At 48.1% G+C, this 140936-nt stretch overlaps 5 protein-coding genes across 11 annotated transcripts; 3 read left to right on the forward strand and 2 right to left on the reverse strand.

The window, feature by feature from the left end:
- Positions 1-11398: 11398 nt before the first annotated feature.
- On the reverse strand, positions 11399-28524 carry CD300LG (CD300 molecule like family member g). 5 transcript variants are annotated; one of them, XM_055388000.2, is made up of 8 exons: positions 27760-28524; positions 26139-26474; positions 22022-22123; positions 20991-21075; positions 19716-19828; positions 17879-17931; positions 13779-13898; positions 11399-13234 (listed from the first exon to the last, which is right to left on the reverse strand). In XM_055388000.2, the coding sequence occupies exons 1-8, from the start codon at positions 27800-27802 to the stop codon at positions 13121-13123; spliced, it is 966 nt and encodes a 321-aa protein (XP_055243975.2). In that variant the 5' UTR covers positions 27803-28524; the 3' UTR covers positions 11399-13120. The 5 variants fall into 5 exon arrangements, with proteins under 5 accessions (XP_055243975.2, XP_018881710.2, XP_018881712.2 ...); XM_019026165.3 differs by having other exon boundaries at positions 20991-21228; XM_019026167.4 differs by lacking the exon at positions 22022-22123.
- A 15869-nt stretch (positions 28525-44393) lies between these two features.
- On the forward strand, positions 44394-76503 carry MPP3 (MAGUK p55 scaffold protein 3). Of its 2 annotated transcripts, XM_031011517.3 has the most exons (20): positions 44394-44546; positions 44828-44886; positions 45704-45765; positions 45970-46088; positions 46326-46403; positions 47535-47615; positions 47851-47988; positions 49815-49896; positions 51807-51892; positions 53926-54000; positions 56906-57102; positions 59835-59899; positions 61248-61268; positions 61866-61907; positions 63575-63739; positions 63845-63925; positions 66721-66814; positions 67007-67115; positions 68843-68965; positions 76069-76503. In XM_031011517.3, exons 3-20 carry the CDS (start codon positions 45741-45743, stop codon positions 76243-76245), a joined length of 1758 nt encoding a protein of 585 aa, XP_030867377.1. In that variant the 5' UTR covers positions 44394-44546; positions 44828-44886; positions 45704-45740; the 3' UTR covers positions 76246-76503. The 2 variants fall into 2 exon arrangements, with proteins under 2 accessions (XP_030867377.1, XP_018883253.2); XM_019027708.4 differs by lacking the exon at positions 44394-44546 and having other exon boundaries at positions 45610-45765.
- Positions 76504-93467: 16964 nt separating this feature from the next.
- CFAP97D1 (CFAP97 domain containing 1) lies at positions 93468-99598 on the reverse strand. 2 transcript variants are annotated; one of them, XM_063706394.1, is made up of 6 exons: positions 99502-99598; positions 96805-96875; positions 96102-96220; positions 94680-94803; positions 94090-94146; positions 93468-93600 (listed from the first exon to the last, which is right to left on the reverse strand). In XM_063706394.1, the coding sequence occupies exons 1-5, from the start codon at positions 99557-99559 to the stop codon at positions 94090-94092; spliced, it is 429 nt and encodes a 142-aa protein (XP_063562464.1). In that variant the 5' UTR covers positions 99560-99598; the 3' UTR covers positions 93468-93600. The 2 variants fall into 2 exon arrangements, with proteins under 2 accessions (XP_063562464.1, XP_004041590.1); XM_004041542.5 differs by lacking the exon at positions 99502-99598 and adding an exon at positions 97408-98374.
- Positions 98964-111840, forward strand: DUSP3 (dual specificity phosphatase 3). The gene is made up of 3 exons (XM_004041541.4): positions 98964-99190; positions 103062-103288; positions 108151-111840. Exons 1-3 carry the CDS (start codon positions 99066-99068, stop codon positions 108354-108356), a joined length of 558 nt encoding a protein of 185 aa, XP_004041589.1. The 5' UTR covers positions 98964-99065; the 3' UTR covers positions 108357-111840.
- Positions 111841-117967: 6127 nt separating this feature from the next.
- Positions 117968-124499, forward strand: SOST (sclerostin). Its single transcript, XM_004041540.5, has 2 exons — positions 117968-119715; positions 122474-124499. Exons 1-2 carry the CDS (start codon positions 119496-119498, stop codon positions 122893-122895), a joined length of 642 nt encoding a protein of 213 aa, XP_004041588.2. The 5' UTR covers positions 117968-119495; the 3' UTR covers positions 122896-124499.
- The last annotated feature ends 16437 nt before the right edge of the window (positions 124500-140936 follow it).

Here is a 140936-nt window from a genome sequence, read left to right on the forward strand (position 1 = left end):
GAATGGCTATTAAAAGGTCAAAAAATAAGAGATGCTGGTGAAGTTGCAGACAAGAGGGAGTGCTTATACACTATTGGTGGGAACGTACATTAGTTCAGCCCCCGTGGAAAGCTGTTTGGGGAGTTCTCATAGAACTACCATTCATTCCAGCAATCCCATCACTGGGCATCTACCCAAAGGAGAAGAAATCGTTCCACCAAAAAGATACCTGCACTTGTGTGACTGTCACTATGGGACTGAATGAAGGAGGATGTACGCCACTTGTGACAGTTACTACGGGACTGAACAAAAGAGGACAAACGCAGAAATGAAAACAAGACAAAAGAATCTGCTTTAAAGAAGGGGTCCTTGCTTTTGCTTCTAGTGAGCAAGGGCCCTAAGCTTCCACAGCCCTCCATATTTATTGGGTAGAAAGAGCAGGGAGGAGCAGGTAACCTTTGGTCAGCTGCTTGATTTATCACAGGTTCACATAATTGCTGACATGCTTCATGTGTGCCTGTAGATAATCACAAACACTGCGCCTGAGGTGTGACTGCCCTCAGCATTCCTTCTGGGTGGCAGACGCAGTTTGTCAGTTTGCCAGCATTCTGCATTATGAGAAGAGTTTGCTCATACAGCCTCCAGTGGTATACTGAGTTGATCGTGACCCTCATTCTTTCGGCCTCCAACATCTCCCCCTTTTTGTTTTTACATTAATTGGACAAAATCTGTCCTCATGTTATGGGGGTTGATGTCAGTGTGACTCTGGTCAGTCCTCATTCTGTCTTTGCACTCAGATTCAACTGGTTCATGGCTCATACCAGGGGAACCAGGCCCATGGTTGGGATCCATGGGTCCCTCCAGTCTCCTGTTCCATGGTTGCACACACCTTGAGGGCACCCACATGGTTTGTCCATCTCCTATAAAAACATAAGCATACCCTCGTCCCCATGTTAGTAAATCTATAGGCAGTGGGAAACATATTCTGAGGTTCCTTAATGCTTTTCCTACAAAATGCTGACATAACGTAGGACTGCTGAGCATGCCTTGGGGTAAAACTTTCCATTGATAATGAGAAACAGGCTTTCTCCAATCAACAGAAGGCACAGAAAACAAATCGAGGCTTATCCTTCTCGTGTAAGGGTATAGTAAAAAAAAATCTCCAAGATCCATTACTGCCAGAGGCCAGTCTCTTGCTCCCGTATCCATAAGCCCACAAAACTTTTAATTTGCACTGCACAAGTGGGTCTACTAGATGCTATTGGTTGTGATAGATAAATGTCCCTCCGAGTTGTACTTCCAAGTCCTTGATTCCCTTGTTTCTTCTTTCGTGGAGGAGGGTGTAATTTGCAGGAGATAAGCAACAGTTGAGCAATATATTCTCCCAGTTCAAAACCCAAAGATCTTGTAACATTACCACTACTTGAATTTCTCCTTCATAATCCAAATTAACAACTCCTGGGACTACAGTAATGCCCTGTAAGTTAAGACAGCTTTTGCCTAAAATTAATCCTATGTATCCTGTTGGCAAAGGTCCACAAATCCCAGTGGGAATCTTCGTGGATTTGTCTCCTCCAACTAAAGTAACACATTCTTTGACTGGGAGACCCAATCCTGTGCTTCCAGGTGTTCCTGGGGAGAGGGAATCAATGTGCCTCCGGAAACCCACCTTTGAAACGGAGTTGTGGGCTGGACTGGGGATGCCCTCATTGTTTGAGGTGCCCACATCCAGGCCCCCTTCTCATTTCCCCACAGGGGGGTGCTGTTTTGATGAAATTTTGAATGGCACTGATTAGCCCAATCATTTCCTTTATTGCAAAGGAGGGCAAAGTCCTGGTGTTTTTTTCTATTGTGGGGGAGGGAGCTGTATTATAAGATCCCTTCTTTCCAGAGATCTGACAGCATTCTTTTTTGAAAAGTCCAATTTTTCCACAATTATAACACTTTCCCACTTTAGGTTTTGACCCTTGGCTCCTTTTAGGTTTATCAACTACTAAACTAGCCATTGCTTGAGCCAACATTGTAGAGCGATGAAGCTCAATTCCCACATCTTGACAAGCTCTGAGAAAATTTCCTAAGCTTCTTGTACATCTCACAGGTGCCAGTGCATGTTTACAATCCATGTTTGCATTCTCAAAGCCAAAGTTAAAGTTAGTATTTCTGCAGCCACAAAAGAAGACGGTACAGGCCAATCTTCACCCTCCCTCTCCTATTCACCGCCCTTGATAGGTGCTGTGGGTAGGGCAAAAAATTCTTTCAAATTTTGAAATAATGACAAAAGGACAGTACGGACCAAACCCCAAACAGAAAAAACAGAAAGAATGGACAAATTCTGCCCCATGTTACCCTGATTCAGAAACTTCCCGCTCCCAGTACCTCTTTAGGGAGCTGACCTTATATCCCAGTACTTCTTTAGGGCACTGACCTTATATCCACTGCCAGCAGACTCGTTCCGGGGTTTCTCGTTCGTCTGGTCAGTTTCACTTTCTCTGCTCCAGCGGACCCTCCTCGTTCATGTCCCTGTCTGTCCCTGTCTGTCTCTGCCAGTCTCTACTAGTCCCTGCAAGTCCCTGCTTGTCTCTATCTGTCCCTGTCTGTCCCTGTCCCTGTTCATCCCTGTTTGGGCACCACTTGTGGCAGTTACTATGGGACTGAACAAAAGAGGATGAACGCAGAAATGAAAACTTAAGACAAAAGAATCTGTTTTAAAGAAGGGGTCGGGGGCTTCTTGCTTCTAGTGAGCAAGGGCCCTAAGCTTTCACAGCCCTCCATATTTATTGGGTAGAAAGAGTAGGGAAGAGCAGGTAACCATTGGTCAGCTGCTTGATTTATCACAGGTTCACATAATTGCTAACAGGCTTCAGGTGTGCCTGTAGATAATCACAAACACTGCGCCTGGGGCGTGACTGCCCTCAGCATTCCTTCTGGGTGGCAGACGCAGTTTGTTAGTTTGCCAACATTCTGCATTATGAGAACAGTTTGCTGTTTGCTCATATAGCCTCCAGTGGTATACTGGGTTGATCACGACCCTCATTCTTTTGGCCTCCAACACACTTGTATGCTTATCGTAGCACTATTCACCATAGCAAAGACATGGAATCAACTTAGGTGTCCATCAGTGGTGGGTTGGATAAAGAAAATATGGTACATATACACCATGGGATATAATGCAGCCATAAAAATAATGAAATCGGCTGGGCGTGGTGGCTCACTCCTGTACTCCCAGCACTTTGGGAGGCAAAGGCAGGTGGATCACCTGAGGTCAGGAGTTGGAGACCAGGCTGGCCAACATAGTGAAACCCTGTGTCTAGCAAAAATACAAAAATCAGCCAGGCATGGTGGTGAGTGCCTGTAGTCCCAGCTACTCGGGAGGCTGAGGCAGGAGAATTGCTTGTATTGTAACCTGGGAGGCAGAGGTTACAGTGAGCCAAGATCACGCCACTGCACTCCAGCCTGGGTGACAGAGTGAGACTCTGTCTCAAAAAAAAAAAAAAAAAAAAAAAAAAAAAAAAATCATGTCCTTTGCAGTAACATGAATACAGCTGGAGGCCATTATTTTAAGCAAATTAACATAGAAACAGAAAATCAAATACCATATGTCCTCACTTATAAGCGGGAGCCAAACATTGGGTACACATGGACATAAAGATGGCAACAATAGACACTGAGGACGATAAGAGGAGGGAGGGAGGGAAGGAAGGAGGGAGATAAGGGTTGAAAAATGACATATTGGCCGGGCACAGTGGCTCACGCCTATAATCCCAGCACTTTGCGAGGCCGAGGCGGGTGGATCACCTGAGGTCAGGAGTTCAAGACCAGCCTGGCCAACATGGTGAAACCCCGTCTCTACTAAAAATACAAAAATTAGCCAGGTGTGGTGGCATGAACCTGTAATCCCAGCTACTTGGGAGGCTGAGGCAGGACAATCACTTGAACCCGGGAGGTGGAGATTGCAGTGAGCCAAGATCGTGCCATTACACTCCAGCCTGGGGGACAGAGCAAGACTCCGTCTCAAAAAAAAGGAAAAGAAAAGAAAAGATAAACTACACATTGAAGACATATTGGGTTCTCTGTACACTATTTGGGTGACAGGTTCAATAGAAACCCAAACCTCAGCATCACACAATATGCCTATGTAACAAACCTGCACGTGTACCCCCTAAAAATCTAAAATTTAAAAAAATATAAATGCCTGCACCCAGGTGTCTGCGAGCATTCATGGGGCTCGAGGACTCAGACATGCTGTGGCTAATCCACTCAGCTCCACCTGGAACTTGTGTGGCCCCCAACAGGTCCCTCTACCTCTCTGGGCTTCAGATTTATCTTCTGTAAAAGTGTCATGGACCCTCCCAGTGGTAACACTAGGATTGCTTCCAGGTGCTCAGAAACAGGGGCCATAGGTGATATCAAAAGAGCACCCAAGGGCGATGTTTGGCAAATCCTTCAGGGTTAAGGGATCAGCTTTCTTCCTAAATGAGTTATTCAGCGGAGCTGCGTGCCACTCCTTCGGGATCACTGAGGATTATCAGGAGCTTTGGCGGTTCCCTTCTCCCTGCAATGGCCAGATGAGCAACCACCCTTATTTTGATTTCCCCAAAGCATCCATGGGGGTTCATATCACCTCATAGTTCTGATGGGAATTTGGCATTGATTATTAAACACCTCTATTCCAAAGAGCCTCTGACCATTCCTAGCACAAAGAATGTCTTTCTGGTCAACTTCTTCTCTTTTGGTCCCTTGCCTCCACCATGTTGCTGGGTCCTCTCTGTCCTCTCTTTTTTTTCTCTCATTTCTGGACAACTTTCTTCTCATTTCCTGGGGCATTCCTGGAAACTCAGTATTTCTCTACTAAGCAACTCTGCACTTGTATTTCTGTCCCAATCCAGTGGTTCTCAATTCTGGCTGCCCGTTAGGATCACCTGGGGGGTTAAAAAAACAATTGCCTAGGCCCTTCTCCAGATCAATTAGATCAGAAGGTCAGGAGGGGCCAACCCTTGTAACAACCACCACATCTCAGCAACTTAATAACTTTGTTACTCATTTCTTGTTCACATGACATCTCATGTATGTTGAGTGGTGCTACTAGCATTGATTCAGGGATCTAGCCTCTTTCCATCTTGTGACTTCATCTTTTTTTTTTTTTTTTTGAGATGGAGTCTCGCTCTGTTGCCCAGGCTGGAGTGCAGTGGCACAATCTTAGCTCACTGCAACCTCCACCTGCCGGGTTCAAGCAATTCTGCTGCCTCAGCCTCCCTAGTAGCTGGGACTATAGGCGTGCACCACCATGCCTGACTAATTTTTTGTATTTTTAGTAGAGATGGGGTTTCACTATGCTGGCCAGGCTGGTCTCAAACTCCTGACCTCGTGATCTGCCCGCCTCAGCCTCCCAAAGTACTCAAAGTGCTGAGATTGCAAGCGTGAGCCACCGTGCCCAGCCAACACTTTATCTTTAATGAGTGGACTCCATAGGTGTCATTGAAGAGGAAGATAGTTTTTTTGTTTTTTTTTTTTTTGAGATAGAGTCTTTGCTCTGTCACCCAGGCTGGAGTGCAGTGGTGCAATCATGGCTCACTGCAGTCTCAACCTCCCTGGCTCAAGCAAACCTCCTGCCTCAGCCACTTGAGTAGTTGGGACTACAGGTACATGCCACCGTGCCTGGCTAATTTTTTTATTTTTTGCAGAGATGGGGTCTTCTTTGCTTCCCAGGCTGGTTTCAAACTCCTGAGCTCAAACAGTTCTCCTGCCTTGGCCTCCCAAAGCTCTGGGATTACAGGCATCAGCCATCATGCCTGGCCCATGGTTTCTTTTAATCTGGTCTTAAGGTCTGTCTTGACAGTGGCCGTAAGCTGAGACAGCAATTTTCTTTCTTTATCTTTTTTTTTTTTTTTTTTTTTTTTGAGACTGGGTCTTGCTCTGTCACCCAGGCTAGAGTGCAGTGGTGCGATCTCGACTCACTGCAGCCTCCACCTCCTGGGTTCAAGTGATTCTCCTGCCTCAGGCTCCTGAGTAGCTGGGATTACAGGCATGTACCACCATGCCCGGCTAATTTTATATTTTTAGTGGAGACAGGGTTTCACCATATTGGCCAGGCTAGTCTCAAACTCCTGGCCTCAAGTGATCCACTGGACTCAGCCTCCCAAAGTGCTGGCATTACAGGTGTGAGCTACTGCGCCCGGTCTGACATAGCAATTTTCTAGGAGAGCCCCAATCAGGGGAAAGTTAAGTTACAGTGTGTAGGTCAGGTGAGACACAATGAGAGAGTGAAACCCAAATGCATGAAACAGAAGAAATTTATTACTTACAGGTCCCAGAGACATTAGAGGCGTCTACTGGTTGCCAAAGGGGAATTCTGGAGGTGGCAAGGAGCTCAACCAGTGAGTGGGAGCAGGAGAGAGATGGTGACAGACCTTGGGCCAAAGCCTTTATTGGAGTCCAGGTGTTTACCCAAGCAAGTTTCCCGTAGAGAGTTCTAATTGACGGGTTTAGAGCAAGCAGGCATGAGTTCCGTGGAGTCATGCTGTGACTGCGAGGTAGTCACTGTGGCATATTTGCACAGTGCCTGTGTAAGAGGGTCAGTAGAGCAAGTCAGGTAGGTCGCATCTAGCTGTCTCATAGAGAGGTGGTCACCAGGAAGTGGTTGTATGAAGCAGGAACTGGGATCGACCATATTGAGGAGCTGCGAGAGGGCAGAGAACTGGAAACTGTGGCTGGAAGGGTGACTAAGCCCTGCTTCTGATATGAGAAAGTCCAGCTTATATGTAAAATGGATGCCAAGGCAAAATAAAATTATAAGAATTCACTACATCAAAAGAGGGCTTTCACCAAAACCTGATCATGCTGGCACCCTGATCTTGGACCTCTAGCCTACAGAACTGTGAGAAATCGATTTCTGTTGTTGAGAAGCCATCAACACTATGGCACTTTGTTATAGCAGCCCAAATTAAGATAAAGACCTAAATAAATAGAGTTATTCATGGGTTGGAATCAATATTGTTCAGAGGTCAGTTCTCCCCAAACTAATCTATGTAATCAATGTAATCCCAATCAAAATCCTAGCAAGTTTTTTTGGTATAAATTGATAAGCTGATGCTAAAATCCACATGGAAATACTAGAAATCTAAAAGAGCAAAAACAACTTTGATAAAGAACAAAGTTGGAGGATTTATACTACTTGATTTTGAGACATATTATAAAGCTACAGCAATCAAGACAGTGTGGTATTGGCATAAAGATAGATAAATAGGTCAATAGAACAGAAAAGGCCAGAAACAGACTCACACAAATATGTTTAACTGATTTCAAAGTAGTGCAATGTCAATTCAGTAGAGGAAGGACAAGGTAGACTTTTCAACAGATGGTGCTGGAATAGTTGGATATATCCATACACAAAAAAAGGAAGAAGATGAAGGAAGAAAGGAGGAGGAGGAGAGAAGAAGAAGAAGGAGAAGGAGAAGGAGAAGAAGAGGAAGAAGAAGAAGAAGAAGTTGTTTTACTCACACGTATATGAAAATTAACTCAAGTTCATTCATAAGTCTAAATGTAAAGCCTAAAACTACAACACTTCTAGAAGAAAACATAGGAGAAAATCCTTGTGACCCTGGATTAGGCAAAGATTTTTTAGATACAACATCAAAAAGCATGATCCATAAAAGAAAAAATTGACACACTGAACTTCATCAAAATGTCAAACTTCTGCTCTGTGAAAGGCTTCTTTTTTTCCCTTTTTCAGTGCAGCAAGCTAAGAAGACCTTTTTAAGAGAATGAAAAGACAAGTCACGCATTGGGAGAAGATAACTGTAAATCACGTATTTGATGAAGGATTTATTTCTAGAATATATGAAGAGCTCTCTAAACTCAATAAAAATAGATGAAGTATTTGAACAGAAATTTCACCAAAGAAGATAAATGGATGGCAAATTAGCACACAAAAAGATGCTCAAAGTCATTAGTTATCAGGGAGGTATAAATTAAAGCTACAATTTTGGTGCAGTTTATACATTTATTAGAATGGTTAAAATGAAAAAGGCTGATAGTAGCGAGTGTCAGTGGAGGAACTGGAATTCTACATGGCTGGTGGGAATGCAAAATGTTATGACCACTTTGGAAAACATGAGCATATACCTACCATATGGCCCAGATGTTCCACTCCAAGGTATTTACCCAAGAGAAGTGATAGCATGCAAAGACTTGTACATGAATCTTCATAGCAGCTCAATTTGTAATATCCCCAGACTGGAAAGAACCCAAATACCCATCGACTGGTGAATGAGGATGGGAGTGAGGCAGGATTACAAAGGGGCAGAAGAAAACTTTTGGGGGTGATGGATATATTCATTATCTTGATTGTGGTGACTGTTTCACAGGTATATACATAATACAAAACTTATCCAACAGTATACTCTAAACACGTGCAATTTATTGAATGCGAACTATACTTTTTTTTTTTGAGACAGAGTTTTACTCTTGTTGCCCAGGCTGGAGTGCAATGGTGCGAGCTTGGTTCACTGCAACATCCACCTCCCGGTTTCAAGCAATTCTCCTGCCTCAGCCTCCTGAGTAGCTGGGATTACAGGTATGAGCCACCACGCCCGGCTAATTTTGTATTTTTAGTGGAGACGGGGTTTCACCATATTGGCCAGGCTGGTCTCGAACTCCTGACCTCAGGTGATCCGCCAGCCTCGGCCTCCCAAAGTGCTGGGATTACAGGCGTGACCCAATGTGCCCGTCCCCAGTTATACCTTAATAAAGCTGTTAAAAATAGTAATTAACAATGATGTCCAGTTTGTTGGAAAAAAAAAAAGAGAGGGAAAGGACAGAATTAAAAACTGGAAGAAAATGGTCTGCAAGATAGGAGCAAGTGATGGGAGTTAAAGGGTTTGGGGATCCTATATTATTCAAGGAAAAATTAAGGATTGTGAGGATATTAACTGTAGTCTTTGTTGAAAACCTATGTATAATACAAAGTTCAAGGTTCAAAATAGAGGATATAACCTCCATACTGTAGAAGGAAAAAGAATGGCATAAGAAAACAAAAATAGAACTTAGTCAATCCAAAAAAAAGGCGAGAAAGACAGTAAGGAAAGGGCCACTGGTTTTGTCTCTTCTGTCCCAGCCCATGTGTGATTGCAGATGGGTAGATCTGCTGCTTTGCATCAGACTCAGGGCCTCGGCACTCACATCCAGCCCCATGGTGCCGTCCCAGCTGTCAGCCCCAGGTGCTTGCTTGCCACACCTTGAAGTGATACTGGCGGGGAGCTCTTCCCTGCTCCTGGGAAGACTCCCCCAAAGCACATCACAGCCCCTTGCATGTCTTAGGCGCTTTCCACCTTCTCTGTGTCTGTTTTCTTTCCCCCCATATGCCCCTCCCTTACCCACTTCCTGGGTGAATTTACAAATTTCTCCTTAATAGACCTCAATGGATTAGAATCATAATCTCCAATTCTTTGTCAAGAGTAAGGTGGGGAAGAGAGGCCTTAAATAATCCATTTTGGTGTTAAAATGTTTCTTTTTGGCTGCCCGCGTGGTGGCTCACACCTGTAATCCCAGCACTCTGGGAGGCCGTAGGGGGTGGATTACCTGACGTCAAGAGTTTGAGACCAGCCTGGTCAACATGGTGAAACCTTGTCTCTACTAAAAATATAAAAATTAGCCAGGTGTGGTGGTGCACACCTGTAGTCCCAGCTACTTAGGAGGCAGGAGAATCGCTTGAACCTGGGAGGCGGAGGTTGCAGTGAGCAAGATTGTGCCATTGTACCCCAGCCTGGGCGACAGAGCAAAAACTCCATCTCAAAAAAAAAAAAAAAAAGTTTCTTTTAAAGAAATAGCTGGACTGGTAAGTGACAGTTTGTTATTTTTGTTATATTTACTGTCCTAATTTGGCAAAACTAAATGTTTGCAATTCTTTGATGTTGCTCCAATTTTTTCTGAAGTTTTACCTCCCAGCAAAAGTCCCTCATTCTCAGGATAGGTGAGCAGTGACTTGTTGCTTCTTTTTGTTTAAGGGGATTGAATAAAATCTCACGTAAATACCAAAGACTGCAGATCTGAGTATTCAAGTACAAACATCAAACCAAGGTGTATCAAAATGGGGGATTGCAAAGTATCAGCTGGTAAGGGAGTGGTCTTTCTCCCCTACCTGTCTGGAGGGAGCTGGGCCCTCTTGGTGGTACTGTGGGAATAAGAGAGTGTCTCTGAGTAATATTTATGTGTCTCATAAATCCACTGAAACTTGGAATTCCATGGATGCCAATCCTAGGTTGCCTGGGAGAGAGCTCTGCCTCTCAGAATATGTCAATTTATTCAGCCCAGTCTGCGAATGGGTGAGGGATGGGAGTGGGATGGCCAAGCTGACCGCCTCCTGGTTCCCAGGAAGCCCCGGCTCCAGTAGGTGAGGAGAGATTCAGAGGACAGGAGGGTTCGTTCCTTCCAGGGAAACCCCAGCCAAGGGATTTTTCAGCGGGGGAAGCCTGCTTTTGATGCACTTCTAGGGTGCATTCTGACAGTGTGTGTGCCCAGGTCCCAGCAGAAGATTTGGGACCATCTGAAACTTGCTGCTCCCTATGTCCCAAACACCTTGGCACACACAGTGCCTGGAGCCTGGGTGCAGCACACAGAGTTTGGGCCTGGGAGCTCACTCTCCACCCAGAGAAGGTACTCGGTGCAACCCCAGCCCAAGGGCCTCGGGCACAGGCTGGCACCTTCTGGTGAGCTGCTCTAGCTTCATCAGACCAGTTCCACCTCCACCCAGTCCCCCAGACCCTCGAGGTTCTGACCACAGGGCCATTATTTAACTGTTTCTCCTGCCTTTCCAGCAGGGACAGGTGCAGAGGACTTCAAGAAACAGATTGCAAGGGTCTGGCGGGGGTGAAATTGGTGCTGCCACTCCAGAAAGCTGTTTAGCAAGAGGCATCAGTAACTTTAAAAATGTTCACTCCCTATGACCTGGCACTTCCATGCATGCAAATCCTTCTTTAAGAAATCTCCCGGCCAGGTGCAGTGGCTCATGCCTGTAATCCCAGCACTTTGGGAGGCTGAGGCAGGCGGATCACTTGAGGTCAGGAGTTCAAGACCTGGCCAACATGGTGAAATCCCGTCTCTATTAAAAATTCGAAAATTAGCGGAGCGTGGCGGCAGATGGCTGCAGCCCCAGCTACTTGGGAGGTTGAGGCAGGAGAATGGCTTGAGTCAGGGAGCTGGAGGTTGCAGTAAGCTGAGATTGCATCACTCAACTCCAACCTGAGCGACAGAGCAAGACTCTGTCTCCAAGAAAAAAAAAAAAGAAAAAGGAAAAGAAATCTCCCAATGCAGATAAACCCCCAGGCAAATTTCACCCACACTTATCTACAATAGCAAAAATGGAAGCAAATTAAATATTGAGTGATAGACTATTGGTTAAATAAATTGAGACACACTGATAGGATGGAATATGCAGCTGATGAACATTTTATTTATAAAAAGGTCTGTAAAACACAGAGAAGTGCTGGAACAAAGTGATGGAACGATAAGGTGGAAAAGGCAGGATACAAAGTTGTATATACAAGATAATTGCTCTGTAAAAAGAACACCGGCAAATTATGTGAAGAAGAAAAGAGTGGAAGGAAGTACAACAAAATGAAATAATGATAGTCTCTGGTGAGACTATGGGTGACATTTTTTTCTTCCTTTTCTTTTTCTCCTCCATCTTTCCAAGTTTTGCATACTGAACAACTCTTAATTTCACTTTTTAAAGGAAATAGGGCCAGACGCAGTGGCTCATGCCTGTAATCCCGGCAATTTGGAAGACTGAAGCAGGAGGCTCATTTGAGGTCAGGAGTTCAAGACCAGCCTGGCCAACATGGTGAAACCCCATCTCTACTAAAAGTACAAAAATTAGCCAGGTGTGGTGGTGCATGCCTGTAATCCCAGCTACTCGGGAGGCTGAGACAGAAGAATCACTTGAACCCAGGAGGTGGAGTTTGCAGATCGTGCCACTGCACTCCAGCCTGGGCAGCAGCACGAGATTCTGTCTTAAAAAACAATAATAATAGAAAAAGAAAAAAAATAGTAGTTGTGCTACTTTACCCCCACCCCCGACCCCTTCTCCAGGGGGCTGGACTCGGAGTCACCTTCAGGTATCCGCCCTGTTCCTACTCTCCTCCGTGTTAGACACCTACGTGCACTCTAGTTTTCTACTTTTCTCTCTAGCCACCAGAACCCATAGGCAAGTAACCCTTTCCAGACAAGGAAGGAGCCAAGGTTTTCTTCATCATTTTTCCAAAGGCAAGAAGGCATGGCCAGGGAGGGCAAATGGAAAGGCAACCACTCTCTGCCGGTCCTGGGCTTATCCCTGCAATGTGCACCTGACCTGACCAAGGCCTGGACTTAGGCAGGCCTCAGGGGAGTCCCCAGCTGGATCTTGGTGTCGTGGACAGAGCAGATCTTATTGGGGCAGGTGGGAGACGTCACAGCCCAAACGCAGACTCTAAGCTGGAGGGGTCTGAGCGTTCATCAGGCCCACTGGCCCTCAAACTCAAGTGCGACAGTCACTGGGCATTGTTAGAAATTCAGAGTCCTGCACCAAGCCCCAGAGATGGTTTTGGTGGGTCTTGGTGGGGCCCAGGAATCACATTTTTCACAGGCTTCCTGAAGGGCTGGTATGCAGGTGGTTCAAAGAGAAGCCAGAATCCCAGTCTCACCCCAGCATGCTCCTCTTCATCACCAGCTGATGCAGGAGACCGTGGGACTGAGTCTGAGGACGCCAGGGAGGGAGGACAAGGTGGGGTCTGGAGTGGGAGGAAGGCAGGGTCCGACACTGGGCATGAGGCCCAGGAGTTCCTGGCAGATTGAAACTCAGACCAGATCCACTGAGCCTTGTCTGGCCCTGCTGAGGGTCAGCAGCCTGGTACTCTGCCCAGGGATGTGAACCTATCAGGATGTCCCAGTCTCCAGCCGGAAGAGCAAGGCCACCGCTCTGGGCTCCAGGGCTGACAAACGCTTCTAGGTCAGGCTGGAACATGCAAGAGGAGAGCCTGGGGAGGGTGGGGAGAGCCCTGGAGTCCGGGCAGCTGGACTCTGAGGCTGAGGTGGAAAGCTTTCGGGAATCGGTGCTGATCCGGCCAGCCATACTGCTTCACGGCTGGCCTGGCCAGGAGGGCCTCCTGCCCTACACTGAGACAAACTTCGAGAAGCCCAGCTCCTCCTCAGATGTGTGGAGGGGAGGCATTGAGATCACGTCCCCCTCAGGGGCCTGGGAAGGGGCTTCCTTTTCCTCCGTAGTCTGTAAAGACAACAGTGGGGTTTGGAGAGCAGAACCCAGATGAAGGGGTGGGAGGTGTGAGGGGTGGTCCCCAGGTAGCTGCTGCGTCCACCCAGCCTTTTCCACAAGTTCCAGCCCTCCGTCCATCTGCAGGGGCACAGGACCTAACAACTTCTCCTCCCCAGAACTCCCAGGCTTTGATTCATGGTCTCTCATGACCCCAATCCATCCCTCCCCCGGGGTGCCCTCAAGGCCCCAGGCTGGGTTCTGGCACAGTTGTGGCCTCCTGCCAGCCCACAGCACTGTCAGCTGTGACTCCCAACAAGCTATTCAGGAATTTTCTGGACCGGAAAAAAAGAGGATGTGAGGTCAAAAGCTCTGGCTTCCCAGGTGAAATGGGCTAGGCCTATGGCTCTGAATGGGGAAGGTGGGTAGATGCGGGGGTGTGGGGTTTGGGGAGCAGATGCTGAGGAAAAGGCCTCCTTCCACTTCCTCTAATTGTCAGAGCGGAGGCAGGCAAGGTGGCTCCTCAGCCCCTCCCTTCCCAGGGCCCTTCTGTCCATACCTGGCTTAGATACTGGATCTCTGTGTAGAGGCTGGGAGAGGGCTCAGGGATGGTGAGAGACCCCATGGGCCCTGCAAGGTTGATCACAGCGTCCTCTGGGTCCCGGCCATTCCCCAGTGGCTATAACAGAGACTTGGTCAGAACAGCCTGTTCTTGGCAGCAGGGATGGTCTGCTAGCCCAGCCAAGCCCAAGCAAGATGAGGGAAACGTGGGAGGGGTGGGCAAGGCAGGGAGGTGCTGGGAGGGGAGAATACTAAGCTCCTGGATGCCTCTGCCACTTCCTTCCTTCCTGCCTTGTCCAAGGAAGGACAAGCTGTCTCACCTCTCTGAAGCTCAGTTTCCTCAGCTGTAAAACTAGGTAAGAATTTGTCCTTTGGGATTATAATATTCATAATAGCATCCTACCACTCAACCAATGAGAAATTCTGGAATGACTGATTTGTTTTCATTATTTTCTATCCTTTAAAGCAGAAAGATCATGCAGGCTGCAGGTTCTTTGTAACAGGCCAAGAGACAGCAAAGTTGGACACGCCAGAGATTCATCGATTAACAAGGGACAGATGAAAAATTCTTGAGATGATGGGTCTGAGCAATCCATTATCCATCAGATGAGGAGACCACGGCCCAGGGAAGAGAGCAGGTAGTCCAGGGTCAGTGGGGAAGCCCATATTCTGACCCGGGCCTGGCTGCTCCCATGGGTCCTCAGACGAGGAACGCCAGGCCCGTCCATCTCAGGCCTTTCCCTAGCAGGTGGGCGGAGCAGAGGCTGGAGCCGGCCAAGGTCCCCAGCCAAGACTCCCAAGGCCACAGGCTGCCCTGAGGTTTCCTGGACAGTGAATCCCATGGTCAAATGGGCACTGATGCCAGAGAAAGAAGCTCCCATTTTCTGGGCATGTATAGGGTATATCATCTCACTCTTTCCTATTTACAACTATGTGAGCTATGGCAACAGGGGCTCAGAGAGGTGATGCAACCTGCTTGACATCACACAGCTGGCAAATGGCTGAGCTGGGACTCATACTGGAGACTGTCTGACCGCAGACCCAAGCTCTTTCCCTATACCCTGCTGCCATCCTGGCAGGGTGTGTGACACATTCCTCTTGGGCTCGGTGTCCATGGTCTACTAACCGGGGCCCAGCTTCTCTCAATACCTAGCTGCTGTGGATGGGGGCAGAGGTAGATGTTTGAGCCAAATCTTGTTAGAAATGCTAAGATGAAGCCTGGGTGTGGTGGCTCTTGCCTGTAATCCCAACACTTTGGGAGGCTGAGGCTAGAGGACCACTTGAGCCCAGCAATTTGAGACCAACCTGGGCAACATAGTGAGACCCCATTTCTCTAAAACCTTAAATTAAAAAGATAAAATATATACCAAAGAAAAGAAACACAGGGATGACATCTTCAGCCTTCTGGGGACAAGGTAGGAATTAGAGCAGAATTCCTTGGGGGAAGTGTGGGTGGTGGATGAGGGCACTGGGACGGGTAAGGCAATTCCCAAATGCTGCCACTTAGGGCCCTGGTCCCTCCTAGCCCTGCCCATGGTGAGGACAGAGGGGGCCTTGGTGCAGGGCAGACCTGGGGCTACACCAGAGGACTCCTGACATCAGACCCATGAGTCCATATTTACAGCTTTGCAATCTGGTTATAACCCAGCCACTACTGACCCTGGACCACCAGCAGCTGCAGAAGTGTCACCTGTTCCAGGGTGACCGAGTTTGAGGAAAGAGCCTCGCAGTGCAGAGGCCAAACGGCACACCTAGGCAGCAGCCAGGCCCACTATCGCAAGTCTGGTGTGATTTGCAACCTCTCCCCTGCCCCTCTGCCTCCACTGTGGACGATCGGCCCTGTTCCAGCAAGCATGGAGGCATTTTCTGGGTTGCTAAATATGCGAGATATATATCAGAGCCCCTGCTTCTAGGTACTAGTAATAAACCTAGTAAAGAAAGACGGAAGTCTTGGGAAGCCAGGGCTGAGTTCTGATCGGAGCTTAGCAGGCTATTCATTTCCAGGAGTGAGGGTCTGCAGCTGTCCCAGGGTCTTTCTCCTGAGTCTGGGGGAGGAGTCTTGGGCTGCGAACTTGGCTCCATTCCTCAAACCCCTTGTACTTCAGTGCAGCAGGGTGGAGGACGCAGAGGGCTCTGCAGCCAGCCCCATAGACCTGTCAGCCTCCCCATTTCTGCCTCTTTCAGGCTGGGTCACTGGGCAATTTCCCTTTTCTCTCTGAGCCTGTATTTCTTCATCTGCAAAATGAAGGGGATACTAAACTCTACCTCGTATGGGAATGATGAGGATTCATTGGCATATATAAAGCCCCTGACATGTAGTAGGTGTTCAATAAAAGATGAGGCAGACGAACGGATGGATGGCAATCCTTCTAGCAAGATCTCTTAGGGAAAGAAAATGCTGGTCTGACCCCTAAGACTTCCCTCAGGGTTTTCACACCCCTGTGAGGCTCTCTCAAAGTATAAGTAATGCATCCCCCTCCCTCTTTGACCTGAATGTGGACAAAGAAAGCCCCAAACCCCTTCAATTCCATCTCCAGACTCTGCTAAATCCTATGGAGAAGCCACAAGGGAAATAATCAAGAAAAAGCAGAAGCACCCACCTGATCGTGTTTACAGGGTTCTTGCCTCTGACCCTCTTGGGAGGCCCTGTTCCATCTTTCCCTCAACAAGGGGCCACCCCCTAGAGCCCCTCTGCCTGCTGGCCCCGTGCCCCTTCCTGTCCCCTCCCTCTTCAGCAGAGCCAGGGTCAGGAGCCTCAGGCAGGAAAAAGCCCAAAGCAGCCCTTCTCAGGGTTGCCAGAAGGCAGTAGCATGGGAGCTGTGGCTGGTACCGGCGCTCTCAGCCTCCTTGGACCCCAGCCCCTCTTCTGGAGCTAGGTGGGGTGAGACCCAGGCCCCAGCCCGCAGAGCCAGGAGGCCGGGCTTGGAGGCAGCCAGTGGCACCCACCGTCCATCCATCCATGTGTCTCCATGACTTTTCCCTTACTCTCCTCTGCTACCTTTGGCCCTGTTGAGCTTCCTGAGACAACAACAGCTGCTTCCTAAGCCACAGCCCAAAGTCCCATTTCCACCCCAGACCCTCCTTGGGGTGACCAGGCCTGAGTCTTTTGTCCTCCCTGGCGCCAGGAAAGAAGGCAATGGTAGCCCCGCTTTCCTGCCCTTGTGTTTAAAGGAATGGAGTGGAGGCATCTCAGTAAACAGCAGAGGGAGGAGGGGCCAGGAGGGGCTTCTGTTTCCTGAAGTGCGATGCTGCAGCCCCCTCTTTTGGAGTGCTGGCCTCGGAGGGCACAGTCTCTTCTTGCAGCAGTGGCCTTGGGGCAGGTTCCCTGCTCCAGACAATGGGCACAGGGACCCTTATTCTCTTGCCCCTGGTCCCCAGAGCACCACCCTCAGCCTGGGTCCCAGAGCAGCCACACCACCTTGGTCTCAGAGCCAAGGCAGGCTCAGAGAAAACATCAGGGAGTTCTGGAAAGAGAAGAGCAGGGAGTCAAGAAATCTGGGTCCTGTTCTCTGTTTGGGCCACCACCGGCTGTGTGACCATGGGCAAGACCTTTACCCTCTCTGGGCCTCAGTCTCATCTTTTGTAAAAGCACACTAGAGTTTGTAGCACTGCCAGAGTCCCTGGACCCCACCCCTGGAGGGTTCAGCTGGGTCTGGGGCCCTGGAGAGTGCATCTCTAACAGCTCCCTGACCCCTGGGCGTTCTGAAAGGCGATTTGCTTCAAACTGAGAGAAAAGTCAGGCTAGAGATCTCAAAGGCTTCATCTGGATCCAGCTCTGATGTTCTGTGATTCTAAAAGGGGGGATGGAAAGAAGGAGCCTGGAGAAGATGCTCACATGGCTCCTGGAGCCCACCCTGCCTGGCACCTGGCGGGAAATCAGGTTCCCACCTGTGAGTCCCCCATGGGCACTGTGTCTGGCTCACACCCTGAAGGGCTGATCTTGGGGCTCACACAGATTCCTCCAAGGTGGGGAGCAAGCGCTGCCTCTAGGTCAGGCAAGGAGGACCAGGTAGGAAGTCACAGAGGCAAAGCCCAGGAATCTTGACTTCCAGCCCCAAGGGGATCTGAGCTTGGGCTTCCATATGCCTCTGTCCTTACCAAGTGTGAGAGGCAGACCTTCTCGTTCCTCTGTGTCTCCGTGGCCTGTTGAGCTGAAAGAGATGTAGAAGGAGGAGCCCCTTGAAGCCAGGAGTAGCCGGGAGTGGCCTGTAGCTGCTCCCAGAAAGGTGGACTGGCCCCCTTGCACATGGGAGCAGGGGCTTCCCAGAGGGAGGAGGCAGCCAGATGGGCAGAGGAGCCCCTTCCAGCTTAGCCCCTTGGGAATGACCCAGTCTTCTGAGATCAGTGCATGGAGATTATCTCATGAGGGTCAGAAACTGGCTGGGAAAATAAATCTGTGTGCTAAGGTCACTGCTACTTAAGCCTTAGTGTGCACATAGGACCCCCTGGATGTTTTTGTACAGTGCAGAGTCTAATTCAGTAGGCTGGGGTGAAGGTCTGAGGGTCTGCATTTCTAACAGGCTACCAAGGGTTGCCACCGCTGCTAGCTGGCAATCAAAGTTTGAGAGGCAAGGTGCTAAGTGGCTCTGAGGTTGTGACCAGGAATGCTCCCACCCTGGCTTCTTCAGAGGGGACCTGGACAAAGCCCACATTTCCTCCTAGGAGCCACACATGGAAGGGACAGAAAGCAGGCCCGGGATTCCCCTGTGGCCACCTCCATGGGTATGACATTGTGATTATATTCCCGGCTCCACCACTTCTTAGCTATGCAAACAAAGGGCAAGCTGCTTAACCACTCTGTGCCTCACTTTCTCCCCCTGGAAAATGGGTGTACTCCACAGTGTGGAGATTAAAGGGGATAAGCAAGATAAGCTGGGGATAGTGGCTGGCACATGGTAGCTCTTATTACTGAGATTTTGGTTAATCCTTTTAGTCTTTGCCATCCAGCACAGGAGCCGGGAGCTGCACATGGCCATCAGGCACTGAAATGTGACTACTTCATGTTAGACTGGGTTTTGATGGCTCAATATGAAAAACTTGAAAGTAGAATATGTATCATTGATATTTTCATATTGATTCCATATCAGGATGATAATGTTTGGGATATATTGGGTTAAATAAAGTACATTATTAAAATTAACTTCACCAGATTGGGCGTAGTGGCTCATGCCTGTAGTCCTAGTTACTTGGGAGGCTGAGGCAGGAGGATCGCTTGAGCCCTGGAGTTCAAGGCTGCAGTGAGCCATGATCACACCACTGCACTGCAGCCTGGGCAACAGAGTTAGACCCTATGTCTAAAAAATAAGTAATTAAAATAAAATAAAATACACTTAAGTGCACTCATTTCTTTTTACTTTTTTTCATGTGGCTATTCAAAAGTTTTAAATTACATTTGTGGCTTGTATTCTACTTCTGTTTGATGTATATCTGTGATTTGAGGTAAATGAGGCTTAGGGCAGTTAGGTGACTTGCCTGAGGTCACACAGCTAAAAAGTGGCAGAGCTGGGATTTGAGCCCCAGCCTATGGAAGGGGCTGAGCAGCTCTAGAGACCCAGTGGCAGGAGTGGGGTTACAATGTCTGTCCTGCTCAAATTCAAGTGCTTGGTCCTGCATTGCCCCTGGCAGTTGGTTCCCACACAAGGAGCTGGCAATGAATTCCCTGGGATCAATAGGTAGAGAAGTGCTTGATCAGTTTAGACAGGCAGGAAGAAGCTGAGAACCCTTCATTCTCCCATTTCCCCTTTTGAATTGCTTTCCTAATGTTGACTACCTCGTGGCTCCTTCAGAAGGGAGGCCAGAGTTCCTGATGCTCATGTCTCAGACAGACACGCTGAGACCCACAGGGTCTTTCCAGGGCTGGATGGGGAGCTGCAGGTCTCAGTGAGGTCCCTGGCCCAGTGAGCCTCCCGCCTTCCTGCCGCCCACCTTTGCTCACCTTCCTTTCTCCACAGGAGCAGGTGGCTGCAGAAGGCGATCAGGCCTGCGGCTGACAGAAGGCTCAGCAGCACCAGGACTGGGGCCAGTATGCGGACCATTGGGATGGACACCCTGGAGACGAGACGCAAGGAGCCTAGTGGCTGTTACCAGATAAGCCAGAGTCTATGTCCTTTGGGGGTCCCAGGCACAGGCTGAGAAAGCCAATCCCTAGTGTGGAATCCAATTCAACGCAGCAGAGACTTGTGGGGGGTGGTGGTGTGGGGGGGTGGTATTTAGTGCTATTGGCTCTTGACAAACATTCTTTAATTAGCGCAGACCCTGGAGCCAGGCTGTCTAGGTTCAAACTCTAGCTCCACCACCTTTCTATACCTTGGATAAGCGACTAAACCTCCCAGGGTGTCAATTTCCTCCTTTGTAAAATGGCTGTGGTGAGGATCAAATGGGTCAGGATGTGTAAAGCGCATAGTTCAGTGCCAGACACATGCCAGGCACCACGTCAATGTCAGCTGTTAAATTCCACAACCCCTGTATAACTAGGTAGGAGTGGACCAATTTCACACTGGAGAAACTGACACCTGAAGCAATGAGCGACTCGTTAGGTCATGCAGTGGTGTGGGGGGAAGTTCCCGGTGGCCTCTATCTGGGCTGGTGTCACTGGCATGTGGGGCATCCTGGCATTCTTACTGTGAGTCAAGCCATGTCCTTTCTCTCTCCCAAGGAGATCAGAGGGCACTAGGGACCACGATGTCCCATCAGCCCTGTCTGGTTTGGAAGGGATCCCTGCCCCCATTGCCAACCCAGGATTCACTTTCAGCAGGGCCTGAACCTGCCAGCAGCTGCCTGGATGTCGGTAGCCAAGCGCATTTACAACCCCCAAGAACCAATCCTTCAGGCTGGGACTCCAGTTGTAAGGAAAAAAATTGTTTTCTTTTGGATTCTGAATTTTCATGCTTGGCACAGGGCTTAGTGCAAAGTATACAGGCAAAAGCCCCAGAACTGGGGTGGCCGTCCCTGAGGCTGGGGCAGGGAGAGAGGTCAGGACTGGGATCCTGGTGGACCCTTCACACTGGACAGGCAGCAGAGCTGCTGGCTCCTATAGTACAAGCTGTCCACTGCCCAAGAGCCCCTGTGAGGGACTCTCTGTGCTGCAGGCTGTGGCCATGACAAGAGGATGCGTCCGCTTAGAGGAAAGAGTGTTGAGTTCCTATTTTCTCAAAGGCACCTTATGGTTTAGTGATGGCTTGTAAGGGGATGTTGGTCACCTGGGGCTCACCTGGGCTTAGAGCTGCCACTGCTGAGAGGTGGACTGGCATCCTCTGCTGAGGTGGAGTCCAGCTGCATGGGGGGGCGGGAGCTCCCTGCAGGAGGAGAGGTCGCTGGGTGAGGAGAGGTTCCTGTGTACTGAGAAGTCCTTTCGTGCCCGTACTGGGAAGTCCCTGGCAATGGAGGGGTCTCAGCCCCTGTCTTCCCCTGCTTGGCTGTGGTGACTGCCGGGTAGAGCCCAGGAGAAGCTACAAGTCCAAAAGCAATGCCTCAGCATCCTTCCTGACCCTTGCATCCCAGCATCCCTGACTTCTGACCCTGGACCCCTGAACCCTAGCCTCCCTGGGACCCATTTCTCAGAACATCCCCAGCTAAAGGATACCCCAGTAAGCAAACAGATCTAGATGAAGCCATTTTGAGGAAGGAGACCGTAGATCAGGCACACCCCACAGCTGTGCATGATGTTCAGTCTCTTTCTGTGCCCACAGCTTGTTCCCTCTGTGAGGAGGTATAAGCACTCCCCTTCCCCGCTTCCATGACCCTTTCCAGTGACCATTCAGTGGACACCTTCCTGCCCTCCCCCTACAGTCCCAGTCAATTGTCACCTCCTTCCTCACCAGAAGGGCAGGTCCTCCCCTCACCACCATGTGCCCCCTCCCCAACCACCCGCGCCTCAGTAAGGCCTTGACTTCCTTCTGCAGCCATGAGACCAGGAAGGGCAGGGTGGCAGGATGAGTCCAGAGGTCAGGGCCCAAGGCCTGGCCTTTCTGGCTTGCCCCCGAGACTCTGGATGGCATAGACAGAATACGAGCTTTGGGGTCAGGCTGTGACCACTTCTGGGATCTGGCACTTCCTGTGTGACCCTGAGCAAGTGACCTAACCCTGCTGAGCCTCCACTTCCACAGCTGGACAACCCAGCTCCCAGGCTTGTGGGGACACCTAGGTGGCCATAAACTATTGTGTCTGGTACCAGGCAGGCACTCATTGGCTGCTTCTGTAAGAAGGGTGGCAAGGGACGGGGCGGAATCGCCATTCACTCACTGAATCCTGGGGGCTGGGTTTGCTGAGCTTTTGCCTTGGGCTGCAGGCATGTTGTAGCCAGAGGCTGGAAGGTGGGAGAAGGGGAGGGAGGACAGCAGGGTCCTAGAGGAAAGGGAAAGGCTGCTCTCAGGGGTGGCACCGCTCTGAACCCCTTTTCCTTCCTTGGGAGCAGCTGGCAGTTTTCCTACCCCCCACCTCAGCACAGAGCACTGCCATCTTTCGCCTCGGCCAACCAGGAGCCACGTGGCGGGTTCCAGCAGATCCCTGGTCTTCTCCTCCTGCAGCCCCCTGGCCTCCCGCCTAGCTCAGAGCCTCAGACCCACCTGCCTCTCAGCCTGCTTCTTCCCTGCCACCCTTCACACTACTCCAGTTTTGTCTCAAAAGTCTGTGTTGGATCCCATCCCTCTCTGCCTTAGAACAGTCACTGGCTCTCCATTGCCTAAAAGCCAAAGTTCAAACTTTTTAGTATGCCTTTCGAGGCCTCTTAAACTCAGGCTTCAGGCCGGGCGTGGTGGCTCACACTTGTAATCTCAGCATTTTGGGAGGCCAAGGCTGGTGGATCACGTGAGGTCAGGAGTTCAAGACCAGCCTGGCCAACATGGTGAAACCCCCTCTCTACTAAAAATACAAAATTAGCTGGGTATGGTGGAGCATGCCTGTAATCCCAGCTACTTGGGAGGCTGAGGCAGGAGAATTGCTTGAACCCGGGAGGGAGAGGTTGTGGTGATTGCAGTGAGCCAAGATTGCGCCACTGCACTCCAGCCTGGGCAACAACAGCAAAACTTCGTCTCTAAAAAAAAAAAAAAAAAAGCAAAGAACAAAACTCAGGCTTTGAGGCTTTGAACCACCTTGTCAGCCTCGTCTCTTTCTCTGTTCAGTGCTCCAGCCATAGAGTCACCCTCTATTCCCGACTAAACCAGCTTCCTGCCCACCTCCATGCCTTGGACATGCTGTTCCTCTGTGTGCGATGCCTTTCCTTTCCATCTCTGCCTAAAGCACTTCTTTCTGTCCTTCAGCACAAGCTCAAGGTCAACTCCTCTGTAATGTCTTCCCTGGAAGCAGCAAATCTCTTTTTCCTCTGTGCACTCACAGTCCCCTGTGCGTGCCTCCAGTGGCGCTAATGCTCACTTACACTGCAATTTCTTGTGTACTGGGTCTCCCTGCTAGGCTGAGACTCCTTAAGGGCAAGATGCCTATCCTCTTGGGAGGCCAAGGCAGGCAGATCACGAGGTCAGGAGATCGAGACCATCTTGGCTAACACGGTGAAACCTCGTCTCTACTAAAAATACAAAAAATTAGCCGAGATCGCGCCACTGCACTCCAGCCTGGGCGACAGAGCGAGACTCCGTCTCAAAAAAAAAAAAAAAAAAAAAAATTCCTGTCCTCTGTGCCCAGCACAGTGGGCAGAAGCCTGATGCAACCAACTCCCCAGGAGCTACTCCGGTCCCCACTTCCCCAAGTCCATCTGTCACCTCCCCAGTCCTTGCTGACTGTGTGCCATCCTGGACTCTGCCTCTTTCTCCACCACTTTCTCTTCTACAGATTGAGTATCCCCTATCCAAAATGCTTGGGAACAGAAATGTTTCAGATTTCAGAATATTTGCATTATATCTGCCGATTCAGCATCCCTAATCCAGAAATCTGAAATCCAAAATGCCCCAGTGAGCATTTCCTTTGTGTGTGTGATGCTGGCACACAAAAAGTTTCGGACTTTGGAGTATTTTGCATTTTTGGATTAGGGATACTCAATCTGTAACACTAGGTCAGTTTATTCTTGGATTTTTCTAAGTAGATGATCAAATCTTTTGCAAATACAGAGTATTTATCTTTTCCTTTCCAACATTTATACTTCTTCTTTTTTTTTTTTTTTTTTTTGAGACTGAGTCTGGCTCTGTTGACCAGGCTGGAGTGCAGTGGCACGATCTTGGCTCACTGCAACCTCCGCCTCCCGGGTTGAAGCAATTCTCTGCCTCAGCCTCCTGAGTAGCTGGGATTACAGGCACCTGCCACTATGCCCGGCTAATTTTTATATTTTTAGTAGAGATGGGGTTTCACCATTTTGGCCAGGCTGGTCTTGAACTCCTGACCTCATGATCCACCCACCTTGACCTCCCAAAGTGCTGGGATTACAGGCGTGAGCCACCATGCAGGGACTTATACTTCTTAATCTTGCATATTTCATTGCCTAGGGCCTTCAGGCAAAGATGAATAAAAGAAAATGATAGTAGGCTGGCTGGGCACAGTGGCTTATGCCAGTAATCTCAGCACTTTGAGAGGCTAAGGCAGGCAGATGGCTTGAGTCCAGAAGTTTGAGACCAGACAGGCCAATATGGCGAAACCACATCTTAAAAAAAAACAAAAAAACAAAATGTAGCCAGGCATAGTGACTTGTGCCTGTGGTCCCAGCTACTCTGGAGGCTGAGGTAGGAGGATTACTTGAGCCTGGGAGGCAGAGGTTGTAATGAGCCAAGATTGTGTCACTGCACTCCAGTCTGGATGACAGAGTGAGACCCCATCTCAGAAAAATGAATGAATGAATGAATGAATGAATGAATAAAAATAAATAAATAAAAAGAAATGATAGTGGGTACATTTGTCTTTTTCTGACTTTCTTAGAAATTCTTCTCATGGTTCACCATACTCAATGGTGTGCTGGAGATGGCTCGCACTGACTCACAAGAGCTCATTGTTAACTTTTCAGGAGTTGGTGAGATCGTTGTTAAACTGTCGATGGCTGGAAATTGGCCATGGGAATTGGACCACAGAAATGGACACCACAGAAATTGGAAAACACCACAAAATGACAGCATCCCCAGCCTGTTAAACATTTACCAGCACACCACTGTCGTCAGTCTTCTTCATTTTCAACATCCCAACTGCCATCAGAGAGAGGCCAACAGAGTCTGATATAGGAGGATATTATAGCAATACACATGTCATACACAAATAAAGAATTACAAATGAGGGTAAACCTAAAACACAAGCGAACTTGATCATAACTGGTAGAAATGACATGTGAACACTGATAAGAATTGGAAGAGATAAGAGAATCTTGTAAATAATGAAGAACAGATTCAATGTGGTTAGATGCTGCTGCTATTTGGCAAGTTTAACTTTATTTCCCCAAATTAAAGATCCATGGATAAAGGAATAAAAAAAAAAATAGGGGCTATGGTGGTAGGGATGGGCCTGGGATTGGGATAGGTCCCAGCTATGGGGCTAGGAGAGGAATAAAGCAAACATCAAAGCTGGAAACGACTTGTGTTTGAATCCCAGTTCCATCACTTCCTGCTGTGAGATCTTGGGCAAATCACTTAGTCTCTTGGAGCCTCAGTCCCTCATTTGTGAAATGGGGATACAAAGATGTACCTCGCCCACACTGGCCAGCAGACCAAGGCTCCCACTCCCCTGGGCCCTCTCTGGCTTCTTTCTCCTTAGCTCAGCAGGTCCACTTGGGGTTCTGGGCTCCCAGAGAGGTACTTTATCCCCTACCCAGGCCCCATAGCTCCAGCCCCGGCCCCCTAGTGTCCCTGCATTTAATGATCCCTCCTTCAGGCACCCTACCCAGAGGCTGGTTCCCAGGCACTCTAGCACCTGTGGCTGGACTTCAATATCTGGGGAGGTGGAGGCCAGGAGGGGAGAGTTGAGGGCACAAGCAGGGCGAGGCCAGCATGTCCAGGGCTCAGGTGATGCTGTGGGCTGGGTCTGGAATGCAGCAATGGTTGGCCCAGCCTTGGGAGGCCTCAGGAATATCTCTGACAGCAGGCGAGGAGTCTTCTTTATCCCCTGATATGTCTATCTTGTACCCAGCCTATGGAAATCTCCCTCCAGCACACCTGGGCAGAAAGGAAAGGCGCCGAGCCCAGCCCTGGACAGATCTGGGTCCAGTCCTGCTCTGACATCTACTACTGGTGTGACCTTGGGCAGCAAGAGTGAAACAATGGCCGAGACTCAGGCGGCTCCTTCTGTGCCCCAAGCCTTGCTCGGTGCTTGACCTGCATGATCTCCCTGAGGACTCAGTGCCCATAATGTTGGTACCAGGATTATGCCCCACCACCCCTCCCTCTTCCCTCTGCAGCTCCTGTCCCCAGCGTGGGGAAGGAGAGATATTTGTTACCTGGAAAGACGAACAGAGAGATCAGTAAAGACTCATCGGGGCCCCGTTTTTCGACCCCACACCAGTACTTCCCAGCGTCTTGCAGGGTGAGGTTCCACAGGGTCACAATGAGCGAGAGCTCCTGGCGGCTGTCACGGACGGACACCCTGCTCTTCATTGTCTCCTGGCCTTCTTCTTCTGCATAGATGGTGCCAGAGCAGCGAGAGAAGAGGATCCCACTCTTCCTGCACCAGTACTTCCGGTGGTCCCTTAGCTCTTCCCCGTAGGTGCACTGCAGGGACACAGTGTCCCCTTCGAAACTGCTGATTTCCTCTGGGCCCTCCAGGGCTTCATAACCTAAAATCGGAGCAGGAGTGGAGGTTGGAAAAACCAGGCTCCATGTACCAAGGTCAAGGCCAGAGCTTCCATTTTAGGAGGAGGAAGGAAGGCTTTTCTCAGTCATCCCTTCTGGGGACAGCCTTGGAAGAGCCATTACTTCCCTCCCATGCTGGGGGAACTTGGGGCAGGGCTGTTGCTGTTTTCCTAACCCTGGCCCATTGAGGAATTGGGGTGCAGGGGTGGCGTTCTAGATTCAGATAGAATCTGACAGCCAGATAGCCAGCAGGGTTTCTGAGTGTTTTGTTTTGTTCGTTCGTTTGTTTGTTTTTGAGATGGAGTCTCACTTTGCCGCCCAGGCTGGAGTGCAGTGGCCCAATGTCTGCTCACTGAAACTTCTGCCTCCCGGGTTCAGGTGATTCTCCTGCCTCAGCCTGCTGAGTAGCTGGGACTACAGCCACGTGCTGCCATGCCCGGCTAATTTTTTGTATTTTTAGTAGAGACGGGGTTTCACCGTGTTAGCCAGGATGGTCTTGATCTCCTGACCTTGTGATCCGCCCGCCTCAGCCTCCCAAAGAGCTTGGATTACAGGCGTGAGCCACCGTGCCTGGTTTTGTTTTGTTTTTAGACAGGATCTCACTCTGTTGCCCAGGCTGGAGGGCAACGGTGCTCATGGCTCACTGTAGCCTTGACCTCTGGGGCTCAAGCGATCCTCCCACCTTAGCCTCCCACTAGCTAGGACTACAGGTGTGCACCACCATGCCTGGCTAATTTTGTTTGTTTGTTTGTTTGTAGAGATGGGGTCTCACTATTGCCAACTGAACAACTGACATCAGTTGTAGGATGCATCCTGATTTTAAGTGTTAGAAGGTAAAGAAAAAGAAAGCCAAAGAATTGATGAAACGTGATAATTCTTCATCTTTCAGGGTTGTGGGGAGAGGCATAGCCGAAATTCAACAAATATTTGCTGAGTTTAACAGGGCAACCAGATGGGGTGTCTTGTCCGCCTCCAGGCTTGGCACAGAGTAGAAAAATTAAGATTAGAGAGGCAAAGCAACTCTCACAGTCACATTGCCATGAGGGGAAACCCACAGGTCTGGAGAAAACCTGGCTCTAGGTTCCAGAAACAGCAAGTGCGGCCCCGGCGCCGACCCCACCTCCCCCAACCCCCAGCCCGCCCCGCTCCCCTAGGGCTGAGGAGGCTGAGGATAGGTGGGGTGGGGCTATCAGTCAGTCAAGAGGTCCTTTCCCTGCAGACCACAAGGATGAGCCCCACATCCCTCCCAAGACCCTCTCCCCATCTCACCTGGGAGCAGCAGGCAACCCCATAGCAGGATCAGAAGCCGCATTCTGGGCGCTGGACACCGTGGGAGCAGACGCTGGGAACTGTGAGCTCCTCTTCAGTCACACGGGTCTTTAACTTCCTCTAGTCGCGTGAAACCAGGCCAAGGAAGCAAGGGGAGGGGCGTGTGGGTCATCCCTCCGCAGGCCCAGCCGGGGAGGCGCCTCTGCCTTCCCTTTTCTGAGCGCCCACGCGTGCCTACCCCAGGGCTCACCTTCCAGGACTGAAAACCCACACCAGAGCTTCTCCTAAACTCGTGCCCCTTCAAGGGGGCCTTAACCTGTGGTCCGTGCGCCCTAAGGGGTCTGTAAGTCGAATTCGCATGGGAAAAAGTTACATATTGACTTTCATCAACTTCTAATATTTAGCTTTTCCTCTTATTCAGAGTGTACTGTTAGCAGTACCTGCAACTTTGTTACCAATTACAATCACAGACACTGGCACATCAGGTTGTGGATATCTCGAAACGTCGTGTATACCCCTCACTGCTTGGAAAATAATGAGTTCCTAGACCTGCCCCTAGAGCTGGTTATTTACAATAATGAAACGGCTATTATTACATTACACATTTATAAAGAGTTTTAAGAATCATCTCACCAGTATTAGTTTTCTTTCCAGCATATGTATTTTATTTATATATTTACCCGCCATTATACTGAGAGAGGGGTCCATAAACTTCACCAGACTGCCGTGTGGTCAGTGGGACAGAAAGAAGCTTGCCCCTGGGGCAAGGCCCCTGGCCCCTCCTCCGCCCTTGCCTTTTGGAGGACGCAGTACTGCCCTTGGCCACGGGGCGGCGGTGCAGACGGGGCTGAGCAAAGCTGTAGGGCTGAGCTGGACCGGATTCCCTGGTGCCTTGGGCCTACAGCGCTGCAAGATAGGTCTCCTCCATGCCTGCGGAGTTGTTTTGGCATTTGAAAAAGTGAATTGGTGGTTTCTCCATCGCAGACTTGAATCCTCCTTGAAAGGACCAAAACAAACATGTACACTATTGGGAGCTCTGACACACTGGCTTCAAAAATGACTTTTTTTTTGGTTTGGTTGCAAAGTTCATACAGGTTGTAAGCAAAATTTTACACAATACAGAACGTAAAAAGGAAAGAAAGAAAAAAGGGAGTGCTTCTTGTAATTCCCCTTCTGCTTTAGAAAAGCACCATTAATATTTTGGCATATATCCTTCCAAATATTCAGTTGGAATTTTACTGACTTGTCAGGTTAATATCTGAAGCATTAACTCAGTGGTTCTGGGAGGGGAGATTGTGTGTGTGTGAGTCTAGTAACGTGGGGAGAAGTGTTTTAATTTCACAATGACTGCGAAGCACTGCTGCCATTTAGTGGGCAGGGACAGCTGTTCACGGTGGAGAAAACTATTACCATGATCTCAGCCCCTGACTCTCTTTTACATGTACAGACTACAAAAGGTGATCTGTTTTTGCAGTTTTAAAAAAACACAGATTAAAAAATATTTATGGCCCAGCACGGTGGCTCACGCCTGTCATCTCAGCACTTTGGGAGGCTGAGGCGGGTGGATCACCTGAAGTCGGGAGTTTGAGACCAGCCTGACCAACATGGAGAAACCCAGTCTCTACTAAAAATATAAAATTAGCCAGGCATGGTGGTGTATGCCTGTAATCCCAGCTACTCAGGGAGGCTGAGGCAGGAGAATCGCTTGAACCCAGAAGGTGGAGGTTGCGGTAAGCTGAGATCACACCATTGCACTCCAGCCTAGGCAACAAGAGCGAAATTCCATCTAAAAAAAGAAAAAAAAGTATTTGTTTATTTACTTATTTTTGAGACAGGTCTCACTCTTGTTGCCCAAACTGGAGTGCAGTGGCGCCATCACAGCTCACTGCAGCCTCAAACTCCCAGGCTCAAGTGATCCTCCCACCTCAGCCTCCCAAGTAGCTGGCACTACAGGCGTGCACCACTGTTGCCTGGCTAATTTTTTATTTTTAGTAGAGACAGGGTCTTGTTATGTTGTCCAGGCTTTTCTCAAACTCCTGGCTTCATGTGATCCTCCCACGTCGGCCTCCCAAAGTGCTGGGATTACAGGCACGAGCCACCATGCCCGGCCTTAAAATAATACTTATTCTGGCATTTGATAGCATATCTTTGCTCTTCTATTTATTTATTTTTGTCCTTACACAGAATAATTTCTGATCCTCTACATTTCTTAAATTCAGACTTATTTATTATATGCAAGGACGAGCATCTGACACTTCATTATGCTTTCTAGTGTCATGGGACCTGAGCACTGACAGATTGAAATATGTGTTATTTCGTTATAAATTGCTTTCCTTTTATTTTTTCTCCCTAGTATAGCTCAGGCACTATAGTGTGATTTTAAAGAAGTAAGTGCTTGTGAAGGCATATTATTTATGATTGTCATTTTAGGAGAGTAAGCGAGGTGTTATTAAATGTTTATTTATATAAAGAGGGTGTTGAGTGGATCCCTACCCTCTTCCTCTGCATATTTGAAGGTCCTTCCCCTCCATTTCCCAGCCCCATACCTAGCCCAGGAGGCTGGCTCGAGAACTCCATTAGAAACAGATTCACCAGACCGGGAAGTGGAGCAAGGGCTGGGGAGAAGGGTGAAAGTGAGGTGCTGGCATGAGCCTCGCACCTAGTTCCACCTTAGGCCTCACTCTGGGGTAGATGGGGCCAACAGACAGACCTCCGTGGTGGGCTGGGGATCTGAGAAGAGAGGATGTTTTTGTCCTGCTTCCCACCGGAAGCATGGGGAGGTGCCCCACCATCACTGCACCTGGGAGAGGCAGTGAGGCACAAGGGCTCCTGGACAGGTCACTGGGCTCGTGACAGCCTCATCACATCCTCAGGAAGGGCTCTGTGTGCCCAAGAGGTACAGTGGCAGGGATGAGGGGACTGAGCTGCTTGGTCTTCGATGGCCACCCTGGTCCAATTCCTCTCGGTTTGGACGTGGAGTAAATCACTTCAGCTGCTCCAAGAGGGTCACTTGCTCCTCTTAGATCAAGGTTTCCCCAACCTGAGTACTGTTGACATTTTGGGTTAGATAATTCTTTGCTGTGGGAGACTGTCCTGTGAATTATAGGATGTTTAGCAGCATCTCCAGCTGTACCCCCTAGATGCCAGTAGTCCCTTCCCAGTTGTGATAATCAAAAATGTCTCCAGGTTGGGTGAGGTGGCTCATGCTTATAATCCCAGCACTTTGGGAGGCCAAGGTGAGTGGATCACTTGAGCCCAGGAGTTTGAGACCAGCCTGGGCAATATGACAAAACCCCGTCTCTGCAAAAAATACAGAAAATTAGCCAAGCATGGCAGTGTGCACCTGTGGTCCCAGCTACTCAGGAGGCTGAGGTGACAGAATCACCTGAGCATGGGAGGTCGAGGCTGTAGTGAGTCGAGATCCCACCACTGCACGCCAGCCTGGGTGATGGGAGTGAGACCTTGTCTCAAAAAAAAAAAAAAAAGGCCGGGCGCAGAGGCTCACGCCTGTAATCCCAGCACTTTGGGAGGCCGAGGTGGGCGGATCACAAGGTCAGGAGATCGAGACCATCCTGGCTAACACGGTGAAACCCCGTCTCTAAAAAAATAAAATACAAAAAAATTAGCCGGGCGTGGTGGCGGGCACCTGTAGTCCCAGCTACTCGGGAGGCTGAGGCAGGAGAATGGCGTGAACCTGGGAGGCGGAGCTTGCAGTCAGCTGAGATCACGCCACTGCACTCCAGCCTGGGTGACAGAGCAAGACTCTGTCTCAAAAAAAAAAAAAAAAAAAAAAAAAAAACCTCCAGGCATTGTCAAACATCCCACTGAGAGGCAAAAATACCCTGGGTTGAGAACTGCTGTCTTAGATGATGAATAACTCTGTGGAACAAATAAGTGCACTTTTGTGTAAGTTATGTTTATTGTTTATGTAGGTCAGGGTGTTCCATCTTTTGGCTTCCCTGGGCCAAGAAGAAGAATTGTCTTGGACCACACATAAAATACAGTAACACCAGTGATAGCTGATGAGTTAAAAAAAAAAATCTCATAATGTTTTAAGAAAGCTTACGAGTTTGTTTGGGGCTGCATTTAAAGCCATCCTGGGCTGCATGCAGCCCGTGGGCCGCGGGTGGATAAGCTTGATGTAGGCATAGTAACACGGTTTTGGAAACAGGACAGTGGGCAGAACCTAATGCTGAACCCCAGAATTAGGTAAAACTGCATCCTTCTTTCCTCAGTGGAGCTGGGCCATCCTCGTAATACTCAGGGTGAGGTGTGGTGTATCAGTTTAGAACACACAATTTTTGCAGGTGGGCCAGCTCACCAGAGAAAAGGAAGAAGAGAGCCGGGTTACACACGCCTTGTTCCTCCTTCAACATTCATCAATCAAATCAGCAGAGGCATGGAGAAAGGCGTGGAGAGGCGTAGAGAGAGGCGTGGAGAGGCGTAGAGAGAGGCGTGGAGAGGCGTAGAGAGAGAGGCGTGGAGAGGCGTGGAGAGAGGCGTGGAGAGGCGTAGGGAGAGGCGTGGAGAGGCGTAGAGAGAGAGGCGTGGAGAGGCGTGGAGAGAGGCGTGGAGAGGCGTAGGGAGAGGCGTGGAGAGAGGCGTGGAGAGGCGTGGAGAGAGGCGTGGAGAGAGGCGTGGAGAGGCGTAGGGAGAGGCGTGGAGAGGCGTAGAGAGAGGCGTGGAGAGGCGTAGGGAGAGGCGTGGAGAGGCGTGGAGAGAGGCGTGGAGAGGCGTGGAGAGAGGCGTGGAGAGGCGTAGGGAGAGGCGTGGAGAGGCGTAGAAAGAGGCGTGGAGAGGCGTAGGGAGAGGCGTGGAGAGGCGTGGAGAGAGGCGTGGAGAGGCGTAGGGAGAGGCGTGGAGAGGCGTGGAGAGAGGCGTGGAGAGGCGTAGAGAGAGGCGAGGAGAGGCGTAGAGAGAGGCGTGGAGAGAGACTAAGAGTTTTGTGCCAGTGGGGTTCTCTGCTCATGGAAGGGAACAGCAGGAGTGGGGAAGACGTGTCCCCGGCAAAGACAAATGAGCCACAAGACAGGAAGATTTGGATTCCTGAGCTACCACTTGGAAGACAGCTGCCCTGGACAGCCACCAAGCGTGCGGCGGACTTGGAATGAGCAAGAGATAGACTTTTCTGTGTTTAGCCACGGAGATCTTGCAGTTTGCTAGTTGCTGTAGCACAGTGTAGACCACCACCATGCTTTTTGTTTTCCGTCATACATTCATCCTCTAGTCTCCTCGCAGCTTCCCTGCCCTAGCTGGTTGCAAACTCGATTTTTCAACTTTCTCCATCAAACAAATCTGAAAACTCCCTTTCAATTTTTTTTTTTTTTTTTTTTTTTTTGAGACAGCAGGGTCTCACTCTGTCACCCAGGCTGGAGTGCAGTGGCGCGATCTCGGCTCACTGCAACCTCCGCCTCCTGGGTCCAAGCGATTCTCGTGCCTCAGCCTCCTGAGTAGCTGGAATTAGAGGCACGTGCCACCATGCCCAGCTCATTTTCTGGTATTTTTAGTAGAGACAGGGCTTCACCATGTTGGCCAAGCAGGTCTCAAACTCCTGACCTCAAATGATCTGCCTGCTTCGGTCTCCCAAAGTGCTGGGATTACAGGTGTGAGCCACCGCACCCGGCCCCTTTCAAATTTTTTATGTTAACCAATGTAAGGTGTGAGCCACCGCATCCGGCCCCTTTCAAATTTTTTATGTTGACCAATTACTTCGGGGAATGACAGGGAAAATGATGGAGGAGGGCAGTAATGGGAGACTGGTAATGCCTCGGGAGCTCAATCAGTAAATGCCCACGTTTATTGATAGGTAAATTTCAAATCTTCTCAGAAACTTTGAAGGCTAACTGCAATGTGTTATCTTGGACTGGATCCCAGAACAGAGAAAGGATATTAGTGGAAAAACTAGTGAAAGATTAATAAAGTCTGGAATTTCCTTAATAATAACATTCCAATGTTCATGTCTTAGTTTTGACAAATGTATCATGATTATGTAAGATGCTAACATTAGACAAAACAGGGGAAAGGGTGTTCAGGAACTCTCTGTACTATCTTTGCAACTTTTCTGTAAATCTAAAATTATTCCAAAATATAAAGTTTATTAAGAAAAAAGAAAGTATACTGGGGAGGCTGAGGTGGGAGGATCACTTGAGCCTGAGGGGTCGAGGCTGCAGTCAGCCATGAGCATGTCACTGCACTCCAGCCTGGGTGACAGAGCGAGACTGTCTCAAAAAAAAAAAAAAAAAAGCAGTGAAAAGCTAAAAAGAACATGGGGGTTCCCAGGCATAAGTCTGCATGCAAGTAGACAGGAAGCCAGAAAGATAAGCTCAGTGTATGTGCTTGTTTTCCCTGTGCGCATTTACTGATTCCAAAGCAGCAGCGAAGAGGATGAACTAGGAGTCTAGGGCCCTCTGGGGGCAGGGAATGAAATCTGGCATATTTTTGGTCACATTAGGCTGGGACCCCAAAAGGCTGTACAAACCAGGCCACCATGGACTTCCACCCAGCTTTCTGTCATTTAGGTGTCCCAGGAAACTTCAAGCTTTGAACTTGAATTGAAAGTGGCTCTTGTCTGGCAGCACCTTCCCCATCCCTACCCTCGGGTACCTTAAAGATATTAGTGAAAAATCCTTTCTGGAGGAAAACAGCATCAGCCTAAGCTGATCATTTTTACAAGTAGTTTTTTCAAATACCATCTAATATATAATCAAAGATAACCAAATCTATGAGAAGACTCAATAAGCAAGAATATGCAGAAACAACAAAACAGACCCATGGGGACTCCATATACTGTAAATAGCAGGATCAGCCTTAACACAACTATTCTTACTGTGCTCAAGGAGGTAAAAGTCAAGCTTGACATTTTTGGCAGGGAACTGGAAAGAACAAAAAGTGACAGCAGATTTGAAAAAAGCACAACATAAGAATTCTAGGACTGGCTGGGAATGGTGGCGCATGCCTGTAGTCCCAGCAACTTGGGAGGCTGAGGCTGGAGGATCGCTTGAACCCGGGAGGCGGAGGTTGTAATGAGCTGAGATCGTGCCATTGCATTCCAGCCTGGGTGACAGAGCAAGACTCTGTCTCAAAAAAATACAATAAAAATAAAAATAAGAGAAATAGGTAACAAAAGCCACAAACAATAGGAAAAGTTATCAGAAATCTCAAAAAACAAAACAAAACAAAAAAACCCCAAAACCCCAGTACAGTAATTTCCCTTCTCATTGAGAAGTAAATGGAGCTGAGCCTGCCCTTTCTCCACCCGCTTCTGACTTGCCCTCTTGCTGCATGCCTGGGCACCAGCCCATTGCTCCTCTTGGAATCATTTGTGGTTCCCTATGGTGTCTGGGCTGAATGCCAAATGCAATGACAATGCACACCTGTAGCCTGAAGCAGATTCTCTCTGTCACCTCTTCAAGGATCATTGGCATTCTCTTTTTTTCCAGAGCATGCTTGGTAAACTGTCTTCTCCCTGTCCAGATGGACCCAAAGTCATTCATTCCTCTGGCATTGAGCTCATCTTCCTGTTCCCTGTGCAGCTGCTCTAAACGAGCACCTTGACCGAGCCCTGGCTGGGTGAGGTGACTCCTGCCCTGAGCTTCCGGCCATATGGGCCAACTCCGCCCTGGCTGCACCTGCCCTGTCCTAGGATGCAGCCTCTCCCAGCACTCCTGCTCCAAGCTCTCATCCACCCAAACATCTCTCTCTGCTTCTCTTTTCTTCCATTCTGCTTGCCCAAATATCCTCTGGACTAAAGGACATGTACATATAATATTTTAACAAATATTACCAGATCGTGTCCCAGAAAGTTTGCACCAAATAATATTCCTTCCAAATGTGTAAATGTGTTCTTTCCCCACATCCTTGATAGCACTGGATGTCAACAGACTTAAACATTTTTGTCTTAACAAGGGACATCGCCTCCTATTTTGGCTTAGAATTCTTCGATTATGAGTGAGGTTGTGCATCTTTTGGATTTTTTTTCCTTTTTTTTTTTTAAACGGGAGATCTAGCATCAGTTTTCTGTGTTTATTGGCTATGTATTTTTTGTATTAGACTATTTTCTTTGACCGTTTAAAATTTTTTCATCTTTTCTCATTTATGTAAACTCTTTTAAATTGAGGAATTTAACTTTATCATATTGCATATGATATCATATTTTGCAAATAATATTTTTACCTATAAAAATGTTTACCCTTTTTTTAATCACACATATCCACCTTTTCCTTTATAGATTTGGATTTGGAATTTACTTAGAAATGTTTCCCTCACTGCGGCCGGGCGCGGTGGCTCATGCTTGTAATCCCAGCACTTTGGGAGGCCAAAGCGGGCAGATCAGGAGGTCAAGAGATCGAGACCATCCTGGCTAACACGGTGAAACCCCGTCTCTACTAAAAATACAAAAAATTAGCCGGGTGTGGTGGCAGGCACCTGTAGTCCCAGCTACTCGGGAGGCTGAGGCAGGAGAATGGTGTGAACCCGGGAGGCGGAGCTTGCAGTGAGCCGAGATCGCACCACTGCACTCCAGCCTGGGTGACAGAGCGAGACTCTGTCTCAAACAACAACAACAACAACAACAAAATTAGCTGGGTGTGGTGGTGGGTGCCTGTAATCCCAGCTACTCAGGAGGCTGAGGCAGGAGAATCACTTGAACCCGGGAGGCGGAGCTTGCAGTGAGACGAGATCTCGCCACTGCACTCCCGCCTGGCCGCAGAGCAAGACCCCGTCTCAAAACAAGAGCGAAAGAAAGCTGTATCCCTACCTCACTTCTCACATCAAAATATTTTCTCAGTAAATTTATTTTTATAATCTTGCAGAGGAGGGCAGGTGATCTGCCCGCCTCCACCTCCCGAAGTGCTGGGATTACAGGCATGAACCACTGCGCCCAGCCTTTTTTCCTCTCTTTTTTTTTTTTCCATAAAGAGTAGCTATTGTAATTGTCGCCATACCTTATTTTATTTTGAGACAGGGTCTTGCTCTGATGCCCGAGCTGGAGTGCAGTGGCATGATCACGGCTCACTGCAACCTCTAGCTGCTGAGCTCAAGCAATCCTCCCACCTCAGCCTCCTGAGTAGCTGGGTCTACTTGCACATGCATCAATTTTTTAAAATTTTTTTATTTTTAGTAGAGACAGGTCTTGCTATGTTGCCCAAGCTGGTCTTGAATTCCTGGGCTCAAGAGATCCTCCCGCCTTAGCCTCCCAAACTGCTGCGATTACAGGTGTGAGCCACTGCACCTGGCCTATCCCCACATTAAAAAAAAAAAAAAAAAATTCCTCTCCTTCCACTTAAATGTCACCTTTCTCAAATATTAAAAGACAGTATACATGAGGACTATTTCTGTTCTTTCAATTCTGTTCTATTTGTCTAGCTGTTGATTGCCTCTTTAGTACTAAACTTTATTAATTCATTTTTTTTGAGACAGGGTCTTGCTGTGTCACCCAGACTTGAGTGCAGTGGTGTGGTCATGGCTCACTGCAGCCTCGAACTCCTGGGTTCAGGCAATTCTGCTTCAGCCTCCTGAGCATCTGGGACTACAGGTGAGCACCACTACACCCAGAAAATTTTTGCATTTTTTGTAGAGATGGGGTTTTGCCATGTTGCCCAGGCTGTTCTTGAACTCCTGGGCTCAAGTGATCAACCTGCTTCGGCCTCCCAGAGTCCTGGGACTATAGCCTCAGTACTAAACTTTAAAAATTGTTTTCATATTTTTAAATCCCACCTGCCTTGGTCCCATAAGTCTTTTTTTCCCAGAGCTTTCCTATTATTCACCAATGTTTATTTTTCCTGATGAATTGTGGTAGCATTTAATAAATTCTCTGTGAAAAATACTTCTTATATTTTAATTGGAATTGCATTGGGTATAAAGATTATTTCAGAATGAATTAATATAATTGCACTATTGAACTGTTCTTTCCCTAGCCATTTGAGGTACATTTTATCTTTTATGTCCTTCACTAGAATTTTAAAGTTTTTTTCTCCCAAATATCAGTAGGTCTTTCATTTTTCCTATTAAGTTTATAAATTGGTATTTAATCTTTCTTGATATCTTAGTTTGGATTTTTTCTTTCATTATACTTTATAATTATTTTTGTTCACAGGAAAGTCATAATGTTTTGTTTGTTTGTTTGTTTGTTTTTAAGACAGAGTCTCGCTCTGTCACCAGGCTGGAGTGCAGTGGTGCGATCTCGGCTCACTGCAACCTCTGACTCCCTGGTTCAAACTATTCTCCTGCCTCAGCCTCCTGAGTAGCTGGGATTACAGGCACGTGCCACCAAGCCCAGCTAATTTTTGTATTTTTAGTAGAGACGGAGTTTCACTATGTTGGCCAGGATGGTCTCGATCTCCTGACCTTGTGATCCGCCCGCCTCGGCTTCCCAAAGTGCTGGGATTACAGGCGTGAGCCACCGTGCCTGGCCGGAAAGTCATACATTTTTAATATCAATTGTATACTCTGCCATCTTAAATTTTTTCATCATTTCTACTAGCTTTTCAGTCAATTTCTTTGAGTTTCTAGGTATACCTGTGTATCATCTGTGCTGCCTCCTTTTTTCTAATATCTATGTCTATTGTTTCTTTTTCTCATCTGCTGATATTGGCCGACATTCAGAGTGATATTAAATGATTCATATTGGTAGGCACTTTGAGGCTTATTAGATTCATACCCACTTAGGGATTCATACTGGATTCATACACATAAGATATGCCCTCTTGATCAACTGATCGTTTATCATTATGAAATATCCCCTTTTATCCCTGGTAATATTCCTTGCTTTGAGGTCTACTTTGCCATATATATTTTTTTTTCTTTTCTTTTTTTTTTTTTTTTTGAGACGGAGTCTTGCTCTGTCGCCCAGGCTGGAGTAAAATGGTGCAATCTCGGCTCACTGCGACCTCCGCCTCCCAGATTCAAGCGATTCTCCTGACTCAGCCTCCCAAGTAGCTGGGAGTACAAACGCATGCCACCACGCCTGGCTAATTTTTCTATTTTCAGTAGAGGCGAGGTTTCACCACTTTGGTCAGGCTGGTCTCAAACTCTTGACTTTGTGATCCACCTGCCTCGGCCTCCCAAAGTGCTGGGATTACAGGCATGAGCCACCGTGCCCGGCTTGCTTTGCCTTATATTAATGTAGTCATTCCAACTTATTAATTAGTTTTTCCATGGTAAATCTTTTTTTAATTCATTTTCTTTTAGGATATCTGTGTCTTTATTTTTCAAGTGAGTTTATTCTAGAAAGCACATTAAGTCTTGCTTTTTAATCTAGTCTGACAATCCTTGCCTTATAATTGGAGGATTTAGATCATTTTGTTTCGTTTTGGTTTTGTTTTTTAGAGATGAGGTCTCACTCCGATGCCCAGGCTGGAGTGCAGTGGCACGATCACGGCTTATTGCAGCCTCCATCTCCAGGGCTCAAGCAATCCTCCCACCTCAGCGTCCTGAGTAGCTGGGACCACAGTTGAGTGCCACCACACCTGGTTAGTTTTGTTTATTATTATTATTTTTTTTAGAGATGAGGTCTCACGATATTGCCCAGGCTGGAACTCCTGATCTCAGGTGATCCTCCCCGCTTGGCCTCCCGAAGTGCTGGAATTTACACGTGTGAACCACTGCACCTGGTCTAGACCATTTACTTTCAATAAGAACAATTTTTTTTCTGAGACAGAGTCTTGCTCTGTTGCCCAGACTGGAGTACAGTGGCATGATCTGTACTCACTGCAACCTCCACCTCCCAGGTTCAAGCAATTCTTTTGCCTCAGCCTCCCAAGTAGCTGTGGTGGTGTGTGCCACCACGCCCAGATAATTTTTGTATTTTTAGTACAGATGGGGTTTCACCATGTTGGCCAGGCTGGTCTCAAACTCCTGACCTCAAGTGATCCGCCTGCCTCTGCCTCCCAAAGTGTTGGGATTACAGGCGTGAGTCATTGTGCCCCACCTAACTTTTTATCCTATTAATAGATTGTCTTACATGGAGTTATAGTAATAGCTTTCCAAATATTAAAAAATTTAATTTCCAAATATTAAATCATTTTTAGAATACACTCTACTTATTCATACGGTGTTATTCTTTTTAGGTTCTGGTGAATTTGTTAGCTGATACAGTTTTTAGGATTTTTGCACCAATATTTATAAATGTGACTCATTTGCAGGTTTTTTTTTTTTGGCCTTTTTTGACAGGTTTTAGTATCAATGCTATTATAAAAAGAATTTTGAAGATTTCTTTCTATTTCTACCTTCTAGAAGAATTAAAATAAGTGTTTATTCCTTAAATGTTTGGTGAAGTTATCCTGAAGAACTAGCAGGACTTAATGCTTTTTGAGGGAGCAGTTGACAGTTCTACTCTATTAACATTGATCTATTAATATTTTATCTTTCTTTTGAGGTAGTTTTGGTAATTTTTTTATAATAATAAAGTGGGTTTCTGACCTAATGAAGGCCTCTGACCTCAGTCATGGCATCAAGATCACAACACCCCAGTAATCATACAGTATGTACTTTTTTTGTGTTTGCCTTCTTTCATTCAGTCTGTCTGTCTGTCTGTCTGTCTGTCTGTCTATCTATCTATCTATCTATCTATCTATCTATCTATCTATCTATCTAATTTTTGAGATGGAGTCTTGTTCTGTAGCCCAGGCTGGAGTGCAGTGGTGTGATCTCGGCTCACTGCAACCTCCACCTCCCAGGTTCAAGTGATTCTCGTGTCTCAGCTTCCTGAGTAGCTGGAATTACAGGTGCCCACCACCACACCTGGCTAATTTTTTTTTTTTTTTTTTTCACTAGAAATGGGGTTTCACCATGTTGGCCAGGCCAGGCTGGTCTTGAACTTCTGACCTCAAGTGATCCACCCAGCTCAGCCTCCCAAAGTGCTGGGATTACAGGCATGAGTCACTGTGCCTGGCCCAGTCAATCTATTTTGATGTTCATCCATGTTGTTGCATGGTAGGGATAGTCTTTGAGTTGTAATTTGTTTCTTTTTATTGGTGAGTAAATATGCCATTGTATGGATATACCACAAGTGAATGAATATTTATCCATTCACTTCTTGATGGACACTTGAATGGGATTAATGCCCTTATAAGAGAACTTGAAGGGAGCACCCTAGTCCCTTTGGCCCCTACTGCCACATGAGGACACAGCGTTCATCCCTTTATGCCCGTCTTTCCTTTTTTTTTTTTTTTGAGACGGAGTCTCGCTCTGTCGCCCAGGCTGGAGTGCAGTGGCGCGATCTCAGGTCACTGCAAGCTCTGCCTTCCGGGTTTCACGCCATTCTCCTGCCTCAGCCTCCCAAGTAGCTGGGACTATAGGTGCCTGCCACCACGCCTGGCTATTTTTTTGTATTTTTAGTAGAGACGGGGTTTTGCCATGCTGGCCAGGATGGTCTTGATCTCTTGACCTTGTGATCCACCCGCCTCAGCCTCCCAAGGTGCTGAGATTACAGGCGTGAGCCACCGCACCTGGCCTATGCCTGTCTTTCTCTTCCACCATGTGAGGATACCTATCCAGTGCCATCAGTGAGGAACAGGCCCTCACCAGACACTGAACCAGCTGGCCCCTTGATCTTGGACTTTCCGGCCTCTAGAACTGTAAGCAATAAATTACTATTACTTCTTATAAATTACTGTGGTATTTTGTTATAGCAGCAGAAACTGACTATGACAGGTTTTAATTTGCATTTCCCTGATGACAAATGATGTTGGATGAGTGCTTTCTCATATGCTTATTGGTTATTTGTATATCTTCTTTTGTGAAGTGCATGTTCATATCTTTTGCCTGTTTTTTGATTGGGTGGTTTGTCTTTTTATTGAGTTACAGGAGTTCTTTATTCTGAATACAATCTCTTTGTCAGATATATTTCTTCCTAGTCTCCCAGTCTGTGGCTTGCCTCTTTTCTTTTCCTTTCCTTTCCTTTTCTTTCTTTTTTCTTTTCTTTTTTTTTTTTTTTTTTGAGACAGGGTCTTACTCTGTCACCCAGCCTGGAGTGCAGTGTCACAATCATGGCTCACTGTAACCTCTGCTTCCCAGGCTCAAGTGATCCTCCTGCCTCAGTCTCCTGAGCAGCTGGGACTACTGGCACAAGCCAACACGCCTGGCTAGTTTTTGTAATTTTAGTAGATACCGACTGGGTTTTGCCGTGTTGCCCAGGCTGGTCTCGAACTCCTGGGCTCAAGCCATTCACCCGCCTTGAACTCTTAAAGTGCTTGAAGGGATTACAGGTGTGGGCCACTGCACCTGGTCCCTGGTCCTATTTTCTTAATAGTGTTTTTTGTTTTTTTTTTTTTTTTTTTTTTTTTTTGAGACGGAGCCTCACCCTATGGCCCAGGCTGTAGTGCAGTGGCGCGATCTCCACTCCCTGCAACCTCCGCCACCACAGCCGGCTAATTTTTGGTATTTTTAGTAGAGACGGGGTTTAACCATGTTAGCCAGAATGGTCTCCATCTCCTGACCTCGTGATCTGCCCGCCTTGACCTCCCAAAGTGCTAGGATTACAGACGTGAGCCACCGCGCCCGGTCTTTTTTTTTTTTTTTTTTTTTTTTTGAGATGGAGTCTCACTCTGTCACCCAGGCTGGAGTGCAGTGGCCTGATCTTGGCTCACTGCAACCTCTGCCTCTCGGGTTCAAGCAATTCTCCTGCCTCAGCCTCCTGAGTAGCTGGAACTACAGGCGTGTGCCACCATGCCTGGCTAATTTTTTGTATTTTTAGTAGAGATGGGGTTTCACTGTGTTAGCCAGGATGGTCTCAATATCCTGGCCTCAGGTGATCCACCCACCTTGGCTTCCCAAAGTGCTGGGATTACAGGCATGAGCCACTGCACCTGGCCAATAGTGTTTTTTGATGAGCAGGAGTTTAAAATTTTGATGAGGTCCATTTATCAATTGTTTTCAGGGTCCACGCTTTTTTTTTTAATTTTTTCTTTTTTAGAAATGGTGTCTCTTTGTCACCCAAGCTGAAGTGCAGTGGACTGATCACAGTTCACTGCAGCCTTGAACTCTTGGGCTCAAGCAATTCTCCTGCCTCAGCCTCCTGAGTATGTGGGATACAGGCTCATGCCACCATGCCTGGCTTTTTTGTATCCTTTCTAGGAAATCTTTGCATACCCCAAGATTTAAAAGATACCCTCCTGTTTTCTTCTAGTAGCTTTATCGATTTGCTTTATGTTTAGGCCAATGATCTCTCTTAAATTGCGTTTTGAATATGGTGTGAGGTAGGGATTGGGTCCCTTCAGGCACATAAATATCTACTTGTTCCAACACCACTTCCTGGTGTTCTTGTCCAAAATCATTTGACCCATATCAGATGGATCAGATGGTTCTCATTATCTTTCCAACAGTAAGCATTGCAGCTAAGAATGTGTCTCATGCAGTCTCTCTCCACTCAAAAAGTGTGGTCTGCAGACCAGTGGCATCACATCACCTAGGAGCTTGTCAGAAATTCAGAATCTGGCACCACTCCAGCATTACACAATCCCCTAGTGAGTCTCAGGCACGTTACATTTTGAGGAACAATAGTGTAGATATTTCTTGAGGAATGAGGATAATTTTTGAGGAATGAGGGGAAACGTCATCATGACATTTGCTGCCTCTCACAGCCTCCCCATGCACTACAGCCTGTGGGGCCTGCCAACCCATTTTCCCTGGTTCCTGTGCAGGGCTAGATTTACTTCCAGACTTAACCTCTGGGTCCACCTCTCCTGACATGTGCTGTGCCGTTCTTTGCTGCTGGGATTGAGGGAAGGGGGCCCACTCACTCACCCACTCCTCACCTTTTAATACACACAACCACCTGCTCACTCACCCAGCAGTTCCTATGCTCTCCCCTATACACATTCTTTCACCAGGAACCTCAGTTTCCTCAATTGCAGAACCAAAATAAGAATGGTCTTGATATCAGGAACTACTGTGAAGGGAAGTGATCTGAGGAGTACCTGGGCATGGAGACAGCACAATAGAAGTCAGTTATCGTCATGGCCATTTCAGAGCTCTTTTTCCAGTAAAGCCCCTGGATGCTGCTCGCCTCTGCTATGTAGCCTCACTCCCCTGCAGCCGGGCAGAATGGAGTCCCCCTTCTCTCCAGCCTGACTTCTCCTCCCCTGCTCCGCGTCCCCAGGGCAGCGTGCACCGATAAATCTTCCCCAGCGCGTTGCATTGTTACAGCGAGTTGCCCTCGCATCCGACCGGCCACCCGCCCCACCTCTGGAGATCTTCAAACCCAGGATCTGTGCCTTGGTCGTCTTTGAAGCCCCGGCCCCTGGCACAGCGCCTGGCACCTGGAGGGCGCTCAATAAATGTTTGCAAAATCTAATTCTCTGTTGAGCAGGTGTCCACCCCTCCACTCGCGGAGGGTGGGTTGCGCGGGCGGAAGGGAAGGCTGGCTGTGTGCCAGGGTGCGGGGGGACACAGGCAGGGGGCTCAGGGAGCGGGAGAGCGGGAGGGGGTACGACGCTGGCTAGCGGAGCCCGGCCCGGAGGGTGCGGCGGTGCCAGACGCGGAGGGCGGCCTCCGCTCCTCCCCGCGCCGCGCCTCCTCCCCGCGCCGCGCCTCCTCCCCGCGCCGCGCCTCCTCCCCGCGCCGCGCCTCCTCCCCGCGCCGCGCCTCCTCCCCGCGCCGCGCCTCCTCCCCGCGCCGCGCCTCCTCCCCGCGCCGCGCCTCCTCCCCGCGCCGCGCCTCCTCAGGCTCCGCCACCCCCGCCCGGCGCGGCAGCCGCAGGGAGGGGTCCGGGAAGGCGGAGCCAGCGGCGGCCCAGGCTCTGGGCACTCGCGCGGCTCCCGTTCGCGGAGCACACATCCCGGCGCGACGAGGTAGGAGGCCATGAGGGGAACGGACGAGGGAGCTGGGCGCCGCGGCGGGAGGGGCGGGAGGCCGGGCCAAGACCCTCCTCTCGTGCTCCCGGACAGCCTCGCGGCCCACCGAGCCCACCGCGGGAGTCTCAGCCCCGCCCCTCGGCCCCCGCCTCCCTCTTCCCGCGCCCGCCCCGCCGCGCGCCCCCCGCTCCCTGCTGCTCCGCGTCCTCCGGGACCGCCCTCCGAGGTCCCCCGGGGTCGCTGCTCCTGCGCCCAGTGCGCTCCTTGTTCTCCCACAGGTTCCTTCGGAGAGCGAGCGGGAGTCGGTGCTCGGCCTCCTGCGGGGAGCAGCCCGAGGGTGAGTCCGGAGTGGCGTGGCGGGGCGGGGCGGGGCGGAGGCTGGAGGGCCCGGGGCCGCTCTTACGCCTCTTAGTGGCACCGGGGCTCGGCGCTGCGGGCTGGCTCCATGTTTGCGGAATGAATCAATCATGACTCTCCTTCTCCTCTTCCTAAGGAGGACTTTTTGAGGTCCACGTGCTGCAGAGCACCTTTGGAGGGCCTCCTGAGATAGGGGTCCCCCCTCCTGCATAGTGGAAGCCCGACTCCCATTTCCCCCCCTCCTCTCTGCACTCCAGTCTGGAGGCTCCCTTTGGGTTGGGTCTTGGGGGGTCGGGGACAGGGGGCTTGTAGGCCCAGCCAGGTAGTTGTGGAAGGTGTGTCCCAGCAGGAGACTTGAGCCAGGGCTCTTACAAGGTTGCAGTGGTGGGGGCGCGCTGCGGAGGACAGCAGACACTGTCAGGCAGGGTCACTTGGCACCTCCAAGGCCAGCCTGGAAGAGCCTGCTTGAATATGAATTTTGACCCACAACTTACTGAAACCTTCCACGCCGCTGTTTCTTCATCAATAAAATGGGAACATTCGCAGTCATTTCTCAGGACTTTGTGCAGACAAAAAGTTTATCATAGAAATCACCCCACACAATGCTTGGCACATTGAGGACACTCAGCACATCTTAGCTTTATTTCCTTCCTCTCTGAAAAAAGTAAGCAGAGTTATTTGTTCCCATCCTCTCTGTCCACAGCCTGGTCTCAGAGAACACAGTAGATGTGTAGTCAGTTTGTTCAATAAATATGCTTGATGGAGCTTCAATACCCACCTCCACCCCCTTCTCCCAGAATCTGCAGGGAGAGGTCGGGAGGTGACAACGCCAGCATGCCAGTGCTATCGGAGGACTCTGGTAAGTACCTCCCCCCGGCTGGACCTGCCACAGCCCTGAAGACAAGAGCCTGCCTGGCAGCCTCCAGGCCCTGGCAGTGAGAGCCTGGGGAGAGAATGTCCTCACGGCAGGACTGAAGTGCTGTTTGAGGCCCCACTCGGCCTCCTCGGGGGCAGGGAGCACCCATTGCGTTTGCTATCCTTTGTTTTTCTCACCTCTCCCCAGGTTTGCATGAAACCCTGGCCCTGCTGACCTCCCAGCTCAGACCTGACTCCAACCACAAGGAGGAGATGGGCTTCCTGAGGGATGTTTTCAGTGAAAAAAGCCTCAGTTACTTAATGAAGGTGAAGTCCCACGTCATCCTGCGTAGAAGGGTGTCTAGAGGTCCTTCTAGCTGTCTGTGGCCGTCTGAGGTCATCCTAGTCATCTCCCTGCCCCAGGAAGGCCTTCACTTGCCCACTACACAGGACTTTCTCTTATGGTGCTCTGTCAGTGGCCCAGTCTGCTGCCCCAAATGTCCCCACAGCCGTGGGTGGGATGTGTGGTGTCCAGGGTGCATCTGAAATACTCTGTCTTTGCAGATTCATGAGAAGCTTCGCTATTATGAAAGGCAAAGTCCAACCCCAGTTCTGCACAGCGCTGTGGCCCTCGCTGAGGACGTAAGCCCCAGGTTTCTCCTTACAGTGTCTGCCCCACTCCCCACCCTGTAGGGCTCCTTCATCTTGCCTCGTTTGCTTAGTGTGGGGACACCGGGAATCAGGAGCCCAAAGGTGAAGAGGTGTTTTCTTCCCTTGTCCTCCTTCTCTTCCTCTCTCTGGGTTCCCCGAAAGGTAGGGAGGAACCCGTGAGCCTTGGACTGGGCTGGGAGACACTGTGACATGGAGCTGCCCACTTACTGTGTGTTCTTTAGCAAGTCTGCTTCCTCTGCTGTAAATGAGAGCATTGGATTGGCTCAGCAGTTCCCAAACTGCCCTGAGGACTGGTGATTTGAATAGGTCAATAAGACATTATATCTATGCTTTCCTGAAGTCAAGGGACCTACAGTGTGTCCCCGCATACTGGCTCAGGCTTCTCATTTTTTAAAGGAACGCTTCTTAATTTCTTGTGGACCTAGTCGTCTATGTTGCGTGGTTGGGGAAAACCCATTCTGGTTGATTACTAAGATCAGTTCCTGAATAAACTCACCTAACCCCAGGAGATGGCCTGGGGAGGGATGAGTGCAGCCTGTGGGTGCAGAGCCCTGGGCCCTTCTCCACTGTGGAATGTGATTAGGGGCACATTAGATTGCCTGGCTCCCAGGCTCAGCGCTGCCTGTCCCACCAGCTCTGTGATGTTAAGTAGGCCACTCAACCTCTCTGAGCTCCCATTTCCTCATTCATAAAATAGCATCTGAGAGCCAGATAAGCCCAGGTTCAAATCCTAGCTGTGCTGTATATGAGCTCTGTGACTTCGGGTAAAATGTTTAATCTCTTTGAGTCTCAGGATTCTCATCTGTAAAATGGCAGAGTAACAAGACCCTCTGCATCAAGTTGGTTGCGAGGGTTCAGTGAGAAGATCCACATAAAGCAGAAAGCACGTAGGGCTTAAAACGGTGGCTTCTTGGAGGATGGCCCCATAGAGCTGCTCCTGACCCCCGGTGTGATGTTCCCAGGATCATCGTCGTCGGGTGGTTGAGGGTCTGGTGTGCCCCTGGGGGCTGCAGCTGGGTGGGCCCTTCCAAAGAGGAAGGACCCAGCAGATATGGGGCAGGGGCACCTCCAGCCATCAGTGGCGCCTCTCATTCTCTGCAGGTGATGGAGGAGTTGCAGGCCGCCTCCGTGCACAGTGATGAGAGGGAGCTGCTCCAGCTGCTGTCCACCCCGCACCTGAGGGTAGTCACACAGAGCCCCTGCCCAGCCATGCCTCTGGGTCTCCTGGGATGGGGGCGGAGGGAGCTCTCCTAGTGAGGCTGAGGAGTGGAGACTGAGGGAGCGATCCTCAGCACTAGTGTCTGGGCAGTTGTCTCTCTGGCATGGCGTCTGCCACCCTCCATACCACCGGCCAGCTGCGGCCTGCTGACCCTGTGAGCGGCGGGCCAGCCTTCCTTTTCTCTGGCTTTCCCGGCAGGCTGTGCTCATGGTACATGACACGGTTGCCCAGAAGAATTTTGACCCCGTTCTCCCGCCTCTGCCTGACAATATCGATGAGGATTTTGATGAGGAATCGGTGAAGATCGTCCGCTTGGTGAAGAACAAGGAACCCCTGGTAGGTGCTGCTGCCTGCCTCTCTCTAACCCACTCTTCCCCTGCCTCTCACCCCCACCCAGAACACTGGACAAGACCCTCCCCGAAGTCTTCAGAGTGAGCGATGGCAGCTTTGCCTGCGCTGCTGCTCATCCCTGTGGTGCCTCTGTGTGCAGGGCACCCCTTTCTCTAGGTGGATACAGCCCCTCTCAACTGTGGCCAACACCCTTTGTGTAGTTAATAACCTGCACAATTGTACAGGGTGACCCTGATCATGCTTTAAGCCAGAAATGGACAAACTACAGCCCAAGGGCCAAAACCAGCCCACAGCTTATTTTTTAAAATAAAGCTTTTTTGGAGCACAACCAGGCCCATTCACTTACAGATTGGCTGTGGCTGCCTTTATAGTGCGATGGCAGAGTTGAGTCATTGTGACAGAGACTGTGTGGCCGGCCTAAAATATTTATATGTGGCCCCTTATAGAAAACGTGTGACAATGCCTGCTCTGAATGTTGAGGAAGCACAGGGCATTCCTCTCCCCAGCAGACAGACTGCTATCACTTTGGTCCTGGTTCAGCATTGATTTACCGAGCAAAGGGACAGCGTTGTTTATGAGATGCTCAGAAGTGGTGGAAGCCCAGAGAATTGAGATTGGCTCCAGAGGATCCCACAGCTGGCATTCTCTATTTCCAACTTTCCCCAAGTGACCTCCGACGAGCCTCTTCTGCAAACAGACGAGGATCTCTCCTCTGCCTCTGTTTCCTCACCTGTAAAATGGAGCGGCCATCCATTGATTTAGCAAACGCATTGTGAGCCCTCCTATCCAGGCTCTGTATTGGGTGCTGGCGGTTCAGAGCTGAATAAATGATGGATAGCGATGCTGGAAAGTTCTCAGGTCTGGGGGGCTAGAAGTCCTGAGGTTCTTAGTTGATGGCCTCTCTTTCTAGCAATAATTATCTTACGTACTTCAAATAGATGGCACAGATGATGTTAACAATAACAATAACTGCAAATGTGTTTGCAGTTACAGCCACTAATAAGTGGTTAACATATGTTGAGTGCTTACTGTGTACTAAGTGCCTTGCGTGGAATCCTTGCAACAACACTGTGAGTTAAATGCTGTCCCACATCTCACAGGAAACAGGCTTGGAGAGGATAAGAGATTTCCTTGTTAAGTCCACATGCTTTTTGTAAACGGCAGAACTGTGTTCACACCCAAGGCTGTCCAGCCCTAGAGCTTAGCTCTTAAGCTTTCTGCCATCCTGCTGCAGTCCGGCCTGTGTGGTGCAGGAAATCGAGGGCGCGTTAGTGCCTTTCTCATCCTAAGTGTCATCTCTGCTGTGCTTCATGGGCCAAGTCCTGGTCCCGAAGCCCTGGCTGGGGTGCATAATTGGTTTCCCTCAGCAGCAGCAGAAGGCCCGGTAACCCTGTGATTGGGTAGAGGCAGGGTGAGAATTAGCTGGCACGTTATCATCCTCATTATTAAATGTCTTTGCAAGTGGTAGGAACTGTGATATGAGAGAGATGTGATGGAGAACGTACTGGATGTGACATCACAAAAAGCTTTCCCCTTTACCAGCTGGGTGACCTTGAGGATATTTAACTTCTCTGAGCCCCAGTCCCTCATCTAAAATGTTGCAGCATTATTGTGCCTTGTAAACTGTACAGTGCAGGGCTATATTAATGGGGGATGTTGGTTTTGTTTTGTCTTCAGCATTGGGAAGGTCCCCACTGATCTCTCTGGACTGTCAGAGGGAGGGACTGGGGAGGCTGTGTTGGGCCCAGAGGGTAGGGGTCTGAGGTTTGGAGCTGCTGCTTAAGAACCTGTCTCTTCTGTCTCGGGTTTAGGGTGCCACCATCCGGCGGGACGAGCACTCAGGGGCTGTTGTGGTGGCCAGGATCATGCGAGGAGGCGCAGCAGACAGGAGTGGTGAGTGGCGGCAGTGCAAAGCTGGCCCAGCCCTGATCATGGCCATTGTTCCAGAGCCCTCCAGCTTTGCTAATAGGTCCCCTTACCTTCCTCCTATCAGGTCACCTGTTTGGGATTTGCTTTGCTTTCTGGGGTTGTGGCTGGAATTCTCATTTCCTTCCCAAGTCAGTAGAAATTTTAATAGAAAATATAGGCCAGCTGGGCGTGGTGGCGCACACCTGTAATCCCAGCACTTTAAGAGGCCGAGGCGGGCGGATCACTTGAAGCCAGGAGTTCGAGACCAGCCTAGCCAACATGGCGAAACCCCATTTCTACTAAACACACAAACCTGGGAGGCGGAGGTTGCAGTGAGCCAAGATCATGCTGCTGCACTCCAGTCTGGGCAACAGAGTGAGACTCCGTCTCAAAAAAAAAAAAAAAGAAAAAAAAAAAAGGCCAGGCACGGTGGCTCACGCCTGTAATCCCAGCATTTTGGGAGGCCGAGGTGGGTGGATCACCTGAGGTCGGGAGTTTGAGACCAGCCTGACCCACACAGAGAAACCCCATCTCTACTAAAAATACAAAATTAGCCGGGCTTGGTGGCACATGCCTATAATCACAGCTACTTGGGAAGGCTGAGGCAGGAGAATCGCTTGAATCTGGGAGGTGGAGGTTGCAGTGAGCCAAGATCGCGTCATTGCGCTCCCGCCTGGGCAACAAGAGTGAAACTCCGTCTCAAAAAAAAAAAAAAAAAAAGAAAAAGAAAATATAGGCCATGCACGGGTGGCCCGCACCTGTAGTCCTAGCTATTCGGGAGGCCCAGGCAGGAAGATTGTTTGAGCCCAGGAGTTTGAGGTTGCAGTGAGCCGTGATTACACCACTACACTCTAGAGTGGGCGACGCAGTGAGACTGTCTCAAAAAAAAAAAATATATATATATATATATATATATATAAATAGTCATGGAGTACTTTGGGGTGATTGAGAAAAAGCTCATGCGTTGGTTTAGTCCAAGGACTGTGACAGTTAAGAATATAGCATGGGCTTGCGGGATTACTAACTGTGGGACAGGGATGACACCCTTCCCCACCGTCCCAGGTCTTGTCAAGCTACTATTACAAAGAGAGTGTTTGTGCCCCAGATTCGTTTGGGTAGAAAGATTGAGAATCACCGGTGTGTGGAAGAGCTACTAAGCTGGGAGACAAACCTCCTGGTATAGGGGGATGTTACCCCCAAAGTCTGGGGGGTCATCGTTGCAGAGAATCCTAGACCAGAACTTTGCAAACATTAACGAGTACACGAATTCCCTGAGCATCTTGTTAAAATGCAGACTGATTCAGCAGGTCTGAGCTAGGCTGAAGATTCTGCACTTTTAACCTGCCTCCAGGTGATGCTGATGCAGCCGGGCCAGTGCCCACTTTGAGTAGCATATAGGGCCCTAATATGCAGAGACATTAGTCATTCAGGCAGAGGCTCATAGTGTGTTTACACTCTTAATGATGTCTTCATTGGTGCCTTTGTCTTTTCTTGTTAAGACTTAAGAATGCCATTCTAAGAGTTAATGATAATTTTTAAAGAAGCAGAGATTATAGCAAAAAGAACACAGGCTTTCTACATCATAATAACTGTGTTTGAATACTGGCTTCATTATTTCTTAGCAATGTGGCCTTAGGCAAGCTGTTTAATCTTCCTGGGTCTCAGGTGCCAACTTGTAAATTGGAGATTTTACTGGGTGATTTGAGCCCTGCATGCCGAGTGAGGTGCCCAGCACTTAGCGGGGCTTAGTTCGCCCCAGTCCCACCCATCAACTTTAAACCTCGAGTTGGCCCTGCAGTGGGCTTCTCAGGCCGGCCCCTGTGGTGCTTGGAGCTCTGAGCGAGGGGTGCTCAGGTCCTCCTCCTGTGCTGATGGTCAGTCCCTGTGTCTCCTAGGCCTGGTCCACGTTGGAGATGAGCTCCGAGAAGTGAACGGGATCGCAGTCCTGCACAAGCGGCCCGACGAGATCAGCCAGATTCTGGTCCGTGCTACAAGCCTGCTAGGGATGTGCTGGGTCTTCAGACACCCAGAGCAAGGCACTTCCTGGAGCCAGGACAGATTCTGGCTTAGCCTTGCTGTTGTCCTGAGGAGGTGGCAGGCAAAGTGGCCTTATGGTGTGCCCCTAACAGTGTGCCCGGGGTATGGGGTGGCGGCAGGAGGAGGGGAACTTCCCTTCCATCTGCCTCTCTTAGACCTTCTCCTCAGCACAGCCTTCCTTCCTTCCCCTGGTTCCCTTTCACAAGGCCCCTCCTGGGTCCTGGGTCCTGGGTGTGAATCCTAGCTCTGCCTCCTTCCAGCTGTGCAACCTTGGACAAGCCATCAGATCATCTGAGTTTCCATTTCCTTTCCTTTAACGTTGGGATAGAGTTTCTTTCTCAACCAATGTGTGGTTATCATTGGCATGCCAACATCTGGAAAAGGGTAAAGCCCTTCGGAAGTATAAGGGGATTTTAAGGTATAAAATGCTTGGCTGAAAACCTCCATGGTCCATTCTGGGGAGTTGAAGTCAAAACTGAAATTGTGAAAAGCCCCAATCATAGCTTGGTCCCCTTTATCCTCAGGATTCCTCCCCTGACCTGACACTCTGCTAACTTCTGATGGTTTTGGGGGCAGAAACAGGATGAGATCTGAAAAGAGAAGGCCCACTGTTTAAAGCCCTCTCTGGGCTGGGCTCAGTAGTTCACACCTGTAATCCCAGCACTTTGGAAGGCCGAGGCAGGTGGATCACCTGAGGTCAGGTCGAGACCAGCCTGGGCAACATGGTGAAACCCCGTCTCTACTAAAAATACGAAAAATTAGCTGAGTGTGGTTGTGGGCCCCTGTAATCCCAGCTGCTTGGGAGGCTGAGGCAGGAGAATTGCTTGAACCCAGGAGGTGGAGGTTGCAGGGAGTCGAGGTCGTGCCACTGCACTCCAGCCTGGGCAATGAGAGCAAAACTCCGTCTCAAAAAACAAAAAAACAACAACAAAATAAAGCCCTCTCTGTAGAGGATGCAGATTGCAGGCAGGCCGTTCAGTCCTTTTGCCCAAGCTTGCTTTTTTGTGGCTTTGGGTGCCAACCTTCTTGTGCTCCAGAGCAAGGGTCTGGGCTTTCTAGGTAGTGGAGAGGCCAGGAGGTGATCTTTTGGGCCCTGCTCTCCTGGTCCGACTGCATTCTTCCTTGTTGGGCCCCTGGCATTGGGCTACAGGGTCTCTGTAGATGAGGGTGAAGGGAGCTCCTAGAAAGCTGGGCATGGCCTGAGATTGGGGAGATGGAAGCAAAGAGGGAAGTATTAATGAGAGACCAGCCCCAAATCAGGCAGGAAAGAGGCAAAGGAAACCGAAGTGGGTTGTTCAGATGACCCAGGAGAAAAGCAAGGAAGGGAGCCCTCTGGGGCCGTAGCGGTCAGGAGGGATGGAGAATTGGAATTCAACACGTAATGTCCTTGGGTTCTCATGGAAAGTCTTCCGTCCCTTTGACTTTTGAAAATACAGTTAACTTGGGAGGCCGAGGCGGGCGGATCACGAGGTTAGGAGATCGAGACCATCCTGGCTAACATGGTGAAACCCCGTCTCTACTAAAAATACAAAAAAAATTAGCCGGGCGTGGTGGCGGGCGCCTGTAGTCCCAGCTACTCGGGAGGCTGAGGCAGGAGAATGGCGTGAACCCGGGAGGCGGAGCTTGCAGTGAGCTGTGATTGCGCCACTGCACTCCAGCCTGGGCGACAGAGCCAGACTCTATCTCAAAAAAAAAAAAAAAAAAAAAAAAGAAAATACAGTTACCAACCCGCCACTGCTAAATTTGAACTGGCTTAAAAATAATAAAAATACTAAAAAATACAAAAATGTACAGTTACTTGGTTACTGAGTTTTGTTTTAGTTCATTCAACCAGGGCACCATCCTAGAAGAGTGGGCCTCAGGGGAGGCTGCAAGTCTGACTTTCTGAACATCAGTTTTTAGGCCTGAGAAGTAGGAGTTGAACTCTTAGAGGGTTAGACCTGGTAGGCGAGAAGCTTCTGTTCTCTTTCATTTCAGGCCCAGTCCCAGGGATCCATCACCCTAAAAATCATCCCAGCCACCCAGGAGGAAGATCGCTTAAAGGAGAGCAAGGTATGGGGAGGTGGGTCCGCGGTGCCCTCTCTCAGCTTGAGAGATGCAGCTCGCTGGCTGCGGGCTGGATCCGGTCCAGTCTCTTGTAACAGTCATTTGGGAACAGATCATAGATCTGATCCTAGTAATCTGTGCCCAGTGGAGGACTTTAATTCCGTCACAAAGTGATTCATTTGTTTGTATCCTGCCTCTTTCTAAACAGGATTTGACGTGGCTTACTAATAAAAGACAAGGTTATTTTAATTGAAATAGAAACTCAGGGCCATGAAGAGGAGGAGAAGGTACCAAGTGTGCTGAATTCTGAACCAATTAAGTAACTGCCATTTGTTTAATTGTTGCTGAGCCTGCCTTATTTGGTCACCTCCTCTGTGCCAGGCACTCTGCCAGATGCTGGAGACAGGGACTCTTGGTAGCTGCAAGGCTTCCTGGTGCAGAAGGGCAGCAAGTCTTTCATTGCTATGTGATAAGTGCTTTGCCAAGATTCTGTACAAAGAGTTACAGTCACCCTAGAGGGTGTCACAGAATGGGGGTGTTGGAACTGAGGCCTGAAGAAGGTAAAGACGAGTAGGACCTTGGTGGGGTCTGCCCATACAGAGGCTCCCTGGCACTCTGGAGAGGAGCGCATTAAGGGCAATGTGGTGAGGCTGTGAGGGGAGGATGGTGGTGAGTTTTGCTGGGGAGGTGGGTTAAGCCTATGTTCTGAATGGCCTCGAATGCCTTGTTAAGGGTTTTGGCATAATCCTTGCTTAGTCTGGGGCCTCTTAGAAGCTGACCCTGAGACAAGGATTGAATGCAAATGGTTTATTTGGGAAGTGGCCCCAGGAAATACCAGTACAGGACTGGGAAAGGGAAGACAGCCAATCTGACTAAGGGTGTGTTATCAAGCAGGTTACCACTATGGGCAGCTGGAGCTTAGTCCTGCTGGGAACTTGGGGAACTACTTCTTCCCCTGTAGAACACACGCCTCCATCATCCCACCCAGGGGCCCTGGGAGCTGGGCGATCTATATACCAACTCCTGCCAGGCTGCACCCGGGGGATTAATTCCTAGCAACTTCTGCCTGCTGGACTAGAGATGAGTAGGTTCCAGTGGCCAGAGAAAGTAAGTCCTTAGGCAAAGAGATGCAGGTGCTGGCAGCTGGAAGTCAGCCCAGGCTGCACTGAATGGTCCAGCCCTGGGGCATATGGGAGGGCATCCCACAGCCCAAGAGATAATCCCATAGGTTCTAATAGGCTCTTTTTTTTTTTTTTTTTTTTTTTTTTTTTTTTTTTTTTAGGATGGGAGTGGTGCAGTTATATTTGTGTTTTAGAAAGCTCCCTGAGGCAGCCACGGGGAGGAGGGTGGAGTGGGTAGAGGTTGGAGGCAGGGAGGCCTGGTAGAAGGCTCTTGTAAAAGCCCAGGTGAGACATTAAGACCTGAACTGTGAGATGGTGGTTGATGAGATAGAGAGGAGGGCATCACTTTGATTTGATAGTACATTTGGATATGAGTTTCCTGGCAGCCAAGGCAAAAAGGAGAGCATAATGAATTACATACTGTTGAGCAGAGAATGGAAGGAAGCATGCCAGTTTTTCAAGACATTCCCATACCTGCCTCTCCGTACTTAATGCATGAAAGAAGAGACATTACAGCATCTAGCACAGAGGAGATGGCAGTCGATACTTTGAAGAATGTGGATTTGTAATGGACTATGTCTTCAATGACAGTTTTTTACAGCAAGTGAAGAAATAATCTTTATATAGCTGTTTCTTATTTGTGCTCTTTGGTTAAATCCCAGGGCATAATATTTCCTCTTACCTGGTGGAAAGTGATTCTTCCTAGGACAAGCGAATGTGGTCCGCACATGCAACTTTGAGGGTTCTGACTTGAGGAACCCTCTTTGAGGAAGAGAACTTGGTTTTCCTAAAGGACAAAATGAGTAGCCTGTCCCCCAGCCTATCCTTCTTTAATATTTCTTCTTGATCCAGATGCTTGATTTGGGCTGGCCACTTAAGATTACATTCTTCCGAGTGCTTAGCACCCTGGTAACATCTGTGGCTGGTTAAGGGCATCTGTCCCCACAACATATGCCAGAAAGTTCTTACTGTTGTCCAATGGAATCTTTTCTGGTTGGCATATAAAGGAATACAGTTTGTATCTGTCTGAGGAAGACCCCTGATTGCTTTTTTTTTCCTATTTGCCACTGAAGTGATTGTGCCCTAATGGTCTGAAAATAGAAATAAATAAAGTTAATCCATGCCACTAAATTATCGAAGAGAACAAGGAAGTGTGAAAAATGCTGTGTCCTCACACCATCTTCTCCAGAGAGGGTGACTCTAGAGTAGAGGGGGGAATTAGGGCTTGGCCGAGTCTATGGCAGATGAGGCAGGATTGAGCCGTAAGAGCTGTGGGTGTCAATTACCCACTGAAAAGTGATGGTGAGGAGTCAGTAACAGTAGTTTTGTTGATATTTGTGTTCTTACCCAAACATCTAGATTACTTATATAACAGATGGCTGCTGCCTTCCGTCAGCGCAGTTGGTGTATCAAAAATAACACTTGAGTTAGAAATTGTGCTTGCCTTTACTTTTTGTTCCCAGGATTAGTTGTTGCTGTGTGTATGCTAAGAGGCTGTTATGAGGACAGCTGGTCAAGTAAATAAGGAAATATTTAGGTAGGAAAGAGACATTCAGTCATGGGGCTTATTAATTTTCTGATTCTTGATGGACTTCCTGACTATAGTATCCCAAATGGTTGAAGAACAGTTAAGAACATACGTGCAGTGTATTTCCAAGTAGCTTTCTATTCGAAAGGCCACTTGGTCCTCCTAAGTGTGGATGGTCGTTGTCATGTGGCCTTTGATGTGACAATGACCTGTCTGTGCTCACTTGGGGAAGGGCCGCCTCACCAGAGCCCTCCTTGTGCAGGTGTTCATGCGCGCCCTCTTCCACTACAACCCTCGGGAGGACCGGGCCATCCCTTGCCAGGAGGCGGGCCTGCCCTTCCAGCGCAGGCAGGTCCTGGAGGTGGTGAGCCAGGACGACCCCACGTGGTGGCAGGCCAAGCGAGTCGGGGACACCAACCTTCGAGCCGGCCTCATCCCCTCCAAGGGGTTCCAGGAGAGGTGGGTCTGGGGTGTGTTGTGAAGGGCTGGTTCCAGAGTGGCAGAGGCATAGGTACATGGCAGACCCCCAAGTCTCTGCCCTCACAGCCAGAGGGGCCTGCTGAGCGTTGTTCCCCCAAGGTAAGTACCAGTTGCAATTGTGTTTGGTCGTTTCCCATAACTAGTGATGATGGTTATTTGAGATTTAAAGGAATCTATGGAAATTTATGTTATTAAGTTAATATGTGTGTGTGTGTGTGTGTGTGTGTGTGTGTGTTTTTTTTTTTGAGACAGAGTCTCACTCTGTCACCCAGGCTGGAGTGCAGTGGCGAATCTTAGCTCACTGCAACCTCCACCTCCCGGGTTCAAGCAATTCTCCCGCCTCAGCCTCCCGAGTAGCTGAGATTACAGGCGTGCACCACCATGCCTGGCTAATTTTTGTATTTTTAGTAGAGACGGGGTTTGGCCAGGCTGGTCTCAAACTCCTGGCCTCAAGTGATCCACCTGCCTTGACCTCCCAAAGTGCTAGGATTACAGGCATGAGCCACTGGATCCAGCCTAAGTTAATGTATATTTTATAATGCATGCTCAGAGAATGCTGATAAATAAAATATAAAAATACAGAAGAGAGGCTGGGCATGGTGGTGACTCATGCCTATAATCCCAGCACTTTGGGAAGCCGAGGCAGAAGGTTCCCCTGGGCCTAGGAGTTCAAGACCAGCCTAGGCAACATAGTAAGACCTTGTCTCTACAAAAAATAAAAAATTAGCTGGGCATGGTTGCACACACCTGTAGTCCCAGCTACTCGGGAAGCTGGGGTGGGAGGATCAGTTGAGCCCAAAAAGGTCAAGGCTTCAGTGAGCTGTTACCACACCACTGCACTCCGGCCTGAGTAAGAGTGAGACCCTGACTCAAAAACAAACAAACAAACAAACAAACAAAAAAAACTGAAGAGGAGGACTATGAAAGGAAATTCCCCACGTCTCACCCCTATCTAAACTGCATAGTTTGTTTCCTTACTGTGCTTTTTATGTGAGTGTTGCATACAGAATTTGGGGTCTTGCTTTTTTTTTTTAAACATTTTTGGCATGAGTATTTTCCATATTATAGCATCGTTTTTGTAGTGTGATTTTAGTGGCTGTATACTAACTCATCAGGAGCTGTGCCATTCATTCCTAGGCGGCAGGTATTTAGGATGAATTGAGCTGGCCTTGTGCTGGCATCTTGCGGGCTGCTGTGAATCCAGGGTTTCTGCCCTGGAGGAGCTTATAGTTCAGTGGAAAAGCCAGACGCTCTTCAAACACACAGTTTATATAAACGTGATGGGTGCAAGGGAGGAGGACATGGTGCTGTGTGAGTTCGTATTAGGAGGCTGCGCCCTCATCCAGGAATGCAGGGAAGGCTTCTCAGAGGAACTAGCTAAGTGATTTCACTGCTTTCCTGTGGCTGCACTTCGATTAGGTTGTTCCCAATTCTTCACTTTTATAAGGCTGCAGTACTTACCTTGCACATAGACTCTTCCTCATGTTTCAAATTATTTCTTTAGACTTCCAAGAAGGTCAGTCTTGGGTCAGAGGGTGGCAGTTGTGACTTCCACTGTGGGTTGTAGCCCTCACATCTTTTAGTGTGTGGACTGTGGTAAGGACAGGACCTTAGGGTTCACCCATTTCAGTGGCCCTCAAGGTGTGGCCCCCTGGCTGGGGGCTTCAGCGTCACCTGGGGACTTGTTAGAAATGCAGATCCATGGGTCCTGCCCAGAAACTCACATTCTAACAACTGTTCCAGGCGATTCCGAGATGCCGAAGTCTGAGAACGAAGCTCTGTCTCCTCGGGAACCCCAGACCCATCTCCATTTTAGGGTTCACAGGTCTTGGCAACATCTTACCAGAGGATGTGGGGGACAGCTCTTCAGCTGCATTTTTTTTTTTTTTTTTTTTTGAGACATGGTTTCACTCTGTTGCCCAGGCTGGAGTGTAGTGGTGCTATCTCAGCTCACTGCAACCTCCACCTCCCAGGTTCAAGTGATTCTCCTGCCTCAGCCTCCCCAGTAGCTGGGATTACAGACGTGCACCACCATGCCCAGCTACTTTTTGTATTTTTTAGTAGAGACGGGGTTTCACCATGTTGGCCAGGCTGGTCTCGAACTCCTGACCTCAAGTGATCCTCCCGCCTCGGCCTCCTAAAGTGCTGGGATTACAGGCGTGAGCCACCACGCCCGGCCCTTCAGCTGCATTTAAATGTGGAAATCTAGTGACCTCTGAGAGCCCCACCTCTCCACTCATGGCCACATTGGACAGTCTGCCCGGGCTGAGCCTTCCGCTGAGGGGAGGGTGTTAAATTAGGATCACTTCTGTCCTCGGCCTCTCCTGGGAGTCATTCTGCTATTTCTCAGCTCCCTCAGAGATGGGGAGGCTGGGGAGTAGAGAAGGGGCTGCCTCTCCTTAGAAATTGGCCATAGGAGAGTAATGACCAGCTGAGGATTGTACACCGGGCTGAATCCTGTGTGGCCATCTTGAGCTGGATGAGCTATTTCTGGAGCAAGAGACTCAGTTTCTTCCTCCTGGTGAGCCAGTGAGCCCTGTGAAAGTGTTCCCTTCGTTGGAACTTAGTGCTAAGTAGGAGGCCCTCAGAGTGTCCAGTGTGTGCCCACCTGTGGGATCCAGGCCTTGGCTTCCCAAGTTTTCCAGAAGGTTCCTTTCAAGTGGTTATCTGGCCCAGCTCACGGGCCCGCCCATCCCCTTGTGTCCCTGCAGACGACTAAGCTACCGGAGAGCCGCGGGCACCCTGCCGAGCCCCCAGAGCCTCAGGAAGCCCCCCTGTGAGTAGATTGTCAGGGATGGCACTCCAGGGAGGGCCCGGGGTTAGGGCGAGGGAGGATTCAGGCTGGGAAGAAGCAGGCAGTGGGCTGGAGGGGGCATCAGGGGTCTTGTCTGAGCTCATGGACTCCAGAGGAAGGAGGGGGTGGGAAGTAGGAGGTGGGGGGCAGCTAGTCCCTGGAGAGGAGCTTGTATATTTGGAGTCCATAGATGATGCTGGGGGGTATGTTAACAGCTTTCCCAAAATGTGCAGATGTGTGTGTGTTCACACGCGTGTGCATGTGCGTGTGAGGATCCACAGCTTTCATTAGATTCCCAAGGGCTCTCTGACCCTGAAAATGGAAGAAGCACTGGCGTTGGAAGGGAATGGAGAAGGCCATGTGTGACCTGGTGCCTCTGGTAGGGCTGCCAGATTGCCAGACTGGGCAAATACAAATAAAGGATGCCCAGTTGAAGCTTGAATTTCAGATAGATGACAGATTGGTTTCTAGTATAAGTATGTTTTTATTTAGTTTTTATTATAGTATAAGTATGTCCTGTGCAATATTTGAGGCATACTTATACTAAGAAGTTACTTGTTGTTTATTTGAAATTCAAGTTTAAGTGGGTGTCCTGCATTTTATCTGGCAACTCTACACCGTGTAGCACTTTACACTTTAGAAAACATGTCCACCTACTTCTTGGAACCCTGTGAAGTCGGTAGAGTCAGGTATCTTTTCTAAGCTGGGAATATGTAGGGTCACAAGGTTAAGTGAGCAGAGTTGGGGTCACATTTTCTGAAGGCCTGTGATCAGAGCCCCAGGGTAGGGCCCCGTGCAGAGAGGAAGCTTTTCCGGGGCATGGTCTCTCTGGTACTAGAGGGCAGACTTGTAACCGAGTGAGCGGCCTGAGCAGGTGCCAGGTGACCAGAACACAGATGGCCTGCAGCTCTGCTCCACCCCGCTCCATCCTCAGGCATCTGCGTTTTCCAGGGCCAGACTCCAACCCCAGAAAAGAGAGAGTGGGTCCTATTCCCACCGCAGGATCCTAGAGTAAGCTGCTCCCTGGGCCCCTGACAATGGCCACTTTTCCAGACTTGCTGTCAGGTTAGAAGGGCAGTGGCCTTGAGTTTGCTGTGCCACTGATGAGCTGGCTTTCTCTGGTGCTAATGAGACACATACAAGAAGACTAATTAGAGCAGGTCTTGGGGTTTAATAACGTACCACAGCTCAGATCACAGGTTCGTTGGAGGAAAGGGAAAGAGGCCAGATGGCGGGCTCCTCAGGCACTCGGGCCGTGGCTGCCCTCAGCCGCAGGGTCCCCGCTTCCCTCCACTAATGCTGTTCCATCTGTCTTTTGTGCAAACCGCAGATGATCAGCCTTGTGACAAAGGTAGGCCCAGTATCTATCCACTGTCCACAGGCGTGGCCCCTTTTCCGTGGAACGTCTGGGGCCTGAGGGGCTCGTGTTCTTTCCCTATCTGGGCAGCTGTGCCCCTCCCACTGTCTGCACACCTCTTCCTGCTCTGCCAGCTGGACTGGGCTGTTGCTTGAGGCAGGCAAAGCTGGTGGGGACAGGGTTCAAGGCCTTAGGGGCACCTCCGTGCCCTCCTGACACGTGCGGCCCAGCCTTTCCAGGACTCGGCTGCGCTGTGATGGGGCTGGATAGAAGACAAGGGGTGGGAGGGCAGGGCAGGCTGGAGTGAATCCCTCCCTATTCACACTGCTCACACTCAGGGACTGGGGAGGCCTGCTGGCCTAGAATCCCCCTCAGGGCCTGGAAAGGCTGTTAGGGGCCTAAGCATGGAGAACTGAGCAAAGCAGAGGACCTTGCTTTCTTGGGGTGTCCAGGACATGGGATTTCCCCTGAGCTCCCCACGAGACACCATCCCAGGGGGCTCTTCCTGCCTGGCCATCCAGGGGCTGGGTGCCCTGGGCCGGATGTGTCTGGTGGGACTCACTGGCTTCCCTCCCTCTGTTTGCTTCCCAGAGACCTGTGACTGTGAGGGCTACCTCAAAGGGCACTATGTGGGTAAGTAGCTCCCCCTGACACCCACATGCACGACCTGCCCCACCCGAGGCCCCAGAGTTAGGGAGAGGTCAAAGCAGGGTGATCTGAGCCCCAGGAGTCCTTCTGGAGCAGTGGAGCCTATGGGACCCCCATCTCTCCTCAGTTCTCTCAACCCAAGCAGGAGCTGAGCCTGCCCAGGCATTGGGCCCCCACCCAGCGTTTACCCAGCTGTGGGGCACACTGCCCTGGCGGGAAAGGCACACACACCCCTACATTAATACCAATTCTATTGTCACCATCATTGCAATTGGAGTTTATTCAATATTAACACCACTACCACGCAGTGAGGGGTGTTTGTGGCTCTCCAGAGCCCCTTTTCACTTGTTTTGGTCAGTTTTTTCAAAGGTCTTAGAGATAGGCAAAAAGTTTTTTTTGTTTTTTGGTTATTTTTTAGAGACAGGGTTTTGCTCTGTCTCTCACGCTGGAGTGTAGTAGTGTGTGACATTGCAGCTTGCAGCAGCCTCAACGTCCTAGACTCAAACAATCCTCCCACCTCAGCCTCCTGAGTAGCTGGGACTGCAGGCATCTGACACCATGCCCAGCTGATTAAAAAAATTTTTTTTGTAGAGATGGGGTCTCGCTATGTTGCCCAGCTGGTTTCAAGCTCCTGGCTTCAAGCAATCCTCCTTTCTAAAAAGTTTTTAAACTTTTTTTAAACTTATTTTTTGAGATATGGTCTTGCTCTGTTACCCACACTGGAGTGCAGTGGTGTGATCACAAATCACTGCAGCCTCAGCCTCCCAGGCTCAAGCTATTCTTCCATCTCAGCCTCCCTAGCAGCTGGGACTACAGGTGCATGCCACTATACCTGGCTAATTTTTGTATTTTTTGTAGAGACAGGATTTCACCATGTTGCCCAGCTGGTCTTGAACTCCTGAGATCAAGTGATCCGCCTGCGTTGGCCTACCAAAGTGCTGGGATACAGGCATGAGCCACTGCACCCAGCCCCTTAACTTTTGTTCTGAAGTAATTTCAAACTTACTGAAAAGGTGTAAGAATTATACAAAGAACTCTCATATACTCCACACCCAGATTCACCAGTTGTTCCTTTGCCATGTTTGCTCAATTTCCTTTCCCACATCTCTGAATTTTTTTTTCCTGAGTCATATGAGACTTAGTTGTGGACATCGTGTCCCTTTAACCCTAAATCTCTCAGCATGTATTTCCTAAGGCCAAGGACTTTCTCAGGGCAATGATCAAATTCTGAGAATTTAAAATGTATCCAAATCTATTATATGCTGTTATTTAAATGTTAACAATTGTCCCCATGATGTCCTTTATGGCATTTTCCCTTGGTCCAGGATCTAATCTAGGACCACACATAGTATTTGTAGGTTCATATCCTCATTTCACAGGTAAGGAAATTGAGGCTCAGAGAGATGAAGGGACTTGTCCAAGGTCAGTCACATGCCAAGTAAAACAGTGACCTTAAGCCCTAGTTTGTGAATGCAGGGGTCACCCTTTCATCTTATTATTGTATTTCCTGAACAGCCTCTTCCAGTAGCAGGAGGAGGTTGGGAGAAGTCAGTGGGACTCAGTCCCATCTCCAGGTCTGGCCAGGTGGGAAAAGTCTCTACTGGGAGATCCTGGGACAAATGCCATGGTGTCCCTCTGCCCCTCCTCCCAAGCTGGTCTTCGGAGGAGCTTCCGGCTGGGCTGTAGGGAGAGACTGGGTGGCTCGCAGGAAGGAAAGATGTCCTCCGGAGCTGAGTCTCCGGAGCTGCTGACTTACGAGGAGGTGGCCAGGTACCAACACCAGTCCGGAGAGCGGCCCCGCCTGGTGGTTCTGATCGGTAGGTGCCATCCTGGGTTTCCAGGAAGTGATCTGGTTTCCTCCCTGGAGCAGGTGGGGAGGGAGCTCAGCAGGGACCCTGGTCAGCCTTCCTCTTGTTTCCCAGGGTCTCTGGGAGCCCGACTGCACGAGCTGAAGCAAAAGGTGGTGGCTGAGAACCCACAGCACTTTGGCGTCGCTGTTCCACGTAAGAGGGCCCATGTGGGAGTGTGTGTTTGTCTGCACACACACAAATATTTCATGGGGACTTAACTCCCCAGATCCATCCAAATCCTTACTTTGGGTTTAAAGGATCACCAGGCACTGCCTGCTATTGGCAAATTGCGGGACAAAGGCATGATGGGAAGAAATCCACTCCCAGTGGTCCTCTGAGACCCTCTGAGGCAGAAGTTGGAGGACCACTTGCTTGGTTCCTGCCTGGGGTGGGAGGTGAGTCCAGAGCACATTGTAGGCAAAGTGGCAGCCTCAACCTGACACCAAGGGGCCCCCACAGTAGGGGGCATTCCTCCTCATCACAGCGAATTTTGACTCCTGTGGCCGCTGCCCTCTGCTTGGATGAGAGGGCAGGTCAGAGAAGCCACAGAGCCCTGTGAGTGGTATTTCTCGGCACTCCCTTATAGCCAGATTCCAGTTTGTCGGGGTGGCTGGGTACATTCCTGGGTGATGCCTCCCCTGCCAATTCCTGGGGCTTACTGCTGCCAGGGGCACCCTGGGATGTCAAGCTCCAGTGGGCAGAGGATCCTGGTTCTGAATGTGATAAGGAGGATGAGGAGGAGGAGAATGAAGGTGCCAGGTAATGCACCAAGAGCTTTTATGTGTAGTGCCCTGCGTCAGCCCTCCCAGTACCCCTGAGAAGAGAGATTGTTATCATCTTGTGTGGCAGAGGAAGACAGTGAGGGTCAGAGAGGTTAAGTAACTTGTCCAATGTCACACAGTTGGTAAGTGGTGGAGCCAGGATTCATACCCAGGCAGCCTGCCCCAGTCATGTTCTTAACGAGGATGCACAATGGCCTCTCACCTGCCGCCTCCCACTTTGTGCCCTTGGCTGCCCCTTTTCTTTCTGGGACTCACTCTCAGTCCCCCTGGCCTCAGAGGGATGCAGTGTGAATGCCTGGTGGCTACTGAGAGGGGTGCTGTGGGGGCGCTAATGGGGCCTCCTCAGAGTGTTCTGGGGCAGAGCAACCATGAAGCCTTGCTTTGATCACACCGCTCTCCCTGGGCCCCTGGGCCCAGCGTCTGGTCTGTGGGTTGTCAGAGCTGTCTTCCAGAGCCCAATCTGAAGTGGCAGGGATGTGGGGGAGGTGGTGGCCCTGGGGAGGCCATCCTGGCAGCACACCTGTGATGGACCTGGAGGGCTTCAGGGAGCCACGGCCTTCCAAGTTTCAGGTGGACTGAAACAGGACATGCAGAGGTTGCTCACACACTGATCGTTCAGAACCCCTTGGATCCAACCCCTGGAGAAGAGGTACCTGGACGGTCAGGCCCACCTGCTTCTAGGCACTCCACAGATAGGAGACTTTCCTCCTTTGTTTTAGAAACTGGGGGAGTCAGGGAAGCCTTCCTAGAGGCAGTGACTTTTATGCTGGGTTTTGAAGAGTAAATAGGAGTTTTCCAGGCAGAAGAGAAAGGAATAGTTCTCTGTACAGAGGAAACAACATGTGCAAAGGGACGGAGCAGTGTTGGGGACCGGGGAGGTTAGTGTGAATGGTGTGCTGGAAAATGGAGCTGAGAGGTTGGGCAGATCACGCAGGTCTCATATACTCAGCTAGGGTGTTTAGAATGTAACCCATAGATAAATACAAGTTTTTAAGCAGGGGGATGACATGGTTGGAAAAGTGACCCTAGCACCTCTACCGGAGGTTGGACTAAGATGCCACAGAAAGAACACAGGGCATCCCCTGGGTGGTTCCCATGGGCCAGAAGACACAGTGCCTCAAGATCCCATTTTATCTTTTGGAAAATACTGTGTGTGTGGCTTTGTGTGTGCCCTTGTTCTGCAGAAGACCTGATTTTCCTCAGAAGTGTGCATCCCAATTCTGTTATGGAAATCAATGAGAAAACACCATGTGTTTCAACATTTTTGTTTGAGAGCCAGCCTTGCTGAAACACATCCGATCCATATAGGGATGGTCTGTCTTCCTGTCTCCTTTTTCTGGAGATGAGAACTAATTGACTAAAGAATTAAAAGCATACGTCAGGGTCAAGTGTATGTGTGGCTCCTTTGCTCTCAAAAAATAAAAAACAATGAAGAATTAAAAGTTAGGACTAGGGGTCCCTTAAATGATTCTTTAAAAGCCACAGCATATGCTGGGCACGGTGGCTCATGTCTGTAATCCCAGCACTTTGGGAGGCTGAGGCGGGTGGATCACCTGAGGTCGGGAGTTCGAGACCAGCCTGACCAACATGGAGAAACCCCATCTCTACTAAAAATACAAAATTAGCTGGGTGTGGTGGTACATGCCTGTAATTCCAGCTACTCGGGAGGCTGAGGCAGGAGAATCGCTTGAACCGAGAAGGCAGAGGTTGTGAACCGAAATCATGCCATTGCGCTGTAGCCTGGGGAAGGAGCAAAACTCCGTCTCAAAACAAAAAACAAAACAAAACAAAACAAAAAACACAGCATCAGGGAGTCAGCAGAGTGGTTAAGGGTATAAGCTGGGCATTTGGCAGAGAGACCGATTCTGGCTGTGCTCTCTACTGGTTGTGGGTCACTGTGCACAGTGCTGAACCTCTCCGTGCCTCAGTTTTCTCAGCTGCAAAAGGAAAAGCCTCCTTTTGCCTACATCAAAGAGTTGTTGTGTGAATCAGTGATACGCCTGCCTGGAAAGGCACAGTGCCTGATACAGGGACATGCAATGAGGTGGAAGTGCCTGGTTTAGACACAGCAGCAGTGAACTCCCAAATGAGTGCCTAAGCCTGCTGCTGTCCCTGCGTGCTGTGATGTGACATCTCTTTGCCCAGCTTTCCTTCTTTCTTTAAAAGATACCACCAGGCCCCGAAAGAGCCATGAGAAGGAAGGAGTGGAATATCACTTTGTGTCTAAGCAAGCATTTGAGGCCGACTTACATCACAACAAGTACGTTGCTTGATGGGCCAGTTGGCCCTCCAGGCAGTTGTGTGTTTTTGTATCTGTATTCCACTAGAGCTCGTGGGAGGGCTCCCGGAAAGGATTGGGGAAGCGGGGAGAGAAGTCATGTTGGGAAGTCCCCTTTGCTAATTTAGGAAAGCTGAGGAACTAAAGGCCTTTTCCCCCTTGGTGGTGTTTTAGGTTCCTGGAACATGGTGAATATAAGGAAAATCTCTATGGAACCAGCCTGGAGGCCATTCAGGCTGTTATGGCCAAAAACAAAGTTTGTTTGGTGGATGTGGAGCCAGAAGTGAGTTGCTGGGCCTGCTGGCCATTTCTGGTTAACGGAATTTATAACTAGGGGATTGTACATTTTACACAACACTTAACCTCAGTCTAAGGAATATTTAGTCTAGAACACTGGCTGTTCAATTTCTTTGGGTCTTCCTTTGAGAATCAAATGAAAGCCTTGTACCCCAAAACATGCCCCTCTATCCACAAATGCTGCATTAATTGTAGGGAGCTTGTGGACACTGGTGGCCCACAGACCCAGGCTAGTAACCCCTGCGTGGAATAGATCATGCAATAGTTGGTGGCGCTGACTGGCCATTGCAATGTGCCAGAGAATTAGATGTCAGTACCCAGGTGAAACTGGGGCTGAGCTCTCGGTGCCAGGCCTCCCCCTCCCCAGCCAGGGCAGGTGGAGTCAGTGGCTTAGAGAACCACTCAGGGAGGCAGTGAGGAGAGCAGTTTAAAGGGGAAAAAGAGGGAGCGAGACATGGCCCTGGGAAGTGCTTCAAAAACATTTCCACTCCTGCACACCCAGCATGCTGTGGGCTCAGCAGGGGCTTAACCATCTTTTTAACCTTGTCTTTTAGAAAAACTTCCAAGCTTTGAACTCAATCTGGGGATTTTTTTTTCCCCTCTATAGAAACAGATCTCTGATTTTATGGTATAAACTGTAGGCTTTATTTTAAAGAAGTTTGCTTGAAATATATTCCAAAAAGCACGTTATGCCTATAAAGGAAAACACTCATTTGGACTTACAGGGAGTTAGTGATCAAAATTAAAAGTCTGAGTTTCAAAATTTTCTTTGAAAAGTGATTTTATTGATCACTTTATTGATCAAGGGTGCAGATAATAAATATAGCAGTTTAATACTAGTGTTTCCAAGTGGAGCCCTTACTTTTAGATAAAATGCATTAATCAAGAGTACGATTTCTTTTTCTTTTTTTTTGAGACAGATTCTTGCTCTGTCACCCAGGCTGGAGTGCAGTGGTGTGATCTTGGCTCACTGCAAGCTCCGCCTCCCGGGTTCACGCCATTCTCTTGCCTCAGCCTCCCGAGTAGCTGGGACTACAGGTGCCCGCCACCATGCCTGGCTAATTTTTTGTATTTTTAGTAGAGACGGGGTTTCACCATGTCAGCCAGGATGGTCTTGATCTCCTGACCTCGTGATCCACCCGGCTTGGCCTCCCAAAGTGCTGGGATTACAGGTGTGAGCCACCGCGCCCGGCCCAAGAGTGCAGTTTCTACAGTCTACAGTTTTAAATGATCTGTTCAGTAATCTCATTTGCTTTGCAAACCTTTTCCTCTTTGAATACCAAGAGGAGATGTAATAGCACAAAGTTTGTAATAATGTAGTCCGATTGATGACATTTGACTAAATAGATACACACTGACTCCTGCTTCCTCACCCATCAGAAATGGAAGGTGGAGAGGAGCCTAAGAAGATTAATTATAGCCGGAGGAGTCAGAGCTAAGAGAGACAGCAACTGTCTCTGAGCTGAGGCTTAGGAACCTTCTGTTGGTAGTGAGTGTGACTTCAGGGCCCCGCTGAGTTCAACGTCAAAGTGAAGGACGAGAAAAGGAGCAGTTGGTCTGCCCAGTTGAAGTCCATTGTCATGAGACCCATGTAACCAGGACCTTTGCTGTTGAGGTTATGGGATTGAAGCACAAGATTATTGAGCTTTCAAAAGTCTATTTCACAACAAAACACTTCAAAAGTATATAATATTCCTGAACTTTCTTTCTCAGGCACTGAAACAACTGAGGACCTCAGAATTTAAACCCTATATTATATTTGTAAAGCCTGCAATTCAGGAAAAAAGAAAAACGCCACCTATGTCCCCAGCTTGTGAGGACACAGCAGCCCCATTTGTAAGTTTAAAGTTGATTGTTTCTTTTCTGAAGGCCTAAGGGAGGTTGTTACAGGAACGCTTCTACCTGCATAAGGGTGCTTGCAGCTGAAGAGGGATGCGGGACACACCTTCTACATGTGATTGTCTTTCCATTTTGCCTATTGAAAAACTTAAGAGAAGATGATTACATGGCCAGAAGGCTCAAGGTGAACAGCTGGAAGTGCCTCCCAAACCAGGCATGTGGCTTTGCCTGGGCTCATGCCCCTCCACTCCCTCACATAAGCTCCCTCCCCCAAAATGTGACACCTGTCAGGGACCTCATCTGAGTGTGACAGACTGTACTCATCAAACTATACTCCTAGGCCAAATCCAAGTATTTTAAATTGAAACCCCAACTAACAAGGTCATTATCACTGCTATCAAACCAGTTTGAATCATCAGTGAATGAAGGGATTTCTAAAACTAGTGGATGAGATCATCTGATGTGTCCTAAATGAACTTCTGTTTCACTGTCATAGATTCTTTGTTCAGCCCAGTCTATGTCAGGATGGCGAGGCCCTCACCCAAAACCTAAATATTTGACAGAGTTCTTCCAGGAGGTATGGGCTTGGTGACTCATCTTTTTTGGTTCTTAACAGGGTCAGTTAGCAGAATGAGTTGGAAGTTGTTATGGGTGGTGGGGGCAGTCAGAAGCAACTCAGTCCCAGAATAGACTTTACTTGCTGTCCTATATAGCTCGTTTCATCTGAAGGAGACCTTCTCGGATCCTTCCCCTTGGTCAGGAAGCTCCCGCTGAGTCAAGATTTTGATGCAATCCTAGTTCATACTAATTCTCAGTTTTAACTGTCCACATTGATACACTTTTTATTTTATTATTATTTTTTTAAAGACAGGGACTCACTATGTTGTCCAGGCTGATCTTGAACTCCTGGGCTCAAGTGATTCTCCCACCTTGGCCTCCCAAAGTGCTGGGATTACAGGTGTAAGCCACTGTGCCCAGCCTTTTATTTTTTTGGGGACAGGATCTTGCTGTATTGCCCAGACTGGAGTGCAGTGGTACAATCATGGCTCACTGCAGCCTTGAACTCCTGGGCTCAAGCAGTCTTCCTTCCTCAGCTTCCTAGGTAGCTGAGACTACAGGCATGTACCACCAATGCCCAGCCAATTAAAAAAAATTTTTTTATAGAGACAGGGTGTCTCTGTGTTGCCCAGGCCAGTCTCAAACTCCTGGCCTCAAATGATCCTCCTGCCTCAGCTTCCCAAAGTGTTGGGATTACAGGTGTGAGCCACCGTATCTGGTCTCAGTAAATTATTTAGAATGGCATACATACAAGGAACATTAGAAATTATCTCCTTGGCCAGGTACGGTGGCTCACGCCTGTGTCTCAGCACTTTGGGAGGCTGAGGCGGGCAGATTGCTTGAGCCCAGGAATTCAAGACCAGCCTGGGCAACTTGGTGAAACCCCATCTCTACAAAAAAATTACAAAAATTAGCCAGGTGTGGTGGCACAAACCTATAGTCCTAGCTACTCGGGAGACTGAGGTGGGAGTGGGAGGATCACTTGAGCCTAATAGGTCAAGGCTGCAGCGAGCCATGACCATGCCACTGCATTCCAGCCTGCATGACAGAGTGAGACTCTGTCTCAAAAAAAAAAAAAAAAAAAAAAAAGTAGAAAAAAGAAAAAGAAATTTTCTCCTTTAGAAACTCTAAGGGGGAGGCTGGCATGGTGGCTCACGCCTATAATCGCAGCACTTTGGGAGGCTGAGGCAGGCAGATCACCTGAGGTCAGGAATTCGAGACCAGCCAGGCCAACATGGTGAAACCCTGTCTCATACTAAAAATACAAAAATTAGCCAGGTGTGGTGGTGCATGCCTGTAATCCCAGCTACTCGGGAGGCTGAGACAGGAGAAACACTTGAACCCAGGAGGCAGAGCCTGCAGTGAGCCAAAATCATGCCACTGCACTCTAGCCTGGGTGACAGAGCAAGACTCCATCTAAAAAAATAAGACACAAGAAACTCTAAGGGGAATAGGGGAATATCAACTTAAGTCTAGAATCATTTAGAAACATACAATATTGGCTGGGTGCAGTGGCTCACACCTGTAATCCCAACACTTTGGAGGGCCAAGGCGGGTGGATCAGCTGAGGTCAGGAGTTCAAGACCAACCTGACCAACATGGTGAAACCCCATCTCTACTAAATACAAAAAATTAGCTGGGTGTGGTGGCACGCGCCTGTAATCCCAGCTATTTGGGAGGCTGAGGCAGGAGAATTGCTTGAACTTGGAGGCGGAGGTTGCAATGAGCCGAGATTGCGCCATTGCACTATAGCCTGGGTAGCAAGAGCAAAACTCCATCTCAAAAACAAAAAAAAGAAACATACAGTATGCCCATCATATAACAAAAAAATCAGAGACAACCTAAATAATGTTCACTGTCAGGACTCAGTTCAATATATTCCATTACGTGACACTTACAGGATGTATTGAAGTATTATAGCCAGTTAAAAGCCATATGTTGGGGCCGGGAGTGGTGGCTCACGCCTGTAATCCCAGCACTTTGGGAGGCCGAGGTGGGTGGATCATCAGAGGTCAGGAGTTCGAGATCAGCCTGGCCAACATGGTGAAACCCCGTCTCTACTGAAAATACAAAAATTAGCTGGGCGTGGTGGCAGGCATCTGTAATCCCAGCTACTCGGGAGGCTGAGGCAGGAAAATCACTTGAACCTGGGAGGCAGAGTTTTCAGTGAGCTGAGATTGCACCACTGTACTTCAGCCTGGGCGACAGAGCAAGACTCTGTCTCAAAAAAATAAATAAATAAAATAAATAAATAAATAAATAAAAGCCATGTGTTGGAGGAATATTTGATGACATAGCTAAATACAAGAAAAATCAGAAAATAAAAAATCAGGATTCTAATTTTGTGCTACACACAAAATACACTAAAATGCTAAAGGCAATTCTCCCTGAATAGTGGGCTCATGACTAAATTTTGTTTTGTTTTCTGTGTGTTTTTTGGAGGGGGAGTTACCAGCTTTACTGAGATAAAATTTACATACTGTACAATTCACCCATTTAAAGCATACAATTCAATGATGTATTCACAGAGTTGTTGCAACTACCACAGTCAATTTAAGAGTATTTTCATCACTTCAAAAAGAAACCTTGAGCCCATTAGAATTTCCCATTATCTGTTTTCCTCCAGCCCCTTCCTAGCCACAGGCAACTGCTAATCTACTGTCACTATAAATTTGTCTATTCTAAACATTTCATATAAATGGATTCATGCAATGTAAGACCTTTTGTATCTGGCTTTTTTCACTTAATATAATGTTTTTAAGGTTCATTCATGTATCAATACTTCATTCTTTTTTTATGGCTGAATAACATTCCATTGTATAGAATACCACATTTTGTTTACCCATTTATCGATTAATGGACATTTAGATTGTTTCTACCTTTTCAGCTATTATGAATCATGTTATGAATGTTCATATACAAGTTTTTGTGTGAACATATGTTTTCATTTCTCTTGGGTGTATACCTTGGTATGGAATTGCTGGGTCATAGGGTAGTTCTATGTTTAACTCTACCATGGCAGCTGTACCATTTTACATTCCCAGCAGCAGTGTTCAAGAGTTCCCATTTCTCCACATCCTCACCAGCCCTTGTTATTGTCTGTCTTTTTAATCATAGCACTACTAGTAGGTGTGAAGTGGTATCTCATTGTGGTTTTAATTTGCATTTCTCTAATCATCAGTGAAGTTGAGCATCTTTTCATGTGTTTATTGGCCATTTTTATATCTTTCTTGGAGAAATGTCTGTTCAAATACTTTGTCCATTTTTAAATGTCCATTTTTTGTTATTGAGTTGTAAGAATTCTTTATCTATTTGGATACAAGTCCCTTGTCAGATGCATGATTTGCAAATATTTTTTCCCATTCTGAGTTGTCTTTTCACTTTCTTTTTTTTTTTTTTTGAGACAGAGTTTTGTTCTTGTTGCCCAGGCTGGAGCGCAATGGTGCGGTGTTGGCTCACTGCAACCTCCAGCTCCCAGGTTCGAGCGATTCTCCTGCCTCAACCTCCAAGTAGCTGGGATTACAGGCGCATGCCATCACGCTTGGCTAATTTCTTTTGTATTTTTAGTAGAGATGGGGTTTTACCATGTTGGCCAGGCTGGTCTCGAACTCCTGACCTTGGGTGATCCGCCTGTCTCGGCCTCCCAAAGTGCTGGGAGGCACCACGCCTGGTCCTTACTTTCTTGATAGCATCCTTTGAGGTATAACATTTTAAAATGTGATAAAGTCCAATGTATCTATTTTTTCTTTTGTCATTTATATTTTTGGTGTCATATCTAAGAAATCATTGTCGAATCCAAGGTCATAAAGATTTATTCCTTTGTTTTCTTTTAAGATATTTATAGTTGTAGCAGTTACATTTGGATCTATCATCTATTTTGTGTTATTTTCTGTGGATTGTCTGAAGTAGGGGTCCAACTTCATTCTTTGCATGTGGATAGCCAGTTACCCCAGCATCACTGGTTGAAAAGACTATTTTCTCATTTAATTATTTTAACACCCTTGTCTAGAATCAATTGGCTAGAAAAGTAAGGGTTTCTTTCTGGAGTCTCAGTCCCATTCCATTGGTCTACATGTCTATTCTTAGGCCAGCACCACACTGTCTTACTTTGATTACTAGCTTTGTAGTAAGTTTTGAAGTCAGGTTTTTCAAGCTTGTTTTGGCTATTCTGGGTCCTTTGCATTTCCATATGAATTTTAGGATCAATCTGCCCATTTGTTTTACTATATTGGCTTTGTTTTGTTTTGCAAATATTTCAGGATTGAATAAGCAGGGGGAAATGGCTCATTTTTCAAAGAGTCAAGAAGTCACTGGGAGAATAAGAGGCAGCTTCCTAGGACTCAAGGCCAAATCATCAGGTCCACAGGCAGTGCCAGCTTTCTAGGATTCAGAACCCTCCCTGGCCCATGGTTGTTATTTCAAGAGAAGCAGCTGCATTCTATTCCCAGTGTCCTTCCAGCCTGGCCGGTTTTGTCATCTATCCCATCTTCTTTATTGCCTACCAGAATGCTGCATTCCAAGCAGGTGGGCTGATGATGAAATGCAGCTGGCCCGTTCATGCTCCACCACACTGCAGCTGTGAGTAGGCAGCAGGGTCACAGTGAGGCTGTTCAACACAGAGTCCCCGGTTCTACTCCCAGAGATTCCGACCTAGGGGGTTTGGAGTGGGGCCCAGGCACTCCATTTTTAACACACAGCCTTTCATGTGGTTTTGATGTATGTTGGCAGACCCCAGACGACATTTGGAGAAATTCCTCACAAAGGCATGGGTTTTGTGTAACATTAAATATCTGTCCATTGTCTGGCACCTGAGTTCCTGGTAGGGGACCCAAAACATCCTCTGTTTCCTTGCTGACCACAAGTTAATGGGGCTTCTGGCTTCTGACCCGGCAAAGCTGATCCAACCTGGGGGTGATGGACAGCATGGGGGAATCTTTCCTATGTGATCTTCGGGACTGTGACTCTTGCTGAAGACACAGGTGGGCGAGTTCCATCGTTACAGGCCAGGAAAGGAGTTCAGGGGATTTATGACTGCTAAGCAAATGTCACACATTTTTACTCCATTAGAGATTTACTTAAGTTCTTTCCAGATGCAGATATTTATTAGGTAGATTGTGGTTCTTTGTGGCAAAAATTTTCCTTCTATAATTTCTCAAATAGCCAAATGCTTCCAGGATGAACCGTGTGGGTGCCTGGAGGAGGGGAAACTGGAAGCAGCAGACAGGTCTATAGGATGGGTGTGTGTCAGGGAGTGGGGAAGGTGGGGTTGAAGATCTGGGGGCAGTTACGGGATAGGGCTTCTGAGTATGAAAGTAGCCCTGCAAGAATATTCTATATAGAATATAGAATTGAGAAGTGTCTCCCAATTTAATCAAATTTTTTCCCTCCTGGAGGAGAAAAGGAGAAGAAATTATCTCAGCCTTCTCTTACATTTCTACTGTCTTTGAAGTAGCATGCCAAATCCTTTTCCTGGATCTTGAGGACTCGAATCCTGAAATTTCGGATGCTCTCACTAATGTAGGAATTGGGTTTTGACTGGTGACAGAGAAGAGGGGGGAATATTTGGAATGTAGGTCTCTTTGGGAGAGAACAGAACTCACCCTTTCCCTGTGGCAGCGTGAAAACACTGAGCCCCTAGAAGCAGAGGGGAGACAGCAACAGAGAACTAAAAAGGGCAGTGAGTGAATGCCAGCGACAAATTTCATTTTGTAATTTTACTTAGAATGGGCCTGCCACTTTCCTGTTTTCCAGAACCAGGCTAATTGTCAGACAACTACTCACCTGAAATAATACTTATTAGAGGTTCTTTTGAATGAAGATGCAAACAGTGCCCACATTGGGTAAGATGGAGTTGTTGCCTATACCTTAATGTTAAGTGTCAGAAAAGCAATCTGATTAAAGAGATCAGCTGCCCTAAGGAAATGGGGAATTTGATTAGAATTGTCCAGTGCTTTCTTAAATAACTCCACTTTGCTGTGCTAGTGTTTGGCTCTGGTGTGAGGAAATGAATTGAGTTCTGCACTGTGAATTTAGGAGTCTTCAGGAGGGCATTAGAATGATTTCTTCTCCTTCTTCCACCAGTTGATTGCAGAAATGTTTGCTCTGTTTTTATATAGTTATTATTTATTGTTCTTTCTTATAATTATTTAACCTGTGTACTAAATGTCATGCAGCACAATACTACTACTTCTTTGGAAGTACTTCTGAGGCAGGAAGTGTGATATTGGCGTATATACACAGTTATAGAATCAGCATCCCCAATGCACTTCCTATCATGGCTTTGAGTTCATAGGTCCTCAGGAGGTATTCTGTGAGTGAATGACTGAACAGTGATTGTGTCTACTGCCCATTAACTTTCTTTGAAGTTTGACATGATGTTGTCCCTATGCTCTGTTCTTGTGTACACGGTTGGTTATCAGTGGGACCTAGTCATCCACTCACCACTTAAAAGTTAAAGGTTGGAACATTGCTCAAGACAAAGGTTATAGGTTTGTTATAGGAGAACAACCCAGTTGCTCCTTTTACCACCCCTTTCCTTGCAGGATGAGCAGCAGCAAGAGATGGCCGCTTCTGCCGCCTTCATAGACCAGCATTACGGGCACCTGGTAGATGCCGTGCTGGTGAAGGAGGATCTCCAGGGTGCCTACAGCCAGCTCAAAGTGGTCTTAGAGAAGCTGAGCAAGGACACTCACTGGGTACCTGTTAGTTGGGTCAGGTAACTTTATCCCAGAACATCCAAGCTGGACGGGACCTTGAAGATCATCTAGTCCAGACTCACTCATTTTACCATCAAGGAATCTCAAGCGCAGAGAGGGAGAGAATTCTCCACAAATTCCATCATCGAGAAGAGTATAAGTGGGAAGTCTTGTTTGTTGTTGGTTTTTGTCTGTTGTTTTTCACTGCACCTCTTTGGATCATGATTTGAAAGGGGCATATCAGAAAACAACACATTTCATTTATTAAAGTATCACAGGCAAGCTGACCCTGATTCTTTGTACCAAAGTTAAGTAGCCACTGTCTTTTGTGGGTGGTAGTGGTTAATTTATACAGTACTGATTCGCAGAATGTTTAAGCTTTTTAAACATAGTGACGCTTAGTAGTTTTTTTGGAAGCTAACTTGTTTTATCCAAGGGGATTTTACATGCAACTGAAGTTCCCCTGTCTTCAAGCACTAAAACGTTGATCTTAACCTTTTCTTGAAGTGCTTGCCTGGTAATAGAAAACGGGTTCTCTGCCTATTTTAAAATAGTGAATATACGTAAATTTTCTCTGGAAGGCTGAGGCACACTTCACCATCAACATGAATTACTGTACTATCCTATACTGCAGTGGTGCCTTCAGGGACTCGAGGAATGTAAGGTTGCCTTTCCCCTTTCTAAATACCCTCAGATTCCTAACATCGAACCCATGCTTTGTTTGATTTGTTCTATTCCATCCATTGTCCCTTTTGTTACTGACAGTTGCCTTGGTCCTAGCCAGTCCCTGCCATGAGATCATAGGGGTTCCCATTGTGCTAGATCTTGGGAAACCAGATGACTCTGCCTGTCAAAACTATGGCTACGTCACTGTAAACCATTTCTGTCAAGAATAAAAGTATGTAGACCCAGAGTATGGGCCTAATGGGTTGTCTCTGAGCAAAAATGATTATCACCCAGGATTCATGATATATCTTAGGTGCTCAGAGAATTTTTTTTTATTATTAATAGCCAACAACAGTCTTTATTCTGTGCTGGATGCTATGCTAAGGCCTTTACATACATGACCCTGATAAATACACCAAGCCAATAAGGTAGGATTCTTATCATCTCATTGTACAAATGAGAAAAAAAATAAAGCTTAGACAGTTTAAATAATGTGCCCAAGCTTGCACAGATTTAAAAAAACATTGCAGGCCAGGCACTGTAGTGCATGCCTATAATCCTAGCACTTTGGGAGGCCAAGGTGGGTGGATTGCTTGAGCTCAGGAGTTCGAGACCAGTCTGGGCAATGTGTCAAAACCCCATTTCTACAAAAAATACAAAAACTAGCCGGGCATGGTGGTGTGTGCTTGTAGTCCCAGCTACTCAGGAGGCTGAGGTGGGATGAACGAGGAGGTTGAGGCTGCAGTGAGCCATGATTACGCCACTGCACTCCAGCCTGGGTGACAGAATGAGACCCTGCCTCAAAAAATTTTAAAAATTAAAAAATGCAGAGCTATGGTATTTGAGCCTAAATCGCCCAAATACCAGAGATGATCGTTAACCACTATACTATACTGCCTCATTCTTTTGTGGTCCCATAATCGAGGCTACTCACTAATATAATTCACTTATAAATGATGAATGTGTTTACAGCTAGAATTTATAATATGAAGTGTGACCATAACTTCTAAGACTGAAAAGAGGCTACATACGCGTGTACATTTTCAACTTCTTTTACTCATGAAAGGAAAAGGAGGCCAAGTTGAAGGTGAAGCACCAGGGAGAAGGTTTGCCACCCATTTAGAAATTTCCATTTTATCTTCTACACAAGGATACCTTTGCAACTCTCTAGCTCATGAAGTGGTAGGTCCATGTAACAGGATCACATTCTTCAGAACTTTCTAGTAAAAAGATGGGGACTTCTTTGCACTTAGAGAGTATTGGATTCTTATCAAGTGAAATTGGTCTTGAGCTGATCTACAGAGAGCCAGGCCAGGGAGGGCAGTTGCCCCTGAAGTGTGACCAGCACATGCAAAGTTGTTATGCAGGATAATGCCTGTAATCCTAGCACTTTGGGAGGCTGAGGCAGTGGATCACTTGAGGTCAGGAGTTTGAGACCAGCCTGGCCAAAATGGTGAAACCCCGTCTCTACTAAAAAAAAAAAAAAAAAAAAAAAAATTAGCTGGGCATGGTGGCGGGTGCCTGTAATCCCAGCTACTTGGGAGGCTGAGGCAGGAGAATCACTTAAACCTGGGAGGCAGAGGTTTCAGTGAGCCAAGACCGTGCCACTGCACTCCAGCCTGGGCGACAAATGAGACTCTGTCTCAAAAAAAAAAGTTGTTATGCAGGAGAGCTGGGATCTGAAGTCTGCTCACAGGCAAAAGCAAAACAAACCCACATACGTTAAAAATTACTTTTGAAGATCCCCTCGGGAGGCATCATGGTGGACATCCTAATCAAGTCTCAAAGTCCCATGTAGGTGGTTTTCCCTCCAGTGTGGGAACACAGTGGTTGGGCACCCAATGATGTTCTTTCTGCATTTTATACCACTCCACAGGCATTTTCTGCTGCTTACATAATATTTTTACACAATTGTCAGATTAAATGATGGTAATTCTCTTTACATGTATTATGAAGCAGATATTAAAAAGTGATCCTTAGCCAAGTGTGGTGACTCACGCCTGTAATCCCAGCACTTTGGGAGGCCGAGGCAGGAGGATCACTTGGGCTCAGGAGTTCAAGACCAGCCTGGGCAACATAGCAAGACCTTGTCTCTATTAAACATAAAATTAGAGCCAGCAGCATTGGCTCACGCTTGTAATCCCAGCACTTTGGGAGGCTGAAGTAGGCAGATCACTTGAGGCCAGGAGTTTGAGACCAGTCTGGCCAATATGGTGAAACCCTGTCTCTACTAAAAATACAAAAATTAGCCAGGCATGGTGGCACACGCCTATAATCCCAGCTACTCGAGAGGCTGAGGCACAAGAATTGCTTGAACCTGGGAGGCAGAGGTTGCAGTGAACCAAGATCATGCCACTGCACTCCAGCCTGGGCAACAGAGCAAGACTGTGTCTTAAATAAATAAAAACAATAAAATAAAAATTTAAAAATGAGTTGGGGGGTGGGGGGTAGGTTCCAAGATGGCCAAATAGGAATAGCTCCAGTCTGCAGCTGCCAGCATGAGCGATGCAGAAGATGGGTGATTTCTGCATTTCCAGCTGAGCTACCAGGTTCATCTCACTGGGGCTTGTCAGACAGTGGCTGCAGTCCGTGGAGCAGGGCAGGGCGTCGCCTCACCTTGGAAGTGCAAGAGGTCAGGGAATTCCCTTTCCTAGCAAAGGGAAGCCGTGACAGACGGTACCTGGAAAATCGGGACACTCCCACCCTAATACTGCACTTTTCCAACAGCCTTAGCAAACAGCACACCAGGAGTTTATATCCCGTGCCTGGCTCAGAGGGTCCCATGCCCATTGAGCCTCGCTCACTGCTAGCACAGCAGTCTGAGATGGAACTGCAAGGCGGCAGCGAGGCTGGGGGAGGGGCGTCCACAATTGCTGAGGCTTGAGTAGGTAAAGCAGCCTGGAAGCTGGAACTGGGTGGAGCCCACTGCAGCTCAAGGAGGCCTGCCTGCCTCTGTAGACTCCACCTCCGGGGGCAGGGCATAGCTGAACAAAAGGCAGCAGAAACTTCTGCAGACTTAAACGTCCCTGTCTGACAGCTTTGAAGAGAGTAGTGCTTCTCCCAGCACGGAGTTTGAGATCTGAGAACGGACAGACTGCCTCCTCAAGTGGGTCCCTGACCCCTGAGTAGCCTAACTGGGAGACACCTCCCAGTAGGGGCCGACTGACACCTCATACAGCTGGGTGCCCCTCTGAGACGAAGCTTCCAGAAGAAGGATCAGACGGCATCATTTGCTGTTCTGCAATATTTGCTGTTCTGCAGCCTCCGCTGGTGATACCTAGGCAAACAGGGTGTGGAGTGGACCTCCAGCAAACTCCAACAGACCTGCAGCTGAGGGTCCTGACTGTTAGAAGGAAAACTAAGAAACGGAAAGGACATCCACACCAAAACCCCACCTGTACGTCACCATCATCAAAGACCAAAGGTAGATAAAACCACAAAGATGGGGAGAAACCAGAGCAGAAAAGCTGAAAATTCTAAAAATCAGAGCGCCTCTTCTCCTCCAAAGGAATGCAGCTCCTCGCCAGCAATGGAACAAAGCTGGACAGAGAATGACTTCGATGAGTTGAGAGAAGAAGTCTTCAGATGATCGGTAATAACAGACTTCTGCGAGCTAAAGGAGGATGTTCAAACCCATCGCAAAGCAGCTAAAAACCTTGAAAAAAGATTAGACGAATGGGTAACTAGAATAAACAGTGTAGAGAAGTCCTTAAATGACCTGATGGAGCTGAAAACCATGGCATGAGAACTACATGACGCATGCACAAGCTTCAGTAGCTGATTTGATCAAGTGGGAGAAAGGGTATCAGTGATTGAAGATCAAATGAAGGAAATGAAGCGAGAAAAGAAGTTTAGAGAAAAAAGAGTAAAAAGAAATGAACAAAGCCTCCAAGAAATATGGGACTATGTGAAAAGACCAAACCTACGTCTGATTGGTGTACCCGAAAGTGATGGGGAGAATGGAACCAAGTTGGAAAACACTCTTCAGGATATTATCCGGGAGAACTTCCCCAATCGAGCAAGGCAGGCCAACATTCAAATTCAGGAAATACAGAGAATGCCACAAAGATACTCCTCGAGAAGAGCAACCCCAAGACACATAATTGTCAGATTCACCAAAGTTGAAATGAAGGAGAAAATGTTAAGGGCAGCCAGAGGGAAAGGTTGGGTTACCCACAAAGGGAAGCCCATCAGACTAACAGCAGATCTCTTGGCAGAAACTCTACAAGCCAGAAGAGAGTGGGAGCCAATATTCAACATTCTTAAAGAAAAGAATTTTCAACCCAGAATTTCATATCCAGCCAAACTAAGCTTCATAAGTGAAGGAGAAATAAAATCCTTTACAGACAAACAAATGCTAAGAGATTTTGTCATCACCAGGCCTGCCTTACAAGAGCTCCTGAAGGAAGCACTAAACATGGAAAGGAACAACTGGTACCAGCCACTGCAAAAACATGCCAAATTGTAAAGACCATCAATGCTAGGAAGAAACTGCATCAACTAACGAGTAAAATAACCAGCTAACATCATAATGACAGGATCAAATTCACACATAACAATATTAACCTTAAAAGTAAATGGGCTAAATGCTCCAATTAAAAGACACAGACTGGCAAATTGGATAAAGAGTCAAAACCCATCAGTGTGCTGTATTCAGGAGACCCATCTCATGTGCAGAGACACACATAGGCTCAAAATAAAGGGATGGAGGAAGATCTACCAAGCAAATGGAAAACAAAAAAAAAAAAAGCAGGGGTTGCAATTCTAGTCTCTGATAAAACAGACTTTAAACCAACAAAGATCAAAAGAGACAAAAAAGGCCATTACATAATGGTAAAGGGATCAATTCAACAAGAAGAGCTAACTATCCTAAATATATATGCCCCCAGTACAGGAGCACCCAGATTCATAAAGCAAGTCCTTAGAGACCTACAAAGAGACTTAGACTCCCACACAATAATAATGGGAGACTTTAACCCCCCACTGTCAACAGACAGATCAATGAGACAAAAAAGTTAACAAGGATATCCAGGAATTGAACTCAGCTCTGCACCAAGCAGACCTAATAGACATCTACAGAACTCTGCACCCTAAATCAACAGAATATACATTCTTCTCAGCACCACATCACACCTATTCCAAAATTGACTACATAGTTGGAAGTAAAGCACTCCTCAGCAAATGTAAAAGAACAGAAATTATAACAAACTGTCTCTCAGACCACAGTGCAATCAAACTAGAACTCAGGATTAAGAAACTCTCTCAAAACTGCTCAACTACATGGAAACTGAACAACCTGGTCCCGAATGACTACTGGGTACATAACGAAATGAAGGCAGAAATAAAGATGTTCTTTGAAACCAATGAGAACAGACACAACACACCAGAATCTCTGGGACACATTTAAAGCAGTATATAGAGGGAAATTTATAGCACTAAATGCCCACAAGAGAAAGCAGGAAAGATCTAAAATTGACACCCTAACATCACAATTAAAAGAACTAGAGAAGCAAGAGCAAACACATTCAAAAGCTAGCAGAAGGCAAGACATAACTAAGATCAGAGCAGAATTGAAGGAGATAGAGACACAAAAAAACCCTTCAAAAAATCAATGAATCCAGGAGCTGGTTTTTTGAAAAGATCAACAAAATTGATAGACCGCTAGCAAGACTAATGAAGAAAAGAGAGAAGAATCAAATAGACGCAATAAAAAATGATAAAGGGGATATCACCACTGATCCCACAGAAATACAAACTACCATCAGAGAATACTATAAACACCTCTATGCAAATAAACTAGAAGACCTAGAAGAAATGGATAAATTCCTGGACACATACACCCTCCCATGACTAAAACAGGAAGAAGTTGAATCCATGAATAGACCAATAACAAGTTCTGAAATTGAGGCAATAATTAATAGCCTACCAACCAAAAAAAGTCCAGGACCAGACAGATTCACAGCCGAATTCTACCAGAGGTACAAAGAGGAGCTGGTACCATTCCTTCTGAAACTATTCCAATCAATAGAAAAAGAGAGAATCCTCCCTAATTCATTTTATGAGGCCAACATCCTGATATCAAAGCCTGACAGAGACACGACAAAAAAAGAGAATTTTAGACCAATATCCCTGATGAACATTGATGCAAAAATCCTCAATAAAATACTGGCAAACCAAATCCAGCAGCACATCAAAAAGCTTACCCACCATGATCAAGTTGGCTTCATCTCTGGGATGCAAGGCTGGTTCAACCTATGCAAATCAATAAACGTAATCCATCATATAAACAGAACCAAAGACAAAAACCACATGATTATCTCAATAGATGCAGAAAAGGCCTTCGACAAAATTCAACAGCCCTTCATGCTAAAAACTCTCAATAAACTAGGTATTGATGGGACGTATCTCAAAATAATAAGAGCTATATATGACAAACCCACAGCCAATATCATACTGAATGGGCAAAAACTGGAAGCATTCCCTTTGAAAACTGGCACAAGACAGGGATGCTCTTTCTCACTACTCCTATTCAACGTAGTGTTGGAAGTTCTGGCCAGGGCAGTCAGGCAAGAGAAAGAAATAGAGGGTATTCAATTAGGAAAAGACGAAGTCAAATTGTCCCTGTTTGCAGATAACAAGATTGTATATGTAGAAAACCCCATCATCTCAGCCCAAAATCTCCTTAAGCTGATAAGCAACTTCAGCAAAGTCTCAGGATACAAAATCAATGTGCAAAAATCACAAGCATTCCTATACACCAATAACAGACAAACAAAGAGCCAAATCATGAGTGAACTCCCATTCACAATTGCTTCAAAGAGAATAAAATACCTAGGAATCCAACTTACAAGGGATGTGAAGGACCTCTTCAAGGAGAACTACAAACCACTGCTCAACAAAATAAAAGAGGACACAAACAAATGGAAGAACATTCCATGCTCATGGATAGGAAGAATCAATATTGTGAAAATGGCCATACTGCCCAAGGTAATTTATAGATTCAATGCCATCCCCATCAAGCTACCAATGACTTTCTTCACAGAATTGGAAAAACCTACTTTAAAGTTCATATGGAACCAAAAAAGAGCCCGCATTGCCAAGACAATCCTAAGCCAAAAGAACAAAACTGGAGGCATCATGCTACCTGACTTCAAACTATACTACAAGCCTATAGTAACCAAAACAAAATGGTACTGGTACCAAAACAGAGATATAGACCAATGGAACAGAATAGAGCCCCTGGAAATAATATCACACACCTACAACCATTTGATCTTTGAGAAACCTGACAAAAACAAGAAATGGGGAAATGATTCCCTATTTAATAAATGGTGCTGGGAAAACTGGCTAGCCATATGTAGGAAGCTGAAACTGGATCCCTTCCTTATATCTTACACAAAAATTAATTGAAGATGGATTAAAGACTTAAATGTTAGACTTAAAATGATAAAAACCCCAGAAGAAAACCTAGGCAATACCATTCAGGCCATAGTCATGGGCGAGGACTTCATGACTAAAACACCAAAAGCAATGGCAACAAAAGCCAAAATTGACAAATGGGATCTAATTAAACTAAAGAGCTTCTGCACAGCAAAGAAACTACCATCAGAGTGAACAGGCAACCTACAGAATGGGAGAAAATTTTTGTAATCTACTCATCTGACAATGGGCTAATATCCAAAATCTACAAAGAACTTAAATTTACAAGCAAAAATCAAACAGCCCCATCAAAAAGTGGGCAAAGGATATAAACAGACACTTCTCAGAAGAAGACATTTATGCAGCCAACAGACACATGAAAAAATGCTCACCATCACTGGCCATCAGAGAAATGCACATCAAAACCACTATGAGATACCATCTCACACCAGTTAGAATGGCGATCATTAAAAAGTCAGAAAACAACAGGTGCTGGAGAGGATGTGGAGAAATAGGAACACTTTTACACTGTTGGTGGGACTGTAAACTAGTTCCACCATTGTGGAAGACAGTGTGGTGATTCCTCAAGGATCTAGAACTAGAAATACCATTTGACCCAGCCATCCCATTACTGGGCATATACCCAAAGGATTATAAATCATGCTGGTATAAAGACACATGCACACATATGTTTATTGCGGCACTATTCACAGTAGCAAAGACTTGGAACAACCCAAATGTCCATCAATGATAGACTGGATTAAGAAAATGTGACACATTTACACCGTGGAATACTATGCAGCCGTAAAAAAGGATGAGTTCATGTCCTTTGTAGGGAAATGGATGAAGCTGGAAACCATCATTCTGAGCAAACTATCGCAAGGACAGAAAACCAAACACTGCATGTTCTCACTCATAGGTGGGAATTGAACAATGAGAACACTTGGACACAGGGTGGGGAACATCACACACCAGGGCCTGTCGTGGGGTGGGGGGAGGGAGGAGGGATAGCATTAGGAGATATACCTAATGTAAATGACGAGTTAACGGGTGCAGCACACCAACATGACACATGTATACCTTTGTAACAAATCTGCACGTTGTGCACATGTACCCTAGAACTTAAAAGTATAAAAAAAAAAATTAGCTGGTCATGGTGGTGTGCCCCTGTGGTCCCAGCTACTCGGGAAGCTGAGGTGGGAGAATTGCTTGAGCCCAGGTAGATGGAGGCTGCAGTGATCTCTGATTGCACCACTGCACTCCAGCCTGAGCAACAAAGTGAGACCCTGTCTCAAAAAAAAAAAAAAAAAAAAAGTGATCCTTGCTTTATTTCCTGTCAAGGCAGCCCCTAATCCCCAAGACAAGCTGTGTCTACAGCTGTTTGTTGGCAACCAGATTTATGGGAGTAAGAAGAGTAGGACCCCAGAGACAGAGGTCATTTGGAAGGCATTTTTGCAGTTCATGCAGAAAACTATTGTTAAAAAATGCACCTGTGTTCAAATATTTATTGGTGGAATGTGTATAAATGTAATTCCAAGCCCCATTTCAACTAGCAGTCCATATGTTCTGAGCCCCTGGGCAAAATGTTGGAAAAACTCCATCCATTACTCTGGGCCCAACACTAATAAATCTCCTTATTACAAACCCCTCAAGATGGACCTTTTTTAATCCTTGGGTCTTCAAACAGATAAGTTGGCTGCCTGTATCTACATCCAGAGAGGATGTGCTCTCTAGAGGAATTTTCTAGGTCGGAAGTGTTAAATAGGTGGCATATGTGCAGCCAACGCCCATTCCTGAACCTGTGGAAGACATTACTAATTGATCACAGCACTCTCTTATTGTGATCACAGCACTCTTACTGTGATCAACTAAACTCAACAGGAGAGTGCTGTGATCAATTAGTAATGTCTTTGGCTCTTTCAGGACAGTGTTCAGTAGCAGCTGGGCAGAATCAGTAGTGAGTTATTCCTGTTTGCCATTCTCAATCCACTGATTTGTAACCTTCGCTGCTATCCACTTCACTCCCTGTGGAAGATGGGTTTAAGAAAGTTAGAACCATCTGTCATTTACAGGCAGTGCTCAGATATATTAGCCAATTGTATGTTCAAATACATGCTTTAAAACATATGGCCAATCAAATTTTGTATCCACTTACCCAGTATCACATCATTTATGCTACCAATCACAGGACTATGCATCCAAACAATGATAACACTTCATGATTTCTTTAATAACTGCAGAGTTCAGCATATGCACAAAGCCCATTTTTAATCAGATAGTTAAGAACCAATGAGCAGCATTTCTCTATTTGGTGGAGTTAATATTGATCGATTTCTTTCTTTCTTTCTTTCTATTTTTTTGAGACGGAGTGTCTGTCGCCCAGGCTAGAGTGCAATGGCATGATTTCGTCTGACTGCAACCTCTGCCTCCCAGGTTCAAGCGATTCTCCTGCCTCAGCCTCCTGAGTAGCTAGGACTACAGGCACCCACCACCATGCCTGGCTAATTTTTTTTATTTTTAGTACAGACGGGGTTTCACCATGTTGGTCAGGCTGGTCTTGAACTCCTGACCTCAAGCAATCCACCTGCCTTGGCCTCCCAAAGTGCTGGGATTACAGGTATGGGCCACCGCGCCCAGCCACTGATCAGTTTCTTACTCCATTTTTCCTGCCCTTTGAATACAGTCACCAACCACTACTTCCTTTAAACGCCAGGCTTATGGTTTCAGAACAAGACGGTATAGAATCACTTTTTCCTCCTCTTCAAATGGCAGGGCTAAAAGAGCCGTAACACAAATAGGGCTGAAACACCCCCCTGCCGCCACCCCCACTCTCCATGTTGTGGGTGACAAGAAGGAGAGAAGAGCTGCAGCTCCCTGAGCTAGGGCTGTGACACCCTCTTTGGGGCTCTGTGATTTCTGGCGTCTCCAAGCTTCCGGGTGCCACTGTGTTCCCCTCATCCAGACGTGGATGCCTGCAGTGGAAGCCGTGTGCAGTGCATCTGGTCCAGCCACAGCCTTGTATGGAGCTGGCACCTGTGCCAGCACCTGAGCTCCCCACCCCACCACAGCAGCCAGCATGCCTGGCTGTGCATAGTGGCCAGACCCTGCGCTCACTTGCCCACACACGCCTCGCCACTCCATGCCTGGCTCACCCCTGGCAGGTGTGGGATCTGGGCCTGTAGTGTGAGCTGAGTGCAGCCTGCTGGGCTGAGTGGGCAGAACAAGCCCAGCGGGCACAAGCAATACTCAGGCAGAAGGTGCCACTAGCCACAGAGGTTTCTGGCTGGTGAAGTGACACCCTAAGGATCCTGTGATAGAGCTACTGACATTTGTATCATCAGAGTCTTTGCTGGAGAGGAGAAAGTGTGAGACTAAAACGTATTCAGAGAAATAATGGCTGAAAACTTCCCAAATCCGGTGGAAGACAAACACCTACAGATTCAAGAAGTTGATTGAGCTCCAAATAGAGAAAACAGTCCAAAGCCATACTGACACATCATAATTAACCTTCTAAAAACTGGAGATTAAGAAAAAAGAAATCTTTAAAACAGTCAGGGAGAAACAACCAGGAAGGAATGCTAATTCAAACTGTATTTTTGCACTACCTGTAAAAGAAATGATGGGGGCCATCTAGAAGTGGTCCAACACTTATCAAGTGCTGAAAACAAAACCGTCAACCTTGAATCCTGTTATCAGGTGAAATTGGCCTTCAGGAATAAAGGGAAAAATGAAGACATTCTCAGATGAAGAGAAACAGTTTGTTGAGACCTACCCTTAAAGGATGGCTAAAGGAAGCTCTCCATACAGAAATAAATTAACAGAAGGAGGCTGGGACCTAAGAAAGGGAAAGAAGGTAGAAGGAAGGGAAGGGAAGGGGAGGGGAGGGGAGAGGAGGGGATGGGAGGGGGAAGAGGAGGAGGAGAGAAGGGAAGGGAAGAAGGAGGGAGGGAAAGAAAGAAACAACACAATACACAAAAACAGAAGTACAGATGCTTCTTGACTTATGATGAGGTTATGTTCCCAATAAATCCATGGTAAGTTGAAAAACATTCAAAGTCAAAAATACATTTAATACATCTAACCTGTCAAACATTATAGCTTAGCCAGGCCTAACTTAAATGTGCTCAGAACACTTACATTAGCCTATAGTTGGGCAAAATTACCTAACATAAAGCCTATTTTATAATAAAGTATTGAATATGTCATGTTATCTGTTGAATACGGTACTGAAAGTGAACAATAGAAATGGTTGTATGGGTACTTAAAGTATGATTTCTACTGAATGTATATTGCTTTTGAACCATCAAAAGGTTAAAAAAAAAAAAAATCATGCCGGGCGCGGTGACTCACGCCTCTAATCCCAGCACTTTGGGAGGCCGAGGTGGGCAGATCACGAGGTAGGAGATCGAGACCATCCTGGCTAACATGGTGAAACCCCGTCTCTACTAAAACTACAAAAAATTAGCTGGGCATGGTGGCGGGCGCCTATAGTCCCAGCTACTCGGGAGGCTGAGGCAGGAGAATGGCGTGAACCCGGGAGGCGGAGCTTGCAGTGAGCGGAGATCGCGCCACTGCACTCCAGCCTGGGCGACAGAGCGAGACTCCGTCTCAAAAAAAAAAAAAAAAAAAAATCATTTAAGTCAAACCATTATAAGTCAGAGACTGTCTGTATCTGCTGTCTGTAAGTATATGTTCCTTCAAACATAATGAGACAGGTAGGCTGAAAGTGAATGGATAAAAGGTAATACATCATGCAAACACTAATTTTAAGAAAGCAGTACTGAGTATGTTAATATCAGATAAAGTAAGTTCAGAGAAAGAAAATTACTAGGGACAAAGAAGGACATTATATAATAATAAAGAGATCTCACTTCTGTAATCTCAGTACTTTGGGAGGCCAACGTGGGCAGATCGCTTGAGCCCAGGAGTTCGAGACCAGCCTGGGCAATATGATGAAACCCCATCTCTACTAAAAAAAATACAAAAATTAGCTGGGCATAGTGGTGCGTGCCTATAGTCCCAGCCACTGGGGAGACTGAGGTGGGAGGATTGCTTGAGCCTAGGAGGTGGAAGTTGCAGTGAACTGAGATCACACTCAGCAGTGTGCTGCACTCCAGCCTGGGTGGCAGAGTGAGACCCTGTCTCAAAATAAATAAATAAATAAATAAATAAATAAATAAATAAATAAATCTACCAAAAATATATAGCAATCTTTAATGTGTATGTGCCAAACACCAGAGCTTCAAAATATATGAAGCAAAAACAGAGTTAAAAAGAGAAATAGACAAATCCACAATTACAGTTGGGGATTTCAACACCCCACCCTTAGCAACTGATAGAACTACTAGAGAGAAAATCATCAGGATGTAGAAGAACTGAACACCATCAACCAACGGGACCTAACTGATATTTATAGAACACTTTGCCCAATAACAGTGCAATACACATTCTTTTCAAATGTCCATAAAATATTCACCTTGATTAAAAAAAACCTTAACAAATTTAAAAGAATTGAAATGATAGAGTATATTCTCTGGACATAATGGGATCAAATTAAAAATTAATAACACAAAGATAACTGGAAAATCTCCAAACATTTGAAACTATAACTAATATAACCTGAGCAGCTCATGGGCTGGATCATGAAAAGCCTTGTATGCTCTATTTAAAGCTCCAGCCCATTATGCAAGAATGGCAAATCACGGAAGCCATTAAGCTAGAAAGTGATATGGGCGTATTTTTGCATTAGTAATGCAAGTTGCAAATCACAAGTGCCTGAAATATGGCAGTAGCTCATACAGAGATTGAGACATAAGACTTGTCGCTTTAAGATCACCTCCATAGACCATAGCCTGGGCAAGAGAGTGACTCTGTCTTTAAACAAACAAACAAACAAAAAACCAAAAAAAGATATGTAGGGAGGGGGATAGGAGGAAAGAGAAGGAATGAAGTAAAAGATGACCTCAGGTTTTTAACCTGGGTGTCTAGAAGAATGGTTGTTCCTCAAACTGAGATTAACTGGAACCAGTTAATAATGAATTTGTATTTAGGCATGTTGTTTTTTTTAAGCTTTTTATTTTGAGATAACTGTAGATTCACATGCATGTGGGAAATAATACAGAGAGATCCTGTAAACTCCTTACCAGATTCCCCCAGTGGTAGCATAGTGCAAAACTATATGGTACAGTATCACAACAAGGATATTGACATTGATAGAGTCAAGATATAGAACAGTTTCATCATTGATATATTGGATGTCATCAAAATAAAAATATTTTGCTCTGTCAAAGACCCTGAGGATGAAAAGACAAATTATAGACTGGGAGAAAAATACATGCAAGGCGCATAGCAGGCAAAGGACTTATTTCTATAATATGTAAATAACTTTCAAAATTTGCTATTTAAAAAATCAGGCCAGGTGTGGTGGCTCATGCCTGTAATCCCAGCACTTTGGGAGGCCGAGGCAGGTGGATCACCTGAGGTCAGGAATTTGAGACCAGCCGGGTCAACATGGTGAAACCCTGTCTCTACTAAAAATATAAAAATTAGCCGGGCCTGGTGATGTATGCTTGTAATCCCAGCTACTCAGGAGGCTGAGGCAGGAGAATCGCTTGAACCCCAGAGGTGGAGGTTGCAGTGAGCCAAGATCGTGCCACTGCACTCCAGCCTGGGCAACAGAATGAGACTCCATCTCAAAATAATAATAATAATAATAATAATGTTTGAAAAACTAGAAACTACCCCAATGCCCTTTGATGGATGTATGGTTAAATATATTGTAGCATGTCCATACCATGGAATACTACTCAGCAATAAAAAGGCACACACAACTTGGATGAACATCAAGGAAATTATCCTGAGTGAAAAAAGCCAATCTCAAAAGGATGAACATACATTGCATGACGCCATTTACGTAATACCATGAACTAACAGAGAGGTGGAAAACAGATTGTGATTGCCAAGAGTTAGGCTTGAGGGTCTGAGGTGACTGTGGCTAAAAGGGTGGCAGTAGGAGTGTCTTTTGATAATAGTGGTTTTAAGTATCTCGAATGTGGTTGTGGTTACACAAAGCTATACATGTGGCAAAAACTGCATAGAGCTATACATATATGTACAAAAATGAGTGCATGTATAACTGATGAAACCTGCATAGGTTCCATGCATCATGCCAATGTCAGTTTCCTGGTTTTGATATTGTACTCCAGTTACGCAAGATGCTAACATTGGTGGAGACTGGGTGAAGGGTGCAGGAGGCCTCCCTGTTCCTTTATGTGCAACTACCTGTGAATTTTCATTATTTCAAAACAGAAAGTTTAAAAAGTCAGTGCAATGGTTAATTTAAGGTGCCAACTTGACTGAATAGAAACCTGGTAAAGCATTATTTTTGGGTGTGTCTGTGAGTGTTTCCAGGGGAGATTAGCATGTAAGTCTGAGTGAACTATGTGGGAAGATCCACTCTCAGTGTGGAGAGGCATCATCCAACTTGCTGTGGATTCAGAAAGAACAAAAACAGACAAGAGGCGAATATGTCAATCTATCTGCTGGAACTGGAATACACTCTTCCTCTCCTGTCCTGGGACAACAACTCTAGGCTCCTTGGCCTTTGTACTCCAAGACTCACACCAGCACCCTTGTCCCCCCTAGTGGGTTCTCAGCCTTTGGCCTCGAACTGAGAGTTACACTACCTTCTTCTTGGTTCTGAGGTTTTTGGGCTTGGACCAAGCCATGCTACCAGCATCCCAGTGAGGTGGGAGGCACGCCTTGACTCCAGAGGCGGGGCTTGGACACAGGATCCAATTGAGGACTAGCTAAAACAGGAAAGGGGTGGAAGCAGCTTTCCATAAGACACTCCCACTAGTGTGCCATGTCAGTTTACCATTACCGTAGCAACACCTAGGCGTTACCACCCCTTTCCGGGGCAATGACCCAGGGACCCAAAAATTACTATCCTTTCCTATGGGCCGGTCATGGTGGCTCACGCCTGTAATCCCAGCACTTTGAGAGGCCGAGGTGGGCAGATCACAAGGTCAGGAGTTCAAGACCAGCCTGGCCAAGATGGTGAAACCTCGTCTCTACTAAAAATACAAAAATTAGCTGGGCGTGGTGGCGAGTGCCTGTAGTCTCAGCTACTTGGGAGGCTGAGGCAGGAGAATCGCTTGAACCCAGGAGGCGGAGGTTGCAGTGAGCTGAGATCGTGCCATCTGCACTCCAGCCTGGGCGACAGAGTGAGATTTCATCTCAAAAAAAAAAAAAAAATTACTACTCCTTCCCTAGAATTTCTGCACAAACCGCCCCTTAATCTACATGTAATTAAAAGTACGTATAACTATGACTGCAAAACTCTCTGCCTTTGGGGTAGCCCTGTTCTGCAGGAGCAGTCATGGAGCTGTAACACTGCTGCTTCAATAAAACTGTCTTCTTCTACCCTACCACTGGCTCACCCTTAAATTCTTTCCTGGGTGAAGCCAAGAACACTCGCAGGCTAAGCCCCACTTTGGGGGTTGTCTGCCCTGCTCCACCAGGGTCTCCAGCTTGCAGACGGCCTGTGGTGGGACTTCTTTAGCTTCCATGATCTTGTGAGCTAATTCCCCAAATAAATCCTCTCCTCTCTCTCTCTCTCTCTCTCACTCTCTCTCTCTCTCACTCTCTCTATCTCTCTCACTCTCTCTCTCTCTCTCCTATTGAGTCTGTCTCTTTGGCAAATGCTGACTAATATAGTTGGGCTGAAAACTAGCATGACCAATCATAGCAGGCCTGCAACATTGTCTCCCCGTATGTTCTGAGACATTTTCACTGCTGCTGCTCCCTATAAATGAACAGAGTCCATGGAAACTTCAATGAGGCATTCTTTTCCGATCGTGTGTATTCACAGAGGAACTAATGGCATTTGTTCCTTGTGTTTTCTGAACCTTGATGTTGTCATGTGATTTTGTTTTCCATTTTGACAGTGCTGTACTTGTGGCTGGATGATCTCACTCCAGCTTTTCTTCTTCCATGGGATGGTGATGATGGTGTATGTTTTAAAGAGTTCTCTCAGATTTCTCTCTCTTTCTCTCGTTAAAACTTCTTTTCATAGCCCCAAATAAAAATGCTCATTGCATCTTTCCTTCTGCCTGCCCCATTTTGGAATGAGAACATAAAGCCTTTGGGTCCCCTAAATGTAACTTACGCATTTTATGTTCCAAGCTTTATTGAAGCATCTGAAGATGGAGCATTCAGCCAGTCAGGAGTGTCTTGACTAAGCAGCCAAGAAATCCTACGGCCTTCTCTTGTATCTTTTCCATGGTGAGTAACCTTGTATTCAGTGGAGAAGAGAGAAGGAGACACATCAATTATACAGAACTAGTCTTTGGAACGCCTGAGTGTCCATTTATCTTTCTCCCTTGGGTGGGGGAAACCACTTAGTCATTACTAATAATGTTAAATAATACAAAATGACAACATGCTGGTACTTTTGAATACTGACAGAGACCTGGAATGTAACTTTGGCACAACTTTAAAGCCACAGGTCTTCCAGTTTATGTCTTATTGGAACAAATCACTTCCCCTCAGACTCCCACAAAGCCTCAAAGATGATGACAAAAGACAATGTCATTTCCTTCTTGTATGGAGAGAAGAAATAAAGTCAGAGAGCCCCAAGTTTCCCGAATGGAAGACTAGTCAATATTATATGAGAAGAGCAAAATCCGTCTCCTTAACTGGGCCCCTCATTCGCCATTTATGGGGTTCTCAGGGCTTTGGTATCAGCTGTGGTCACAGTGTTTGACAGTAAGAGAGACATACCTATTCATTTTGGGAGAGAAGATATCTCGTGGTATTTCTGATATAGCGCCTTGAATTCTTGAAGGAAAAAAATTGGTTTATGTCAATGCCAGGGCATTGGTGCTATTACTGAAGTTCTAAATCCCAGGGATGACTTAGAAAAGATTTAAAGACCAAAGTCGGTAAGTGGAGGTTTTTTAAAACACCACAGATGGTTTCCCCTCCCCTGGCCTTTTTAAGGGTCATTCCTAAATGAAGCAAACCAACTGCATACTGACTGAATCTTATACCCTTCATCCCTGTACATTCAGCCTTTCTTAATGAATTAAGGGGTGAGGGAAGACGATACTAGATTATTTTTCTGAAACTGACACATAATTGTTGTGTTATGAAACTGACACATAATAGCTTTGCTACCAAGCTGTTTTAGCTGTTTGTTTGATGGTTTGTGCCTGTTAGCTTTGTTTGCTTTGGATGGTTTTTCTTTTAACGATTGTTACATTTCATGTGATCTGACTCTAGCTGTTTAGGGATTTTTCTGAGACTCTCTCTAGGCTGAACACCGACAAACTGTGTGTGTGTCTGGGAGTATAACATGAGTGCCCACATGCCTGCCAGTCTATCTCAGATGCCCTGCGGTCATAGTGGGGTTTGCGATCAGCAAGCCTCTTCAGAATGCCCTGGTTTTCCATGGTGATTCTCACTAGCTCGCGGTTCCTTGTTTCTCTGTTTAAGCTGAAAAACACAAAACCCCGAAATGGGTGAAGAAGGAAATGCTCATCTTGACGAGTGGGGGAGATGAAGTCATGAGATCATAAATGCCAGACTGTCTAAGTGCAGGGAGTAAACTGTCCTGCTGAGCCCACAGGCCCCTGGGACAGCCTGTTGGTCTGCACTGCACTCCGGGAAACATGAACCGCATTTGCAGGTTTATATCAGTGGTCCTCAACCCTGTTGCCCATGAGAAGATTCTACTTCATTGATCTGAGGTGAACCGTGCACACTGGCATTTTGTTAAAATTCCCCAAGGATTATAATGTAAAATCAGGATTGAGAACTTCTGGTTGGGGGAAGGTCTCCCTGTGGATAAATCACAAACGGCTGGCGACAAGTTTTGGGTCACCTCACTCCTCTCAGCTTTCAACTTATACCAGAATATACCAGGATATAGAATGGCATCTTGACCATCTCCTCCCTCCCAGCAAATTCTTTCTCTTGCATGCGCTTCTTTTGTATCCCTAATCACACTGCATTGTCATTATTTCCATAAATATCTCCCCTAAAAGACCTTGAGTTCTTTGAGGTAAGGAAACATACATCTCATTTCATCTTTATTATTCCTGGTACCTAGCACATAGTAGTTGCTCAGGAAAGATTTCTGGAACTAATTTTAAGAATGTCACATCATAGCCCCAGCCATGGTGCTATGGAACAGATGCCTGTGTCCCCCAAAATTCTTATGTTCAAATCCTAACCATGAAGGTGATGGTATTAGGGGGTGGGCCTTTGAGAGCTGATTAGGTCACCCTAATGGAATTAGTGTCCTTATGAAAGAAGCCTGAGAGAATCCCCTTTCTCCTTCTGCCCCGTGAGGTTACAGTGAAAAGATGGTTGTCTATGAAGCAGGCCCTCATCAGATGCCGAATTTACTGGCACCTTGATCTTTGGACTTCCTTGCCTCTAGAACTATGAGAAGTTTTTGTTGTTTATAAGCCACCAGTTTATAGCAATTTGCTATAGCACCCTATAATGGACTAAGACACATGGCCACCATTTTATAAAAGTGCGCAGTGCATTCTTGTGACACACTGAATAGGACTCTGAAAAGTCTCTTAGATGAAATAAAAGCTCTTTAATGCTAGAGAAAGGTCCCCATTTTTAAAGTTTTCATTCTGTGTAACATGGTCTGTTTCGTTCTCCCTCAAGATAACTTCCCTTAAGTACTTCTCTGACTTGGGAAAACCTCACACTAAAACCCAAGAGGAAAGTCAATTTTGACTTTTCAAAACTGAAATGAAGACAAAGAACATTACCTCTTGGAAAAATATTCATTCCAGCAATCCACCTTGGCAGGGCCGCGATGGGCATTTGCGATTTTCTGACACAGTTGCTTGTTTTCATACTCGATTTTGTTGATTTTCTTTTGTTCACCCTGGTAAGAAACCACACCTCACCATGGTGACACCATCAGTGCACTGCCCCAACACACAATGACTTAGTGTTCCCCTCCTCTGAGATCGTGGGAAAGGGGTACATTGAGGGCCACAGTGGAGACTGGAAGCAGAACTTAAAAGACCGGGCGGCCGGGCGCGGTGGCTCACGCCTGTAATCCCAGCACTTTGGGAGGCCGAGGCAGGCGCAAGGTAATGAAACTAAGACCATCCTGGCCAACACGGTGAACCCCTGTCTCTACTAAAAATATGAAAAATTAGCTGGGCATGGTGCCACATGCCTGTAATCCCAGCTACTCCGGAGGCTGAGGCAGGAGAATTGCTTGAATCTGGGAGGCGGAGGTTGCAGTGAGCCGAGATTGTGCACTCCAGCCTAGGCAACAGAGCGAGACTCCGTATCAGGGGGAGAAAAAAAGACTGGGGGTGACGTGTGGGGAGGAGGAGTATTAACAAATCTTTGAGTAGATGGGTATTTAGAAGGCTCTGGGAAATTGAACCTCTTTAGGAAACAGACTGGAAGTCAATAAAATACATCTGCACATCTGCAAGCAGCAAGAACAAATACCTGTAGTTTGCTCAATTTTAAAATGTGATTTGTGTGCGCCACTGGAGGTTTGGTATCAACAGTAGGCTTCACTAGAGAAGGGGGATAAAAGGGAACAATGTTACATCACAGGAATTCCAGTAGCGGCCTCAGAAAACCAGCACTAGACAATGTCCTTGACTAATGAACAATTTCGAATTAGGACCTTAATGCGACTCAAGAAGTTTGGTTTGATTTATCAAATGAACATCCCTGGAGAGTTTTGAGCAGAAACAAAAGAATAGTGAAAATAAAATTTACAGAGATAAATGTCCTTTTAATCCAATGAAAGAGCCTCTCTTCCAATCTTTTTCTAGTATTATTAGCCTGTCTATTGGCTTCTGAAGTCTTATCCTCTTTCTAACGTACTTCGGCTGTAAGGAGTTTAAAGGAGTATTTCCATCCAGTGAACTCCCTGGTGGAAGATACATTTTGTTATTGGTGCTAATGCCCTCTTCCCCGAACTCAGCAGATAAGGCCCTATCATCCCAAGGCTGTGACCTGGTCTGGTTTACTGTTGATCTCTTTATGGGGTACCATTCCAAAATCCCTAATAGCAGTGTCCAGCCCAAACTGCCCGCATACCTATTTGTATTCTATTCTTGTGAGATACGTAGTGGCCAAAGTCCAGTTTCTTTCTGAAGGTTGTGCTTTGCCTGTGATTAGAGACGATGACAGGGTAGGCCAGATAATCCAGGGAATTGTTCATCTTCTCTTCCTAGTCTCACTTCAGAAATGAGGTACCCAGACTCCTCTGTGAGGTGCCTAGCTGTCCCCATGACAAGCTGTCATAGTTGCCCAGTTATGACATCAGGGACAGGTCCCGGGAAGGGAGTAGGAGCAGCAGAGCATGGCTGGCTGCCTCTGGGCTTGTGTTTTTAATGCTAACCTCGGCTCAAGTCAAGATGAAGGTCAAGGAACTCGAAAGCTTTCCCCGCTGCTTAGAATGCAGATGCTGCCAGCCAACACCAGAAGGAAAGAAGTGGTGCACCGGGAGGGGAGGGCAGGCACGGGGTGGGGTGAGGGATACAGAAATTCCAGCCTTGGTTACACATCTTGGGCTATCAGCTAAGTAGTCTCCACTGCAATAGCTCCCCTGAAGGTGCAAGACCACAGTTTTGGGGGAGGAGAAAGTTGACCCTAATGATAATCGGATCCAATTCCTTTTGCAAATGAGGAAACTGAAGACCACAGTAGCAGCAACGTTACTCAAGAACCGAGTTGGTGGCAGGGCTGGGCTCAGGATGTGGGGTTCCTGAATTCAAGGCCAAATTTGCCCTTTTGCAGGAAGGAAACTGCCAGTTTTTCACGGCAGTAGGGGAGGGCGGCTTTCCTCCAGTACACAGACTATCTTTTGTACTTAGTGGGAGTTCAGGAAATGCTGAGTGGCTTATGGTGGGCTGGCATCTGCTCCAGGAAGGGCTGCGGGAGTCTGATTTATCTCCACCCCAGCACAGGGTATAGCACCCACTGGGTGCTCAACGCATTTGTTGATGAAGGACTAACACTTATTGAGTGCTCGCCATGCAGTGCTGGGTGCCTTCTTTGAATGTCACATTTAACCCTTCCAGCAACCCTAGAATTAGGTACCATTACTATCCCGCTTTTTTTTTTTCTGCAAACAGGCTCAGGTTAAGTAATTCCTCAGAATTCCAAACCTGACTGCTTTTAAGCACGACGATGACTCTCAATGAATGTTGAAAGCAGACGCGCCCCAGAGTAGGGCTTCTCAGACTTTGACCGTAGGGACCTCCTGGGGTCCGTAAAATGTCCACTCTGATCCAGCAGGGCTGGGCTGGGGCGGGGATTCTGTCAAGCGCCCGGGTGGTGCCTCCACTGCAGGGAGCCGCTCACGAGCCCAACCCGGCGGTCCCTGTAATCCTGAAAGACTGAAGCGACCCCTAGGTGTACCCCCGCCACAGAAATGTTTATTGGGCCCTGCATTTAATTCAGGGAAGGAAGTTACCGCGCTTGCCAGTTTACAAAGATACACAAACGGCCTGGACCGGGATAGGGCGAGAACCCCTGAGACTCGAGGGCGGTGGCGTCTTCCCCCGGGGACGCGCCCAGGAGTGGCGCGCGGGGCCTCCGCGTCACGGCGCCCGCGCTCCGCAGCTCCCGGAGCCCGGCGGGCCCGCCCCAGGGGCGGGACGGGGCGGCTCCCGGCGCGAGCCCCCGCCCAGCTGACCCGCCGCTCTCCGCCTCGCTTGCTCCTGCCGGGCGTGCAGGGCCCCGCCGCCGCCATGTCGGGCTCTTTCGAGCTCTCGGTGCAGGATCTCAACGACCTGCTCTCGGACGGCAGCGGCTGCTACAGCCTCCCGAGCCAGCCCTGCAACGAGGTCACCCCGCGGATCTACGTGGGCAACGCGTGAGTCCCTTTCGCGAGCCCGGCCCCGCCGTCCCTCTCGGGACGCCCCGCCCACCCGAGGCTGGGGTCGGGGTGTCGCGAGTCTTGGGTTGGGGGAGCCCGGGCGCGATGGCCCCTCCGGGAGCCACAGCGGGGGCTTGGGAGGGGCCTGGAGTCGACGCCTACCCCCGCGCGTGGGGCCAAGGAACTGGAACCCTGCCTGGCCGGGAGCAGCCCTTCCCCGTGTCGGGGTGCACGGAGCCCGGGTGGCGCCTGCCCGGGTCCCAGCCGCCACCCGCTTGGGGCTTGGCCTTGGGCGGGGTCGGGGCTACCATGTTCACTTAACAGGTGGCCCTCAGTCGCCCGGCCGGTCTCCTGCCCGCGCGTCATGTGACAGCTGCCTGGTTCTGCAGTGAGGTCACCGCGGAATGTCTGCCTTCGCCGCCATGGCAACGGGCCGACGTCACAATTCGGGCATGGAATTTTCCCGGCCCGGCAGTCCCGGATCAGGGAACCTAAACACCCCAAACGAGCGAGTCCGGGTAGCTGGGCCGGGATTTCCAGGCCCCCACCTTCCAGATGTGATTTGATTTACAGGAGATTCTAGAACGGTCCAGTGATAACCCCCTTAAGGACCTGAGCCACCACCTAGAAAAGGCTCTTGACCTTTCACCCCCAGGCTCTGTCACCCAGGCTGGAGTGCAATGGCGAGAGATCTCGGCTCACTGCAACCTCTGCCTCCTGGGTTCAAGCAATTCTCCTGCCTCAGCCTCCCGAGTAGCTGGGATTACAGGCGCCCGCCACCACGCCTGGCTAATTTTTGTATTTTTAGTAGAGACGGGGTTTCACCATATTGGCCAGGCTGGTCTCTTGGCCAGGCTGGTCTCAAACTCCTGACCTCGTGATCCGCCCACCTTGGCCTCCAAAAGTGCTGGGATTACAGGCGTGAGCCACCGCACCCGGCCAGTAAGAGATGTTTTTAAATTTAAATTTAAAATTTTTTTTCTAGTGAGAATGTCTAATCAGCAGGAAAGAACCAGTGTTAACATTCTGAGATGTGAAATAGGAGCCACAAGAAAGAATATATTAGCATGCCTGTACAGCCTTGGAAAGGCTCAGGTTGGATTTTCATGATACTCTGAGGACCCAGTTACCAAAATCCTAAGCTTCATGGCTCAGCCCAAGGATGGCATGTTGAAAACTCAAAACTAACCCTCCTCCCATTTTACAGAGGAGGAAATGGTGGCTCAGAGTGTGTGAGGGACTACAAGGACAGGGTCAATGTCTTGTTCATGTATGTATTTCCTGACCTCCGCTATGACCTGCTGTTTAGCCTGCCAAGGACTGCCACGGAGATGGGGGTCATCGTGGAACTAGAAGGGGTCCATCAGGCCCCAGCCTCATGGGGACAGTTCTCATCCATTCCATCATTCATTCACCAGTCTGAGCACCTGCTTTATGTCAGGCACTGTACAATGTTCATTCATAGTAGAGATAGTAATAATGATAATTGTAAATTTTTTGAATGTTGAATTATTAATAGTATTAGAGGCCTGGCGCGATGGCTCACGCCTGTAATCCCAGCACTTCGGGAGGCCGAGGCAGGCGGATCACCTGAGGTCAGCAGTTCGAGACCAGCCTGACCAACATGGTGAAACCCTGTCTCTACTAAAAATACAAAAATTAGCTGGGCGTGGTGGCTGGCACCTGTGATCCCAGCTACTCCGGAGGCTGAGGCAGGAGAATCGTTTGAACCCGGGAGGTGGAGGTTACAGTGAGCCAAGATCGCACCATTGCACTCCAACTGGGCAACAAGAGCGAAACTCCATCTCAAAAAAAAAAAAAAAAGTATTAGAGAAGGGAGATGAATGGGAGTGACTCTTCAAAGTGTTTTTTTCTATCAGCCACTGCTTCACAGTCTTGTGCAGTGTCCTAAGCAGGAATGAACAGAGTCCCACAGTGTCAGCCAAAGGCTTCAGGAATTGGAAAGCTCTAGAGACACCCTTCCTCTTGCACCAAGCAGCAAGCAGGCCTTGTTAGCCTCAGGAATCCCGCTTGCTTGGGCAGGTTGGCCATTCAGCTGTCATCACTTCCCAAGTGGAAACCAAGGTCGTACACGTCTGGTGTAGCCAGAGTGGCAATTGCTGATGGCCACTGTAGAAAATACATCCCTTGCCCTCTAAGCACCTCTGACCTTGACTTGGCCAGGGGTGTGGGGGTTCCTCAACAGGGAGGATCAGTGAGCACCAAGCACCAAGAGGATTTGGGCTCCATCCCCTTAACAAAATCAGGGCCGCAGCCACGTCCTCACAAGGCAGAGCCAGGGCCTGTGTGAGCCACATGTGCCAGGCCTTGGGGGTTTTGCAGCAGATGTGGGCATGAGGGGCAGAGTGAGGTGGAAGATAGAGCAGGGCTGGATGTCGGGAGAAAGGAGGTCTTCTCCCAGATCTGCCACCAGCAGCACACGGGGCCTGTGCCCATCCCTCTGCTCATCCTGTTGGGCCTGAGTTCAAGCTCTGTTAAGCAGGGATATTGCCATCCTTGTTCCTCACAGGGCTGCTCACAGTGGGCAAACAAGATCACATAGGAGGTGGCATTTTATAAAGTATAAACTGCTATTTGGACTGGGATGTTTTGTGAGATGAAATAAAGGGGCCTTTTCACCATTCAGACCAATTATTATTTTTATTTTATTTTATTTTATTTTTCGAGACGGAGTCTCACTCTGTCACCCAGGCTAGAGTGCAATGGCACAATCTCGGCACACTGCAACCTCCACCTCCCGGGTTCAAGTGATTCTCCTGTCTCAGCCTCTGTAATCCCAGAGTAGCTGGGATTACAGGCATGTACCACCACACCCGGCTCACTTTTGTATTTTTAGTAGAGACGGGGTTTCACCATGTTGGCCAGGCTGGTCCCGAACTCCTGACCTCAGGTGATCCACCTGCCTCGGCTTCCCAGAGTGCTGGGATTACAGGTGTGAGCCACCGCACCTGACCTTAGATAAATTATTTTGTAACCTCCCATAGTTCTGTTGGGGCCACTTACTCCCCAAGTACTAAATCACCCAAAAGAGCTTTGGAAACGTAGCCAGTGGAATGTGGCAGGTAGGATCCCTCTGGGGGCAGGGAGGGGGCTGCCTGGTACGTGACAAATTTATTCTTTTGCACTCATTCACCGCTTATTTATTCAGCACCTACTGTGTAGCAGGTACTATAGCAGATGGTGGGGAAACAGACTTAAAGCAGACATGGTTCCTCTCTCAAGGAGCTCACAGCCTGGATGTCTAAACACAGAAGCACAATCAAGCATTAGAATCATAGTGCTCACTGCCGTGTCTGGCTCTGTCAATGGAATAGCCCATTTAATACTCATAACAACCTCAAGGAGAAGGCACTGTTATCCCCATTTTACAGAGAGGGAAACTGAGGCACAGAAAGGTTAAATGGCTTGCTTAAGGTTGCCTGGCTAGTACCTGGGCTGGATGCAGACCCAGTTAGTCTGGTTCCAGAGCCCATTTGTAACCAGTTGGCTATGTACACCCCCACCACAGCTTAGGGAGCATGGGGCCAAATGGAATGGAGGGGAGACAAACACTGCGGAGGGTGTGAAAGATGAGAGGGCGCATTTCTCCAGAGAAGGTGGGAAAGAGCATTCCAGACAGAGGGGACAGCATGGCTATGAAACCACCAGTCTATTTGGGGAAGCTGCTGGCAATTCGATATGGCCAGAGTGAGGGAAGAGGTCATAAGATGAGGCAGGAGAAGCTGGCAGGGGCCAGAGCATGGAGGGTTTCCTTGCCTTGCCAAGAGGCTTAAATCCTTCTCCATCTTCCTCCCCCTGGGGCTGCCATTTGGTTGGTTAATCATCCCCACCACTGTCTCCTGTCCAGGTCTGTGGCTCAGGATATCCCCAAGCTGCAGAAACTAGGCATCACCCATGTGCTGAACGCGGCTGAGGGCAGGTCCTTCATGCACGTCAACACCAATGCCAACTTCTACAAGGACTCCGGCATCACATACCTGGGCATCAAGGCCAACGACACACAGGAGTTCAACCTCAGCGCTTACTTTGAAAGGGCTGCCGACTTCATTGACCAGGCTTTGGCTCAAAAGAATGGTAAGGGACCTCCCACCAGGAAAAGCTCTGACTGGACTGTCCCTCTGGAAAACAGGCCCACAACAGGTCTCTTCTTGGAAACTCCCTTGTTTCCCATCTTCTGGGGTGAATGACAGAGCTGTAGGTCTCTCTCTGCTCACCTGGCTGCCTATCTAGTGGCCCCATGTGTCACAGGATGTGCAACTCATTCACACCATGGCAGCCCCAGGGTCCTTGAGTTTGATTGCACTTTGGCTGGAGGTTGGTTTCCAGTTGCTTACACGTCCCCCATTCAAACAGCTGTAACGATGAGGAAGATGTGTTAATGTGTTAATGTGCATGGCAAGAAGTCCTGAGGTGAAGGAGCATGGGGGCTGGTTGATTAAGGGGCTGCTTGATTCAGCAGCTCCATGGTGGCATCTGGACCAGGCCCTTTCCCTTTCTCTCTTCTGCCACCTCAGTGTTGGGTGCTCCCGTCATGGTCCCAAGATGGGATCCGGTCACCACATCCAAGCAGGACAAAGTACAGCAGATGAGGCCCTGCAGCCATCTCTTCCCACTTTTTTTTTTTCCTCTTCTCTCTCTCCCCCTTTTTTTTTTTTTTTTTTGAGATGGAGTTTCACTCTTGTTGCCCAGGCTGAAGAGCAATGGCGTGATCTTGGCTCACCGCAACCTCCACCTCCCAGGTTCAAGCGATTCTCCTGCCTCAGCCTCCCAAGTAGCTGGGATTACAGGCATGCGCCCCCACGCCTGGCTAATTTTGTATTTTTAGTAGAGATGGGGTTTCACCATGTTGGTCAGGCTGGTCTCCAACTCCGGACCTCAGGTGATCCGCCTCCCTCGGCCTCCCAAAGTGCTGGGATTACAGGCATGAGCCACCGTGCCTGGCCACTCTCTCTCTCTTTTTTAAAGAGACAGGGTCTTGCTATGTTGTCTAGACTGGTCTCCAACTCCTGGGCTCAAGCAATCCTCTCACCTCAGCCTCCTGAGTAGCTGGGACTACAAGCATGTGCCACCATGCCCAGTCTCTCTCTTTAAGAACAAGTAAAACATTTCCCAGAAACACCCCTCACATCTCATTGGCTAGAGATTCACGTGATTGCCTGGCAAGGAGAAAAGGGGTAGCTGCGGTTGGCTTAGGTTGGCAGTCAGCAAACCACAGCCCCCCTGGCCAAATCTTCCAGCCACTTACAGAACACTTCCTGCAGCCCCCAAATATAAGATAAGGCTGAAGGAGAACTACCAAGGCGCTGGCAGTCACCAAGGCATTCCAGCAAGAAACCCTAGAAGGCCACAAAGCAGACATCAGCTGAGCAGGCTGGGCCACTTGCCCTTTCTCCCTTTCTGCTTTTAGCTGTTTCTCTCAGCTCCTCCCTTTACCTCTTCCTCCCTCCCCACCCCAAACCCTCCCAGCGGTGGGGACTCCCATGAGGTGTGAACAGCCTTGGCTGTACTACACTGATGACTTTTGGGCCCAGCAGGCTCACTGTCTGAATGATTTCCAGTAAACAGAATTTTCTAGACCACTGGACAGTGAACGCTTAGGGCTCAGAGAGAAGCTTTACTGTGGAGTATCTGCAGACTTTGCTGACAGGCCCCTCATGGTCCTTCCTGGTCACTGTCACCCCCCGACCCTGCTCACCCCCTCCACTCCAGCTGTACTGAGTTCCTCACCCTGTGTAAACATAGGCTGGGCGAAGGGGAAGGATTTTGTTGTTCTCGTGTAATAGCAATTGGTTATTCATTCAGGGAATTTCAAGCCCTCTGACTTTGTTTCCTCTTTCCAAACAACTAGGAACACGCCCTTTTTTTGACCTGTCTCAGTCCAGGTGCGCTGGGTCTTTAGTCTGAAAAGCTCTCTCTGCCTCTCCCTACCCCTTCCTCTGGCAAACTCCACCTTGTCTTTGGCATGGTGTCCTCTCTTCCATGAAGCCTGTCCTCAGGCTGGGTCTACTTTGTTCCTTGTCTGTCTCCTTAGCACCTGATGTGGCATCAGGCACAGAGTAGGTACACTGCAAATGACGAATGAGCAAGTGATGAAGAATTCCATGGGCTCTAATGCCAAAATGCTTCTAAGAATGAGTGGCGAAGTGAGTCAACAGAAACATGCTGGCCTCCGACAGTGTGTGGGGCCCAGGGACCCATCACTGAGAGCTGGGTGGGATGGCTGAGGGTGCTCAAGAGGGAGCAGTCACTTCCAGCTGGGAAAACAGCTTCATGGAGGAGGTGGCATCTGGGCTGAGCCTAGAGGAATGGGAGGTTGAACTGGCCCCTTTCCCAGTAGGCTCTGTGTGCACTGGGCATGCAGAGTATGTTCTAGATGGTAAGGTGGCTGCTCTGCAGAGGGTCTCATTCCTAGGGTGGGGCAGGGGAAGCCCCACTCTGAATATTTCGGGCATACAGGCCGGAGGGTGAATGGGCAAGAAAGTGGAGGACTCCTGCTTCCTGATTTGGAAGGCATTGGGAAAATAGAGTGGTGTTTTGGGGGTAGGGTGATAGGAGCAGAAGAGACTCTGTTGGACTCTGGGCTAGCAGATTCCTTGCCAAACAATGGCCTTATAGAGGTGTGTTAGTAGGTAATAATTCACTCAGCTAGTCAGCAAATATTTATTGAGCACATAGTGTATGCTAGAGATTGTAACGCATCCAAAAATCAATGCCCCACATTTCTTGCCTTTTTTTTTTTTTTTTTTTTTGAGACGGAGTCTCGCTCTTGTCACCCAGGCTGGAGTACGGTGGCTCAATCTCAGCTCACTGCACCCTCCACCTCTCAGGTTCAAGTGATTCTCCTGCCTCAGCTTTCTGAGTAGCTGAGATTACAGGCGTGTGCCACCATGCCCAGCTAATTTTTTGTATTTTTAGTAGAAACGGGGTTTCGCCATGTTGGCCAGGATGGTCTCGAACTCCTGACTTCAGGGGATCCGCCCACCTCGACCTCCCAAAGTGTTGGGATTATAGGTGTGAGCCACCATGTCCGGCCATTTCTTGCTGTTAAAGAATTCGTCCTCTGGGAGAGAAAAGTCGATCTGCGCATGTCTGGCAATGACACAGGACCAGGGCTGCTGTAGTTGAGGGTGTACTAGGTGCTACCAGAGGATGCCCAGTATTGGGTAACATTTATTGAGTGCACATGGATGCCAGGTGCTAACCTAGAGGATTCATGTGTCCTCTCCTTTAATCTTCTAACCACCTTGTGCAATGGGTACTATTGGCCAGATAAGAAAACTGAGGCACCTTGAGGTTAGGTGGATCATGAGTTAATAACCAGTGTATTGGTCAGGATTCTCTAGAAAAAACGGAACCAATAGAATATACAGTCGGTCCTCCAAATCCATGGGTTCCACATCTGTGGATTCAACTAACCGCAGTCTGAAAAATATTAAAAACAACATAAAAAGATGTTATGTCTGTACAGATTTACATGTACGATTTTTTTTCTTGTCATTATTCTCTAGATGATATAATCTAATAAATGTTTACATTGTCTTGGGTATCATAAGTCATCTGGAGATGATTTAAAGTATAGGGGAGGATGTGCTGTGCAGAGGTTATTTGCATATATGATGTCATTTTATAATCAGGGACTTGAGCATCTGTGGATTTGGGTATCGGCAGGAGGTCCTGGAGCCAATCTGCCCTGTGGATATTGAGAGATGGTGTCTATTTATATATATATACACACACACACATACACACACACACACACATATATATACACGTACACACACACTATATTAAAATAACCCCATCTCTACTAAAAGATACAAAAAAATTAGCTGGGCATGGTGGCATGCGCCTGTAGTACCAGCTACTCAGGAGGCTGAGGCAGGAGAATTGCTTGAACCCGGGAGGCAGAGGCTGAAGTGAGCCGAGATCGCGCCACTGCACTCCAGCCTGGGCAACAAGAACAAAACTCCATCTCAAAAAAAAAGAAACAAAACACTACCAGCACCCTGGAAAGCACCCCCAGTCTCTATGCTCCACCACCCCCATCCCCAGCTCCCAGGGCCTCTGCCACGCGGGCTTCTTTTTTTTTTTTGAGACAGAGTCTCGCTGTGTCACCCAGGCTGGAGCACAATCTCAGCACAATCTCACCTCACCGCAACCCCTGCCTCCCGGGTTCAAGCAATTCTCTGGCCTCAGCCTCCTGAGTAGCTGGGATTATAGGCTCGCGCCACCACACCCAGCTATTTTTTTGTATCTTTAGTAGAGATGGGATTTCACTATGTTGGCCAGTCTGGTCTCGAACTCCTGACCTTGTGATCCACTTGCCTTGGCCTCCCAAAGTGCTGGGATTACAGGCGTGAGCCACTGTGCCCAGCCCCTTGCAGGCTTCTGACAGCACAGATGGTTTTGCCTGCTTTCCTACTCTGTGGGCTCATCCACCTCATATGTGTGTGCTGCCTCCGTGTTGCTTCTGCTAAGTGGCAGGCTGGTCATTCTTTGTATTGTCCTTTCTACTGTGGATGGGCCTTTGGGGGTTTCTAACTGTGGGCCATGATGTGCAGTGTTGCCTGTGAACATTCTGGCCCATGTTCGTGAATGTGAATGCGTATCTCTATTGGACCTGGGCCTGGGAGTGGGATTGTTGGGCCAGAGGGGATGCACGTGTTCAGCTTGAGGAGATACCGCCGTGCCGCACAGCTTTCCAAAGTGGTTGTGCCAATTCACGCCTCACCTCCCCCAGCCACGCAGAAGAGTTCCAGTTGCCCCATATCTTCACCAGCACTTTGGGTTTTCCATCCTTTTCATTTTAGCCATTCTGGCAGGCACACAGTGGCGTGACATTTTGCTTTTAAGTGGCACTTCACGGAAGAGTCTTGACCAACGCCATGGTGTGATGGGACGCCCCCAGCTCACCACGTCTCCCCTGTTTCTTACAGGCCGGGTGCTCGTCCACTGCCGGGAAGGTTATAGCCGCTCCCCAACGCTAGTTATCGCCTACCTCATGATGCGGCAGAAGATGGACGTCAAGTCTGCCCTGAGCATCGTGAGGCAGAACCGTGAGATCGGCCCCAACGATGGCTTCCTGGCCCAGCTCTGCCAGCTCAATGACAGACTAGCCAAGGAGGGGAAGTTGAAACCCTAGGGCACCCCCACCGCCTCTGCTCGAGAGGTCCGTGGGGGAGGCCGTGGGCAAAGGTGTCCCGAGCTGCCATGTTTAGGAAACACACTGTACCCTGCTCCCAGCATCACAAGGCACTTGTCTACAAGTCTGTCCCAACACAGTCCTGGGCCACTTTCCCCACCCTGGGGAGCACATAAAGAAGCTTGCCAAGGGGGGCGTCCTTGCTCCCCAGTTGTCCTGTTTCTGTAACTTATGATGTCTTTTCCCTGAGATGGGGGCTCAGAGGGGGAAGGCCTGTGGCCTGCATGCTTCCCGATGGCCCAGGGCAGGAGGTGTGTGGAAGTGTAAGGCCTAGGATGCTCACAGAGGTCCCTCATGACCTCCCTTCCCCAACTCCCGAATCCTCTCTTGAGTGTGGACCTCAACACCTTGAGCCCTAGTAAAGGAACTATGCAAATGCAGGCCACTCTCCCCACCATGTCTGTGCCCCCCACTGTCCCCACAGCCTTCCACACCCTGTGCATAGGCAGCCCTCTCACGTCTTGAGGTCTGAAGCTGGGGCGGGGGTGTCCGTCAGTTATTAGTGGATGGAGATTCCCACAGCAAGGCTGCATTTGAATGATTTCCTTAGGATGAATGGTCCCTACACAAAGAGGCCTTGTGGGCAAACCTGGAGAACCCTCCTAAATCCATAGAGTTTTCAAAATGTGAATCTTTGGAAGCCTTGAGTTCAGAATCTGCTGCTCTGGAATATTTCCCTTCGATCTTATCTCAGTCACTTCGTTTTTGAGAAGAGCGATGCCTTGGGCATGCTTTTTTTTTTTCTTTTTTAGAAAACAGGGTGTTGAAGTCCAACCTATTTAAAAACCCCACCATTTGGAGAATTACAAGGGTTTTGTCCTGAATTATAGTGTTGGCAAGCCCAAGCCACTCGTGCTAACTGCTTTTTGTCTCGGTTGCTATTCCAAGACCAGAAGGAGGAAGTTGGCCAATTACAGCGTGTGTGCATGGGTGTGTGGGGGGGGTGTGCCTCTCAGAAACGCGGCCAGAAGACAAGCAGGGAAGTGAAAGGTCCCAGGCACACACCCTGCCCATTGCAGGTGGCTCTTACAGCTCTCTGGTGCCAGCACGGGATCCCTGAAGTGACTCAGCCAGGCAGACATGAGACATGGTGAAGTGTCCAAATGGATCCTTTATTGGTGGTAGAGCAAAAAAACCCAAACACGATAAACCTTTCAAAAGACTTTCTAAGGATGATATTGGAATGCACTAGCCCTCACATGTGTATGCACATTTGCCAGAATATAAGAGTTTTGTTTTAAATACAGTCTTGTTAGGATTTTACATTATTGTTATTATGGAAAGTGATTGTGATGCTATTTATCTTCAGGGTCACTCTGGGCAAAGAGAAGGTCCTCAGCCATGCCCCCCAGCACCTTGCACATAGGTGTCTGATAAAAGTTTAAGAAATTAAACACTTTTTGAGCACCAAATATATACAGGGCATTGTTCTGGTGGGTGTGTCACGCTCCCAGAAGACTGAATTCATGGTAGGATCACTCGCAAGGCCTTGTGAAGGAGTCTTACCTAAAACGAAAGAAATATCAGGGACTTTTGTTGACTATTTACAACTCAGTTTTACATTTAAATTCAGGCAGTGTTAATATGCCAAGGTAGGGAATGTGCCTTTTTCAGAGTTGGCCAGGAGCTCCTGGCTGAGACACGGAGAAGCAGGTGTGGCGTAAGGCCTCACTCCCGGCTGTGAAGGTCTCTGATCACACAGAAGCAGCCCTGCCCAGCCTGGTCATTTGCTGTCCGCTTTTCTCTGTGACCACAGCAGCCCTGAACAACCAGTATGTGTCTTCTTCTCCAGATAGTGAAAAAGGTGTCCAGATAAACCCACCTAAGTGAAATGGCCATCCTCTAAACTGGGTACCTCACTGCACAGCTTCTAGGTAGCCTTCCAACTTAATCTAACTTGAGCCTCACAGTAACCCTGTAAAGTTAGTAGAGCTTGTTCTTGTATTGTGACCTTTTTAAAAAAAAGGAACTGAGGTTCAGAATGATTAAGGGCCTGGCCCCCAGGGTTGTCCAGCTCCATAAGGTGGAGGTGGGCAAGATTTTGGGTCTGCTGCTCCCTGAAGCTGGATTCTTTCATACGATACTCTTTCTCAAGAAGTGGGCTCCCTGGGATTTCCAGGTGTACTGCACTTACCCTCAATCCAGCCCCGGAGAAGCAAGTAAAAAGGGTGGGTCCCTCATAGGCTAGAATGTGCAGCTCTTTCTCCAGGTGGGATGTAGCACCCCGAAGTAGAGCTTTCTGCTCTGCTCCTGGAAAAGGCTAGGGAGCTGGGGCTGGGGTTCCCCTCCCATGACCAGGCAGTGGTCACCCCATGGGACAGGCACAGCTACTTACGTGAACACAGCAGGTTGGTGTGGCTGGCTAACTAGGACCTCTCGAAAGTCTCTGTGGGGGCATGAGGGAGAAAAGGCCATTGGGAGAATTACTGCCTTTACTTTGGGACTACTTTTATGCTGATAACTTGGGATTTCTTGATAGTCCTTCACCCCTGAAACCCCGTATTTACTTAACGAGATTTAGCTCTTAGTTCTTCAAGTAAAATTAAAGTCTCTTGTGTAAGAGCCAACACATGCCCAGTTGTGGATGGGAGCTGTTCCTGGACAGCCTTCTACTGCCTGGGAAGTGATGGAACAGGAACTCAGGGTGCCCTTACCCCCTCCCCAGACCTGTTCCCTTTCTTTGACTGACAGAGCACCATCCAGGCAAAATTAGAGCGCCAAATGGTTTTCTTCTCAATCTTAAAGCAGTATACCTTTCCACAGGCTCGTCTGTGTCCCTGCCACTCTGAGTTATCCAGAAACCACCACCTACAAATGAGGGGACTCATCTAGAAGACCTCTAAGGTCCCCTTTTGGCTCTGAGGGGTCTCTAATAATCCCCACTTGGAATTCAGCACCGCAAGGAAATTATGGGTATGTGAGCCATAATATGATGGCCAGCAGGTGGCGCTGCCTTCCACCCATGGTGATGGATGGTTTGGAAAGGGAATGTTGGTGCCTTTTGTGCCACAAGTTAAGATGCTACTGTTTTAAAGGAAAAAAAAAGAAAAAAAGCACTGATCTTCAATATGAAGACATGAGCTTTTCTCGCAGGAAATTTTCTTTTTCACAGAACTGGTGTCAGGAATCACTGAAGGGCTAACCGTGATAGTCCTTGCAAGTAAGTCAAGGTTTTATCCTGATTGGAAATAGAAGACATTTCCGGTTGAGAGAACAGATTCGTTGGAAGCTTAACTTTTGTTGCCTCTTAACTCCGCCAAATTTTAGGGTAATTTGATTGTGAAAGAGTGAATTTTTCTGGACAGAAAAGGGAGAGCAACCAAATTGGTTTTTTCTTTTTTAAAGGAAGTTTAATGTCCATTGTATCACAAATCAGTGTTAAAACACCAAAACTTTAGCCAAAATAAATGTCTTACATTACAAAGGTATTGTTTTTTTGTCCTTCTTATCACAGTTGATATTCTTTTACGTTTTTATGCTTAGCTTTTTTTGTTTGGGCTTAGATTTTATATTTGCTATTTCTAACTTTTTAAAAATAATCATTTAAAACATAGCCGTTCTGAGCTAGTTATAGGTTCCATGATGGCACTGTTTATGCAGTAGATATTGATGAACACCTTTCCAGTACCAGAAATGTTCTGGTACGAATATTCTTAGGTAGAATGGCCATAATGGTCCTGAATGGAGGTAAGGTTTGTGCTTCTAAGAAAGCAGGGTACTAGGGTGTTCATCTCAAGGTAGCCTCACGTGATGACTGGGTGACATTTTGAGATTTGAGTGATCCTGCAAATGAACAGTCCCTAAACATATCCCCTTCCCCCAGATGCCTTAAATTCCACTATTGGTGCTATGTTCCTTTGAATAAAAAGCCTTAGAGAAAGTGGGTGCCTTTTCCTCCCAGACAGAAGTCTGGGCAGAGAAAGCCTCTCGAGGTTCCCATTCCCTCTATCACATGAAGCAATTGGACTCGCTTCCTATTTGTCAAGACTCTGACAATGTAATCTTTATGGTTCTACACAAAATCTTAAGGCAGAGCACTAAAATATAAAAAAGGTAAAAGTTTTTAAGTATAATTTAAAAAAAAATTTTCATTAAAAATAATACTATATGTACATAGTAATACACTTCAACAATGCAAAAGGCTTATATGGAAAAGTGAGTCACTTGCTCCTTCAATCTGTCTCCCCATAAGCATCATATCCTTAAAGGAAAATGTCAAGCATATATAAGCACACATATGTGCATACGTGTGTATATACAGAGATATCTCTGCTTTGTTGTTTGTTTTGCTTAGCTTATATTATGGTTATTGTTTTTATTGTTCTACCCCCTTCATCTTAACAGCTACATAGCATTCCATTGTGTATGGATGTGTAAATAAAGACAAGGTGATTTGGACGTCCCTCAATGCAGGCTACTGCCTAAAAGCAGAAGTTTGCCCTCCCAATCCAGATATTTCCTTTTTACCACCTACAAGTGGGAGCAAAATCTGTTTTAAAATGCAGCCAATAAGGAGAATCCTCAGTTTCCATTAATTAGAGATAGGGGCCTCCTCCAGAACCAAGTAGAGAATGAAACCAGATGACCTTTGAGAGTCCTTCCAGATCAAAGATTCTATGATCCCAAGGAGTCAAAGGAGCATGATATACTTTCCAAATTTGGCTTGTCATTCAAAGTCTGGTCCAAATGCCACATCTTACCATAAGGATCCCAGATCCTCCCCAGGGGAAAGAGATTGTTCTCTCCTTTGAAGGCCCATAAGAAAATTGTCCTTTTGAAAAAATGCATCTGGTGAGGATGTGGAACAACAGGAACTCTTTGTTTCAGTGGGGAATGCAAAATGGTACAGCCACTTTGGAGGACAGTTTGCAGTTTAGTTTCTTGCAAAACTACACATACTTTTATTGCACAATCCAGCAGTCATGCTCCTTGGTATTTATTCAAATGATTTGAAAACTTAACGTTCATATAAAAACCTGCACACAGCTGGGCATGGTGGCTCATGCCCGTAATCCCAGCACTTTGGGAGGCTGAGGTGGGCAGATCACTTGAGGTTAGGAGTTTGAGACCATACTGGCCAACATGGGGAAACCCCTTCTCTACTAAAAATACAAAAATTAGCCAGGTGTGGTGGTGCTCACCTGTAATCCCACCTACTCGGGAGGCTGAGCCAGGAGAATCACTTGAACCCAGGAGGCGGAGGTTGCAGTGAGCTGAGATCACGGCATTGCACCCCAGCCTGGGAGACAGAGTAAGACTCCGTCTTAAAACAAAACAAAACAAAAAACCTGTACAAAATGTTTATACCACCTTTATTAATAATTGCCAGAACTTGAAAGCAACCAAGATGTCCTTCAGTAGATGACAGTAGGTGACTAGATAAACCGTGATACATCAAGATGATGGAGTGTTACTCAGTGCTAAAAAAAAAAAAAAAATAAGCTGTTCATGCCGTGAAAAGACATGGAGGAACCCCAAATGAATACTACTAACTGAAAGAAGCCAATCTGAAAAGACTATGTATGGGTATATTCCAACTCTATATGACATCCTGGAAAAGGCAAAAATAAAGGTACAGTAAAAAGATCAGTGGTTGCCAGGGGTTGGGGAAAGGCGGGGAGGGATGAATAGGCAGAGCACATAGTTTTTTTGGACAATGAAAATACTGCCCATCTGTATGATACTATAATGGTAGATGTATGTCATTATACATTTGTCCAAAGCCATAGGATGTACAACACTCATGCTTGGATGTAAACCATGGACTTCAGGTGATAATGATGTGTCATGTAGGCTCATCAATCATAGCAAATGCACCACTCTGGTGGCGGGATGTTGATAACGGGGGCAGCTGTACATGTGTGGGCACAGGACGTAAATGAGAAATCTCTGTACCATCCACTCAGTTTTGCTGTGAACCTAAAAGTGCTCCAGAAAAAAAATAAAGTTTTTTTTAGAAAAAAGCATCTGAACCTTTTTTTCAGTGGCATTGATCACCTTCCATCTGGTAGTGGAGTTGTTTGGATGCAGAAATTATTTCTTCCATGGTATGCGAGCTCCTGGAGAGGGAGTGCGTGTCCCCCTTGCTTTATTAAATGTTTGGCAAGTGAACATCGGAAGAAGCAACTTGATAGAAACAAAAGCTGGTAAATAATCACATGGAAAAGCAGCTTTTCTAGAAATTAAGGTTCAACTATTAAATTCAATGTTTAAAAAAATCGGCTGGGTGCGGTGGCTCCCGCCTGCAATCCCAGCACTTTATGGGATTGTGGGAACACCTGATGTCAGGAGTTCAAGACCAGCCTGGCTGACATGGCGAAACCCCATCTCTACAAACCAAACAAAAAAAATGCAAAAATTAGCTGGGTGTGGTGGCGGGAGTCTGTAGTCCTAGCTACTCGGGAGGCTGAGGCAGGAGAATTGCTTGAACCCAGGAGGTGGAGGTTATATGAGCCAAGATCACACCACTGCACTCCTGCCTGGGTGACAGAGTGAGACTCTGTCTCAAAAAAAAAAAAAAAAATCAACATCCCAAACCCAGTGTTGACAGTCTTATTTATGGGTTGAACTGCATTCCTCCCAAATGCATATATTGAAGTCCTAAGTCACAGTACCTGAGAATGTGACCTTATTTGGAAATAGGGCTATTACAGATGTAATTCGTTAAGATGAGGTCATTAGGCTGGGCCTAATCTAATATGCCTGACCTCCTTAGAAAAAAGGGAAAATTCGAACACAGAGAGAACACCATGTGAAGATGAAGGCAGGGATTGGGGGTGACACTTCTGCAAGCCAGTGAATGCCACAGCTTGTCAGCAGCCAGCAGAAGGCAGGTAAAAGGACTTCCTCACTGTGCTCAAAGGAACCAACTCTGCCAACGTCTTGAACTTGCACTCCTAACCTCCAGCTCTGTGAGACGACTTCTGTTGCTTATGCCACCCAATTTGTGGTAATTAGTTACGGCAGCCTCAGCAAAGTACCACCTATGGGAGCCTCTATTTTGCAGGTGAGGGCGGGGACTGGGCTGAGTTTTCTGGAAAACAGCCCTGCAATACCCTCATCAGACCACCAAACTCTTCACACTCCCTCAGACACAGCATTCACTTCCAGAAATAACTCTAAAGTTTTGTTTTTTTTTTTTTTAAACTTTGTGGAATACTACTCAGCCAAAAAAAAAAAAGAAAAAAAAGAAAAAGGAACATGTTACTGATATGTACAACTTGGATAATGGAAATAATGCTGAGTGAAAAAAAATCCCCAAAGGCTACATACTAATTTATTCCATTTATATAACTTTTTTTTTTTTTTTTTTTTTTTTTTGAGACAGTCTCACTCTGTCACCCAGGCTGGAGCACAGTAGCGCGATCTTGGCTCACTGCAACTTCCGCCTCCTGAGTTCAAGCGATTCTCTTGCCTTAGCTTCCCAAGTAGCTGGGATTACAGGTGCGTGCCACCATGCCCAGCTAATTTTTGTATTTTTAGTAGAGACAGGGTTTCGCCATGTTGGCCAGGCTGGTCTCGAACTCCTGACCTCAAGTGATCTGCCTGCCTCGGTTTCCCAAAGTGCTGGGATTACATGAGTGAGCCACCGCACCTGGCCGCATTTATGTAACAATTTTGAAGTGAAAAAAAAAAAATGACAGAAATGGAGATTAGATGAGTAGTTGCCAGGGGTTAGTTGTGGGAGGGAGGGAAAAGGAGGGAAGGAGGTGGGCAACAGGAGAAAGACTTGTGGTCACAGAGCTGTGCTTTATCTTGACTGTGGTGGATCCCCAAATTTACCCGTGACAAGATTGCATAGAACTAAGTATACACACACGTGAATGCGTGTGCACACACACAGTGGAGGTTAAACCACGGGAGATGTGGGTAAGATTGGTAAATTGTGTCAATATCAATATCCTAGTTGTGATATTGTCCTATAGTTTCACAAGGTGTTATCGTTGTGGGAAACTGGATAAAGGATACACGGAGTCTGCATTTTCTTTTTTTTTTTTTTGAGACAGGGTCTCACTCTGTCATCCAGGCTGGAGTGCAGTGGCACAAGTATGGCTCACTGCAGCCTCGACCTCAACCTCAAGTGAACCTCCCACCTCAGCCTCCCAAGTAGCTAAGACCACAGGCGTGCGACCCCATGCCCAGCTAATTTTTAAATTTTTTGTAGAGACTAGGCCTCACCACGTTGCCCAGGCTTTTATTTCTTATAAGTATATTTAAATTTATAATTATATCCACATTTTAAAATTTTAATTTAAAAAATTACTCTGAGGCTGGGCATTGTGGCTCATGCCTCTAATCCCAGCACCTTGGGAGGCCGAGTTGGGCAGATCACCTGAGGTCAGAAGTTCGAGACCAGCCTGACTAACATGGAGAAACCCCCGTCTCTACTAAAAATACAAAATTAGCCAGGCGTGGTGGTTCATTCCTGTAATCCCAGCTACTCGGGAGGCTGAGGCAGGAGAATTGCTTGAACCCAGGAGGTGGAGGTTGCAGTGAGCCAAGATTGTGCCACTGCACTGCAGCCTGGGCCACAGAGAGAATCTGCCAAAAAAAGAAAGAAAAAAAAATTTCAGCCGTACAAGGATGTTCATAGCAACCCTGCTGAAAATAGGAAAAAAAATTGGAAATAACCTAAACTACTCACAATAGGAATCAGCTAAAACCCTGGGGGTTTAATTCCAGGGAATACTGTGAACAATGACAAGTTTGTGTACTGAGTAAAAATAAAGAGCTGTCAATGACTTAACATTAAATGAAACGGCAGAAGATGTCACAGCAGGTTCTCGCTGAGCCATTCAGAGGGGTGGGGATCATTTAGAGGTTCAAGTCCACTGCATTCTTCTTTTTCCGTTTAATATTACTTCACTTCCAAATGGAAAGGAAAGGAAAGGAAAGGAAAAAGGAAAGGAAAAAGGAAAGGAAAAAGGAAAGGAAAGGAAAGGAAAAAGGAAAGGAAAAAGGAAAGGAAAGGAAAGGAAAGGAAAGGAAAGGAAAGGAAAGGAAAAAGGAAAGGAAAAAGGAAAGGAAAAAGGAAAGGAAAGGAAAGGAAAAAGGAAAGGAAAAAGGAAAGGAAAGGAAAGGAAAGGAAAGGAAAGGAAAGGAAAGGAAAGGAAAGGAAAGGAAAGGAAAGGAAAGGAAAGGAAAGGAAAGGGAAAGGAAAGGAAAGGAAATCACGTCCGGTCCTGAGACTTGCCATCCTGCAGTCACCCCTCCTTTTGTCTCCAGCAGGTGGCAGACGCGTTCCAGGGATGAATCCCACTGCCTCTGTTTAATGCAGACGGTCCAGCCGCTCCCAACAGCAGGTGGGGCTATAAGCATCCATCCTACCTGCTCAAGGAACCCAGGCATCAGAACTGCTCTCTCCCAAGTCCATTGCAAGAAGGCAGTCGTCTGGTCATGAGAGGGTTAACAGTCCACATTCCAGAGCAAGGGAAAAGGAGGCTGGAGGGTCATAGACAAGGGGAGGTGGCACGGAGGGCCAGCTTCTCACAACACTACCGGCTCTGCTGGGAGAGATAGATCACCCCCAACAATGGCCACAGCTGTTTTCATCTGCCCTGAAGGAAACTGACTTAGGAAGCAGGTATCAGAGAGGGCCCTTCCTGAGGGGGCTTCTGTCTGGCTTGTAAAACTGTCAGAGCAGCTGCATTCATGTGTCAGATGATGGATGATGGAAAGGAGGACAGTCGGCTGCAGATGGACACAGCGACTTGCAAGTTGAGGCAGGTGGCAAAGGACTTGCAGAGGCTCTGCAGGTGGGGCATACTGATTCATTGCCCAGTTAAAATACCAGAGGATCTGGGCAGCCTCTTCACAGGAGCTGCTTGTCCTCAAACAATCTGTCTTCAATGAAAGATTCCTCTGGCCTTCCTTTCTCTTCTTGCACCTCAGGTGTGAACCCTTCTTCCCCACGCCTCTACCTACCCCCCCGCCCCCCGCCCCGGCCCTGTGTGGCTCATTATATGCAGGGCCAAGGCAGCATTTTTCTCTTGGCTTCTTTGTGACCAGTTGGTCCTGGGATGGCTTCATGGAACACATCCTGTGGTGTGCACCAATGAAGCTTTCCATACAGGACTCAAAACTGTTTTTGAAAAATGTAAGCAGCTGGAAGACAAGAAAATAAAATGTCAGCACTAAAAACGCTGGCTGTGGCTTTTGCTAAGGAAAGGAATTTGGTGTTGTCTTCTCACACACACAGACTGGTTGGGGAAATGACTGTCTTCAGCACATCACCCTGCGAGCCACAGTGAGTGCCCTGGCTCAGAAGTGCCTGTCACAGTGCACAGGATCCCTGAGGAGCATGAGCTGGGATTTCCTCTGTGCTGTCCATCACAGGAGCCTGAGTGACCAGCGCATCCTCGATTTGTAACCAGAATCCTGCCCCTTCTCCCAAGTGGGCACCCTTGCTCTGACCCTCTAGTTCTCTCTCTTGCCTTCCAGAGAATACCAAGAGAGGCTTTCTTGGTTAGGACAATGAATGCTGAGACTTGTGGAGTTGGGACCAATGGGATTTCTTTAAAAGCATCTTTTTGCCTCTGGCTGGGTCTATGGGGGTAAACAGAAACGCCTTGGGCCATTTGTTGGTGGGGTGACAAATGAACTTGGCCTGAGAAATGGAATAGGCCGGGCTCAGCCCCGCGAAGCACTCAGAACTGCACATTTTCTTTGTTGAGCGGGTCCACAGTTTGTTTTGAGAATGCCCGAGGGCCCAGGGAGACAGACAATTAAAAGCCGGAGCTCATTTTGATATCTGAAAACCACAGCCGCCAGCACGTGGGAGGTGCCGGAGAGCAGGCTTGGGCCCTGCCTCACACGCCCCCTCTCTCTGGGTCACCTGGGAGTGCCAGCAGCAATTTGGAAGTTTGCTGAGCTACAGGAGAAGTCTTTGGGGAGGGTTTGCTCTGAGCACACCCCTTTCCCTCCCCCCGGGGCTGAGGGAAACATGGGACCAGCCCTGCCCCAGCCTGTCCTCATTGGCTGGCATGAAGCAGAGAGGGGCTTTAAAAAGGCGACCGTGTCTCGGCTGGAGACCAGAGCCTGTGCTACTGGAAGGTGGCGTGCCCTCCTCTGGCTGGCACCATGCAGCTCCCACTGGCCCTGTGTCTCGTCTGCCTGCTGGTACACACAGCCTTCCATGTAGTGGAGGGCCAGGGGTGGCAGGCGTTCAAGAATGATGCCACGGAAATCATCCCCGAGCTCGGAGAGTACCCCGAGCCTCCACCGGAGCTGGAGAACAACAAGACCATGAACCGGGCAGAGAACGGAGGGCGGCCTCCCCACCACCCCTTTGAGACCAAAGGTATGGGGTGGAGGAGAGAATTCTTAGTAAAAGATCCTGGGGAGGTTTTAGAAACTTCTCTTTGGGAGGCTTGGAAGACTGGGGTAGACCCAGTGAAGATTGCTGGCCTCTGCCAGCACTGGTCGAGGAATAGTCTTGCCTGGAGGTGGGGGAAGGATGGCTCGCTGGTGCAGCCTTCAAATTCAGGTGCAGAGGCATGAGGCAACAGACGCTGGTGAGAGCTCAGGGCAGGGAGGAGGCTGGGGTGGTGAGGGTATGGCATCAGGGCATCAGAACAGGCTCAGGGGCTCAGAAAAGAAAAGGTTTCAAAGAATCTCCTCCTGGGAATATAGGAGGCACGTCCAGCTGCTGGTACCACTGGGAAGGGAACAAGGTAAGGGAGCCTCCCATCCACAGAACAGCACCTGTGGGGCACCGGACACTCTATGCTGGTGGTGGCTGTCCCCACCACACAGACCCACATCATGGAATCCCCAGGAGGTGAACCCCCAGCTCGAAGGGGAAGAAATAGGCTCCAGGCACTCAGTAACTTGGTAGTGAGAAGAGCTGAGGTGTGAACCTGGTTTGATCCAACTGCAAGATAGCCCTGGTGTGTGGGGGGGTGTGGGGGACAGATCTCCACAAAGCAGTGGGAGAGGAAGGCCAGAGAGGCACCCCTGCAGTGTGCATTGCCCACAGCCTGCCCAGGGAGCTGGCACTTGAAGGAATGGGAGTTTTCGGCACAGTTTTAGCCCCTGACATGGGTGCAGCTGAGTCCAGGCCCTGGAGGGGAGAGCAGCATCCTCTGTGCAGGAGTAGGGACATCTGTCCTCAGCAGCCACCCCAGTCCCAACCTTGCCTCATTCCAGGGGAGGGAGAAGGAAGAGGAACCCTGGGTTCCTGGTCAGGCCTGCACAGAGAAGCCCAGGTGACAGTGTGCATCTGGCTCTACAATTGGCAGAAATCATGAGGCCATGGGGGGTTCTGGAATGACACTTCAGACTAAGAGCTTCCCTGTCCTCTGGCCATTATCCAGGTGGCAGAGAAGTCCACTGCCCAGGCTCCTGGACCCCAGCCCTCCCTGCCTCACAACCTGTTGGGGCTATGGGGTGCTAAAAAGGGCAACTGCATGGGAGGCCAGCCAGGACCCTCTGTCTTTGAAATGGAGGACAAGGGCACTTCCTCCTACAGCTCCCCTTCTAGGCAAGGTCAGCTAGGCTCCAGTGACTGCCTGAAGGGCTGTAAGGAACCCAAACACAAAATGTCCACCTTGCTGGACTCCCACGAGAGGCCACAGCCCTGAGGAAGCCACATGCTCAAAACAAAGTCATGATCTGCAGAGGAAGTGCCTGGCCTAGGGGCGCTATTCTCGAAAAGCTGCAAAATGCCCCCTTCCCTGGGCAAATGCCCCCCTGACCACACACACACCCCAGCCCTGCAGAGGTGAGGATGCAAACCAGCCCACAAACCAGAAAGCAGCCCCAGACGATGGCAGTGGCCACATCTCCCCTGCTGTGCTTGCTCTTCAGAGTGGGGGTGGGGGGTGGCCTTCTCTGTCCCCTCTCTGGTTTGGTCTTAAGACTATTTTTCATTCTTTCTTGTCACATTGGAACTATCCCCATGAAACCTTTGGGGGTGGACTGGTACTCACACGACGACCAGCTATTTAAAAAGCTCCCACCCATCTAAGTCCACCATAGGAGACATGGTCAAGGTGTGTGCAGGGGATCAGGCCAGGCCTCGGAGCCCAATCTCTGCCTGCCCAGGGAGTATCACCATGAGGCGCCCATTCAGATAACACAGAACAAGAAATGTGCCCAGCAGAGAGCCAGGTCAATGTTTGTGGCAGCTGAACCTGTAGGTTTTGGGTCAGAGCTCAGGGACCCTATGGTAGGAAAGTAACTACAGTAAAAAGCAGCCCTCAGCTCCATCCCCCAGCCCAGCCTCCCATGGATGCTCGAACGCAGAGCCTCCACTCTTGCCGGAGCCAAAAGATGCTGGGACCCCAGGGAAGTGGAGTCCGGAGATGTAGCCCAGCCTTTTGGGCAAGTTCTTTTCTCTGGCTGGGCCTCGGTATTTTCATTGATAATGAGGGGGTTGGACACACTGCCTTTGATTCCTTTCAAGTCTAATGAATTCTTGTCCTGATCACCTCCCCTTCAGTCCCTCGCCTCCACAGCAGCTGCCCTGATTTATTACCTTCAATTAACCTCTACTCCTTTCTCCATCCCCTGTCCACCCCTCCCAAGTGGCTGGAAAAGGAATTTGGGAGAAGCCAGAGCCAGGCAGAAGGTGTGCTGAGTACTTACCCTGCCCAGGCCAGGGACCCTGCGGCACAAGTGTGGCTTAAATCATAAGAAGACCCCAGAAGAGAAATGATAATAATAATACATAACAGCCGACGCTTTCAGCTATATGTGCCAAATGGTATTCTCTGCATTGCGTGTGTAATGGATTAACTCGCAATGCTTGGGGCGGCCCATTTTGCAGACAGGAAGAAGAGAGAGGTTAAGGAACTTGCCCAAGATGACACCTGCAGTGAGCGATGGAGCCCTGGTGTTTGAACCCCAGCAGTCATTTGGCTCCGAGGGGACAGGGTGCGCAGGAGAGCTTTCCACCAGCTCTAGAGCATCTGGGACCTTCCTGCAATAGATGTTCAGGGGCAAAAGCCTCTGGAGACAGGCTTGGCAAAAGCAGGGCTGGGGTGGAGAGAGACGGGCCGGTCCAGGGCAGGGGTGGCCAGGCGGGCGGCCACCCTCACGCGCGCCTCTCTCCACAGACGTGTCCGAGTACAGCTGCCGCGAGCTGCACTTCACCCGCTATGTGACCGATGGGCCGTGCCGCAGCGCCAAGCCGGTCACCGAGCTGGTGTGCTCCGGCCAGTGCGGCCCGGCGCGCCTGCTGCCCAACGCCATCGGCCGCGGCAAGTGGTGGCGACCTAGTGGACCCGACTTCCGCTGCATCCCCGACCGCTACCGCGCGCAGCGCGTGCAGCTGCTGTGTCCCGGTGGTGCGGCGCCGCGCGCGCGCAAGGTGCGCCTGGTGGCCTCGTGCAAGTGCAAGCGCCTCACCCGCTTCCACAACCAGTCGGAGCTCAAGGACTTCGGGACCGAGGCCGCTCGGCCGCAGAAGGGCCGGAAGCCGCGGCCCCGCGCCCGGAGCGCCAAAGCCAACCAGGCCGAGCTGGAGAACGCCTACTAGAGCCCGCCCGCGCCCCTCCCCACCGGCGGGCGCCCCGGCCCTGACCCCGAGCCCCACATTTCTGTCCTCTGCGCGTGGTTTGATTGTTTATATTTCATTGTAAATGCCTGCAACCCAGGGCAGGGGGCTGAGACCTTCCAGGCCCTGAGGAATCCCGGGCGCCGGCAAGGCCCCCCTCAGCCCGCCAGCTGAGGGGTCCCACGGGGCAGGGGAGGGAATTGAGAGTCACAGACACTGAGCCACGCAGCCCCGCCTCTGGGGCCGCCTACCTTTGCTGGTCCCACTTCAGACGAGGCAGAAATGGAAGCATTTTCACCGCCCTGGGGTTTTAAGGGAGCGGTGTGGGAGTGTGAAAGTCCAGGGACTGGTTAAGAAAGTTGGATAAGATTCCCCCTTGCACCTCGCTGCCCATCATAAAGCCTGCGGTGTGCCCAGAGCACAAGACTGGGGGCAACTGTAGATGTGGTTTCTAGTCCTGGCTCTGCCACTAACTTGCTGTGTAACCTTGAACTACACAATTCTCTTTCGGGACCTCAATTTCCACTTTGTAAAATGAGGGTGGAGGTGGGAATACGAGCTCGAGGAGACTATTGGCATATGATTCCAAGGACTCCAGTGCCTTTTGAATGGGCAGAGGTGAGAGAGAGAGATAGAAAGAGAGAGAATGAATGCGGTTGCATTGATTCAGTGCCAAGGTCACTTCCAGAATTCAGAGTTGTGATGCTCTCTTCTGACAGCCAAAGATGAAAAACAAACAGAAAAAAAAAAGTAAAGAGTCTATTTATGGCTGACATATTTACGGCTGACAAATTCCTGGAAGAAGCTATGCTGCTTCCCAGCCTGGCTTCCCCAGATGTTTGGCTACCTCCACCCCTCCATGTCAAAGAAATAACATCATCCATTGGGGTAGAAAAGGAGAGGGTCCGAGGGTGGTGGGAGGGATAGAAATCACATCCTCCCCAACTTCCCAAAGAGCAGCATCCCTCCCCCGACCCATAGCCATATTTTAAAGTCACCTTCCGAAGAGAAGTGAAAGGTTCCAGGACACTGGCCTTGCAGGCCCGAGGGAGCAGCCATCACAAACTCACAGACCAGCACATCCCTTTTGAGACACCACCTTCTGCCCACCACTCACAGACACATTTCTGCCTAGAAAACAGCTTCTTACTGCTCTTACATGTGATGGCATATCTTACACTAAAAGAATATTATTGGGGGAAAAACTACAAGTGCTGTACATATGCTGAGAAACTGCAGAGCATAATAGCTGCCACCCAAAAATCTTTTTGAAAATCATTTCCAGACAACCTCTTACTTTCTGTGTAGTTTTTAATTGTTAAAAAAAAAAAGTTTTAAACAGAAGCACATGACATATGAAAGCCTGCAGGACTGGTCGTTTTTTTGCAATTCTTCCACGTGGGACTTGTCCACAAGAATGAAAGTAGTGGTTTTTAAAGCGTTAAGTTACATATTTATTTTCTCACTTAAGTTATTTATGCAAAAGTTTTTCTTGTAGAGAATGACAATGTTAATATTGCTTTATGAATTAACAGTCTGTTCTTCCAGAGTCCAGAGACATTGTTAATAAAGACAATGAATCATGACCGAAAGGATGTGGTCTCATTTTGTCAACCACACATGATGTCATTTCTGTCAAAGTTGACACCCTTCTCTTGGTCACTAGAGCTCCAACCTTGGACACACCTTTGACTGCTCTCTGGTGGCCCTTGTGGCAATTATGTCTTCCTTTGAAAAGTCGTGTTTATCCCTTCCTTTCCAAACCCAGACCGCATTTCTTCACCCAGGGCATGGTAATAACCTCAGCCTTGTATCCTTTTAGCAGCCTCCCCTCCATGCTGGCTTCCAAAAATGCTGTTCTCATTGTATCACTCCCCTGCTCAAAAGCCTTCCATAGCTCCCCCTTGCCCAGGATCAAGTGCAGTTTCCCTATCTGACATGGGAGGCCTTCTCTGCTTGACTCCCACCTCCCACTCCACCAAGCTTCCTACTGACTCCAAATGGTCATGCAGATCCCTGCTTCCTTAGTTTGCCATCCACACTTAGCACCCCCAATAACTAATCCTCTTTCTTTAGGATTCACATTACTTGTCATCTCTTCCCCTAACCTTCCAGAGATGTTCCAATCTCCCATGATCCCTCTCTCCTCTGAGGTTCCAGCCCCTTTTGTCTACACCACTACTTTGGTTCCTAATTCTGTTTTCCATTTGACAGTCATTCATGGAGGACCAGCCTGGCCAAGTCCTGCTTAGTACTGGCATAGACAACACAAAGCCAAGTACAATTCAGGACCAGCTCACAGGAAACTTTATCTTCTTCGAAGTGTGGATTTTATGCCTCCCGGGTAGAAATGTAGGATCTTCAAAAGTGAGCCAGCCTCCTGCACTTCTCTCAAAGTCTCGCCTCCCCAAGGTGTCTTAATAGTGCTGGATGCTAGCTGAGTTAGCATCTTCAGATGAAGAGTAACCCTAAAGTTACTCTTCAGTTGCCCTAAGGTGGGATGGTCAACTGGAAAGCTTTAAATTAAGTCCAGCCTACCTTGGGGGAACCCACCCCCACAAAGAAAGCTGAGGTCCCTCCCGATGACTTGTCAGTTTAACTACCAATAACCCACTTGAATTAATCATCATCATCAAGTCTTTGATAGGTGTGAGTGGGTATCAGTGGCCGGTCCCTTCCTGTGGCTCCAGCCCCCAAGGAGGCCTCGGTGAGCCCCTGCAGAAAATCCATGCATCATGAGTGTCTCAGGGCCCAGAATATGAGAGCAGGTAGGAAACAGACATCTTCCATCCCTGAGAGGCAGTGCGGTCCAGTGGGTGGGGACATGGGCTCTGGGTCAGGTTTGTGTTGTTTGTTTGTTTGTTTGTTTGTTTGTTTTGAGACAGAGTCTCACTCTATTGCCCAGGCTGGAATGCAGTGTCACAATCTTGGCTTACTGCAACTTCTGCCTTCCCGGATTCAAGTGATTCTCCTGCCTCAGCCTCCAGAGTAGCTGGGATTACAGGTGCGTGCCACCATGCCTGGCTAATTTTTGTATTTTTGATAGAGACGGGGTTTCACCATGTTGGCCAGGCTAGTCTCGAACTCTTGACCTCAAGTGATCCGCCCGCCTCGGCCTCCCAAAGTGCTGGGATTACAGGCGTGAGCCACCACACCCAGCCCCAGGTTGGTGTTTGAATCTGAGGAGACTGAAGCACCAAGGGGTTAAATGTTTTGCCCACAGCCATACTTGGGCTCAGTTCCTTGCCCTACCCCTCACTTGAGCTGCTTAGAACCTGGTGGGCACATGGGCAATAATCGGGTCACACTGTTTTGTACCAAGTGTTATGGGAACCCAAGATAGGAGTAATTTGCTCTGTGGAGGGGATGAGGGATAGTGGTTAGGGAAAGCTTCACAAAGTGGGTGCTGCTTAGAGATTTTCCAGGTGGAGAAGGGGGCTTCTAGGCAGAAGGCATAGCCCAAGCAAAGACTGCAAGTGCATGGCTGCTCATGGGTAGAAGAGAATCCACCATTCCTCAACACGTACCGAGTCCTTGCCATGTGCAAGGCAACATGGGGGTACCAGGAATTCCAAGCAATGTCCAAACCTAGGGTCTGCTTTCTGGGACCTGAAGATACAGGATGGATCAGCCCAGGCTGCAATCCCATTACCACGAGGGGGAAAAAAACCTGAAGGCTAAATTGTAGGTCGGGTTAGAGGTTATTTATGGAAAGTTATATTCTACCTACATGGGGTCTATAAGCCTGGCGCCAATCAGAAAAGGAACAAACAACAGACCTAGCTGGGAGGGGCAGCATTTTGTTGTAGGGGGCGGGGCACATGTTCTGGGGGTACAGCCAGACTCAGGGCTTGTATTAATAGTCTGAGAGTAAGACAGACAGAGGGATAGAAGGAAATAGGTCCCTTTCTCTCTCTCTGTCTCTCTCTCTCACTCTCTCTCTCTCACACACACACACACACAGACACACACACACGCTCTGTAGGGGTCTACTTATGCTCCAAGTACAAATCAGGCCACATTTACACAAGGAGGTAAAGGAAAAGAACGTTGGAGGAGCCACAGGACCCCAAAATTCCCTGTTTTCCTTGAATCAGGCAGGACTTACGCAGCTGGGAGGGTGGAGAGCCTGCAGAAGCCACCTGCAAGTAAGCCAAGTTCAGAGTCACAGACACCAAATGCTGGTGCCATGTCCCACACCCGCCCACCTCCCACCTGCTCCTTGACACAGCCCTGTGCTCCACAACCTGGCTCCCAGATCATTGATTATAGCTCTGGGGCCTGCACCGTCCTTCCTGCCACAGCCCCACCCCATTCTTGGAACCTGCCCTCTGTCTTCTCCCTTGTCCAAGGGCAGGCAAGGGCTCAGCTATTGGGCAGCTTTGACCAACAGCTGAGGCTCCTTTTGTGGCTGGAGATGCAGGAGGCAGGGGAATATTCCTCTTAGTCAATGTGACCATGTGCCTGGTTTGCCCAGGGTGGTCTCGTTTACACCTGTAGGCCGAGCGTAATTATTAACAGCTCCACTTTTACTCTAAAAAATGACCCCATTTGGGCAGTAAATTATATGGTGCCCATGCTATTAAGAGCTGCAACTTGCTGGGCGTGGTGGCTCACACCTGTAATCCCAGTACATTGGGACGTCAAGGCGGGTGGATCACCTGAGGTCACGAGTTAGAGACTGGCCTGGCCAGCATGGCAAAACCCCATCTTTACTAAAAATACAAAAATTAGCAAGGCATGGTGGCATGCACCTGTAATCCCAGGTACTCGGGAGGCTGAGACAGGAGAATGGCTTGAACCCAGGAGGCAGAGGTTGCAGTGAGCCAAGATTGTGCCACTGCCCTCCAGCCCTGGCAACAGAGCAAGACTTCATCTCAAAAAAAAAAGGATACTGTCAATCACTGCAGGAAGAACCCAGGTAATGAATCAGGAGAAGAGAGGGGCTGAGTCACCATAGTGGCAGCACCGACTCCTGCAGGAAAGGCGAGACACTGGGTCATGGGTACTGAAGGGTGCCCTGAATGACATTCTGCTTTAGAGACCGAACCTGAGCCCTGAAAGTGCATGCCTGTTCATGGGTGAGAGACTCAATTCATCATTCCTCGGCAGGTACTGAATCCTTTCTTACCGCTGCCCTCCAATGCCCTCCAATTTCCCTACAATTGTCTGGGGTGCCTAAGCTTCTGCCCACCAAGAGGGCCAGAGCTGGCAGCGAGCAGCTGCAGGTAGGAGAGATAGGTACCCATAAGGGAGGTGGGAAAGAGAGATGGAAGGAGAGGGGTGCAGAGCACACACCTCCCCTGCCTGACAACTTCCTGAGGGCTGGTCATGCCAGCAGATTTAAGGCGGAGGCAGGGGAGATGGGGCGGGAGAGGAAGTGAAAAAGGAGAGGGTGGGGATGGAGAGGAAGAGAGGGTGATCATTCATTCATTCCATTGCTACTGACTGGATGCCAGCTGTGAGCCAGGCACCACCCTAGCTCTGGGCATGTGGTTGTAATCTTGGAGCCTCATGGAGCTCACAGGGAGTGCTGGCAAGGAGATGGATAATGGACGGATAACAAATAAACATTTAATACAATGTCCAGGAATGGAAAGTTCTCCAAAGAAAAATAAAGCTGGTGAGCATATAGACAGCCCTGAAGGTGGCCAGGCCAGGCATTTCTGAGGAGGTGGCATTTGAGCTAAGACCAAAATGTGGTGGGAGAGGGAGCCACACAAGGATCTGGGGGTGTGTGCACTGGGAGGGGGAGCAGCAAGTGCAAAGGGCCTGAAGGTATGTAGGGGGTGGAGAAGGAACACCACTAATTGCCTTGGGTGCCTTTCAGGCGTCTCCATGCCAAGGCTCCAACCCCTGATCTGGAAGCAAACATAGTAATTATAATTATAGTGAAGAGGGGTGTGTGTGTGTGTGTGTGTGTGTGTGTGTGTGTGTGTGTGTGTGTGATTGAAAGAGAGAGAGAATGAGTCTCTGTACCTTCTCTTGGGTCTGTATGTTGAAAACCTAAGTGACCCTAAAGAAGAATATTTGCATATTATTAATTATGTAGCTATACATGTTTTTTTTGAGACAAAGTCTTTCTTTGTCACCCAGACTGGAGTGCAGTGGCAGTGATCATGGCTCACTGCAGCCTCTGCCTCCCAGGCTCAAGCCATCCTCCTGTCTCATCCTCCTGAGTAGCTGGGCTACAGGCAGTTGCCACCATGCCCGGCTAATTTTTGTATTTTTTTAGAGATGGGGCTTCACTTTGTTGCCCAAGCTGGTGCACATCTTTATTCTTTTTTTTTTTTTTTTTTGAGACAGAGTCTCACTCTGTTGCCCAGGCTGGAGTGCAGTGGTGTGATCTCGCGGCTCACTGCAACCTCCGCCTCCTGGCTTCAAGTGATTCTCCTGCCTCAGCCTCCTGAGTAGCCGGGACTACAGGCACGTGCCACCATGCACGGCTAATTTGTTTTTGTATTTTTAGTAGAGACGGGGTTTCACTGTGTTAGCCAGGATGGTCTCAATCTCCTGACCTCGTGATTCCCCCGCCTCGGCCTCCCAAAGTATTGGGATTACAGGTGTGAGCCACCGCGCCCGGCCACATCTTTATTCTTTAGGCTCTTGATAGGTTTGCTTAAGTAATGCTGCTAGCACTGGGCAGATGTATTACAATAGGAATATTGATGCCCTTGAACTCCTTCTAGCACATACAGATGTGACACAATTCATATGCAGTTGCGGAAATGCCTGTAGTTTTCTTTAATGGATGCCTATAAGATCCAGGCTGTGATCTATAAGATCTTATAGGCTGTGTGCCTATAAGATCTTATAGGCTGTGTGCCTATAAGATCCTGCTGTGAATTCTTCCCTGCTGTGGCTCTAAGCCAGATGTATAAATATATGTAGACGGATACAGGTTTATGCTATTCAGCCGAGACTCTAGGTCAGGCGATGGAGATCTGAAAGGTAAGAAGGAGTCTAGAAATGAATTCCTTCTGGAAAGATTCATGATTCATTCTTACTTCTCTGAACTGTAGAAGAGCATCCTCACCAGTGAATGTATTCGTCACTGCATCCACTGCAAACCCCCTTGGGGAAGACTCACCTTCACTGTGCTTCTGGATTTGCACATGTGCTTGCATATGCACACACACATTCACACACACACATTCACACCATCTTTACTGTGAGTACACAATGCCAAGCTTTCCCAGGTATTCTAAAATCCTCCTGTTTCTGACCCTTGGTTGGCAGGTGTCCAAAAATGATACTGACATCCCAGGTCAGAATGGTCGCCAGTTCCGATCAAGACAGAGCCCCATATCTTCCAGGGACACTAGACAAGATGCCAGGACCACGCCTCCGCTCTGCCCAGAGGCCAAAAGCAGCCCAAGAAGGTGAAGTGTTCTCTGCATGCATTACTCCCTGGGTCCCCCAAGATCGGCCTCCAGCTCTCCTCCACCCAGGAGGAGCTGTGTGGAACAGAGACTGGCTCGGGGTCCCATTCCCCAATCCCCTCCCTTCCATCTGCTATGCCGCTGCCAGATGGATTTTACTTTCTCTGTTTTTTTAAAAAGCAAAGTTCAAAAAATATTTTAAACACAGGAAATTTAATATGTTAGCATTTTAGCTCCATCTACAGTATTTCTTTATTTTTTACACAGGGTTTCACTCTGTTGCCCAGACTGCAGTACAGTGGCACAATCGTAGCTCACTGCAGCCTCTATCTCCTGGGCTCAAGTGGTCTTCCTACCTCAGCCTCCCAAGAAGCTGAGACTACAGGTGTGCACCACTACACCTAGCTAATGTTTTTTATTTTTATTAGAGACAAGGTCTCACTATGTTTCCCAGGCTGGTCTTAAACTCCTGAGCTCAAGTGATCCTCCTGCCTTGGCCTCCCAAAGTGCTGGGATTATAGGTGTAAGCCACCATGCCCCGCCCATATTTCTTTTAGATATAAAACCAATAGAAAAATTCTATGTATTTCTCTTTCCATGCCTTTCCCTCCATGGATTGTTTCCAAAGGCAACAATCCATGTTTTCATACAGTCCTACATATATTATTTATAATCAATATACAAACGTGTGTTTTTAAATTTCACATGCATTTTATCATACCATACATATGCTGAAACTCACCTTTTTTTTTACTCAAAATTATGCCTTTAAGATCTAGCCATGTTGGATTATTTTAAAATCTTGAATGGTATTATATTTTATGACTATACCACTATTTGCTTATCTATTTTTCTTTTTTTTTTTTTTGAGACAGAGTCTCGCTCTGTCACCCAGGCTGGAGTGCAATGGTGCAATGTTGGCTCACTGCAACTTCTGCCTCCTGAGTTCAAGCAATTCTCCTGCCTCAGCTTCCTGAGTAGCTGGAACTACAGGTGTGTGCCACCACACCCAGCTAATTTTTTGTATTTGTAGTAGAGACAAGGTTTCACCACGTTGGCCAGGCTGGTCTCGAACTCCTGGCCTCAGGTGATCCGCCTGCCTCGGCCTCCCAAAGTGCTGAGATTACAAGCATGAGCCACTGCGCCTGGCCTGCTTATCTATTTTTCTACTGATTTAGTTTGTTTCCAGTGTTTTCACCATCAAACCCAATGCACTAAGGAAGATGCCTGAATTTGTCTCCTGATGCGACATATGCTAGAGTTTCTTCAGGACAGAGAGGAGTGAGTGTTCTAATACAAAAATCTAATCATGCCATTTCCCCGCTCAAATTCCTCCATGGAATTTATTACCTAAAAAGTCAACTCTAAACTCCTTAGCTTACAAGTACATGATCTGGTATCTGTCTACCTGTCCAGCCACGCATTTGACCGCTGACTTCCTTAGCACTTTGTTCTCTGCAATATCGTATTTCTCTTAATTTCTAAATCGCCCAGGGGGTTTCAAGCCTCTGCTTTTGCACATTCTCCTTAGTCTGCCTAGGATCCCCTCCTCCAACTCCTCTGGCCTGGAAATTCCCCTTCAAGTCTCCTTTTGAGGAGACTGCCTCCTCCACAGAGCTGACCACCACGCCACATCCAGGCTGTGTTACAAGATTGACACACAGGCTGAACCTGGCCGTCTCCCCTCTGAACTATGAGGCTACTGAGGACAGGACCCCAGCCTTTGCACATTTGTAGCCTCAGTGCTTTTGCACAGGGCTTGGCCAGAATCTGGGCTCCATAAATATTTGTTGAATTAATGGATGTTTGGCTGCTGGGGCATGATTTGAGCAGCAGAAATGAAAAGCCCAGCTTCCTCCCAGCTCAGCAGCAGGCAAGAACTTTGGGACAACTTTTCCAAAGCACTTATTTCATTCAAGTCCCTCTGTAGCTTTGCAACCATGGGGGGGAGCGGGGCCCTTCCCAAGAAACCAAGTCCATGATTGTTTACCCTGGACATTATTAAGCACCCACATTACAGGTATCCCTGTCATTTGGCCAACAATTTGGTGTGTGATGTTAGGTTATTTCTATGTCTGAAGAAAACAGCTCAGCTCTGACTAAAGAAATAAATGATACCATTTTTCTTTCAGGCAACCAGATTCCTTGGTACAAAAGGCTCCCTGGGGAGAAATGCCGGGACAGTGTGGCTCCTCTGAGGCTATTTACATCTGTCAGCTTCTCTAATCTCTTGCCTTCCTTCCTCTGTCTGTTTCCTTCCCTTTGCACAGAGCCCGGCATTGAGCCTGGTACTTACAGGGAGGGTGGTGGAGCCATCGTCCTCACGTATGCGCTGGGGATCGGGGTTGGTGGGGGGTGGCCCAGTGGCATTTGGTGGGGGTTTTTTTGTTGTTAGAAACCAGCCTCAATTTAAGATAATAACTCTCCTTGTTTTCCAGTGATCGCTATTTGTAGGCACCTATTTTCCCTGGTCAATTTGGCTAAGATAAATCGAATCTAAAAGGGAACATTTTCTAAAAATGCTGCGGGGCAGTTTGCAGAAACTGGACCAAGGAACATCTTCCAGGTCACCTGTTCCATGATGGCCTGGATGCCCCCCTTCTTAAATGAGATTGGGGGCATAGAAACAGACTCCCCAGGCTTTTACGACAACACCTTTAAAGTGTCATTGAAACCTAGGGGAGCAAGGACCCTGAAGAATCATTTGGTCTGGACTTTACTGAAAGATTCCAATTCCTGCATGGTCAGCCCCCGCCCCCTCTCCAACTGGTCTCTTGTCAGTGTCCTCACAACCCCCAGCCCAGTCCTGGCTCCCACCCTCCACCCACCCTGCCTGTCTGTTAGTTCCTCGAAAGCACCAGCTCCCGATTATGACGATGCTGTTCCCTCTGCCAGGGACACTCTTCTTGCATTCTCTGCCATCCATCTAATGTCGGCTCAAATATCACCTCCTCAGAGGCCTTCCCTGACCATCCCATCTAAAACAGGATTCCACTATTCTTTTTCCTAACCCTTGTCACAAGTTGTCATTTTATATTTGTCTCATGGCAGGTCTGCCTCCGCTGCCCAGTTGTAAGCTCTATTAGACAGGGACTGAGCTGGCTTGTTCTTGAGATCTGAGACCACAGAGCCTGGCCTGCAGCAGGTGCTCAGTATATCAGTATATGTTGGCAACTGAGTGAACCAGCAAGGGGTCGGTGGGCCCTGGCACAATTGCTCTGCTACCGCTAACACCACCACTAAGAATGTCATTTAAATACCAGATCATAAGCACCAACTTTAGTTCCAGGCGGCCCTCCTCCTGGAGTGGGAGTAAGAGACTCTCTCCACCTCATCCCCCAGGCCTGGAAAAATGTTTTGAGCTTTTCAGTTGCTTGTTCTTTGCTTCTTTATGCACAAGTTGTTTTCCTTTCCTCAATCGCTTTATTTCCCTTTTTTCTAGTAGTCACATCTTCATTAGAGATTTTATATTACAATATCATTCATAGACTCCCTTTTAAATTTTCCCTGGTCCTTCTGTTGCTGTCTGGGGAGACAGAGGTGCACACTCTGAAGTCGGTACAGGACCCATTCACACTGCCCAGCTTCTGTGTGGCTGACCAGCCACGTGTCATTTAATACCAGACTGTGTGACTGACCAGCCGGGTGTCTCCAACCCCTCAGGGGCTCCACCAGACTCTTGGAATCAACCCCCTATGGTTCTCCCTTGGGCTCCTATCTCCTGCATGCATTCAACTCACCAACCACCACGTGCGCGGTTTCTGTTTTCTGTCCATTTGCCTAACGTCTCTTGAATCCATCCATTTCTCTCCAGTGCCACTTCCCTGGTTTGGCCGCCGTCTCCCTTGTCCTGGCCTCTGATGTTCTCCTGGCCTCTGGACTCACCTCCTCTAAGCCAGTCTTCCTCTGGGCGCAGAATCTGATCCTGTCCCTCCTCTGCTTCAGAGCACTCACCTCAGCCAGGCCCCCAGGCTAAACCCGATCTGATGCTCCCAGCTCTCCAAGCCCTTCTCTTCTCAGATGCCTCTCTGGGCTCCTCTTAGTTCCTGCAAGTACTGCACTCTGTCCCACCTCCGGCCTTTGGGCAGCGGGTCTTTCAGCTAAGTGCTTTTCCTACATCACCTTCTACTCCCTCCTCGGCTCTCATACATCCTCCTGGATGCCCCGCTGAGCCTCCTGGGCCAGTTAGGGCCTTCCCCTGTGTTTTCCTGACAGATCGTAGTTTCCCTCATATTGCCTTGGCAAAGTGCCCTCTAATTGCCAATTTATTATTATTATTTTATTATTATTATTATTTTGAGATAATAATCTCAGAGTCTTGCTCTGTCACCGAGGCTGGAGGGCAGTGGCATGATCTTGGCTCACTGCAACCTCTGCCTCCCAGGTTCCAGCGATTCTCCTGCCTCAGCCTCCTGAGTAGCTGGGACTACAGGCCCACGCCACCACGCCCGGCTAATTTTTGTATTGTTAGTAGAGATGGGGTTTCACCATGTTGTCCAGGCTGGTCTCGAACTCCTGACCTCAAGCGATCTGCCCACCTTGGCCTCCCAAAGTGCTGGGATTATAGGCATGAGCCACTATGCCCGGCCACCAATTTATTATTTCTTCCCTTAGACTGGGAGCTTCATGAGGGCAGGGGCTGGCTGTCATGCCCAGGGGTGCAGAGAAGATCCTGACTTAAAATTCCTGTGACTTGGACATGCAGGAGAAGCCAGACGTGAAGGATATAAATTGAACCAACTTGGACTGAAGATCCCAGCCAGGAGGATCTGGTCCCCCAGGAAGGGAACTGATTTGTCCTTGAGGCCCCTGGGATAGGAGAAGCCACAGCATCCTGTTGTTTGATCTTCTTATCTTCAAGCAGGCATGACTCGGTTCCAGAAATACAAGCCATAAGATAGACCTCCAGACTCCTAAAGACGATCTGAAGCTGCAGAAGCCCTCCACTGAAAGACCGGACCCACTGCCTACTCCTCCTGGCAGGTGCCCTGGACAAGGGCACAGACTTCACAGCGTTCAAGTGTGAAGGGATTGTCCTTCTCCAGCCCTGGATATTAAAAGGTCTACCCCGATGAGCCATGGAGGGACTCTGAGCGTGTGTGTGTGTGTGTGTGTGTGTGTATTGGAGGAGTTGCTTATGGAAAATATTTTTCCTGCTCTTAAAAAGGGACTCCTGCCAGGCATGGTGGCTCATGCCTGTAATCCAAGCAGTTTGGGAGGCCGAGGCAGGTGGATCACCTGAGGTCAGGAATTCGAGACCAGCCTGACCAACATGGAGAAACCCTGTCTCTAATGAAAATACAAAATTAGCTGGGCATGGTGGCACAGGCCTGTAATCCCAGCTACTCGGGAGGCTGAGGCAGGAGAATTCCTTGAACCCAGGAGGCAGAGGTTGCGGTGAGCCGAGATCGCTCCACTACCCTCTAGCCGGGGCAATAAGAGTGAAACTCTGTCTAAAATAAAATTTTTAAAAAAAAGAACAAAAAGGGACTCCTGGCTGGGCATGGTGGCTCATGCTTGTAATTCCAATACTTTAGGAGGCTGAGTCAGGTGGATCACTTTAGCCCAGGAGTTCAAGACCAGCCTGGTCAACATGGCAAAAAATACAAAAAAAAAAAAAAAAAATTAGCCAGGAATGGTGGTGTGCACCTGTAGTCCCAGCTACTAGGCAGACTGAGGTGGGAGGATCACCTGAGCCTGGGAGTTTGAGGCTGCAGTGAGCTGTGGTTGCACCACTGCACCCCAGCCTGGGTGACAGAGTAAGACCCTGTCTAAGAAAAAAAAAGGTGTGTAGCACTTCCCTCCTCTCCCCCATTATCTCCCTTGCTCCCTCTCTCCATATGAGGTGCTGGCTTCCCCCTTCACCTTTTGACATGATTGGAAGCTTCCTGAGGCCTCCCCAGAAACCCAGCAGATGCCCAGCACCATGCTTCCTGTACCGCCTGCAGGACCACGAGCCAATTAAACCTCTTTTCTTTATAAATTACCCAGACTCAGGTCAGTCAGCCTTCCTTCCTTCCTTCTTTTAAATTTTTTAATTTTGAGACAGAGTTTTCCTCTGTTGCCCAGGCTGGAGTGTAGTGGTGCAATCTTGGCTCACTGCAACTTCCTCCTCCTAGGCTTAAGTGATCCTCCTGACTTGGGCTCCCAAACTGCTGGGATCAGAGGCATGAGCCACCGCACCTGGTCTCAGATATTTCTTTATAGCAATGCAAGAATGGCCTAATACGGGTGACAAGTCAGAGTTTGCAGGGAAGCCCAAGAAGCAAGCACATCAGCTGCCTGAGTGAGGCCGTGAAGGGAGCCGGTGGACAGGTCTGCGGGCAGCTGTAGCTCAGCAAGCCCAGCTGGCCAGAACACGGGCCAGACAGGGAGCCAGCAGCCCGAGAGGTGGATTGGCCAGGCATATCTCTGCCTCGGTGTCATCACGGCACATGACCGTGACAACCCTCTGAGAGTCAGGATGCTGCTTCACTTTTATTTTCCAAATCTCATGCAAGCTCCTCTTTTGACCAACTCTACCCTAGACCCCTCTGGAGAAGGGGATTCTGGGAAGTATTATTCCCAGATTAGCCAAATAGACAAAACACAAACCAGCAGGAAGACCAGCCCCACTCATCTCTCTGGCCTCCTCCCCTCTACTCCCTACCTGTGCCCGGGCCCTAAACTGTTTACAGCTCCCCATTGTGCCTCTGCCCATGCTATGTCCTCAATTTGGGATACCTCTGCTCTCTTCTTTAGCTAGTCAATGCTACTGAGCCCTCAGGATCTGGCCCCAGAGACTCATTCCCTGAGACATCTTCCCTCTCTGAGAACTCCCCTCTCCTCTGTGCTCCCCGAGAACTGGGTACAAACCCATATTGCAACTCCTGTTACCCACCGAGTCTTCCTCCTCACCACGGCTAGGAATCTCTTGGGAAGGAGGACTGTGTCAGTGCTGGCCAGCCTCCCAGCAGCTAGTGCTGGGAAGGCAGGGTTCTCAAGGAGGGCGCAATGCCCTCCTGGCGTGGAAACCACTAAACCACCGGTCCAGTGTGCTTCAGAATCACCTAGGGAACATGTTACACATTCAGATTCCCAGTCCTCACCTCCCCGAGATTTTGATTTGGTAGTTCTGGAGCTAGGCTCAGGAACCTGCATTTTTCTTTTTTTTTAAATTGGGCAGGCTCTAGAGCCAGAGTAGGCTCAGAGACTCCCAGGAACCAGCATTTTTTAGCAAACACCGTGAGTAATTCGTGAGCAATTTGTCTACCACATCAGACTGACTCTGACAGAGCTGAATCTTTTTTTATTTTTTTAAGAGTTTAAGTCTAACTCTTTTCATTTTTTTTTAACCTTAGTTTCTAATTAGATTAGAAGGTCTGTCTCTTTTATAGATAAAAGCTCTATTAAGTCCTTATAGGTCGTATTCTGCTTTTATTGGAGGCCCTGAAGCCCAGACTATGGGATTTTAAAGTCTCTGAAGGGTGACAGAGAAGACCAGAGAGAAGGCAGTAGAGTCGAGGCATGGAGCTTGCCGAGGGCCTGGCCGGGACAGAGAGGCCCAGCAACGCCTTGGCCCCAAGAAAATCTTCTTGTCTTTCTGGAATGCCGAGAAGCCCTGAGGAGGTCCTGGGTGGCAAGAGCTAAGCCATAGTAGGTGTGCTGAGGCCCATGGGAGGGGACTCAGCATGTGCCTCAGTAGCCCGTGACGCAGGACCTCCCACGCGGGTCTCCTGAGGAGCTGGAGAGAAGCAGATTATTCCTCCAACATATCAGTGAGGGCACCTTGGGCCCAACTGGCTGGGGAGGTGGGGATGTGTGGGGTGGGGACGGGATGACAGCAGAGGAGCTGGCACTAGGACAGGAGCCACAGCAGGCTGGGTACCACAAAGTGGGGCCTTGCCAGTTTCGACATCTGCCCCCAGTCCCTGCCTGGTCACCCAAGGAATGTGGCTTTAGATTTGTGGCTCGGGACCCCAGGAGAGGGAGAGGGAGCCTCTCAGCCTGTCTAGATCTTCTTGGCCAGGTGGTGGGAGGTGGCTTCTCCCAGGGGCCCCGGGGGCTGCTGGATGAGACGCTGACTCAGTTATCTTCTGAGTTGAGCCATTGTTTTATTTAAAAATACAGAGCAAATAAACCCACAATATCACTCCACCCCATGGACACAAGCACTACTTATATTTAGGTGTAACCCCTTCCAGTCTTGTTTCCTCTGTGTATGTGTGTGTGTGTGTGTGTGCGTGTGTGCAGGCACATGCATGTGTGTGTTTGTACCATAGGTCCATAAAGTTCTGTATTCTGTATGACACCATTAGCATTTTCTATGTTGCCACAGAGTCTTTGTGACCATCATTCCCAAAGGCTGCCTGGTCTACTGAGATGATGGGCCATAGTTTCCTTAAGGATCCTCTGTTGTCTTCTGACCCACACAATGACACTAAGTTTTACCTGGGGCCAGACTCCCGCTCCCTGAAGTCAGCCCTGTTCAAACCCCAAATCTTGGCCTTCTCAATCCAGTCCTTCACTCCCTGACCTCTTCCTGCATTCTTCTGCCTGCTCCAGGCTTTTTGATTTACCTCCCAATTTATGTATCACACTCACCACCCCCCATAGATCTGACAGCTTAGATAATGCCTTCTTGAATACTGGAAAAACCTGAATTGCCATCAATTTTTGAGGTTCCTAGTATACTATAAAATGTAAATATGCCTAAAGAGGGTTATAAAGATTGTCAGCTATTTTAGGCTGGGTGTGGTGGCTCACACCTGTAATCCCAGCACTTTGGGAGGCCAAGGGGGGTGGATTTCTTGAGCCCAAGAGTTCAGGACCAACCTTGGCAACATGGTAAAATCCCACCTCTACCCAAAATACAAATATTAGCCAATCTCGTAACCCAGTCTCAAAACAAATAAATAGATTAAAATTAAAAATAAAAGATTGTCAGCTATTTCAGTGTTTACACTGAACAAATTAATATTCCTTTCACCAGTAATGTGGTATAACATTGTTATGAAACTCACAAGAAATGTACAAATAAGGTACCACAGGTGATACCAACTCTCCAGATGTGGAGACAAGATCAAGGCCAAATGACAAATGTTCTCTTTGGGTCTTGTCAGAGTCACTCTCTGAGACTAAATATGCAATTGCACTTGAAGAAAAAAATAGCAGAAGTCTAAATTTGAGACCCATTGAGACCTGAGCCAATGGCTCTCCATACTCCCCTTGTGTCTGCACCCAATTAAAAACAAAATAAAACAGGTTATCCTGGCTGCTTCTCTAGAACTGGCCCTTGGCCTACCTTGTCAGGCTGAGCCTGGCACCTATCCTCAGGTCTGATGCCTTGTTGCCTGGAGTGCCTCCCCCACCCACTCAACCCTAGCTCCTGGGATCCTGCCTTGGGTCAGCCCCCTTGGCTGGTACAAGAGGTGTTTGGAACATCTGATAGCTTCTAATATTTTCACTATCGTAAATGTGGTGGATGGGATTCTCTGGTTCTATCAGCTCCTTTTCCCTCTCTATGCTCATCCTTACTGAGGAGGGAACCTTTCAAGCTCACCCCTACTGAGGAGGGAGCCTTTTAACCTCATAAATCATTAGAGTGATACATCAAGAATCCACTCTAAGCAGAGAAGTGGATTATCTCAAGGCCCCTCCACTCAGAAGATGGGAGGATGTGGAGCAGGTGGTTCTATTTGCCTTGAGCACAAGGGCCACAGGGAGCAATCCAGATTTGCTGGCTACTGACCAAAGGGGATGAAGCTCCTTTTCTAAGAGAAGAAGGTTAGACAAGGAAGGAGATGAGAGAGATCAAGGGAAACAGAGATTACTGGGCATCATGGAAGCTGTTTTCTGGAAGGCAACCCAGTGGGAAGGGTGGGGACGCTCTGCATCATGAATGAGTGGAGGTGATACTTGCTGGCAGTAGATTCAGCTTTTATCCATTTCTGGCCATGGAAGGGCAGAATGCGGCCATGAACAACTTTGCTCAAATACATTTTTCTCTACTTAGGATTATTTCTTTTCCCCAAGGGGGGACATTTCTGTGGCTCTTCTCATATATTGCTGGATTGCTTTCTAGAAGATGGGTATCACTTTACAATAGGGCAAGAGAGGATCCCATTTTTGGCACATATAAGTATGCAATAAGTAAGTGATTAATAGCAAGCAGAACAGAAAATCTCCAGGCTGTGGGGCAGTGGTGCTGTTGCTGGAGGGAGAACATCCAGATCTTTAACCTCTGGGGCCACTTCAAATACACTTGCCCAGGATTTAAGCATCATTAGTAGATGTTGCTGAGCCAAATCGATAAATGGATATGGCAAAGGCTGTGTAGATTTTAGAGCAGGGGCAGATGGGATGCAATTCTCAGGAATCCTACAAGGCCTAGATGTAACAGTGTGATCGTCAGGGCAGGACTTAATTCAGGGCCCTGCCATCAGAAGTGAAATGAAGCACTAATATATCCCACGACATGGATGAACCTTGAAAGCATGCTAAGTAAAGAAGCCAGACCAAAAGACCACATATTATATGACTCCACTTATATGAAGATTCCTGCAGCCTCTACGCTCCACCACTGATAACTCCCTCCAGATTCAAATTCCTGTGGGCCTGCCTGCTCTAGCTGGGGCCGGGATGGGAGGTACCAGAACCCCA

Source organism: Gorilla gorilla, chromosome 4 (genome assembly GCF_029281585.2).
Source record: "Gorilla gorilla gorilla isolate KB3781 chromosome 4, NHGRI_mGorGor1-v2.1_pri, whole genome shotgun sequence".
In the NCBI taxonomy this organism is placed as follows: Eukaryota; Metazoa; Chordata; class Mammalia; order Primates; family Hominidae; genus Gorilla; species Gorilla gorilla.

Bases quoted from the DNA above. Each gene is read 5' to 3' on its own strand.
- SOST (XM_004041540.5), top strand. From the start codon at position 119,496: ATGCAGCTCCCACTGGCCCTGTGTCTCGTCTGCCTGCTGGTACACACA. The intron at 119,716-122,473 runs GTATGGGGTGGA...CTCTCTCCACAG, and splicing joins CCACCCCTTTGAGACCAAAG to ACGTGTCCGAGTACAGCTGC.
- CD300LG (XM_019026165.3), bottom strand. From the start codon at position 27,802: ATGCGGCTTCTGATCCTGCTATGGGGTTGCCTGCTGCTCCCAG. The intron at 21,229-22,021 runs GTGAGTGAATGG...TTGGACTTGTAG, and splicing joins AACCCAGCCCCCAGGATTCA to CTTCTCCTGGGCTCTACCCG. The intron at 13,899-17,878 runs GTAAGGACAGAG...TCTCTGTTATAG, and splicing joins AGGTCTGCCTCTCACACTTG to CCACTGGGGAATGGCCGGGA.
- MPP3 (XM_019027708.4), top strand. From the start codon at position 45,666: ATGGAGCTTCAATACCCACCTCCACCCCCTTCTCCCAGAATCTGCAGG. The intron at 47,616-47,850 runs GTAGTCACACAG...CTTTCCCGGCAG, and splicing joins TGTCCACCCCGCACCTGAGG to GCTGTGCTCATGGTACATGA. The intron at 57,103-59,834 runs GTGGGTCTGGGG...GTGTCCCTGCAG, and splicing joins TCCAAGGGGTTCCAGGAGAG to ACGACTAAGCTACCGGAGAG.
- DUSP3 (XM_004041541.4), top strand. From the start codon at position 99,066: ATGTCGGGCTCTTTCGAGCTCTCGGTGCAGGATCTCAACGACCTGCTC. The intron at 99,191-103,061 runs GTGAGTCCCTTT...TCTCCTGTCCAG, and splicing joins CGGATCTACGTGGGCAACGC to GTCTGTGGCTCAGGATATCC. The intron at 103,289-108,150 runs GTAAGGGACCTC...TGTTTCTTACAG, and splicing joins GGCTTTGGCTCAAAAGAATG to GCCGGGTGCTCGTCCACTGC.
- CFAP97D1 (XM_004041542.5), bottom strand. From the start codon at position 97,531: ATGAACAATTCCCTGGATTATCTGGCCTACCCTGTCATCGTCTCTAAT. The intron at 96,876-97,407 runs GTATGCGGGCAG...CCCCTTCTCTAG, and splicing joins CAAGAATAGAATACAAATAG to TGAAGCCTACTGTTGATACC. The intron at 94,804-96,101 runs GTAATGTTCTTT...TGTGTTTTTCAG, and splicing joins AATGAATATTTTTCCAAGAG to CTTAAACAGAGAAACAAGGA.